Here is a 144179-nt window from a genome sequence, read left to right as displayed (position 1 = left end):
GCTGCGATGCTCTATGGGCCCTCCCAGCCAGGCCTGTAGAAAATGGAACATCCATTTAATTCATTATAAAAACAAGACATTATAATAATTTAATACATTATAAATTATTGATCAATCCCTATTTCATGCATAAAAAACGAATAGTGAAAATAGACAATCTTCAAGCTAGATCAGCTACTTTCACTCGTCTTGCACTTGCTGGAATGTCTTGCTGGAAAAAAAAGTGCTGCACACTACTTGTAAGATATTGTCTTCTAGTTGTGGGCTCGCCTATAAGGCGAGCACACTTTAGATATTGTCATTGTGGGCTCGCCTGTAAGGCGAGCACACTTTAGATATTGTCATTATTTATCTATCAGGCAGGCAGTCATACTATATCAAGTATCAAAAAACTTCGGTTCCTTTCTACTCCTTTAGTGAGAAAATGAAAATAAAAACATCAATGTGTTCAGCTTACAGTGGCGAAGTGTGCTATTATTTTTTACAGCAATCGGCCAAATGGTGGCGCTGTAGGAAGCCTTCGAAAGTGCGAACTTTGAACAGGTATAGCTCATGCTGTGTTTGAGGCCCAGCCATGAAACCTGTATACACGTATGCGTCTCCTCATGCCGAACAACTTTTACCCTCTGACTTTTGACCTCTGACCTTTAGATCCCCCAGAATTTTGAATCATATGAAAAACAGTAAAAATCTATCTCCTCCTGGGTTTTTTTTTTCGATACGCGCACAAAACTTTTTTCACATGAACTTTGGACCAATACGGTCAGATTGATCAACCAGATTTTTTTTAAAGTGAAATATAATTTTTTAATAATTCAATCAATATTGCGGTTTTATGCAAATTATTCTTCGGCCTCTAAATCATACATGCAAAGTTACACGTTCATGGCATTTGGCAAAGATGTGGAGGGTTAGTCAAAGTATCACTGAAACCAATTTTATTCCAATCGGCCAAAGGGGGGCGCTATACGAAGCGTTTGAAAATTCAAACTTCAAACGGGCATAAGTCATGACTCGTTTCGTTTGAAGACATGCAACTTGTTACACGCGTGCGTTGACTCAAGCGGAAGACATCTGTGTCGTTGTTAAGTAAGCTCCGCCCTTCAATTTTCCGCCATTTTGAGCAGTTTGTAAAACGCGTAAACCCGCTTTTATTCTGGAATTTTCGCTCCACGTGCACAAAACCTTTTTTACGTGAACTTTGGACCGATATCTAAAGATCTGTCAGATCGGATTTCTTTAAAATTGAAACATGCTTTTTTAAATAAATTCAATGTATATTGCAGTTTTATGCAAATTATTCTTCTGCCTCTAAATCATACATGCAAAGTAACATGTTCATGGCATTTGGCAAAGATGTGTAGAGTGTTAGTCCAAATATCACTAAAACCAATCTTACCCCAATTGGCCAAAGGGGGGCGCTATATCATTTTGAGCAGTTTGTGAAACGCTTAAACCCGTTAGGATTTTTTTTTGCAATTTGCATGAAACATTCTACACACAATCTAAGGACCTTTATCTAATATGCCTATGAAGTGCACACACACAAAAAAATAATAATAATGAATATAGCTGCAAGCAGCGATAAAGTGGCCAAAGCCAAAAACACCTCAAATCATGAACACAGCCTGCAATGTGCGTGAAATCTTGCAAGCACATTCCCAATAGGTCAAGGAACAGATACCACCCTTCTCACATTGGCCTGTTATAGCGCCACCAGCGGGTCAACTTTTGCACAACACATTTTTGGAACAAAATGGACCAATCTTTGACGTCAGTAACGTCAAAGAGAGCACTGCCTGCGATCTTGACATTTTGTACATTTATAGCCATTGTTTTCTGGCTTGAAGCGAGCCCACAATTGTTTCGAAGGAACAATATTTTCTAGTTTCATATCCTGTTGGAAGTTCTGGCAAAAAAACGTGTTAGTAAATATCTCCACTTTTCCACAAGCTTCTCACGGACGACTTATTACAGGGGAAGGGTAGATTAGTTCTTGGGTACCCTTTACAAATGTGCCAACTTGTGTGATTGTGTGTACACTAGGATAGAGGTGAGTGCCAAATGACATAGGCCTACTGTATCGATTTTTTATTTTATTTGTCATGTATTTTTCTATTTTATTTTAATATCGAGCTTTGCAATTATTCAGTTAATTGAAAAAGCAATCTATAGAAGAATCGCTAATAAAATCATGTAGCAGCCCTACATCCATGACAGTTTTCATCAGTGCACATTGCACGTCTCAGGATACACAACACACCAAGCTATAGAATACAATAATATTGTGTTAACCATATCATTTTCAAATAATAATGGAATGCTCTAGCTAAATAAACACAAATCATCTTTAACTAAATTATAAAGAGTTAACAAAGGCGGCACATATTCATAAGCAGCCTGACAGTGTGGGTTTGAGTCCCGTTCCCCATGACCTTTACTGTACCTGTATGTCTCTCCCCGTCTCTTTCCTGTCTATCTACACTGTAAACTATAAATAAAGACAGAAAAAAAAGAAGAAAAAACAAGATTTAAAAGAAAAAAGGATTAACAAAAAAAGCTGGGGGAAGTCTTCAAAAAATGAGTCTTAATGGAGGTCTCTGTTGTCAGTAGCAGTATTTATATCGATACTATTGTTTTTGCTCAGCAATCCACACCCAACCAACATACAGCTGTTTAATGAAGCAATATTGCACAAGAGGGTGTGTGTTACCGTGAATATCGGCATGCCTGCGTTGCTGCAGGAACGAGTCGAAGGCGAGTTCCATAGGCAGCGCAGAAGTGCCGATAATAACGATAACACACCCTCAAGTTTAATATTGCGGATTATACAACAGTTACCCTTAAAAACACGTCAACTTCATTTCATTGTAATTAAGATATTAGATATAAATGTAATGCCACATTTAGCTACTATGTCCCTGAACTTCACATGAGAAAAACTGCTAGCGTAGCCGCCTAGCATAGTGTTGGGAGAGGGAGCGCCCTTCAGCTGAGCTCTTTGTTTGATGAGACCCGTTCCATAATGCTCGTTATCATCACAGGTAGAGAGAGCTATTTCAACCTATCAGATTGCTTCGTCGGAACTACCTGTACATTTACAGTGGATGAATTTCCGTTTCCCTTGGTGTGAATTCGTGGGTGTGTTCTCAGGACACTCAACACACTCTTGTCACAATATTTACAGTGGAAAGGTTTTTCCTCCAGTGTGGAAACGATGGTGTCTCTCCAGAACACTTGCATGGCTAAAACTCTTCTCACAAGTGGGCCGCTGAGGGGATCTGTCCATTCCCCAGCATTTGAAGGTAGAGTTTGAAGTGGCTCCTTTTTACGTGTTTATGGAGGAAGTCCTGAGACGTGAAAGCGTATGGACACTGGTAACAAGAGAAGACCTGAATCTGGGAAGACTGGGACATTACTCCTGAGACAGAAACAGAGAGAGAGGAGAGAAGGGAAAGCCAGGTTAAAATGGCGAGATAAAACTTGAAAATCCTTTGGCAGCTCCTTGTTTGGGAGCCCTACAGCTTCCTTTAATATTTCATTTTATTTAGTCATGCCAACTCCCAGTTTCCCCATACCCGTCCCTGTCCTTGTGTTTTAAGCTGACTAACCTCCACCGGTCTCTTGCCCCTCATCACTGTCTTCAGTGACTTCATTGTCAGATTCAAGTTCAACTTCAACTTCAAAGCAGCGTGAAGAGATGACTTCATTGCATTCACTTTTCACTGCTGTCAACATCGACCCATCAGGCTCCCCTGGTCTTAGAAGCTCCTCCTGTTCCTCTTTAATCTGTGGAGGCTCTGGTTCCTCCTGGAGCAGACTGGGGCTCCTCTTCTGTTCAGGCGAAACCTCATCTTTACACACAAGGATGTCTAGGAGCAAGAAACAAAATAAAACAAAACAGTAACTTGATAGTCAACACTGGATTATTAAAATGTGTTCATATTCAATGTTCCATGTACAAAATGAGCTCTCCCTTACTTACATTGACCTAACAGTTACTAATAAAAGGTTGTTACTGGTGTTTCTGGAAACTGAAGATCTGATAAATTATCAGTTATCTGAATTGACGTGTATATTTAATTGCTTTACCCAACTTTACAAGCGCAGTGGCCTTATGGTTAGAGTGTCCGCCCTGAGATTCAATACCAAAGACAATAAAATGGAACCGCATTCCAAGTGACTATAACCAAAGTGGGCGGGCCCTGGGTAGGCAACCCAACCTGGCGGAGAACTGTGCTCCGGGGAGAACACTTTTCGAATGTGCCCCAATATTTACAGTTTATCAATTATTAAGTATATCAATGAAGAATAAGCAAGAGCTGGGCAATATCTCTAAAGGAGGAGTCCTAAAGTTGACAGCAGTATTTATATCACATTTGCTTTTGCTTGTCTAACCAACAATCAGCTGTTTAATAATGAATGTACAGTGTTAAGAATTTACCCTTGGTGTGAAGACTCTGATGTATTTTCAAAGTACATGAGTGAACAAAGCTCTTGTCACAATGTTTACACTGGAACCGTCTTTCTCCAGTGAGGAGACGCTGGTGGTGGGTCTTCAGGTTGCTCAAGTCACTGAAACTCCTGTTACAATGCTTACAACAGAAAGGTTTTTCACCAGTGTGAACGTGCTGGTGTTGCGTCAGTTTACTCGAGCCACTGAAACTCTTGTCACAATGTTTACAGAGGAAAGGCTTTTCTCCAGTGTGGATACGCTGATGTTCGGTCAGCAGACTTGACGTTATGAACCTCTTGTCGCAATGTTTACAGTGGAAAGGTTTTTCTCCATTGCGGATACAAGGGTGTTTTACGAGAGAATGTGCCCATTTGAAACTCTTGTCACAACGTTTACAGAGGAAAGGTTTTTCTTGAGTGTGGACATGCTGGTGTCTCTTTAGGTCACGTAAATAACCAAAACTCTTGACACAATGTTTACAGTGGAAATGTTTTTCCCCAGCGTGGATACGCTGGTGTCTTTTCAAGGACCGCGGCAGTCTGAAACTCATTTCACAATGTTTACAGTGGAAAGGTTTCTCTCCAGTATGAACGTGCTGGTGTATTTTCAAGGAACCCGATTCACTGAACCTCTTGTCACACTGTTGACAGCGGTAGGGTTTTTCCCCAGTGTGGCTACGCTGGTGTGTCTTCAGGTGACCTCTGCGGTAGTAACTTTTGTCACAATGTTTACATTGGAAAGGTTTTTCTCTGGTGTGGACAGCCCCGTTCGTCTCCCCCCAATCATCACTGTCATCAGTGACGTCAGTGTCAATTTCAAGTGCAACTTCATCATCATCTTCACTTTTCACTGCTAGTGATGTCGACGTTGACCCATCAGGCTCTTCTGGTCTTAGAGGTAGCTCCTCCTGTTCCTCTTTAATCTGTAGAGGCTCTGGTTCCTCCTGGAGGAGACTGGGGCCGCTCTCCTGTTCAGGAGAAACCCCTTGATGCACAGCCATGTGCGGGATGTCTAGGAGCAGAAACAAAACATGATAGTGAATAATGGTTTTGTCTGTATGCAGGGAGTTCGCCAGACTAATTTAGCCTCAGCTCACCGCCAATACAGAATTTGCCAACGCCTTGACTATACATTACTGGAGAGTGTGCAGACTGTGCACTTAACAATCATCATGCTTATTGCATCATTATTCGGTCCCATCAGACAACCAGTATAGTGTACGTACAGTAATATAATGGCTGTCTAATTGGACCAGAATAAACAAAATTAACTACTATTTATGAAATATGAACATGCAAAATATTAACCGCACCAGTCTCACAAAACATTCACAATAATTCCTAAGTATAATAAGTCCTTCACACCTGGGCACTTGCAAGGTGAAGGCTTAGCACCCCCTAAGCCCCCCCACCCTTGTAGCTTGTTTCAAAATGCATATCATTCAAGCCTTCTTTCCTTGAGAGTCGCATAGAAAAAGCGTCTTAACTCTAGAACGGGTGGGTGTGTGCATGAGCCAAGCACGATTCCACCTGCGATAGTTTCACAGTCCACTTGACGCCCGTCCCCACCTGCTCACGTGTCTGTCATATTGCCAATTTGGGCTTTGTGTCTCATAAGACCCCTTGATGAAATGTAACAAATGGCAATTGGGGGCTACATGTAGCTCTTCACTCTGGGTCTGGGCTGAGGAGGAAGCCCCGATTCTAGGCTTCCCTGACAGGCCAAGCCGACAGACCTGTCAACTTGACTGATAGGCAAGGTTTTGCATGACGTTTGTGCCGCATGGTCAATGTCAGAAGAACCCAAATAGGTCCTAGTATGAAAGAAAGAGCACATGAAACTTACTGAGGAGTGGGTGTTCTTCAAGTTTCTCCTGCTTAATCTTCACCTGCAGTCCGGACTCCACAGACTGGTCTGAAATGAAGGAATTGAAAAACGACTATAGCTGAGACCCAAAATACATCCCCATTTGTTTAATCCATAGGAAATTCAATTAGTAATAGAGATATGAGAGATAGGGAGAGAAAGGACGAGATAAATAAATATTATATATATATAAATAATGTAGGAATTATGGTAATCAAGTATTCCGATCTTATGTTGATACTTTGCCTACGTGGAAGTCACTGCAACCTAACCCTAACCCGTGCTTAACTACTCAAAACTGTTGAGAATCTCCATGATGATGTAGTCACGACTGCTAGTTACTGCTTACTGCTATGTTAAGCTACTGCAGATGTTCTCAACTGGCTGCACCTCCAAAATCATTTGAACCCACCCTGACAAGCACATGGAATTGTAAAAAGTTGAGGCATTACATTTAGTTTGACTCAGCTCCACACTCATAAATGTTGTGAAAATAGCCGATCAACAAGCTCAGAACGTTGCGAGCTTGTAAATAGTCTATTTTCACAATATTTGCCTATTTCTAGGTATTGCTAATCGACAATTTGGCCAATCTTTGACCATTTTATAGTATAGTTTGTTGATTACATTTGCTGCAGTAATGCTCAAAATGAATGAACCCTGTATACTGTACAGTAGGTTGAACGTACGTCCGTCTGTCTGCTGGGCTGCTTCTTGTGTTTCCACTGTCAACTCTCTTCCTGGTAGGATGACGTTAATGCACTGGAAACAAACCACCAACACGTTACTTGAAACACCGGAGCATGTATACAGGCCTGTCACAATGTTTAATCGCAATTCTTTTTTTAATTATCGTCATATATCTTCGAAAATAGTGGGAATAGTGTATCTAAAGTATGAAATTATGCAAGTTATTTGTCGGCTCTAGTGTGCACCTTTAATTTACGAAGCCTAAACCCAAACAGAAATGTAATTTCTATTCATAATGTTCCAAAGTTCAAGGACAGAAACACAATTGAAATTGCCAATTGCAATTATTATTATTATTATAAAGTAAAATGTCATGATTGTGATTTGTAATTTCTTTATTTTTTGTAAAAAAGAAAAAAACATTTATACGATTTATTTTATCTGAGATTCATGATCAGTGTTGGGCAACCCACTCACACTCACCAGCTGAGGGGTGCCCATTTGTACCTTGAAGTGCTTGATCTCGACCGAGGGCGGAGGTTGATTGATTGAAGACTGTTTGAAGAAGAGGTTTGCATAGGAAAAGGTACAGGTCAGGACAGTACAGTTCACTGGTACAAGGTCAACAAAAAGGATAAACACCACAAGAAATCTTTTGGCTCGTTTAAATTGGGGTCCCTTTTTACAACTCATACTCATACAAATAGAACACAGTACTATGCAGAAAATATAAGACAGTCGGAAAACAAAATACATTTTTAATTGTATTTAAAGTAGAAGTGTCAGGGGGAGGTAAGGATAGGCTTTGTCTTTTTTACCAGTTTCGAGTATAGTAGCAGCCGCCTTTAAGTGACTTTTCAGAACGGTTTTAAAGGAGGGTAGGGATTTATTCCTTTAAGGCCGTCGGTAGGGCGTTCCACATTTTTGCGGCATAGCAGGAGAACAAATGTAACCCTTTGTTTGAGCCAAATCTGGATTGAACATCATTTGTAGAGCTGCCTCTGGTGTTGTGAACATCCCAGTGGTTTAGTGCATCTTGTACACCAGGCCCATTGCAAGATGCTGTACTCTGTCAGCTACCATGAGCCAACCCACGCTTAAAAAAGCAGGGGTCAGTCAGGTGAGCCCGAGATGGAAGGTTAAGCAGTAGCCTAATCAGTTTGTTTTGGGCTGTTTGGAGCCTTGTTTTTAAGGCCTTTGAGGCGCTGCGATACCATAGTCAAAGTGGGCCTGAATGAGTGCTCTTGCTGGAGTCTTCAAAGTGTTTTTACTGACCAGCGGGGCGATCCTCTGCCTCTGTTTGGTTCCCTTCGTCTCAGACACCACTCCTGACCCAAAAGAACCAACAGAACCAGTTAATACCACACTCCTCTTCTCCTCAGGCACCACCACTGCTGATCCAATAGAACCAACAAAACCAGTGAACCCATTTAGACCCAAGGACCCAATTCTACAAATGTTTTCTAAATCCTAATGGTTTTCTGAAAAATGCGGTGCTGCGCTATGAGCTTGTATATCTGCCATTTTGAATAGCCAAAGTATAACATAATGGTTACAGTGGTGTAAAGTGACACAGATGCTTTCCAGGTCTAGGGTTAGGGTTCTCCTCGGGGACCACCACTCCTGACCCAACAGAACCAACTAGAACCAACAGAACCAGTTATTCACTGGAATGAACCCCAAAAATAGAAGCTCTACAAGCTCACACCGCATCACAACGCCAATGTGCTGTGAGTTTGTAGATCTGCTATTTCTGTCAGTGTTCATAATCTAGGCTGGCATGGTGTCCTTGTGGTTTTAGACTGGCAAACGCCTTCCCTGCTGTTAATGACTAACTTAGTGAACCACTTCAGCCCTATACACTTATACTGTACTCTGACAAATCCCAGACAATGTGACTCAGACATATCAGTCGGATCGGTGAACCATACTTATATTCTAAATCTGCAGGCCGCAGGACTCTAGATATGCGCTGTGTATGACATGTAATGGCACCATATAATGGCACCATATGAATATATACCATGCCATGTAGCTGCAGTGTCAGTGCACAGCTGCGCACATACACAGGTGCCGCTTGACAGTTATGGTTGCCTCTCTAAGAAATCAGTCTATAGAGCTAGAAGCATTTTTACATTTTCAAGCTCATTGCTATCTACATGCTTACCAAGTGCTACAAAAGAAAAGGAGACCTGGGCTTGATCTCACCTTGTTCACTGCGGGGAACCAGCCGGTACACCTTGTAAGGCTCATCGATGTTCCGCTGCGACAGACCACGGACCTCACTGAACTCTTCGCTTTTGTTGAGGGCACAGCGCATCCGCGTCTTCCAGTCAGCTGCGGTGTCAGAACCAGAAGCTTTCCTGTAATTGTCCTTGTACTCTGCCCATGCCTGGAGGAGGAACAGAGGGTGGGGGGGTTACAAAAGCAGAGCAGACAGTAGATGGACAGACGGGTGCAGACTCTCAGTGAACAGTCTCTAGGGCACGGTTTCCCAAACAGTTGGTCGGGACCTATTTGTGGGTTGCGTAAACATTTTTATTGGTCCCTTAATTATTATCTACGTTTTGTTTTTTATTTATTCTTTATTTCAAGACATTTTCAAAAAACATTACCCAAAAAGATTTTTTCTTTTTTCATGAATTAAAAACTAATTTCAGAATTTCATAGTGAAATCAAAGAAAAATCTAAGAAATGTCATAAAATATAACACTTTTTTACGCCGCATGGTGAGCTTGTAGATCGACTATTTGCTATTTTCACTAGTTTGGGTCTCGACCTGAAAAGTTTGGGAAACTGGACTAGGGAAACAGTCCACACTACCAAGGTGTTTTTTTTCTCCTCTTTCTTATTACAAACTGTTCAAAGAAGATATTGCAAAAGTCGCATATTTCTGACTGTCCTCACACTTTGACTTTGTATTATGTCCAGTGTTTTGTGTGTATTTATACAGGCGGGGTAGCTGTGTGTGTGTGTGTGTGTGTGTGTGTGTGTGTGTGTGTGTGTGTGAGTGAGTGAGTGAGTGAGTGAGTGAGTGAGAGTGAGAGTGAGAGAGAGAGAGAGAGAGAGAGAGAGAGAGTATGTATGTACGTGTAACATGATTCTTACAGTGAATTGGTGTTGGACCATCAGAACATTATAATATACATCAGGACTACTCAACGTAAGATGGCTCAGGGGCCACTCAGCAAAATACAAAAAGTCCAAGGGCCGCAAGCTAAAAATGATGGATCTATTTTGGATGTTTAGACAATGATTTTGTAACACACTGAGTAGTCTAGAAAAACATTTTATTTCATTTGTACATTTGTCAGAGTAAGGGTCCATTTGGAAAACAAGTAACCCAGAGGATCCCTGTACCTCACTTTGAGAACCATTACAACATATGCAATACTGTACACTAACTATTATTGTATGATTGAATTTGTGTTCATCAAAAAGATTATAGTGCAGTTCAAGACAAGTTAATCGTTAAAGGGAACTGTTAAGGAATCTGACCACTAAGAGGGAATCATTAATCGTTAAAATTCCGAAGGATCCCAACCCTGTTTGTACCTTGAAGAAGGCTGCGTCCTCGTCCCTGCGGAAGTCCTGCTTGCCAGCGTGTTTCCATGGGATACGGAACATGGTCTTGGCCTCATCTTCCCACACCACGCCTGGATACTTCCCACTGTTGACCTGCACTCACAAACAGCACCACCACCAACACGCATACGAAAGATAAGACATACAAACAGTTACACCAGTGGTTTTTCAAAATGTTTCGCGCTAAGGACTCCCAAATTTATATATGTTTGGCTGCGGAGTGCGGACAGCCCATCTGAAAAGGTTTTGTGCCAAAGATTTGTGTAAAAGGAAAAAAAGATAAAATGTTCTAAAATATCACGTTGTACAAGCTTGCAGCGTGGTTAAGATGATTGTGATGCTGTAGCCCTAGAATGTCACAGCCCTATTGGGCGGCGTTTGTTTAGCAGCTAATCTGCGCGGCGCGTCACTAAAGTGGCGAGCGTTACTTGTGTACTCACCCAATAATTAATTCCTCAGCCTTGGAGACAGATCTTGTCCTATAGTTTCATAATTCATATCCCTTTGAAAGTTCTGGCTGAAAGCGTGTATTTAGTCAAATATCTCCACTTTTCCACGAGCTTTCCAGTTTCCACACGGATGACATTCTGTCTGGCGACTGGCGAGGGGCTCGGAATGACTGCTGGACTGAATATATGAAAACCTCCTTTGGGAAGCACAATCACACAGGTGGTGTGATTAATTACCCCACATCAATCACAACGCACATGTCAAAATGCCACCCAATGGCTGTGTTTATGGAACATATACATATAAGTCTATATGTATATGATCACAGACATTCTAAGGCTAATGCTGTACTAACACATATTTCGCTGGGGACCCCCTGGTACAGCCCTCAAGGACCCCTCTTTGAGAACCACTGACTTGCACGATTTAACACACCTACGATTAATAGTCCTGACCATTGAAATAGATTTTTGTATTTTATACATGAAATAGAACATTATTAGGCTATCTGTACTGAAACACTTGTTCTTTTCATTACTGACAGGATGGTGGCACCGGTTGAACCCAGTTACAGTTCACTGTTTTATTCAATTAACGGCACCCAGTTACAGTTCACTGTTTTAATTAATTTAACAGCACCCAAAACTCACCTGTTCTAAGATCCAGGAGCACAGTTTCCGCGTTTTGCGGGTCTTCTTATTTGGCATGACTGTAAAAACACATGCATCATTAACATTAACAGTGAGGACAAGACCATATGATACAAGCCTTAGGGCTATCTCTATTTGACATGATGGCATACATACAACTGGCATGTTTGGAGTTTGATGTACACAACCGTTGAACAAACTGAAAATCAACAGTAGTATAGAGCCTACTTGTTGTAAGTTGTAACGTGTTTATGATCACATTATCTAGCAAGAAAGAGCAATTAGATTAATGTTCCATATTAAATGAGGAGTCAATAATAAGATAATACAAATAGGAAACCCGTAAAGATATGCTTAAATGTAATTTAAAAAAAATAAGGTATAACAAAATGGATAAGGATTCGGAACACAATATTGATTTGTTAATTTTAAATGATGAAACAACCTGAATTCGTTCATCTTTACCTGCTGTGTTTCAGTGGTGAGCTGCTACCAAACGTCCTCCTGCTGCTTAAAGACGACAATGTTTTGAAACGGCACGTTTATGTATTATTCTTGTTTTAAACGATTTAACTCTAAGATGTTCAGGTGTCAACTTTCAGTTTCAGCCGACACGCCATGTTGTTTTCACAACTGCATTGTGGGTATGTTCTTGAGTTCTTCTACTGACAACTTAAGTTTGTCTGGACGTCAGTTGGCGAACTGCTGCCCCCCACTGTTGGTCTCGGGTACTGTCCTCCATTGCAATCCTGCAACAGTTAGTAGTAGGGCGTAGGCTACTAATTGATTTAATGATTTAATCAATTACAAAATGCTAAATTAATCGACTAATAATCAATCTCTATTTTGGACATGTCATTCATTAAACTAGAAAATCTTACAGAAAATATAAATGAAAATAGAGAAAATAGCCGTTCTACAAGCTCATAACGCACCCCACGATGTGATGAGCTTGTAGATCAGCTTTTTTCACTAGTCTTGCATGACAAAGTATAAAATGGGGCAGAAGTCGTTAAGACGCTAGACTGTCCCGCCCAGACCCCCACTGTTGGTCTCGAGTTTTATACAAGCAGTTGATTCACGCGATTCAACCAACGCTGATGCTCGTTGCTCGTGTCATTCCAGTAGCCTATATACACCACTAGAGGGCCACATCTATCAACTTTACAGTTATTTCCCTTATCTGATATTGTTTGGCATTGCCAGGCCCTGGAGGGACATTATTAGTATAGCAGCAGAGGCCCTCAGATTTTGAGACACCCCTACCCGAGGTATAACCAAACACAACCATGTTTTTTCTGATCTTTAGGGTCTCCCATTAATGAAATCGATTGTCGTGAAATTTTATTTTTGGCGGAAATTAGTTTTTTTGGCTATTCTTTAGAGTACCCCAATCTCTGAAAAAGGCAAATCCCCCTAGGTCAAAGCTGACAAAAAAGCCTATAACTTGAGAATGCTCACTCCTATCCTCATAAAATCTGCTGAGATGTGAACCAGGGGTCTACCTAGCTCTGGTCCATAGCGTTAGTGGAGTTCTCCCTAAGAGAACTCCACTAACGCTATGGACCAGAGCTAGGGTCTACCCTACCTACATCAACAAAGAGTCAGAATGCAATTTACCTAAATAAATACTGAAATATTACCCTTTAAACATACCTTTAGTTTATGCGGAAATTGTACTTTTGTGGTGAGGACTACTTTACTTTCTCTCATTCACAAGAAACACAAATTTACGTAAAATAAATAAGATGTTACTGCATTGCCTAAGATGCTACTAGACAATAACCAGTGGTTGTGACAAATTAGGTAATTCTGAATGGGGAGGTGACATAAGTTAATGATGGTCATCATTTTGGGGAGGTAAAGTCCAGGTGGCTGTATGTAGGCCTACCACATCACCAAACTATCAGAATATGAATAACCCAATAATGTAGTTTATCTATTCTAAAATGACTAAAACAAAATAGGCCCATGCATATGCCATATGGCATATGTGATTATATTTTCATGTAGGCTACGTAAAAAAATCATTTAAATCAGTATCTCCTACCTAAATCCAAGTTTGAGCTTGTCTTGATATGATGAAATAATTGTAACAACAACAACAACAACAATAAGAAGGAACAAGGAATTCTACAATCAATGTTACTTTCCCAGACCCACCTTCCAGCACCAGTTCTCCCATCTGCATCTCTCTTCCACCTAACCCTATCCCAGGAGACTGCAGTTTGTCACCCTAATTTCCAACCTACCCTCCCTCTTGTGCAGAGCCACAGCATTTCTCCTATACTTGTAGTTGTATCAGTATCACTGCAGAGAGATTTGAGAAACTGATTCTCCCAATGACACTTTAACACAGATTAGTGATTGGTGAACCAGCAACCTTAAGATTCTCAGATTCCTATACCCATTCAGATATGGCCACCCCTTAACAGGAACAGCATTAACAAGGCCAGGGGTCGAGACAACAGCAACTGCTCAAGGTGTGCACTGGGCAGTTGCACATTCTAGCATATATTCAACTTCTTCCTGTATGCACTGTACAAAAGTGTCATATTGGTCACCAACCCTCCCCCTGACTCACCATGGCAAGTGGGTCTGTCTGCAGACCACAGATGGGCGGGGTCTTTTGGGAGGCGGGCTGTGAGGCTCATAGGGGGTGGATTGAGATTCCAGGGGGCGGATTGATTCCTTCTCATACTATCCAATAGCATCCGGTGGATCCTCTCCGTCTGCCCTTAAAGGTGTATGACACTCATTTTATGCCCTTTATTCCCATTGACAGGGCCGTAGGGCGTCTAATCAGCACTCTAGGCGAGATCTCTCGAATGCGCCCCACCCCACTCGCGCGCGCGCGCGAAGCGCACGCTCGTTTTTGCGGGTTTTGCCGTGAATTTAGTTGGTTTTGGGCCGGTTTGGATGACTGTTCAATAATATGACATTTTCTCGGGTTTTGGCGTGATTTTTGGGTCAGGTTGGGTGGCTCATTAACTTTTTTTTTTTTTTATTTGTTACAAAAATGGTCAACAATGAACAGCAGACTGTGTACAAGGCAAGCGCGCTGGATAAACCTAATAAGCACGCACACTGTCACACACATACTTTTAGTTGACCTTGTACCAGTGATTTGTACTGTCATGAAACTGTACCTTTTCCTATTGCAAACGTCTAATACATTCTTCAATGTTCAATCAATCAATGGAAATTAAATGCACAGCGGCAGATCCAGCAATATAAATTAATTCAGTTTCTCTCACCTATCACCAATGACGATTATGGCGTGGTTCTGTAACTGCTGTTCACATAAAATCCATGCTCGTCGTGTCCTTTTGGGTGAATTTCTCAATGAAGGGATCATAAAGCGTATTACTTTTAAGTTCCAAAAGCCAGGGAGGAATGAGGTGACAACTAAACACGTTAATTTAGCCTTACGGCGACGTTACTTTCACGGTTTTAAAACAACAAACGGGTTCAAAGTACTGCTATCAACTGGCACGCAATACTTGCCACTTCTGATACAATGTCGAGTAGTTTATACTTTGTTGTAATAACGGAGTGTCCACACCATAGAGTTATACACACTGCTGAATCTCAATGTGGATTCTTGTCTAGTCTTGGGTCCTCCTGAACTTGTGATACGTCATCAGTCTCTGCCCAAGTACCCTTCCAATCTCAAGTCTGCGTTTGACCAAGTAGAGACCAAATTCCCGGATGTGAACTTGATCCTCCCACTTTACAGAGGATGCATCGGAGCTGACTTCTGTAGACTTTCCACAGCAAATGGCCCAGAATGCAACACGACCCGGATAGGACCGCCCACAAGAGAGCCAGGAAAAAAAAAACAGTATGGCTGACACAGACGGACCCATGGACGGACCGCAGTACAGTCCGAATATTTTTTTCGTTTTGCCACAGAGTGTCCTTTTATGATTTATTTTAGGCTTGAATGTTGTAAATTAACTTCAAACCGGTGCACCGAACGTGTGGACGCTTGAGTCGCCACCAGCCGCCGCTAACCTGACTGCAGATGACCGGCCATCAGGACTACACTGTTCCAAGCAATTCCAAGCAAGAGGAATTCGTCCAGAGAAATATGCATGTGTTTATTCATATTATTTGGGGTGTGTGAGTGTGTAGGGCAACTGTTTATAGGACTAAAGTTGCATTAATAGTTTTCACACCTCTTAACAAAAGCTGTCAACAATGTGTGTCAATGCGATATAATGTAGGAATGGAATATGCATATGAATGGTCCATTAATTGTGTGTCATGCTAAGTACAGTAGACGAATGGTCCATTGTGTGTCATGCATGCTAAGTAGGCTACAGTATACGAATGGTCCATTGTGACATGTGTGACATACAAGTACAGTAGACTGAAGCAGTCCAAAGATGTTTTGATAATGGATTCATGAATTCAGCTTACGTCTGCAAGGTGTGTGACATTTGGCTCCATCCATAATCAGGTAAATAGAATAACATTATGCAGTGTTAATAAATAGGCCTACACATTAAAGAGGTTATCAGCAATTGTTTACTTCATGTCATATAGAGTACAGTACATCATTCATGAATGTCATTCCTCTCCTCTTTCTTTCTATCCATCAATTTCATTCTGTTTATATTTTGGGAATAAAATTTGAGATCATCTCCTATGCCTGTGGTTTGTGTGCGATTTTGTCTTATAGGCCACTTTATGTGTGAACGTAAGTTTTAACTTGCTTTGGTGTGCAGAATTAAATTGTAGACACAGTGATATTTTCAAATAATACCATTAGTCTCTGCTAAATATTGAATGTTTATTTTGTTTAGTTCTATATTCTATTATATAGCCTACTACTTTATACACAGTGGGGGAAATACATTATTACTAATAGCCACCCTAAACCTACAATGATCAACATTATTCCAAACGAGCTCCCAGACCTTCAAAGATGCAGGCAGCAAGCTTCTCTCCTCACCTCCTCCATACACCAGAGGTATGACAACGGATGCAGGATGCGATAATGGAATAATAATAGCATACAGCATAGGTGGGCACGAAATGGCAGTGGCACTGTAATGTAAAAATTGCTGTTTTGTCAAAATGTTAAATGGAATATTTTATAAATGGTCTGAACTCTGAAGTAATGTAAAGTAAGCCTGACAGTACTGTCTCATTTTCGTTTTACATTGGATAGACATTCATATGGCATATTGATAATGTGTCATAAATAATGCCACATTAAAAATAATGCCACACGAAAGGCTATCCAATGTAAAACAAAGATGAGTTCATAAAAGAATATGCTCCCCTTAGAATGTTGGCTGTGGAAGTGGCCAGTGATAATAACCTGCACTGCAGGCTACTGTTTCGATGTGTTTACAGTAGGCCTATATCTATGTAACATAATGGCATGCCATATACTTTCCAAAGTTTGGTGCGCAAATCATGAAAAAAGAAAACGACGCATTGCTCTATTGTTCTGATGGCAATGCATTAGGGTCTGTACTAAGGCTCTCATAAATTACACAATCGGGCAGCCGCCTATCATAATGAATGCCAAGTCGTGTATTTATTTTCCTGGCTGATAGGCCTAACCCTACATTATAAGCATATTAACAAAAACGTTTTAACATTTATATAATTATAGAGAATATAGGCTACGTTGTGGTTTTATGTCCTCACTTTATTTGAATAGCTCTGGATTAAGAGCACCTGCTAAATACCTATATTGTACATTATAAACAGTGGTGTTTGTATAATATTTTTATATTGTAAAGTGCATGTGCCTATGCCTATTTTATACTACAAAGAAACCTGATCTACAAACTAACAATGCTTTGCATTAAGACGAGTTGTTAGTTTGGAGATCTGCACTGGGCATCTCCACACAGAGAACAAGCTGAGGTGGTGACGTCACCGAGTACGCTGCAGGAAGTACTGTTCCAAACCCAGAATCAGCGACGTGCGTCCTCCCGTCCCTGGAAGTTCTTACTCCCAAGGCGAACCTGCAAGTCTGAACTACCAAGGACCCAAGGACCCAGTTACCAAGCCTGCGATTGAGAAACAGCCATCGTTGTTGTAGGTCTCGTGTCCGTTTATTAACTCACTCCCCCGGAGCCCCAGTGCCCACACACAAAGGTTCCTACCAACAGTAGGTCCTAATACTACACTTTGTCCGTCCTTTTATAACAATGTCCATCTTTTCATTAAACAACAATCTTCTTGAAAGACGTGCTTCTTAATTCTTTAGTTTCTTCAATCTAGTTCTAAGTTATACTGTGGTTCTCTCGCTCGTCGTCTTGTTGTCTGTCTTCCAGGCAGTTTCCATCACACCTGTCTCCTCTCTCTCTCATCAACCTGACCCAGTCCCGCATTGTGTCGCGGCAGATTCCGAGATTCGTCAGTGCGAATGATGATGACTCATGACTGATTGATCATCATCATGATGATTCGTCACTGCCACTGGACAGTCTGGACTGGTCACAAATCACAATCATGATCATTCGCATGACAATTTATTTCTATTTATTTATTTATTTGTTATGTATGAAACACTGGCCAAGGCCAGCCAGGCTGCGCTGGGTGAGCCCAGCCCAGGCTGTGCACTGCTGAGCGATCGGCGCCCCCTAATGAAGAGTGCGGGGTACTACTAGTACCAATTTCATTCATATCGCCCTGCTGCGCAGCCTGCCTCTGTCCCTCTGATGCTCGACTCCAGTTTTTATGATTGATAATAAAAATGTTATTTTGACCCACATAAGCAACTGGATCGTCTGGGTGAGATAAACCAATAGAGGGGGCGCCGATTATTTTATTATTATTTTTTTATAAAAAAATAATAATAATAATAATAATAAAAAAAAAAAAAAAACACACCCTTTCGGCAGGCGCCCCCTTGAGATCGGCGCTCTAGGCGACCGCCTATTCCGCCTATAGCTAAAAACGGCCCTGCCCATTGAATTGACTATAATTATTAAACCAAACGAAATTATTAAGAAAAACTGAAGCCGTTTTTCTTCTAAGTCCAGCTGGACTTAGAAGAAAAAACGACAAGCCGTTTTGTCTTCTAAGTCCAGCTGGACTTAGAAGAAAAAGTGGTCCCCAGGCCGGTTTTTGGGGCCTGGGGCCGGCCCTGGGGGTCTGCGGGGGTCCCTGGTGGTGGTCCCCGGGCGGCGGTGCTCGGAGGCCCGCCAGGGACCTCCGGGGACCCCCGCTGGTGGTCCCCGGTGGTCCCTGGAGGTCGCCAGGCCCGGTTTTCGGGGCCTGGCGTCGGCCCTGGGGGTCCGCGGGGGTCCGCGATGGCACCATCGTGTGCGGGGCGGCGAGCCGGTTCCAACGGTACCAGGCTCGAGCGCGAGGCCCAAAGGGCGGTAGAATAGGAGCCTAAAGCGTTTGGCGAGCTTGGGTATCCGCTATGGATTTTTTTTTTTTCGGGCTCCAGGGGGTCCGTGGGTGGTCCCTCGGCCGAGGCCGAGGCCCCCAGGTCGGCCTCGAGCAGTGAGGGGCCGGCCCCTGGGCCCTGGAGCTCCGAGCTCCAGGCTCCCAGGCTCTCTCCCCCCTTCCTTCCTTTGTAAAACTCTCCTGAGCAAAGTGGGAACTTCCTCCATCACGGAGGTATAGAGGCCGGCTCTGGGTGGAAAGTGGCCGAGGAGGGAGCCCCGAGTCGGGATAGAGGGTGTGGAGAGTCGGCCCTGGTGCTCTGGAGGTACCAGAGCCTGGGCAAATCTCCCCTGCCCCTGTCCTTTGAAAAATCCTCCCGCACAAAGTGAGCACACCCTCCATCACGGAGGTGAAGAGGGTGGTGCTGGGTGGAAAGTGGCCCAGATGGGTGTCTTAACTCGGGTTTGGGGTGGGGAGGGTGGTCCCTGGTTCTCTTGGGGGTCCGGGGACCCCCTGGGCTCATTTCCGCCCCGTCCGTGCAACGTCATAGGGGGTGGATTGAGATTCCAGGGGGCGGATTGATTCATTCTCATACTATCCAATAGCATCCCCCCCACAATCCGCCCCCTAATCTGTGGTCTGCAGATGGACAGACTCCACCCCTCTCACCTGCTCCCACTCAAGCCACACCTGAACTCATTTCACTCATTAGATGCTGGCTATATAGCCTGCCTTGGTTACTCAGTAAATGTTTGGCAGCAGCAAGAGAACACCTCCTGAGCCCTGTCCTGGAGTCCCTTCCCTAGAATACCTCTCGTTATGCGATAGAGTAAGTTCATGAATTATTCTACATGGGTTGCATTGGTTTATTAGTAAATGTATAATACTTATCTGTACACCTTAAACTGTGGAGTGAAATGCAGTCACTTTAGTATTTTTGGACATCTAGCCCTAGAGAATATTGTTGTAACTTAAACCTTGTTGTATTTATTGCTGAAATGTTGTTGTATAATGATTTGTATCTAATGTATTTTATCTGTCTTATTGTAGAAATAAACCATAACATGTCATCATAAAATCAACCCGGAACTCCTCTCCTACTTTCTGGCCGAAGTAGCCATGGCGATGCTAATGTCCTCAATCAGCCCTGAAACCCTTAATCCTTCCAAATATGGTCCTCAAGCTTCTGCTCCGGAGATGAGAGGGAGAGTCATCCTCTGGGGGCCACTTGGCACGGACGAGCCTATTGCTTGAGCCACCGTCTGCCGTCGAGCGGCTGGTCACATCGTCTGGCTTGGTGCGCGGTGGCCAGGAGATCTTCATCCTGCGGGTCTCGGTGGGTCGCTCTGCTTTCTCAGCTGAACCTTGGACTAGAGTCTCCATGGTGGCCATCACAACATTTACTTTAGCCAGTGGTGACTCCTCCACACTGGGGCTTGCCAGGTCCGAGGATGGGGAAGAGGTTTGACTCTTTGGCTTGTCCTGGCTCTTGGTCTGGGGAGAGGCCTCCTCACCTTTGGTCTCCCACAGCTCCTTATGGGGCCAGAGGCCAAAGCCCTCATCATAGTTCCCCTTGGCCTTAAAGGGGAAGACCACCCATTTTTAATTGAACTATGTCATTAATATACCTTAGAGGAGTTGTGTGGAAATTAAAAAAAGTTCCCCCTCTTCTGTGTTGCCTAGAACTGGAGGATTGATTTTGGGGTTTGTATTGTAAAGTACAATGTGTGATGTCATCAAGTTGTGATTTGCAATACAAACCCCAAAATCAATCCTCCAGTTCTAGGCAACACAGAAGAGGGGGAACTTTTTATTTATTTCCACACGACATAGTTCAATATTGAAAATGGGTGGTCTTCCCCTTTAAAGAGCTGGGAGAAGTGGGGTTTGCAGTACACAATTTTGTGCAATGAGGTGGTTTGCCAAGCTGTCGCAACGCTCGACTATGCGATGTTTCATAACATATATAATCATAAACTTTCTATATTTATAAGGTCAAGTATTATACTTAATAATTGGGACTAATTAAGAACCATTATCATAGTTATAATAGGCCTACATTTACAGTAGTTTAGGCATTTTGGTTTAATAAGAAAAAAAATCCTTATGTTATTTGACTATTTTTACTTTAATTATAATTATAAATACACTTCATAGTGAATTAGTGTCATTAATGTCATGATTGCTAGATCAGATTGTGTGCACCTCTGTCATTATATTAGCCTCAGCAAAACTATAACTTAGAATATCTCAATGATAGCAGCACAAATTATACATTTTACGGCACAATTCAGCACAAATCCAGTACTATAGAATGACACCATTTTTATATACGTTTTCAACATATGGGGTGCCAACTTCACGGAGGTCACCATGTCATGTTAAGAATAAAATGCTATGTATCAATATTTGTGTCAAAGTGTCTTTATTATTTGTACATTCATTCAGCAACCATATAAGGGCACAAGTGTGAAGGTAAAACATAATAATGAAGGAAGCACTTCATAAATGTGTCATGAAACACAAATTGTCTGCTTCTTGTGATAATGAATAACCCAATACATACAGAGTCAAGACATACAGAGTCCTGAGAGAGTCACAAAGGTTTAACATTGAGCAGAGAAATTAGATTGGTAAAAGGTCAAATCTAACCACGCCGATGCCATAATACGAAAATGAATGGACAATAAAGGAAAATTATTCAGAGCTGCTCAAATGTTTAGTTTTAACTTTAAATGGTGTCTGTGATCCAAAAAGCACTCAATAGCTCTCATAGTAATTTCTATAGTGTGTTTGTTCAGTAACAGAGGTCTCCCCCTCTATTCAGCTGTTTAGTAAATAGAACACTTTATTCAGGTCAGTATAACAATTTTATCCAATTAGGAGAGAGATCTCACTGGATACAGAATAAGCACCTGGAAATGGAAGCGATAAAACCAACAAATGAGCAGACGAACCGGTATTGAAAATATTACATAAATCAAGCTGATAAATAGGTTCTCTTTCCTGATTGGATGAAATTGGTGACACACCTACAAAAATGTTTTATGTTTATTAAAGACCTGGAGTGACAGGGAGACCCTTGTATTTTTTGTGAAAAATCAAAATAAATTAGAAAATATCACTTACAGCACCTTTAAATCTCAGAAGCTGGTCTTGGCTTCCTGATACAGTATGAGGTCATTGATCAACCTGAATGTACACACATTAACGTAGCTATAAAAGCACTTCATTTGAAACATTGCATACTAGTAAAAAGAAACACTGAGGTTTGAGTTGGAGAATGCAATTGAGCTGAGCCGAGTTCAACCTGAAAGTGCTGTGTCACTGACTCACTGTGGTAAATTGAGCGCAGCGAACCACAATGACTACTGAAAACATGAGCACTGTGGTGAGAAGACCTGTGATTGGTAAACATGACATACTGTACAGTCTCAGGTCCGTCTGAGAAGTTGTGCTCAGTGCTGTGGTTTGGTGGAAAGTGGACAAAATCATGAATACTATCTTTAGGAGGTATTATGTGTTTTGCCAGTGTCTTTTATACAGACTTGAGACTTGACCATCCATCAGGATATGAAATAGTTTTTATCAGCAAGACAACTGGTGACACCTTTCTTTGGACTCTTATTCTTTCGATGTTATTACATTTCCCTTATGAGTTATTTTGGTGCATTGCATTTGCTGTACACACCTTTGCAAGTACATGTAAGGGTTATTTTTATATAACATTTCTTATATAACATTATTTGCAGACTCCGATTGCTTTCAATTACTGTACAAAATACATTGTCACAGAGAATTTTCACATTAGAGACATTACACATACTAATTTACCAGGCACTGAAGGTGTGTGCTCACCAGACCTTGACCAATGGTTCCTGCTTCAACCCTGGATGAAATAACCTGTCGTCCAGTATTGCAATGTTCAAACATTTGAATGTACTTTAAATGAAGTACTCAGGCTATTAGCTTTCTCATCTGTCTAAAAAAAGAAGAAGTTGCCTGTCTCAATAAAGCCAAATACAAAGTGCAATGGCCAGCTCACTCTCTTTAACCAAGTGGTGTTGTTTAATGGGAGTGTGAATGGAAGGGCTTTCACCTCACACACGCCGCTGCAGAAAAGGTAGCATGAAGTAATTAAAGAATGTAACAAAAATATAAAAAAATCTTTTGATTATATAATTATAAATATACAGTACAATTAAATGATATAATGATCAGATCACAGGTGTGTCGGCGACTGGTCTTGCACCGTGTTGCATTGTGGTCTCCAGTCATCATACAGTCAAAAGTAGTGGCACCCTTATTTTGTTAACCCATTAAGATTTTTGGAGCGGTGAAAGCGCTCCCAATAGACAGGTATGTCCGTGGGTATGTCCCTGGGTGGGTGGGTGGCTGGGTGGCTGGGTGGCTAGCTGGCTGGCCGTGTCCGTAGCCTGGCAATACCTTGAGTGGCCACACACAACACACTAGTTAAAGGAGGGGCGCTGTTTTGTGCAGGCCAGGCACACTCACCACTCACTCACACAGACACACACACACGCACGCACACACGCACGCACGTACGCACGCTCAGATTCACCGCTCCACTTCGAACCGAGGTTTGATTTTATCTCAAATCTTTGCTTCTGGGGGGTCCCTAGAACAAAATATTTTGGGATGGGTTCCACGGTCAAATACATATAATTCTAGGGGTCCTTGACATTAAAAACGTTGAGCACCACAGATAAAGAAACATAACAGGATCCGCTCCCCTGTGGTTGGTACACAAACGAGTGTTGGCATTTACCCAACGACCCTTCCCATCACCTGAGAGTTCTACCTTCTTCCCCTGTGATGGTGTCTCTGGAGGAGGCTACTGGTAGAAGCCATGGAAGCCACCTCACAGGCCAGAGGAAGAGCCGGAGGAGGCCGAGGATGAGTCCTGTGGCAGTGGTGGCCCTTTGGCACCAGTGAGGAGTGAGTCTATGTGGGGAATGAAGGAGGAGAGCGGGCAGTCCTGGGTGGTGTATTTGGCGAGAACCTGGAGCTGCTCTGGTTGCAGGTTGGCCTCGCTGCAGACCCTCTGGCACAGGGCAGAGAGACTGCGGCACGTCTTCGACTTCATCTGGCAGAGCTGGCTCCGTTCCGACATCAGTTTCTCCCTCTCAGCTCTCTGGGACATGAACACACCACACGGGTCAATAGACCATACACTCCTTTTGCACTGACTGTTATTTTGATTCCTTAGGCCAGGGTTCCCCAATAGGCGGCCCGCGGGCCATTTGCGGCCCGCGGGGTGCTACTGTCTGGCCCCCACCAACCCCAGTAATAATGGTGGTATAAGACTAAGAGCAGCAACAACACTAGTATATTGTCGTTGTTGGGTGGAAACCTTGTATCTTCAAATTTGTATGTTCTTTCGCAAAGTAAAGCCCTGTTTCATCATACATGGCCATCGCACAAAAGTAGTGAAAACAGCAGATCTACAAGCACACAAGTAGATCGGCTGTTTTCACTAGTTTAAATCATTTTTAAAATGATAAATGCAAAACGAACGGTTTTGAACATACAAGATTTTCACCCGACAACAACGATATCTGAACTGTCGCTGGAGTAGCGGGAATGCCACCGTCCCTCCCTGCAATGTTCCCCATGCTGTGGCCCTCGGCTTGGTACCCTAGACATAATTCGGCCCTTGGGGAAAACTAATTGGGGAACCCTGCCTTAGGCGTTCATTTATTTACTACATCTTTAAGCAATTTGATTTTGAAACCCATTTTCTTCCTCCTTTGTACATTTAGCCATTACCTAATTCAGTAGGCCTATGTATGTCTTTATAAAGTGCTTTGTAAACTATTTGACTAATTAAGTATATCAAGATACATTCAAAACAACAAAGACAAACTGATTTCAGCAGTCCTCACCAGCTTGCTGATCTCACACTCCAGGCTGTATATGCAGTCCAGTTTCCTTTTGCGGCAGCGCTGGGCTGCAATACGGTTCTTGCTTCGCCGTCGCATGTCGTGGACAAAATCTAGCTGCTCGCGGGTCAAGCTCTCCTGCTTCAGCAGCTTCTGGAAGTCGTTTCTGTTCAGATCCACAATCCATTCCAAGGAGAACGGCAGCTGCACCTGTAAGTCCACAACCCCGAGAGGAGACAAACAGCAGGTCACACAGATGAATTCTGTGTCACACAGGCAATACTGTCCATGTGCCAGGAAGGCTGCAGCTCTGGAATAGCTGTTCTCAATGAGTTTCACACTGGGATGTCAAAATGAAATTGTTTACTTAAATTCTTGTATTGTAGTTGACTTTTCTCCATGTTTTTTTATTTTTATTATATCGTATGGCATATTTAGTGCATAATAGTAGGCCTATAGTACAGTATGTGAAACACCCGGGATTCGAACCAGCATGTTAGCCACTAGAATAGATTAAAGGGAATTCCCTATAGCCCATATAGGGGAGATATTATGCTTTTTAGGTCATCAAGCCACTCTGCTACATACTGTATGGCATACTTTGGGTATATACTAGTATCTACAGTATAGTGATTCTCTGACAGCATCATTTAGTCTGACGTTTTTGCGGGACCCTGGGGCCACGTTAGAATAGTCAATCCCTTACTGACTAAAAGATTGAGTTAATCAGTCAGGGACTATTGCTAAACATGCATGTACAATTTTCTTAGCCCTCTCAATGTGTACAAATGGCCAGCAATTTCTATTTTAAACTTTCCAAGAATGAGTAACAATTTCCGATTCACCAATCCTGACACCAGATCAGAGATTGTATCACCATAAAGAGGGAAGTCATACAGTATAGGTTTCAGTTTCTGACAGTCAATGTTCACAGCCAGCCAGTAGTATCCATGCATGGTCTGGCTGAGCTATGCTTGCCTAGTCAGTTTAACGTTTAATGTAGGCTATGTCAAGCGTTTTAATATTCATGACTTATTTCAGATTACATAATATAGTTTTGCATATAGATGTACTTTATTTTACATCTTGTTAAAGCATTGCATTTTTATGAAATTTGCTATACAAACGAAGATTGGTAGATTGAAGAGTGAGGGTGGTAGGGGCTAAATTAATGTTTGGTTTAGGTTGATTTACAGTACTTTGTGTACAAATCTGTGAAAAATTGCCATATGAAGTCAGCTCATACACAGTACATCGTTGTTCTTATCGGGCAAAACGTCCTATTTCCATAATTCATAGTAACTTTTTTTTAGCAGTGCTCTTGGAAGGAGCTAAGATCCAACATCTGGCCTTGTCCGGTCTCTGAAGCGTGGCCTATGTCTGGCCTACATCTTGTTACAAAGTGCTTTGTACGCCCCAACTAAATGTCTGGGCTCTGAAGCGTGGCCTATATCTGGCCTACATCTTGGCACAAAGTGCTCAAAGTTTGTTGTACGCCCAGGGTCACATTGGCTTTGCTTAATGAAATTAACTCAATTTTGAATACCTAACTTTTACTTGTAACAGATTTATTTTTTACAATGTATTGATACTTTTACTTGTTTTTTGTACTTCTTCCCTTACTGATGTTTTACCCTCAGCCCAGTCCTGTGATCTATGAACCTGAAAGGTTTCCTTGCAATCAGTTTGTTTAACCAAACAACAGTCACTGCTCTGCTGACTCAAGTAAAATAGGCCAGGGAGGCAAGTCCATTTGAGCTGGACCATGGACAAACTATTGAGACCCCCTTCCCACGCACGTACGTAAACACACACACATGTACGCACACACATGTACGCACACGCACACGCTCACACACACACACACACACACACACACACACACACACACACACACACACACACACACACACACACACACACACACACACACACACACACACACACACACACACATCACTATCCTTGTGATTTGTGATTTTATGAATGCAATAAAAGTCATTCCACGAGAGCGGTATGACCGCTCTGACCTTTTTAAGTGTATTTCATCTATTGGGTCATGAAAGTCTATTTTTAAACGTTTTTTTTTAATCATCAGTTGAAATGTTGCTTTAATATAATGTAAAACATTTCATACATGTTATCCTTATATCAGGAATGATCTTGCTTACTTATTTTGTCATGACACCCCTGGGCTTTTGATGAAAATGTGGTCGTAAAACAGCTCAACTCAACTGAAATAAATAAAACATTTTTTTGGGAAAACTACCCTTCGCCCTACAAGCTTTCAACGCTTTGAGCATGTAGACCGGCCATTTTCGGTACAACACTAGCGCACAACTAAATATAAATGAGGCAGAACCTAGCCTCTAAAATATTAACTAATTAACTCTAAAATCAGCTTTAACCATAAAAACATCCATTTATGTTGTGACTACCAGGATAATTGCCCTCACAATGTATATTTCTCAAATGTTACAAGTAACTATACGTGTGACAGCCAAATGTCCCCACAATATAACACACGCACGCACGCACACACGCACGCACGCGCGCGCGCGCGCACACACACACACACACACACACACACACACACACACACACACACACACACACACACACACACACACACACACATACTCTCACACACACTCTCTCACACACACACACACACACACACACATTCTCACACACACACACACACACACACACACACACACACACACACACACACACACACACACACACACACACACGCATGTAAATGATTAACACCATACTGGTCACTGTTGAATGAGTGCAAGGCTTATTTGATTCATGCATTACATATAGAAAAAACTCTTATCTAAAGCAAACAACAAAGTAGTGCTGCAGTTAGGGTGTTTTTACTACAACCTTCCTGCCACAAGATAACATCAAGCCTATGTCAGGAAGCAACAGAACAGACATGGCCGCTGACCGGAGCTGCAGTGCGCAAGTCAGATGTAGTTTCATAATTCAGAAAGTCACGTGACTTAAAAGTATAACTGACTGCTTTTTGTCGGCTCACCTGTCTGGCTCTTTCGCTGGCATACGACTCGCTGTCTCCCTCTGTTTCAAAGTCATCAGAGTCTCCATCCTCCCCTGAGTTGATTGACAACGCACATGGGCTCTTGCCTGACTGAGACTCCCCTTCGCATGAAGACGCCGCGGCCTCACCAGGCCCCTTCCACGACACCCCGCTTGGCTCCAGGTCCCGGAGGAACGGACAGCCAGAGGTTCGAGATCTGAGGTTGAGCTGGACCTTGAGCCAGTCAAACGTTGCATTCTGGTCCTGGCTCTGTCCAGTATCAGAAGCAGAACTTGTGTCAGGCTCCTCCGAGAGGGGAGGAGGGGAGGAGAACTGCTCCGACCACAGCCCTTTAGCCAGGTGCTCGGCCACCTCCCTTTCCACACTGCTCCTTCCTCTGACACCTGTCTCCTTTCGGCCACCTAGCACCACATTCTCCCAGCTGTCCATTCGTCCTCTTTTCTGCCAGTCAGTGTCCATATCGGTTTCTGTCTCGCTCCGCTCACCTCCATGTTCCTCTGTTTTTAGAGCAGATATAGTCTCTAGAACACCAGAGTTGCCTGATTTATTTTCTCCTTTATCATCCATAGCAAGCTTCTCTTGCCCCACTGACCCAATGCTTGCACTGCCCTCTACGGAGGCCTCTGGAAGGCAATGGTGCAATAACCCCAATGGCCCCTCACACCGCAAGCACCTTGGCCCTGAAGAGACTCCTCCGACACTGGATCTGCCTGTGACATTACAACAAGAGTTGTTTCCAGTGGCACCATTCATATTATTCTCCATACCACCTCCCTTCCCATCCCCTTCTCCTTCCATTTCTTCTGCATCTCTCTCGAGCATGTCACCCTCTCCTGCCCCCTCACCCTGCTCTACCTTCTTGTCATGTGCATCAGTGTTCACCAATTGGTTCACCTCACCCTTTAGCTTTGTGTATGGGAAGCTTTCTCCAGGGGTCTCAATAGCAGGTTTGTCTCCTCTGTAATGGCTTCTACAGCTACAATCCCCACTGCAGGGGCAGGAATGGGGACAGGGTAAAGGAAAGCCATCCTCGGTTGTAACTACATGTTGGTCCACACTTCTCTCCGCAGCTGAGGCCTCCTTCCCACAAGCCAGCTGGAACTTGCGGTATTTTGGAGAATAGTCAGTCAAGCTCAGAGACTGTGTATCACCCACGGACGGAGGGGCAGGGTTGCTGCTCTTACTTCTTGTTTCACTATTCACTGGCTGACTACCACGCCAGGCCACTTCCTGTTCAGACAGTAAGTCACAAACTGGTTTGGCTTCTTTCTCAGGAACTGATATGTCATCATCACTGTGCGTGGCAGCATCTCCCACAGGCAGCTCTACATTGTGGCAATCCTTACAGCAGGTCTTCCTCTGAAAAGGAGCACTGCCCGAGCTGCTTGAGAAGAACTTCGGGAGGAGGAAATCGAAGCAAGCTTTATCCAAGTCCCTGAAACCCAAAAGGGCGGCTGCATTGCGCACTTCAATGACATTTTCTTTGCTGAATAGGAGTTTGGACGTGTAGGCGAACTTCAGCAAGGGTTCAAAGCCAGCAACAGTCACCTGCAAGAAAGACATAACAAACAAAATGAGTCTGATTATCATATCTGTGGAATCGTGTGGATTCCTTAAACAAATAACCCTAAAGTCTGTCAACTGTTATTTTTAATTCTTTCCCATTTAGAGTGTACTGTCATAATGTATATTTAAAAAGTAGGAGAATAAAATGTCACCTTAAGGTACATTCAAATCTTGTTTCTACATTTTAAGATGAGATATGTTATTTTGCTTAGATTAGATTGCTTCTAATCTCTGAGCAGCACTCTGAATGGTTGTGCATGCTGTAAGATCTTTTGTCAAACTTACGCATGAAAGAGTGAAAGTAAAAGTATTTTGATAATTTGAAGTAACCAATTATAGGATGTTTGTTTCATTTACCTCTCACAGACAGATACAACGGATAACCCAATGAACCCATCAGTTCTTCCTCAGCGTGACACTGAGGAAGACTAGTCATTGCGTGCTGGCTATTTCCATACTTGTCATTACTTTCTGCTTTGCAGTCATTTCTCTTATATAGTAGGCAATGAACGATTTGGCCAAACAGTCCCATTTTGCTTCACACAGGATTGTCATTCTGGATAATCTGCTAAATGCTAATTGTATTTGTTCCAATTGGGGTGTTGAACAAAGGCCAACTTTTTTGGTATTCTAACAAATCCTTTTCTAAATACCAAAAAAAAGAAAGAAAAAAAAACAAGAACAAAATTTAGCTATACATACTACAGAAGAAAAATAAAAACAAACAACTCAATGAAGTACAGTATTTTCTGGACTATAAGGCGTACCTGACTATAAGGCGCACTGTCAATGAATGGTCTATTTTCAAACTGTTTTCATATATAAGGCGCACCTGACTATAAGGCGCACATAATAGACGCTTATGCATCCAACAGATGGAGCTGTGCTAAAGGGAATGTCAATGTCAATGAATGATCCATATATAAGGCGCACTGGACTATAAGGCGCACTGTAGTTTTTTGAGAAAATTAAAGGCTTTTAAGTGCGCCTTATAGTCCGGACAATACGGTATGTACTGGCTCCCAGAGTGGAGAAAGTAATGTGTCTTTGGAACCACTCAGCCTGTCATTATTATATATCCTACTATGGACGGGTTTCTTGTTTACAAACATTGAGACTAAATGCACAGCTGACTGTATCATGTAATCAATTCCGTCCAATCCCCAAACCTGTTGTTTTGGGGAGTGCTGGTTTCATTGGCTAATTTTGGTACGGACCCTGCGCACGCATCTAGTTTTATCAGTGTACTGTGGACCAGAAACCCGTCTATACTATCTGACTCTGGCCCCCTTTCCACCAAAAGAACGTTGGTTCTAGAACTGGTTCTGTTCTAGATTCTTGGAACCTTGGTGCTTTCATGGAAACGGCCATGAACCTGCTTTTGTTTCCACCAGTTTTAAACACCGTCTTCAGGCGCCCGCCAGTGGACCAAGAGTCCCCAATTGCCACAGAGGTTCGACTCCAGGCCTGGCCAGCAATGTGTCAAAAATGACTTATTTTATTTGGTGTTAATGATGATTTTTCGCCTGTTTTTTGCCATTGTTTATATCGCATCTGCATCTTCCAACCTGTAGATTAGTGACACACCCACTTTGGTTCCCAGTTCAGGTCAAGAAAAAACAAGTATTTTTTTGGTTCCAGTTCCGAACCAACTTTTAGGGTTCTGAAACAACTCATTTTCAGTGGAAACACTCTGAACTGGTTTAATATTAGGCGGGAAAAACTGAACCGGTCCGTTCAACCCCTGTGGAAAAGGGGCCTGAGAGTGTACACATGGAACCAACATTTATGGTGTAGTCTGGGGTAAAATGGACTGGAGTGATACAAAATCATATCTCTGGCCTAATAATTGATATTGCAAAGGTTCAAAATGCAGTAAAGTACAGTCTTGTCTTTTACCTGATCTGGCAGGGTGATGACCATCCCCTGTGGCGCATGGGGTGAGATCTTGTGTGAGAAGTATTCGCTGCAGGAGGCCAGCACGGAGCGGTGGGCCCTGAAGCTGTGGTCCTCTCCGACCACCACCGTGACGTCACACAGCATGTCACGACGTCTCTGGTCGTCCAGGCGTTGCAAGACGTGAAGGGAGTGCACCGCAGACTCAAATGTAAACGCAGACGACCGCGGGCTGTCCGCAGACATGGTCAAAAGTGACATCTAGCTGTGCGAATACACACACACACACACACACACACACACACACACACACACACACACACACGCACACACACGCACGCACACACACACACACACACACACACACACACACACACACACTCACACACACACACACACACACACACACACACACACACACACACACACACACACACACACACATTTAACAGTTATTTGCGTTCACATTTAACAAGAAATTCTTGAACACAAACAATGGTAGATGCACAAATTTAGGATGCTCAACAACAACATCATATGATACAGATAGCCTACATGAAGCATCGCCTCCTCCTGTATGGTGACTGCCAATTATCACAGACACTGAACAGAATTTTGCCAATTCCTTAGCTCTTGGATTGGGCATCCTCCTGCAATCTGCAGGCCTCTCACAACTGATTTATGGACATTAATGAGGTTTCCAAATGAACACAAGCAGTTTAAATTTGTAGGAATGCCTCTTCCAGACTGTGGTCAAATGTACATGCGCATGCCACTTCTAAATGGTCACTTAATAGGCCTACACACACACACACACACACACACACACACACACACACACACAGTCACACACACACGCAATTCATACAAGAAGTTGCAGAAGTGCGTGTGCAGTGCACTGTCACAGCCAGCCATTCACCCAAATACACAAGTGCGACAGAAGAGTGAAAGACAGTCACAAAGACAAACACAATTAAGCTTTAGTTCATATTATCCCTCAGTCTGCAGACTAGCAGTTAACTTACTGTAATCAATCCACTGCAAACCAAGTTAAGACACAACACATCAGGCAGGCTTTGATGTCTAAGTACACATTTGATTGTTGTTAATAGTATACAATTCGCATTTACCTTACACAGCTGGTTTCATTTGTCTATGAGGTAGAATATGAAAGTCACAGAAGGTATAAAGCCCAAGCGAATATTCCTAAATGTAAATGGAATGCTGTTCAACTCGATTACGTGTCCCTGTGTGAGTCTTATCTGAACCAGGCTCCAAACTAAACGGAGGTTGGTTGGTTGGTTCAGTCAAATCATGTCATATCGCGCGTGTGTATGGGGAGAGAGAGAGAGAGAGAGAGAGAGAGAGAGAGAGAGAGAGAACGGGAGGGAGAGAGCGTGTGCGTTTGTGTGTTGCAACAACGCTGGGCGTAACAGAGCGCTGACTCATGCTGATAAAGGATGAGCAAGCATTTTCCCGTCAGCTTGTCTGTCCCGATTTCCCAGGACTGTCTCTGTCTGCTAACCTCAGAATGCCTTTTCCCAAGAACACCTCAGCCTTTTATGGATTAGTGGATAGGCTCAATGAAATGTTCACAGTCACACTGAATTACTACACTGCTATATATGCTCTTATGGGCAGGGCCAGATTAACCCTGTGTGGTGCCCCAGGGCGACCAAGTTCAAGTGCCCCCCACGCCGGGTCGGCCACGGTCTCGCGGGCCAAGGCCGCCTCATTCACGGCTGCGGCGCCGGTGGCTACGCCGCTGGTGGAATAGCATCTTGCTTTATGCCGCGCTTTTTTCTGCTGTTTTTTGTCTTTTTGCACAACCGCTTAACTGTTTTCTCCTTCCCATGTTGAATTGTTGTTTTCACTGAAATGCCGCCAAAATAGCTGGGCATTGTGGGCACAGGTCAGGATACAGGAAGCGTGGGAGCACCCATTTGGGAGGGGAGGGGCACATGCAGGTGACAGGTCATGTCAGTGAATGAATGGCTGAATCATGTGAATGCACAGACTCAGTGTGGGAATGATTGAGAACTAGGCTACTTTGCTTTACATTATGGAGGCCTACACACATATATAAAACATACTATAAATATATACATTGTAGGCCTACCACAACCTGTAGAGTATTTTGTTTTCAGCACATGATGAAGAATGACTTTTTCCACCCTTAAAATGGACACAACATGTTTGAACAATATGCTTTAAAAATGCCACAAGACCCTGGACCCAAACCAAGCCATTTTCATCTTCTAAGTGTTCCCCCAGCAGCCAAAACAACCCCATTCTGCCACATTTTAAATAGACGTTTTTTTAGCCCACAAGCTAATCCAGGCTAACTGAGAAATTATATCACAGATTCATCAAGAATGGAGCAAATGCTCTAATTCCAAGGCTGAGTTGCTGTCTAACCCTTGCCAACATGACCATGACAACTTTGGCGTTTTTATCCACTGATTGATTTTATATGATTTTTATATGGGGCCTCAGTGAGGTCAAAGAGCTAAGCAGCAGACCATATCACCATTATAAATATATGAACCATTTCTCAAATGATCTCATCACAACCTCAAGTTCTTATCTAAGCCTTTCCAACTGGTAAATGTAAACTTTGGTGTGTTTGATTTCTGTGAAGCCTCCTCCTCCTGCTAATGTAGGCTATGGGGCTCCACATACAGCTAAGCCAGTGGCAGATACATTATGCAAGCTTAATAAATAAAACAAGTACCTGATGCTCCCCTGATCCATTTCGAGTTGTTATTTAACCCTCAGCTTAAAAAAAAAAAAAAAAAAAAATCTTCAAAAAAATTTTCTTTTCCAAAATATTTTTTGTGCCCCATTGGCATGTGTGCCCCAGGGCACATGCCCTACGAGGCCTATGGTTAATCCGGCCCTGCTTATGGGCTAGTAATCACTTCTTTGATTGATTATTGTGACCAAAGGTCGCAGTATACCATGAGAAATGTTGTGGCTTGTTTGTCCGTCCGTCCGTCCGTCCTTCCGTCCTTCTTTCCGTACAGGAAGTGATTGTCACGTGACATCACCTCATCAAAGATCAAACCCTGGATATTCATGCTGTCACTGTGACATCACAGGTGATATCACAGTGACAGTCCATATATGGGTATCCCTTTTATGCCCATACAGTATGATCCCTGATGTCATTGATATATATCACTGGCCAGATGGCAAAGGCATGGCCCATATCTGTGTGGCTGGTTCAGATAGGGACCCCCGTGTATGGGCATAAAATATATTGTATGTATATGGATACATATTATTATTAATAAAGGATCAAATAAAATACTAATACGTTTTATGCCCATATATGGGATTCCTATATTATCAATATTAAGGACATTATTAAGGATTATGTTATCAATATTAAGGACATAAAAAAAAGACCTGTGGTAGCCAAATTGCTCAGATTCTGAATTTCCAGTAGTATGACTGGGACTTAAACATGGTGTCACTAGGCTGAAAGTTAGACCATTAGACAACCACACCATCACTCAGTTATCTCAATATTTCTCTTAGCACTGTTGAAGTCTTAATTCCTTTGTATGTTAGCGTTCAGTTTAAATACTCCAACATTTAAACTGCATTATGTAACTTTCCTGTTTTTTGTCTTTTTGTCTTTTAGTGTTTTTGAATTGTTCTTTTGTGGTTTAGCTGGCAAAACTTCAGATCACTCTATAGCATTTGGTTCAACTATGTATCCTTAGCCTGAGACTTGGCAATGGAAACTCTCTGCTGAGTATTACTACATTACTCAGTCAATGACTTAGTACTTTTGAAGTTTGTTTATATGTTAACATCTAATTATTCAGAGCACTTTTGCATTCAACTAAAGCAGTGTGGGACTTGAATATGGAAACAAAGTTCTGAGAGTTTGAAAGGACGAAGAAAAGAGGAGACACTGACCTGTCACACCAGGAGAGGTGTACATCTGTGTTATGCAGTGACTTGTGAAGTGACGTTCCCTCAAAGCTTCCAGCTTCTAGTATTGATTAGTTGTTTTCACCAACTGTTTATATTGTAAGAAGTAAGCGATCTGCCTTTATGGTGCCATCTCTCAGATTATGACAGTCTACTTCCGCTTTCTGTGTGTGTGTGTGTGTGTGTGTGTGTGTGTGTGTGTGTGTGCGTGCGTGCGTGCGTGCGCCTGCTTGCGCTCTCCCTGGAGGTTGGGCAGAATAAAACACAATAAAGAATGTCCTCTCAGCTGAGCAATAAAGGTGAACATTGTAAAAGAAAGACATAACTAAATCATTATTCTCCAAATTCTAGTCAATATTCCAAATTATATTCTATAATTTGGAAAGCTATATACAAGGTCACATTCTTACTTGAAGATAATAAAAGACAGGAAATGATTGGCAAACCCCTTTTCTTTAGTCAATTTGCTGGACTATGGATCACATAACTAGAGTATGAGAGCATTGCAGCCTGCACAGTAAAATCCTTTGTGTTAATTTAACCATGAGGTCCATTTGTGTTAATTTAACCATGAAGTCCATTTTACACTCTGACTTCAATGAACACTGTGTGAGAGAATGGAGGCAATATTTATAATAAAAACCCTTTACCCAAGTAAAAATGGCAATTATTATCTTATTTGCAATTGTATGGAATTAGCATGACAAAAGCTGTTTGGGAAAATGTCTCTCTTAAACATACTCTTATACAGTATTGTGTGGAAAGGATTACTGATATGACAAATACCACACTGCCAACAACAGGTGCCAGCAGAATGTAGCGTGGCTCTTGTAAGTCAAGTTAGCACAGCAAACAAAACATGAATGTGAATGAGTCACCACATTCATAACACTTAAATCACATGATTTTCACATCTGCCTGCTCAGGGAAGAGGAATAACAAAGTTCCCTTTTCCATGCCTGTGCCCCCAACACAGCTACACCAACCTATCAGTGACTGCTTAGGTAAATGGAAATGAGGGAACAAAGCTGATCTTAAAATAAAACATGTTTTTATTTATAGTTTCGAATGACAAGCCACTGTTTGGCTATTATGTGGTACTTCCATAAAAGTGAGTGGAACAGGTTACATCAAGAATGCACACAAAACATGTTTTACACCTGTTGTGACTGAGTGTGGTGTACAGTACAAGGTTCTTTAAAAAGATAATTAGGTGGCGGGCTCATGAAATTAATTTGCCGTCTTCTTCCCTGGTGTCAATAGGGAATTCTTAGTATCTCATGAATCAACTCGCTTCCTTGACGCCAAGTGCCACCCTAACAGCATTCCAAATGAAGTGTGTAGGCGACTAGGCGTTGCAGAGATCAGTAAGAAAGGTTGGGGTGAGGGATGGGGGGAGACTCGCACCAGAACACAACATTTGGATCACAACATGGACCACCTACACAACTCTCTCCACAGGTTCCAAGAGTGACTGCCGCTGCCTGGTCTCCAGACAATCAGAGAAGACAATCAGAAAATCTTGTCTGATAATGTACAAATAAAACCAAAACATAAAAAGCATTCCAATGCTTTCATTGATGGCCTGGTTTCCAACCTTGGGCCAGGGTGATAATGTATATGCATTTCCCTGGCCTCTGGTCTAACTAGCACCTGGCTGAATGACAAGAATGTCAGGAAACTAGCAATATAGTGAATCCACAAGGACCAGGGCTGGGACATATCTACACTCCATAAAACACGGCCATTATGTATCAACCACATGTGAGCTACATAAGTGTTCTCGTGTCAGAACCATAGTTAAACAGTATTACAACAAAAATGTTATACTCATGTGAAACCATGTCTGAGGTTCAGGCAATACAAGACTCAGAAATATGGAATAAAATCATGGCGCGCTTCTCTGCAATTGGCTGATTCATGAACTGCAGCTCCAAAATGGCTGCAGAGGTGAGGTTTTCTTTTTGCTCCCCTCTTCCCCTATTTCCTGGATTTCTGGAGGTCTTGGGCAGGCTCCATGGAAGTCGAAGGTCATGAGGGGTCCTGCCCCGTCGGATTGGTCAGGCAGAGCCTCTCCAGCTGCTGAGCACGCTCAGAGTGGACGCTCACCAGCGTGCGGTTCTCCTCCGTTAGGAGTCTGAACTCCTCCTCCAGGCGAGCAATCTCCATGGCGACCTGCTCATCCTCCACCAGCTCCACCAACAGCTGTCGTCTGTGTGTGGTGTGTGTGTGTGTGTGTGCGTGCGTGCGTGCGTGCGTGCGTGCGTGTGTGTGTGGGAGAGGGAGAGGGAGAGGGAGAGAGAACAATCTTATCAGCAGTTGATTTATCTCTCAATGAGATACTTTCAAGACACGTATGACATGGCAGAGGTCCAAGCTATCCTCACCATTTGGTGCATGACATCATCACAAAACAGAACAACCGCCAGCCATAGTTACACAACTAAGGAGTGCCTGGTGAAGTGAAACTCAAGAGTGTGAAGGTATCTCTTAGGTTCATCAATACAATACGGGGCCCAGATCATTAACTATTTTTTCAATTCTGAGACTCTCAGAAATCTACCATGCATGAATCAAACATTTCTAGTAGTCAATAACAATATCATAAGTGTCCTGTTCTTCCAGAAATAAAATGAACAAATAATACTGATCCAATGTAATGCTGCCACTATACATTTTTGGTCATGATTATTCGGTCTATAGGGGGCATATATAGTTCAATAATGTGCTATCGTAAGCAAGTACATCTTTGACTTTTCTCACTGTAAGATAGCGCCAGACCACACCTCATATTGAGACCAACCACGCTCATCAGCACACAGATGAGCCATGTACATTTTTAATTTATCTAATGTTTTTTATCCCACGATTTTTGCAACCCATTTTTCTCACCCGGTGACTACTTAACCTGTAGTCCTGGTTTCCGCTCTCCCCCTGCCGCGCCAGGGGACATTGGGGAGCACCCGGCTGGCTAGGGGGAGGTAGTATAGAAACCAGGACTACTGCATGTTTTTGTGTGAGGGCCTATGCCCAAGGAGACACGGGAAGAACATGCAAACTCACCACAGAAAGGCCCTATCGCCAACCCCACCTAGGGTGTGGGTGCTGATGACGCGGGTGGAGGAACACGCCCACAGCTTCCCCTAGCGGGAATTGAACCCAGGACCTTCTGAGCCATGTACATTTGGGAATTTTACAATGTGGGTGCTGGCGTGAAAAGTAAGTTGTAAACTAGCAATGATACTAGCACCGCACTTAGCGCTGGTTGTAAACTTGTATGTCTTCATTTCCAGTCGCACTGAGAAACATAATAAGCTTGCTGTCAGTTTACTGTATGTCAAATATAATTAATATAGCAGATCTACAAGTTCACGGTGTTAAGATTATAGATCTTCTATTTTCACAGACATTTGAAATGTCTTTGAGAAAATCTCACCTAATGACATGCCTTTGAGTTTAAAGTTTAAAATCAATTTCATGAATGATAGCTTTAATAGGCCTAGAATTATTGAATGCATTAACCAGTGAAAAATAGCAGATATACAAGCTCACAGCACGGCACTGTGAGCTTGTAGATCTGCTATTTTTGAAAAAGTTGTGAAAATGTGTGCAAATCTTTGAATATTATGTATTTTCAAAGCGAACGTTTGTAAATCAAATTTTGCTTCGGGGGGTCCCTGGAAATAAATATTTTGAGATGGGGGTCCGTGGCCAAATAAATATCATTTTGGGGGTCCTTCACATGAACCACTGACATAGTAGTCCCTCAAGAACAGACTAACTGAGCTCCAGTTAAGTGAAAAGGACCTTTTCTTTGATGATGGCTGGCCAGATTGCTGACATAGAAACATAGGTTTTTCAAAAAACCTTAGAAAAATTCAAAAGACACTTATAGAATCGGGTCAAAATTCACCCTTTGTTAGCCTCCTGGTTGGTCCCTGACTGACCAACCAGCAGGCTCTATCTGCCTTGTCCCGCCCTGGTTCCGCCTTTTTTATGTTGAATTAGCTAAAACATAATTTTTGGAGAAATAAAAACATTTAAAAACATGCTGATTCACTATGCTGCCACTGAGCAGCTCCAATTGACTGAAACAAAGTTTGAAATTAGAATTGAGCACACAGAATAACAATATGAAGCAACTGAATTAACATGACAGTGGATGGAATGTCCCACTGAATGTCCCAAGACACAGCAACCAATGGGTGTGGAGAGGGGCAGGACAATGGGCGGGATTTGACAAAGGGTGAATTCTAATTTTCAAGATTTAAAAAAAATAGCAGATCTACAAGCTCGCAGCGCGGCACTCTGTGCCGCGCTGTGAGCTTATATATCTGCTATTTTTCAATAGTTAAAGCATAAAATAATGATACACAATAATGTGTACCCGTACTAAATGGGTTAAAAACAGTGCAATATACAGTAGAACATTGCACAATTACACATATATAGGAAGCAAATTTACCATTAAATTAAACAGAAATCTCTATATATTTTTTTCTTTCTGGTAGCTGAAAAAGTGTCACCACTGTAAAAGAAAATCACTTCCTGATTTAGACAGAAAGAGTTGACCTAGTCTGGCATAGAGCCAACTCACACTTGTTGGACTTTGAATGGTAGGTTACAGGAGGTGTGGTGACTGTGCGCGTGTGTGTGTGTGTGTGTGTGTGTGTGTGTGTGTGTGTGTGTGTGTGTGTGTGTGTGTGTGTGTGTGTGTGGTGTGCGTGCGTGCATGTGTGTGTGTGTACGTGTACATGTTCCCGCATCATTGGCATACCTCCAGGCCTCCAAGAGTGTGAACGTTAGTGTTATATTTCTCCTCGTAAGCCAAGTCACGTCGCAGCAATGTAAACAAATTGTTAATCAGTCTTCCTCCATACTGCTGGGAAAGTGTGTAGCTTTTAAGAGAGAAGTTACAGTAGCTATGTGGAAAATGACTGTTCTTTCTTTATGTGGGTTAACAATCTTTAGCCCAGTCATGCTGTTTCACCTCTTTCACAATGATTCTTGTGTAACTGCAGAGCAGCCGCAACATACTAATAGGCTTAAACACGTTATGGTCAGTCTTTTATAAAGGTGGTTACAGTGTGTGTGTGTGTGTGTGTGTGTGTGTGTGTGTGTGTGTGTGTGTGTGTGTGTGTGTGTGTGTGTGTGTGTGTGTGTGTCATGGGGATTTGATATGACTTATTAATTCCCTGTCAATTCAGTGCAGGGGTGGTCATGCAAATAATACAGAATTGCATCATCGGACTCCCATAAAGAGCATGACAGCATGACCGTGTGTGACAGTACAGTACAGTACAGTACAGTACAGTACAGTACAGTGTGTGTGCGTGTGCGCGCGTGCACGTGCGCGTGCACGTGCGTGCGTTTCTCTGTCTGTCTGACTCATCACGTTCTTATATAAAACCAGGGCTAATCTCCTCTCTGTGGGAACCTGTTGCTCTCCCAGTGGAGCAGACCTTCGGTGTTTCTCTATTTAGGAACCGACTGTAAAGAGGAGATGGGTGCAACAGCCACAGCCAGGGCCCCCAAAATCCCTCTGCTAAGACCACCCACAGCTGCTCAGGACACAGGGGACAGACCGCGTACAGTAAGCATTGTGCACTTGTGTGAGTGAGTGAGTGAGTGCGCACTGTAAACTCCTGAGTGTTAATTTAACACTAAGGGCTGTATCTATGGCGCAGGGCACAGAACACAAGGCAGGAGGTGTTGATTGATTGATTGATTGATTGAATTCTTTATTAGAAGGACAGTACAGTTCACTGATACAAGGTCAACTAAAAGGGTCCTTTTGTATTCAATTCATATCGTTTCGTTAGATGACACATTATCTGGGCGCAAAGCTCGGATAACTTGCTAATTGGTGTGTTTTGGGTACAACATGCATTAGACTAATCAGCGTAGTCCCATTCCTTTTAAGAGCTTTGCGCCTTTGTCATATCGCATTGTTATTTTAAATGATAGAGTTGGAGGTGAACCAATTTTCTGCGGAGGAAAATTGCTTTCAGCCATCTATGGGGATTGGGAGCAGCACTTGTAATGTGATGATACTGTATATAATAACATATCAGGAGACGCAGGGTAAACTAAAGCTCTCTGCTCACCGAAACATCACATGGAAAGAGGAGGCGGACCAAACGCAGTTGCTTCAGTCAGAATCAGCATAGCCAATTAGCCTAATGTCTCCTCATGTCCAAGAGACATCTGTGATATCGTAACATATCAGCACATTCTCAGTTAGGTTTTGTGTGTTTTTTTTTACTGCATATTAACATATGCTGCCATTTAACAATACCTTCGTACTCTTTAACTGCCATTCGTCTCCATAGACTTCCATGTAATTCATAGTGCACGGATCATGCACACCCATGCCTAGATAATGCACCACGTGTGTCCACATTGCTCACAGCTTTCAAACAAAAAAATCCGAATGGAAATCCGTTCAGGCATTACACTGTTGTGAGCTTGGAGGTCTGCTACCTGAGTTGTATGGGGGTTGTATGGGGGTTAAACAAGCAATTTCGCGATCGCTATCATGCCTACTAACGTTTTTGGGGTCCCAAAACATTTTTTGAAAAAAAAAATTTTTTGAAAAAAAAATTTTTTTTTTTTTCAAAATGGCGGAAATTCTCGGGTTCCTCGGGCGTGGCAGGGAGGGACATCGCGAAATTCTCGGGTTCCTCGGGTTTGGCAGGGTATGAGTTAAAAAGCATGACAGAGACGCAGTGGTTCCGCGCTCCATGCAACCTCGTCCCGGGAAGCCCCAGTTTGATACTGATGATGACCTTACTGTAGCTACAGAGACAGGTAAACAATGACCTGGTATGGTAAAGCTATTGGAACATAACCAGCAATAAAGTGTAGGCTTACTGCAATAAATATCTTTGTGTGTAAGAAATCATTGCGCCCTTATTGCGCCAGACCACACCTCTTTTAAGGCCAACACACCCATAGGACTAAATAGGCGCGAGATCATTTAGTATTTCTAAAATGTGGGATTGGCTGCGATAATTACAACTGCATAAATGGGAAAAAAGCAATGATAAAAGCCACTTAGATACGTCATTTATACTTTTAAATAAAGGTCTCTTCGTTTGCTTTTGCCTTTTATAGAGGCTTTTGATTAATTTGTTGCAATGCACTGTAACTTTATTCGTGAATTTGATCTCTTTAATAACAGTTTTAATTCTTTATTTATTTGTTTACTAGAATATGTTTCTTTTACATTTTGTCTTCACGCTTGTGATGTTTTGTGTACAGTACAAATAAACTTGAATTGCCTTGTTCTCTAAATACTCTACCACCAGCCACAATTGGCTGACCTTGTATTTTGTACAGTATGTAAAAAGGTTTGGTGAACTCACCATGTTGAGTCAGTTAACCACTTAAACTGACCAAAAGAGTAGCCGTTAAACTGTGAGATTGCTTGACCTGCAGGTTCAGCATGCGGTGACACTTTATCTGTGCTGATTGTAGGGCTGTCACGATATGACATTTTACATGACGATTAATTGTCATTCAAATAATTGGCGATTAGCGATTTAATTGTGTTTTTGTCATTGATAATTACATTTCTGTTTGGCTTTTAGGCTTTGAAGTTGCATATGGTAGATATGACACATAACCTAAATATTCGAAGAAATTACTGACATATTTGACAACTTTATACTTAAAAATCACACTTGTGTGAACTGAGCGGTGGTGTGTGTGTGTGTGTGTGTGTGTGTGTGTGTGTGTGTGTGTGTGTGTGTGTGTGTGTGTGCCCCCTGTGTGTGTGTGTGTGTGTGTGTGTGTGTGTGTGTGTGTGTGTGTGTGTGTGCCCCCTGTGTGTGTTTGTGTGTGAGTGTGCCTGGCCTATGCCTGGCCTATCCTGAACAACAGCGCCCCTCCCTTAACATGTGTGGTCAGAAAAGGTTACTGCAGGGCAGGCTACATACCCGGAGACAGACAGACAAACAGACAAACAGACAGACAGACCCACACACACGGCCACGTATAGGAGCGTTGTGACCACCGCTCAAAAAGAACATTGATAGTGGAAATAGCCGATCTACAAGCTCACAACGCGTCGCGATGCGACGCGTTGTGAGCTTGTAGATCTGCTATTTCCACTATTTCGGACATTTTTCAACATTCACGATTATGACGATTATGACAAAATAATTGCGATAATGTCAAATAATCACGATTAGACGATTATGTAATAATTGTGACAGCCCTACATGCGGTGACACTTTATCAGTGCTGATTGTTCAGCTGCATATAATCCTGGGAAGTTATGATATTACTGTAGCTTGCACTGGCTGGTCAGCTGGTCAGGGACATACTCAATAGTCATGTACAGATGCTAAGCTGTCGATGCTAAGCTGTCGGGACTTACTTGCGGTCCTCCAGCACGGCGAGCTCGTGTTTGACCTGAAGGTAGTCTCGTGCCATCCTGCAGTGTTCCCTGTACACCTGCACGCTCTCTCTCAAAGAACCAGTAGGAGGCACTGGCTGAAAGGAAGAAGAGAACAGTAAAAGAAACACAAACAAACATGGGATATGCATTGTAAAAAATACAAAATAACCTGGTGTCTGTATTTTTTGGTAGCACTGAAACATGACGGTCGCTGATAACATGACATACGACCGTCATGGATGAGGATTTACCTTGGTTGGCGGAGGCGAATTCGATAGCCTATACAAACTAGTGAAACTACACAAACATTCAGATTTCACAAACAAAGTGCTTAATAAAGTCTCAAACATGTCTAAATACTGTCCGGCATTGTATAATTACCCGTAACCTCTGTGTTCTTTAATAAGAAGCCTTTTTATCCGATATTTTTCTGTTTTCCTATGCATTTCCTGGTGTTCCCCATGCGTACCAACGCCATCTATTGAACAATGAGATGTGGGTGTGGCCTTGCAAAAATGGGTCCGGAAATACATGGGAAAACAGAGAAATATCGGATAAAAAGGCTTCTTATCAAAGAACACGGAGGTTCCGGGTAATTATACAATGCCGCCCAGTATTTAGATATGTTTGAGAATTTATTAAGCTATTCTTTTTTTTTGTGAAATCTGAACGTTTGTGTAGTTTGTACTATCAGGCTATCGAATTCGCCTCCGCCAACCAAAGTAAATCCTCATCCATGACGGTCGTACGTCATGTTATCAGCGACCGTCATGTTTCAGGGCTACATTTTTGGTATGTTTCAAAATGCTCAATATCTTTGCCAATATCTTTACCAGGACAGCATCTATGATTTTAGATTCATGTACAGTATATACATATACACATATACAGTGTGTGTGTGTGTGTGTGTGTGTGTGTGTGTGTGTGTGTGTGTGTGTGTGTGTGTGTGTGTGTGTGTGTAGACTCCGGGGGGGCCACAAGGCCTCTGCCTCAGGTCTTAATGGGTTAAGTGGTGAACTGAACTTTGAGACAATATTTACTAAGCCTATATTGTGAGTCATTTTGGATAAGAGTTACAGTCAAATGTTACTGTGCACCCAGAGTGCAAAAAGTCATGAATGTTAGATAAGTTCAAACCTTCCAGACATAGTTGTTTGAAATATGCTAGCGGTACAGAGCTCAAAAAAGGTTGAGGACCACTGATCTAGTAAATGATCAAACAGGCGCCCCCGCCAATATCGTCCACCATGTATAGTGATGCGCATGCGCGCAGGGGGTAGGGGGGGACGGGGGGGATTAACACCTCCACTTTTTTTGGGTGGGGGGGATATCCCCTCCAGTGTTCAGGAGCTCTTTAAATTTTTAAAATCGCTTCATAATTGCCCGATCTATGAGGAATCAATCTGCAGTTTTGCTTTGCTTCATATAGATGCGTGATCGCTGATCGCGATGCGTCATGCCAATTTAGCCAAATAAGAAAAGAAAAAAAGCTCTCGAAGCACTATAGGCTATACATGGCATGTTGACAGCTTTTAAGTCTAAATATGTTTTTTTCGGACACACACATGTACAGTAGGCCTATGTGCTACAGTTCAAGGACATGCAGCAGCCGTCTGGCTGCCATTACCTAGGCGCTGAATTAAGTAATTAAACAGCCCTATTCTTTTACATCTCTGTCATTTTTGGTCTAATTTTACAAATGTAAATTTCTAAATAATAAATGAAATGTATTTATTATTACTGTACTCAATATCAAACTAAATCAGGTGGGATATGTTTTATTTCGTTTAATTAGGCTACTGGTTCCATCAGATTCCCTTTTTTTTGGCAGGAGGCCGCCGTTCCGTAGCCTATTAATTAATAGGCCACTATGCGTCCATTGTTCACTCAACAAGGCCAGCCTATGTCACACTGACACGCTGGCATGAGATGAGAGAGACAAATAGATATGTGGACGTGACAAAAAAAAGTATTATATTAATATAGCCTTCTCTCTCTCTCTCTCTCTTTCTCGCCTTTTTTTCTCTATACGCAAACAATGTCGGTTCTAATAAAACAGACCTTATTGAGTGTGAGATATTTACAAGCATGATATCACTGTGATATGTGAATAAGCATTAGCCCCCCCATCCTCTGGTTTTATGCCAGTTAAATGGAATGACGGACAAGCTTCTGATTGGTGAATGTACCTACAGCGGTCATGCCATCGGTTTCCTCTCACGTTTCCATGAAAACACACCCATGAATAATTTTTCACGTGGTGAGCGCACAATTACGATCATCGCAAATCACATAATCAGCTGCTGAGCGTTATTCATGCGTCAAACGCGATCGTCGGCAGTCGGTATCTCCTTCGCACGGGCGTTAATTACCGCCTTCTTAATTGGGCCCTGAGTAGTTCTCATTTCAAGGCGTATTACTGCCCTCTAGAGGCACAGTCCCACCAGTGCAGTGCAGTCAGCTCAGCTCAGCTGTTCTGAATGAGTTTAATTAATGCAACGCGATAGTGACAAGCAGGCAGGCAGTGGCAGAAGGAGACCGTCATTGCAGGTGCTGGACCTGCTGCTGGTGTGTGTAGGCTAGTCTCACATCATTCTCAGTCAAAAAACCAAAAAACGATAACGTCGTTCTTTAAATCAAGCAACAATGTAAGTACCTTTGAACAGATGCATAATGGAAATGCAATTTCGTTTGTCAACACATTTTAAGTTACGTTTCCTCTTGTTACTGTGGGGGGATACAGTAACAAGAAAAAAAAAATGCCTTGAAATCTGCGTAAAACAACTGTGTAATTCAGCTCAAGTGGAGGGGATATGTCCCCCCCTCCTCGGGGCAAAAGTGGGGGGGATATCACCAAAAGTGGGGGGGATACCCCAAAATTTTTCGCCTCCCAGATGTGTCCCCTTCACTTTTAAAATGCCTCCTGCGCCCCTGGTGATGCGTATCGTATTGCTGTTAAAATCTATCATTACACCTCTAGTTCTATTAATATGAAAAATTAACTAGTAAGACGACTCAGGGAGACATGCAACCTCGCCCTTTATCTGGCCAGTGATGTATATCGGACCAGTTACCCATATATGGAGACCCCTGGTACCCATATATGGAGATCCATGTACTGTATATGGAGATATGCTGTGAAAGCCCAAACTGCTTACTCAGTTATTCGTTATGTGAAAGTCCTATGATGTCTATCTATGACATCTGACATCATACCCTTTTATGCCCATACATGGAGATCCCTGTCTGTAGAACCAGCCGTTAGTGTGGTATGTGGCCAATGTGGCCTCCATATACTGTATGGGCAATCCCATATGAAGCCCTGTTAGGCTTAATATTGATGACATCAGGGAGCTTATGGGCATAAAAGGGATTCTGTTAGTGTGACATCACAGTGAAGCCAGAGCTTCACTGTCCCGAGCGACAAACCCATAGAACCACAGTGTCAGGCGTGACAGACAGACAGAGATACATACGGACAAGCTGTGACCGCTAACATACTAAACTGCGACCTACGGTCGCAATAAATTAAAAGTTCCTTAAAGGGGAGTACCACTCATTTATAACATTGAACTATGTCATTAATATACCTTATGCCTCATTCACAAACAGAAAAGCCAAGCTAATGGTTGGCTTGGTAATTCAATGTAATCTCTATTCAAACCAGCTTTTATAATTTCCAAGCTGGAAAAAAAAGCTTGGAAATGTTTAAAGCTGGTTTGCATAGAGATTATATTGAATTACCAAACCAACCATTAGCTTGGCTTCTCTCAGTGTGAATGCAGCATTAGAGTTGGAAATAAGAAACTGGAGGATGTGTTGCCTAGAACTGGAGGATTGATTGTGGGGTCATGTGATCAGTGACATCATGAAAGTGTACTCTTTGGCTTGCAGAGTACAACTTCATGATGTCACTGGCGCGCCGCATATTAGCTTTCACCAACACAAACCTTGAGTAGCCTGCATGGGGCCAGCCTGTATATACTAATGCAGCTAACTAGCTCCTTGTTTTAACATGGCTGGGGATGTCTAGCTCAGCTAGGCTAAACCTTGAGAGCCCAAGAGTCTGAGAGAGAGCTAGTACTGTTAAGCTAATACTGTGAAAAAAAGCAACTTTACATAAGATAGTGAATGAATTAGATAACTAATACAAACTGCACTGTAACTAATCAAAAGGACATAGAGAAATACTTCTGTCCACAACTGCCTGACAAAACAGCCCCAAGTAATCTGGAGCAAGTTCACACAAAATGCACAGCAGAACGGGGAAATCTCGCTTTTGCGAACGCCCATCATTTCGACCGGAGGGTTCGCGACTCACTCCACGGAGGTTAAGGTTAGGGTGAGTGTTAGAGTCGGGTGTCGAAAAGATGAGATGTAGTAACAGCGACACGCTCCCCAGCAGAACAAGCAGCTAGCAGCAAGGAGGACCAAGCAGCTCGGCAGAATAGATGGTGGTAGCAGTATGGAAAGTTGTACTTTGACATCACAGAGTCAAAGTGGCAGTGGACTTTCTAAAGCACAAGGTTCTAACTCTTCACAGCAATGCCTCTGTAAAGACTGAGGCATTCAGGTGCTGCTCTGTATGCTGCTTTGCTCTTTTGGGTATTTAATGTCCTTGTATAAAAAGTGTGGTGATAGGTGTGAATATCTTTTTCTTCACATTTTGTGAATTCATCATCTCAGATCCACCGTGTGACACTGGCACTGGTGTACTGCTCCACAAAGCTCAGCCTCCTGCCTTGTGCCCACAACTGCCAAGTGCCAAATGCCAACATCTCACGTGGGGATGAAAGTTAATTTCGGCTCGTCTTTAAGTGGTTATGGCTAATGTTATACTTTGCAGAATTTATTACCATGTCACGCACCGTATATTATCGACTAAAGAAAGTGTCAACGCTCGTTTGACAAAATATAAATAAGCCTTTGCCCTGTTCTTCTTTAAACTAAACTCTATTCATTCTTCTCCCACAACTCCCTGGCTTTTAGGATTGGGTTTGAGGTCTATTCACTGAAGACCTAACAGGTAATGGCTGTTATTAAAAATGAATAAAAAAGTAAAGTATTGCTCTCCCTTGCTCACACACACACACACACACACACACACACACACACACACACACACACACACACACACATTTGGTTTACTCATACCTGTAGTCGCTGCTCCAGGTCTGGTATTGTCTGAGAAAGTTCCCCCACATCTTTTATATCTATTAGAGCAAAATCAAGATCAAAACTCGAGTCAGTAAGGTGATCATTTAAATTGCGTCATGTATTAAAATACTTCTGTATTTTCTTAGTACAGAAATGCGTTTTGTATTTTGTTACTGTTGCTGCTGCTGTTGTTGTGGGCTAAGGTGGATTTCTTACTTTGAACATAGTTTGTTTATTTGGTCATTAATATTGTTTGTTTCATGCCTCCCATACCCTCACCCAAGAAACAATGCCTTCCAATGCATAGGCCAACTGGCAGTGGCTCAATGTCTTTCTCTGTCTCATAAAATGGCTCTGAGCGAAACTTTATAGGGGCTTCTTGTGTGACACCACAACATAGCAACACAGCGCTGCACTTATAAATGAGCCATGTCCTCTAACTGAACAACAGTAATGAGCTGTCCGACTGAAAGACACGCAGGATAAGAATATAGTTATATGTGCGGGTCGACAGACAGCATAACAGGCAGATAGTTCAACAAGTAGACAGTCACGTAGACAGGCAGAATCGGGCAGGCAGACAGAGAGACGGGCAGCCAGACAGACAGAAACAGACAGGTTATCTGCACCGGCCTTCGTCTCGCCAGCTATGTCCCCCTTGAGTTGTGGAAACACATGTGGAGAATCCTGGTATGATGCAACCTTCTAAAAGCAGGGCGTATTAGTGGGCTAGCCAGCAGCCATGGGGCCAATTATGATGCAGAATAAATACAGTACTCATGCTGGGGATTGACACAGAGCATGGTTAGAGGTACGCCTGGCATGGAGTCATGGAGGGGCTGGATGATGATCCCTGGACAGAACACAGGTCTCAGCTCTCCTGCTGAGAAACATGAGTCTGGAGAGACTACGACATGATCCAGGGAATATGCAAACCTTTATTTAGGAAGACAGGGACTTACTGCTCCAGCCTGTCGCTTCTGGCTCTTGAAAATTGAAACTAAAACTAGGAATGCATGCATTTCAACTACTGGAAAGAACAAACTGCCCCTCTGGGATTAATCAACTTTTGTCCTCTTAGGAGGGAAGTGAATGAGAAAGGAAGGAGGGCAGGATGAAGCAAGGAAAACAAATTAGATAATAAGATTAAAAAGACAGCAATTAAGTAAGGTAGAACGATGTGCAGTGAATGGTTCCCTCGACTCAAAGTTCCTCATGAGAACTTCTACATTGAGATCATTGCTATCTTAACAGCCCCCCCTCTCCTTGTGTGCCTGTGTGTGTGCGCGTATGTCGGAAAGACAACGAGGATGGGTGGGGTAGTCGAGTAAGTGTTAACTGCTTATAAATATAGGCCAGTGTTCTAAAAGCTGAACAGTGAATCAGGCAGTGGGCAGAGGGACAGTGTTAGTATTAGAGCCAGAAACCTGACTCTGTCATTGCAAAGCTGCAGCTGCCATCCCACTGCCTGGCCCCTCTGCAGTAAAACACTGTGACTGACAGCATCTAGTACCATGCCCCTGTGTGTGTGTGTGTGTGTGTGTGTGTGTGTGTGTGTGTGTGTGTGTGTGTGTGTGTGTGTGTGTGTGTGTGTGTGTGTGTGTGTGTGTGTGTGTGTGTGTGTGCGTGCGTGCGTGCGTGCGTGTCTGAAGGTGCACAGTTGCATATCGTCGTTGTCGGGTGAAAACCTTGTATGTCCAAAAGCGTTCGTTTTGCATTTATCATTTTAAAAAGGATTCAAACTAGTGAAAACAGCCGATCTACAAGCACACAACGCCTCGCGGTGGTGCTTGTAGATCTGCTGTTTTCACTACTTCTGTGCGACGGCTTTGTACGATGAAGCAGGGCTTTGCTTTGCGAAAGAACATACAAATTTGAAACTTGGAGATACAAGGTTTCCACCCGACAACGACGATATAATACACACATGCCCATGCACAACATGCAAAATCCTCAGTGTTCATTTAACTGTGAAAGGATGAAAATGGACCATTGCCTCCCTCTCAATGTAAAACGTATCACTGATGAATTGGCATGATGCAATGAGGGTATTATGTGAATTTGTTTTCAATTATGTTGTGCATCTACAGAAATAGAGACAAAGCCTGGCACCGCCAGACAAATATATCCTATTTACTCTTAGCCCCCCCCCCCGGTCGGGAAGAACAAACTAATTTAAAAGTGAGATGCTGTAAGCTGCGTCACAGCCAGGTCTGTTTGGTTGCTTTTGTACACTTAAAGAGGCAATACAGTATGCAACCACTAGATGTCACCTCCTCAACACTTATATTGCATATTTGGTTGAATGATTCTTTCATTGTTTTTATTGTATTATAATTTATTCTGTAAATTCTATTTATTTATTATTGTTTGTTTTCATAAAAATGTAATCTATAAACCCTATAAAATGAACTCTGCATTCTACTGTGTGGGCAGCCAGACTTGTGCCAGGTCTGTTTTGGTGGGAAGAATTCAGTGCATGTGATCCACACACACACTGGGAATGCCCTAAGAGTACTGTAGGCCCCACGAATACAGGTGGAGAATGTTCCACTGTGGAATTATGGTGGTGGTGGGGGCGTCAATCTCTTAATATGCCATTACTGTAAAACGCATTTTCAGAAAAGACTGCAAAGACGTACGAGCTTGTGTGTTTGTGCGTGCGTGCAGCATGTGTGCGTGCGTGCACTTGCAGCATGTGTCTGTGCCTGTAATATGTCTGTGAATGCGTGTACAATATGTAGCGTGGCTTTATTATCTGTCTGTATGCCTGCAGTATGCAGTCAGTTGTGTGTGTATATTGTACAAGCATGTCTTTATGTGACTGTGGGAATGGATGCCAGAGACAGAACAGTGTGCGTGTTTACCTGATGTGTCGTCAAGGCTGAAGGCGATTCTAACTTCAGATTTATCAGGAGACACTCTTCTGGTTGAGGTGATCATTTATCCCTTCAAAGGACCACAGTCACAAAACCAAGACACCAGTCAGTTGGTACAGTCACAATGTCATAGACAGGGGCGTCACAAGGGGTAGGAAAGTGGGACTGAGTTAGGGCCCAAGGTGGTGGAGGGGCCTTAATTATTTTATACTTTAGCTATTGAAAAATTGCAGATATATATCTGCTATTTTTGAAAAGACGTGAAAATGTGTGCAAATCTTTGAATATATGTATTTGTTAAGCGAACATTTGTAACTCAAATTTTGCTTCTGGGGGGGTCCCTGGAAATCAATATTTTGAGATGGGGGTCCGTGGCCAAATACATAACATTTTGGGGGTCCTTCACATGAAAAGGTTTGAGCTCCACTGACATAGAAACATAAGTTTTTCAAAAATAGCAGATCTACAAGCTCGCAGTGAGCTTGTATATCTGCTATTTTTCAATAGTTAAAGCCATGTGAGAAATCAGGGGCGGAGGTTGTGATTTGCCATCCAAGGAGTGTGCGCAAAGTTTGGCATTGATAGGGCCAACGGTGGCAGAGATAAGAGTAGGGCAAAAGTGTGACGTGATGTGACGTGACGTGATGTGACAGACTGACAGCCGGTGGAGGTTTTGATAGTAACTGCGACCTGACGGTCATGAGGCCTATTTGGTGTACACACACACACACACACGCACACGCACACACACACACACACACACACACACACACACACACACACACACCAGTATGGTTTCGTCATGCATTTCTTGTTGAAGGGGGATTAAATAATTAGATGGCTTTGACAGACTGCCTCGGAGGGCCAGATTTGGCATGTCCCTTCGGGGTGAAGGTAGGCTTTTTATATCAGGGCATCTGCCCCGGCAGCAAGGCCCCCGAACCTTATCAGTACGGTGGCCTATACAGCACATTGTCCAGTTGTCAGGGTGGCCTATAACACAGCACAGGCCATTGGGCTACTCTGATTGCCCGTCATATTGATCTTGTTATCTGTGATTCACAGGTCATTTTATGTAAGACTATGTGAAGACAGTATAAGACAGAGGTCTAGCCTGACATGTTGGCCTAATAGGCTATGGGCATGCATGTTATGTTAAGTCAGACCAATCCCATCATGCACGGGTTAGCTAGGGCAAGGACCCCCACATTGACACTTATTAGCGGGCAGACCCCCTTTTGAAAAGATATGCCAGGGACCCCCATAAGAGAAGATCTTTACGGCTCAAGCTGTATTCTCAAGCATTTTAATTTCAAGGACCCCCAGTTTGACATGCATTAGACTTCGGACCCCCATATGTAATGGCATTTCTATCTCTGAGAACCCAATTTATATTGTAAAATCAATGTTAACTAATTTTACTAAGAGAGTGTACAAATGGTCCCATTTGGTTCCATTTGTTCACTCTGAGTTACATAGGCCTACCCATAAGTAACCTAAGGTCCATTTGGTTCCGAACTATCATTAGGGACCCCCTGGAACTCCCTCAAGGACCCCTGGGGGTCCCCAGACCCCAGAACCAATGAGCTAGGGCCAACATTACCTGACAGGAGGAAACTTGACCTAGGAAACTCCTATTCATAAAAGGCAATTCAATGTTCTGGGAGTTATTCCTTGTTTATTGCTTCTTCTTCTTCTTCTTCGTTGATCCTGTTTCAGCAGGAGAGCATTCCCTTTAGGCATTTAACACAGCACTGGAGGAAGCGGATAAAGTTGCTCAGGATAGGGAACTCTGGAAAACTCAGTTGGAACTGTTACCCCCGCGACCCGATTCCGGATAAGCGGTCGAAGATGGATGGATGGATGGATGGATGTTGCGCGCGTTCAGCCAAGGCTTCCTGATTGATCCAAAAAGATGAGGCAAACTTTCAGCCGGCTGAGCCGGAGGTCCTCGGGGGGGTCCTCCTCGGTTTCGCGGTGTCGCCTGTGTGACAATTATAGGCCTTCTTTAGTTCACTGTTCAGTTCTAGCAGACAGCGTTACCGCTGAGCGGCCGATATCGTGGTGGCAGAGACAGACTCAAGTTTGTGTAGAACATGTTATTCGCTGCACGCTGATGCAAGATCGAGGCGCGTCCAGTGAGTCCACTGACTGAGTCCAGAGCAACACAACACAACAGGGCGCAGCAGCAGCAGGCTGTGCGCTGGAATGCCGTCCGTCCGTTATCTGTCACCCCAGCATCCAATTAAATGTCTCAGATGACGTTGACATTAGCACGCAAAAATGTCCATCGCTCCACACCGGCACTGTTTGGAGTGTCATGGTCATCTTCTATGGGTTGGTCGTTCTCAGTGTGATGGAAAGAGTAGGCTACTCACAGTCACGTTTTAAGTAAAAGTATCAATATATTAGGCCTACTGATAGAGTTGTAGCCTATTGACTGCAATGTTGAAATAGGCTACTCTGTTTCTGTTACAAGTAGGCTATAAGTCCTGCATTCAAAATTTACTCGAGTAAAAGTAGAAAAGTATTGGTATTAATGTAGCCTACTTAAAGTAAGACTACCATGAGTAGCCTAAAAGTAGGCTACTCCATTAGGCCTATGTAGAATGTCCCATTTACCAAGTTTTAAAATTTATATTAAAAAAATGTTTTGTAAATAGCAGATCTACACTCACAATTTGTCATGCAGTAAAAGTTGTATTATTTATTTATTTATTTATTTGATCCAAGATGCAGGCTAGTGGAGTAAAAGTAGAAGTATTGGCAATTGGATAGGCTACTCAAGTAGGCATAAAGTACAAATACCTCAAAATACTTAAGTACAGTAGTAAGTAGTCTAATTGTACTTTAAGTTATTTACACCATGGTCACGGTCCTCTCCTAGGGTTGGTCGTACTGCTGGCAGCAGAGCAATAGCTGTGCAATGATGCAGTTGCTCAGAATGACCCTCAGCTATAATTGCTTGTGGGGGAAAAAATAGAGCATCCATGTGTTTCTCTTTCGCGGGATGGCTCGCATACTTGCGATATATCCCATGCCATGGAGTGAGCAGGGCCGTGCTTAGCGATTTGGAGGCCCCAGGCAAACCCCAGTTTGAGGCCCCTGGGTCGGGAGCCATATGCGGGTCGCGGACCAATTTCTAGGGGTCACGAATAAATACTGCCTTATGTTTTGTTTCCTATATTTTAGCTTTTAATTATTTGAAAATATATATATATATATATTTTTTTAATAACACAAGTTTAATAGCCTATAAACTCTAGCACTTTTTCAAAAGAATTCCAGAGAAAATAATAAGAGGAGGAGGGAGAAAACAGGGGTTGAGTGTTTTACTCAGGGACACTGCAACACATTGCTAACCTGGCCTGGAATCGTACCTGTGACAACCAGGGATCTGGTTCCCTTGGCAGGCTCACTAACCACTCAGCTATGGATGGCCACAATGTTCGACATATAGAAGATAAAGAATGAGCTTCAACTTCTCTCACCAGAAGCAACTTACACAGGACAGGTAAAGTAATAAGAATAAGAATACTGAGTTAAACATTACATTACATGACCATGTTAACAGCCTTTTGTTAAGGGCCCTTTTACTATTTATATATGAGGGTATTGAGAGCTTGAGTTTGAGAGCTGGTGGGGCACCAAATGAATTTGGGGGCCCTCAAAACGTTAAATATAAATATATACAGTATAAATCTTGTTTATATTTTTAAGGAGACTAAAGTAACTTGTGACATTAAAGCTCTTTTCAGATAATCAGAGCCCATTGTTGCAGCGACAGGCCAACTTCTTTCAGGTGGTAATTAGCTGCATGTCTGTGGCAGAAATGTCATCTAAGGATGGTTGCTTCATGTTAAATAACACACTTCAGCTCAAGTTTCATACACTATTAAACCTATGAATTGAATCAGTGTTATTACTTATAGTGTTTTAAAAAAACGTAATTATAATAAGAATAAGAATAACTTTTAAGTGCATGTTTTGCAGTGGTTTTCAAAGACAAAGTTAGTCTCACAGGACAGTCAGTGGGTTAAGGCTATACATATCCATTCGAAGTTAAACACATACATTACATGACTATGTTAAGGGCCTTTTTACTGTTTATTTATATTTGACGATAACGCATGGAGCCCCCTGGGTGTTTCTGTTTGAGAGATTGAGAGGCCCCAAATGGATATATTTGGGCCCCTCAAAATGTTAAATATAAATAAACAGTATACAAACTATGCGTGCCATCTTTAAGAAGCCCCAGTAAACCCTGTGAAAGTATTTCAAGTTAAACATCACATTTCATGTTAAGGCCCTTTTTACCCTTCTTTTATATTGATCTCATCCCGGGCCCCACTTCAAACTATCTGGGGCCCCCAAAATGAAATGGAATTGATACACATATATTATATGTATATATAAATATGGGGGCCCTCAAAACTTTTTTTAAATATAAATATATACACACACTTTAGAAATAATGTATCCATTCCCTGCATCGATCCTTCTTAAAGTTAAAGTAATGTACGTGACATCACAGAACAGACACAAAAGAACCGCTTGGGTAATCAGGACCATTGTTCTCTGGTCACACCTTTGAGAGCCACGCTCTTTTCAGATTCTAATGAGCTAATGTTAACCCTCACCCTCACTTCAACTGTTCTGTCTCACAGTTGAGAGCTCAACTGGGGCCCCCTGATGGCCATGTTGGTTAAAAAATAAAATAATAATAATAATCTCATGAGGCCCCCAGGCTGTGAGGGGGCCCCAGGCGGCTGCCTGTTTTGCCTGTATGGTAAGCACGGCCCTGGGAGTGAGGCAACACGGTGTCAACTTGCACATTAGGATACATAGGCCTACACATCCCATAAAGCTGCATGACATCTGCATTGTGGTGTTGTTGAACGGGATGTCCTGACGGGGTGATTTGAAGGGGCACGTCATTTGAAGAGGCTATAAGTATAACTGCAGTTTAATTCTTGCAATAGCCCTTTTTCCTCCCCCTCTCTCTCTCTCTCTCTCTCTCTCTCTCTCTCCTTGCCAATGGTTTAATAGGCCTACCAAACTTTTCAGGGTGAGACCCGAAAGAGAGATTAAACGTTTCTCAGGGACCCAAAATTGTGAAAATAGCAGATCTACAAGCCAAAACACCTCGCTTTGCACTGCAATATAAAATATATTTATGGTATTTCTTAGATGTGTTTGTTTGTTTTAAAATGTATATATTTGTTTTAATATTATTATAGGTCGATGTTTTTACAGGAAAATAAATGGGATTTTCACAAATGGGTCCCCACCCACTGTTTGGGAAACTTACTGCCTACTCAACGTGAGGCTACTGGCTACTGCCTACTAGCTTACTGCCTACATAATAAATAGCTGCGTCTCAAGTCCTTAAATCAATCCTATTTCCTATTTCCTTGCTTTTATGTTTGGTTTGTCCCTCCCATTGAGGAAATAGAGAAGAGGAGACGTCCCATTGGCCATTTCTGATGACAACATCACAGGTGATAGGCCAACTCCCAGTGGGCAGGACTAACAGACAAGGAAATAGGAAACAAGTGAAGGAAATAGGAATAATTTAAGGACTTGAGACGTGGCTCCGGGTGGCGAGTATTCCTACCGTAGGAGACGCGGTTACATAAATTAGAAGGCGCGGCGTGTGATTGGCTGGAGCGGAGGTCTGGAGCGCTCGGCTGTTGTCACTTGGACTGCGTGGGCGGGTGTGAATGCGTTTATCGTGGGCTTGCCCAGGCCTTACGGCCTGGGCATAATATAACGATTGCATTCACCACGGCTTCGTAACTCGCGCGGCTCCTTCAAACAGCGTCTCCTACGGTAGGAATAATAGCCTCCGGGTGCAGCTATAATTGGTCCAGGTGTTTACCTTTTCTCCCCCGCCCACCACCACTTTTTTTTTTTTTTTTTTACTATTGTGCCTTCTGCTTCCCAGCAGATGGCAGCATTTCCTTCATTCAAAGTTGATTCAAAGAAAAAAATAGCATATTTAGCATTAATTGTAATTATTTGAATTGTTTGCAAAGCAAAACAGTAAGTAGAGTACATGACAAAGAGAAGATAGAAAGCACGCACGCACGCACGCACACGCACACACACACACACACACACACACACACACACACACACACACACACACACACACACACACACACACACACACACACACACACACACACACACACACACACGCAGCATGCAGATATGATGGATGTTTTGCACCTCCTGGAAGCCTCCTCATCTGTCTTCATTGGCAGATCATTGACATACAGTAGACCTGTCCTATAGGCCCATTTCACTGTCACATGAGACCTCTCTTATCTTAGCATGAAGTCATATGATAGCTCTGATGGTGCCTGACCTTCTGGGTAACAAATATACACCGAGAGCCATGGTCAGTGACAAGGGCGTCACAAGGGGGGGGAAAGTGGGACTGAGTTACTAGGGCCCAAGGTGGAGGGGACTTAATTATTTTATACTTTAGCTATTGAAAAATAGCAGATATATACAAGCTCACAGCGAGTGCCGTGCTGCGAGCTTGTAGATCTGCTATATTGTGAAAAGTCGTGAAAATGTGCACAAATCTTTGAATGTATTTTTTAAGCGAACATTTGTGACTCAAATTCATCTTCTGGGGGGTCCCTGGAACTAGAACTAAATATTTTGATTCGGGGGTCCTTCACCCCTTAAGTTTGAGCACCACTGACATAAAAATGTTAGTTTTTCAAAAAACCAGAAGGATTTGAATTTTATTCAAAGACTTGCACCAATTTTCCCTTTTTTTAAATAGCAGATCTACAATCTCGCAGCGTGGCGCTGTGAGCTTGTAGATCTGCTATTTTTTCAATAGTTAAAAGTACCCAGGGCCCAGAATTTGGTGCGACACCCCTGAGCACATGATCCTTGCTGAGCATAAAGGACACTAACTATTTTATTTCGTTTTTCTTTTCTTTTTCACATATACCATTGTGAAGGCATGGGCAAATTCTATCATATTCGATCCATGCTATAGTGCATTAATCTTATATTATACCAAATAACTTTGACGTGTAATTCCCCATACTTTAGGAGCCCCCTTTTAATAGAGTTCATTGCATTGAACTTAGAGTAATAGTCCAGGGCATTACCGTGCACGTGTGCGCTCGCTCGCACACACACACACACACACACACACACACACACACACACACACACACACACACACACACACACACACACACACACACACACACACACACACACACACACACACACACACACACACACACACACACACACACACACACACACACACACACACACACACACACACACACACACACACACACACAACTTGTGCATGCAGCCTGGGGATGATCTTGAACCTTCTTATGGTGTGAGTCACCCACCACAAAGAGAGAGATGTCTATCCCTTTCTCCCTGACTTCACTCCCAAAGCCAAGGTCACAAGTCAGGTGAAGGCAGTTGTTTTCTCTGGGTTTCTGCCAACAATACCCCCCCCCCCCCCCCGCACACACGCACGCACGCACGCACGCACACACGCACACACACGCTTCAACAGTAGAGGATGTAAGTAGGTGACAATAGAACTTTGTGGGATGTCCATTATGTGAGATCATCACAGGACATGAGAGCAGATCTCAGCTCAGCTGTGCAGAATGCCAAGGTCATGACAGGACTTGTAATCCATGACCTCATTCATTCACCACGGATTAGATAACTGATCATATATACACAAATACACATACACTATGTATGTAGAGAGAGAGAGAGAGAGAGAGAGAGAGAGAGAGAGAGAGAGAGCTAGAGAGAGAGAGAGAGATAGACATACAGAGACGTCTTCGGTTTTGATTAAGAGTTATGGGTTTAGCGGATTTAGAAGCAACAAGATGCTATTGCATTGGCCTGAGCCCAATCCCAGAATTAATCTCAATACCAAAAAAAAAGAAAAAAGAAAAAAGAGAAAACTCATTACATGGACAGATTATGAAAAGCCTGGTCCAGTTCTCACAGGATGCACACAGGCTGCAACACACAAAAAATGATTTGATCTGATTTTCAATTAAGCTGACGAAATCGAAGCAGACATTAAAGTGTATTGTTGTCTTGGTTGAAATACCACATATATATTAAATTTAGGCCTAGAATTATTGAATGCTTTAACCAGTGAAAAATAGCAGATATACAAGCTCACAGCTGCGAGCTTGTAGATCTGCTATTTTTGAAAAAGTCGTGAAAATGTGTGCAAATCTTTGAATATAAATGTATGTATTTGCAAAAAGCGAACGTTTGTAACTCAAATTTTGCTTCTGGGTGGTCCCTGGAACTAAATATTTTGAGATGCGGGTCCGTGGCCAAATACATATCACTCGGTGCTGCGCTGTGAGCTTGTATATCTGCTTTTTTTCAATAGTTAAAGCATAAAATAATGATACACAATAATGTGTACCCGTTCTGAATGGGTTAACTGGTGACGTTTGAATACCTATCTATAGAGGTCTCATCCGACCTTGACAGTTTTGTCTCAGTGAAGCAGATTAAAAAGGTGAAAATATAATGTGACTTATAGTGCTCCAGCTGCAGTATAGTGTATTTCATACATACTGTATATAGGCCTATCACTATATATGGTATGTATCTCCATAATAGTGTGTGTGTGTGTGTGTGTGTGTGTGTGTGTGTGTGTGTGTGTGTGTGTGTGTGTGTGTGTGTGTGTGTGTGTGTGTGTGTGTGTGTGTGTGTGTGTGTGTGTGTGTACCATACCATACAGTAGGTTAGCTATAGGTTCTCGAGATTATGTATAAATTGCAACCAATACAAAGGCCTCTTGTGGCTGTTGGATACAAACCTTATTTCCATATTTAAATGTTTTGTTTTTCCTAAAGTAATGCCCTGGCCTATTTTATAGTTCATTGTATGACAGTGATAAAAGAAAACCAGCCAATCAACAAGTTCACAACGTATATTGTATATTTGAAATTTTGAAAATCTAAATAATTTGAACATTTTCACCTGTGATGTCATGCCCTATAGGGATGCCAGGTTGAAAGTGGTCAAGTCAGGCTGTGGATTCTATACATTTTTATCCAAAAGCTTGTGATTAATAATAATTAATTGGAACACAGGTTCCTTTTTCCATTTCCTGAAAAGTAACGGTAACAAGGTCTCCGACTCCAACTGACAGCGAAGATATGCTAGAGCAAATTTTGGTGCTTGGGGTTCTATGTTTGGGCTGATTTCCAAAGGAAATCAATTTCCTCTGCAAAACAACAGTTACTTGTATCAGATAGTTTACAAACCAACTGTAATATCTATTTTCCTTTGTTTGCATTTCTATACTTAATGGATTATTAATGAACATTTCAGCATTCATAACACTGGCTCACAAGCGACTGTGAAAATATGAAGCTGTCACATATTTTCCCACCATACACAATTGAAACATTTTGCACAGATTATTCCATTGTCCACACCCATATTCTGTCTCTTGTGCCCGGCTAAATTGGTATTATCCCCAACTGACCCTTCTAAACAAAACGTTATGTAACCTTTTTGACCTCCTCTTTGTCTTTCCATTGTCCTTAATTCAATTTGTCTTCTCTTTATTATTATCCTTACTATTTTGGTTGTATTTCTTTGTTTAAGCACGCTATAACAAATGCTATGCAGGCATAATTATGTTAATGCGTTGTTAATTCTGGGAGTCTGCAGCCACGTGTCAGAGGCAGACTGTGTTTCTAATCCTGTGAGAGGCCACAACAGAGGAGAAGTGAGGGCATATGAGGAGAGGGCCATGTTGAATGGAAGCATTTACAGCAGGGGTCTTCAACGTTTTCAGGCCAAGGACCCCTTAGGTGAGAGAGAGATGAAGCAGGGACCCCCACAACCTTTTCATAGATTCCATATACCATCGTTTGACAGCACGATGAATCAGTGTATTTTGGATTCATATCAATTTGTGTTTTCAGATATTTAACCACTTGAACCGTCAATAATTCATAAACTTGACCTTTAACTCTCTACTTAGTCTGCTCTTTCCCCCTCTACACCAAAGCTATTTGCCGAAAATAGCCGATCTACAAGCTCACAACGCCTCGCAGAGCGAGGCGTTGTGAGCTTGTAGAGCTGCTATTTTTGGCTAAAGTTTTCAGAATGTGGATGCTAGGGTTCAAGTGGTTGAAAAATAAGAAAAAAGGTTTCTATCACAAAAAGATTTGGAGGACCCCCTGTAGTAACTCTGAGGATCCCCTAGGAGTCCCTGACCCACTGTTGAAGACCCCTGATTTACAGGAACCATATTTCTGTCCTGTCCTCTGCCTTCATCAGTAGTAACTCAGCCGATGCCTTTCGCTACCCAGAGAGACTAAACATTGAGTGAGCAAGCATGGTACTGTAGCTGCCCTTACCGCCGTGCTCAAGGGCACTTTTACATTTCCGCACTTTTGTTTTGTAGAGTAAAATAATCATCAGGAGCATTTATTTATCCTGTTTAATTACGTTGCCCTCTTCCTGTCTGTGTGTGTCTTCCGATTTGTGACATATGCCAGACGCTCCATGCTGCCGCCCCACTGAGAGACCACAGGGGTTGCCTACAGATGGGAGCCCAGCGGAGAGGCCAGATGAGGGAAAGGGTGAAAGAAGGATAACGCACTGTTGAGAGTGGGTGCCAAGGAGAAGAACCCATTAAAGGGCTGGGGACAGCATTAGAGGGTGGCAGAGAGAGAGAGAGAGAGAGAGAGAGAGAAATACAGCGTCACTGTCGAGGGGAAATCTTGTATGTCCAAAACCTAGTTCTCAATGGATCCAACCAATGTAGTTATTATTTAGTCACAAAAAATAGCTCATCTAAGCTCACAATGCCCGAGAGTAGACATAAAAAGTTGAAATATGGAGATACAAGGTTTCTGCATATCAGTGACGATGTGTGAATGTACACATTCTTATTGTCTGTTTAATTTATTTTCACTCTGCGACCAGAGGACAAAAATAGACCTGAGGACCCAGAACAGCCTCTCCTTTGCCATGACAGATGAAGTCGGGCACATAACGGTTCAGAGTGAAAATCAGAAGAGGGGAAAACTCATCATTGCAAAGCATTTATCTCTGCAGGGTTCTGAAGTGAGCGTGCCCGCACGCGTTTGTTGCCGACAGTTACTTAGATTCTGCAAAGTGTCACACACCATGGAGTCGAATTTCAATTTCCAAAGGGGGTTTAAAGTCATTCAGCGACAGTTCTCAGTAGAGCTCTGCATTCATTACAGCCGTGTAGATATTCATCACTCACTGCCACTGGCTCCAGTGCTTGGCACATATACAATCATCACCCGTTCTGGTTACCTGTGGTCGGTCCAGGGATTGAGGTCTTTGTGTTTGCTGCTGTATTATATGTGTCTTCTTGTTCTGTTCCTCAGCACAGTAACAAAGGGAAGGGAAAACACTGTCGCTAAGTATCTTCCCTATAGGGGTTATACAGCAGCTGACCAATCAGCACCACAGACTCAGAGATTCAACCAGAGAGGTGAGGTGTCATTAAGGGCCGATGCATACATACTACTAGTTTTGATTAACTATAGTGCTAGATTAATATAATTATGTGTGATTACAGCACATCAGTCATCTTCCAGACAATCCTGCGGCAGTCATGTTCTCTGACCTGGGCTGGATCAGCAATCACCTCTGAAGTTACAGTAGTGGCAGCAAGGCACACACACACACACACACACACACACACACACACACACACACACACACACACACACACACACACACACACACACACACACACACACACACACACACACACACACACACACACACACACACACACACACACACACACACACACACACACACACACACACACACACACGGTTGCTAACAACAAGTAAACAACAGCAGCACAAAAACAAATTACAGTTTGAAAATGCAAAAGAAAGAAATGTTTTACTCAGAAAATTGTAATATATTCATACCATAGGAGCAGTAGGAGCATCGCTGTAAAGGATGGAGATTCTATTCAGAAAATTGTGCTCTGAAAAATAATTGGCTATGCACTACAGGACAAACATACTGTAAGGGAACATGATCAGTTCATCTGAATAAGCTTTCATCCATGTTCAATTCATAAGCTGAATAAGCTTTCATTCAGACACAACGTATACATTTTCATAATTGATGTTGAGACAAGGCCAGGACATTGTAAACCACATCTGTAATGCTTATTTTCCACACAAATACAGACATTCAGGAAAGGGTTATTAGCGGAAATTACAACATTTACATTATGAAGTAGCCACCAACAGCTTCGGAAGAATGGCAAGTTCTCCAGTAAGAGTCTTTGATCTGTTTCCCAAGAGTACATTTCTTTAACCACATAAGGATTGGAGAACTGGAACCTTTCTCCTGAGGACTACGCCACAGTCTCTTTCTTTGCAATAGGTTTGGGTTGACAGAAGACGCACACCGATGCTGCCCCACTGCCAGGTCGCGACCTCTTCCTGGTGGTTTTGTGACACTGCAGGGAGATACCCAGGTCCTCCATGACGGTGCTAAAAGACACACACTACCAAAGAGAAGAACACAGGCTGCTTAGCCACTCCTAATGCACCTGTCCAGTATGGCTACTATTATGGCCTGTGCACTGGCCTTGAACCTGAAGGCCACAAAGCCATGCAAGAGGGTTTTGTAAGCTTTTTCAAATTTTTATCTTAAAAAAATAATAATATGTATGTATATGTATTAGGGCATTCACCAGATATTCGAATATTCAAATATCGAAGTCACTATTCGACGATGTTCACCGAAGTCGAATATTCTCTTTTTTTTTTGTCAATGCCCCTGGTGGATGAATTTGTTAATGTTCTATACCAGGAGTTCTCAAACCTTTTTAGGCTGTGACACCCAAAATAAACATATTTGAACTGGGGACCCCCATCCTGACAGCACTTGGAATTGTAGGTATTACATTTAATGTGACTCGGTTCCACAGATAAATATTGTGAAAATAGCAGATCTACATGCTCACAACGCCTCGCAACGCGAGGCGTTGTGAGCATGTAGATCTGCTATTTTCACAATGTTCGCCTCTTGCTTACTTAATATTTGACAGTTTGGCCAGTCCTGTCGAATATTCGACTATTCGAATACTTTGAGGTCGAATAATTCGAATACTAAAAATCACTATTCGTGAATGTCCAAATATATAATTTTGTAGATGTATATTGTACTGCCGTTGTTAGCACAGTCTTGTGGAACATGTCACACCAACATTTGGTTGAGTGACAAATAAACACCTCTTGGTTCTTGACTGGTGCCATGAATGTTGAGCCACAGCGACACTTTGGCCTGGGTGAGTCTTTTAAGGATTAAATCCCTTTCAATATGGGATTATAAAATATTTAAATGCGGGAGCTATTATGCTCCAGACCTCCAGTAAGGTCACTTAACTTATTTCTGCTATAAAACTTAACGGTGGCTCAGAGGAGCTGTTCTGCTGCTTGATGCCGGGGGATGTCTGTCCAGTTTACTGGTCTTGGCAGACGCCATGAATGCAAATAAGGTGTTGAAAATTAAATCATGTTTATGTAAAATAGTTGTATACTGTGTCTCGTGCTTTGAAATCCAATTACACAGACACAAGACAATGGACAATACCTGCAGCCCAATGTCCAAATGCCAAATATGATGAAGTCATAATCTAAAATTAGATGCCTGAGGTTTGTTTTATGTACCAGAATAGTGCATAGTTTTCTAATATATATTTACAATTTACAATTACCATTTACATTTACAATTAGGCATTTAGCAGACACTCTGAATCCAGAGCGATTTACAGTAAGCAGGGTATTCAGATCACAATGTTTGGAGGGAATTACACAAAATGAAAATGAGACATACATCAACATTTATTAGATCCCAATTGCAAATGTGTGCATTCCAAAGAGAATAGGCATTGCAAGATAGGTGCAGAGTAAAAGCATGAGCTTTCATAATGGCTACCACTTAAGGTGGGTTTCATTGCCCCATGACAAGTTCAAGCCCCGGGGCGGCCACTGAAGACCCTGAGAGTCTGTATCGCTCACTGATCCCATCCATCATGTTGTCCGTTAACGTTGCCTTTGCCCAGTGGTGCCAAAAATGGGTAACAAATTATAGAGATTCCAAGGCCCTTTTGTTGACAAGGGGACAGAAGATTAGGATGGTTTTATAGTGTTTCATAAATATGGGTGTCCAATGTGACATGTTGTCATTGATCCTGGAATTCCAGCAACTAAAAAATAAGACAAAGAAAAGTTTGACAAAAGTTAAAAAAGTTTTAAAGAAAGAAATCTGCCAGCTTGTTGTGAGCTTGTGCAGTATGATGTTTTCTTTTTGTTTAGCTATTTGTCATTTGACAAAGTATACACTATAGGGCTCAGGTGATCAAGTCCTCTTTGCCAGACTTTACTTTTGCACTTTACTTTTGCCAAGTAAAGTGCTCCACACCATGGAAAAGAAGTGAATGGATGAAAGAGTTGTCTGTTATGAAGCATGGATGACGGTTTCCAAGCTAGAGTGAGTTTCAAACGTTCAGTTTATGGATTCATAAACTGAGAGAGAGTTCCAGTTCACAATGGGCACTATTTAAATGAAAAATGTTTGAACCACGAGGAGAAATACATGAAAAGTACATTTTAATCCTGTCCGAAGCTTTGGCCAAATATTAAATCAATGCTGGCTTTGTAATTAAATTTGAGTGTTGAGTGTAAAATAGGCTTTCAAAGACGGTCCGAAGACTACCAATCTGGGGTAACAGATTAATAGAAAAGTCGTCTGCAAAGTGATTGAATACGGCCAGATCATAACGGGATGTTCTGCAGGGTGGTCAGTGCAGGTATGATGGTCACATCATTACAGGATGCAGATTAAATGGAGGTTAGCCACTGACATATCTACAGGCCCACAACCTGCCGGGATGTGAGCTTATAGATCGGCTGTACACAGGAAAGTATAGGGCTGAAGGGGTTAAAGGTGATGCGTATTTGGGATTAACTCAAGGGATTTACTTGTAACAGCAGGGGTGAAAGGAGAGAGAAGGGGAGAGAGAGACACCTGGGTACAGGTGTTGGACTTGTCTTACAAACCTACGTTCTAGCAAGTCTGTCTGTGTGTGTTGCCATGGCTACTCTATGTCGTCCCCCAGTAGCCTGCCATTCTCCAGATCAGTGGATAAGGATGTGCCTGAGGAAGATGTGGAGCCACGACGCCGGAACTGACGGAACTGACGGGACTGCACCCCGTAAAAGAAACAAAAGGCCTGACGCCAGCATGCACAACACAAACAGGGAAAGAAAAGAAAAGAAAAAAACAACAATGAATGCACGTCAAATCAGATATGCAAGCAAAGCCAAGTGCCATGAGCCACACTCAATCTACACAACACTGACACAAATAACAATCCAGCTCGACAACCACAGTCCACAGCAAAGGTTATTGAACAGCAGGCAGTCAGAAACAATGTCAGGTGTGTGCATGCAGGCATGATGCAATGAGCATGACCTACAATAGTGTCACTTTGTGAATAATCAAATACTAAAATTGAATATATATATATATATATATATATATATATATAGGCTACTGTATATGTATATAAAATACTAAAATCTAATGTATGTGTGTGTGTGTGTGTGTGTGTGTGTGTGTGTGTGTGTGTGTGTGTGTGTGTGTGTGTGTGTGTGTGTGCATGCGTGTGTTTAATGTGGAAAGAAGAAGCATATGGATGAGGAAATGTGTCAGATATCTGTCATATTCGTACAGTGTTGACTGTTGTGCGCCAAGGTAATCTAAGGATACTTCATTACCTTTTTATTGTGTTGAATAAAAGATAATGAAGGATTAAAGGATAATGAAGGATTCTTTATTATTCAAGTCCCCGTTGTGAGTATTCTAAGTAAACTCAGCGGAATGCAATTAAACAGCTGATAAACAGGCATCTGTTCAAATAAAACCTTCAATAATATGAAAAGACTATCAAACTGCATTGAAGATGTACCTGTAACAACTACAAAGACGAAAACAAAGAAGGGAAACTTCCTTCAAACATTGCTGTATACGTGCGTGAGTGCGTGCGTGCGTGCGCGTGCGTCAGGGCTGTCACAATTATGACATTTTACATGACGATTAATTGTCAATCCAAATGATTGCGATTGCCGATTTTATTGTGTTTTTGTCGTTGACAATTACATTTCTGTTTGGCTTTTAGGCTTTGAAGTTGCACATGGCAGATATGACACATAATCTAAATATACCAGTAAGACTCCCTAATCGGGAGATAAGCGACCGTCAGGTCCCATGTATGTTGTCTGCAAAAAGCAACCTCATGGTGGCGCTAGAAGAGGGGCATGTGAGAAATCAGGGGCAGAGGTTGTGGTTTGCCAGCCAAGGAGTGTGTGTGCAAAGTTTGGCATGGATAGGGCCAAGTGCCAGAGATAAGAGTAGGGCCAAAAGTGTGACAGACAGACTGACAGACAGCCGGTGGAGGTTTTCATAGTAATCTGCAACCTGACGGTCGCAACAAAGAAATGACATATTTGACAACTTTACACTTAACTAGTTCAGTGCCAAACGACTTTCAGATCAACTATCTCACTATGGACTTCCCTGCCAAACGACTTAAATCGACTTTTACGTAGAAAAAAAACAAAAAAAAAAACATGATTTCAATCGCGATTTTGTATGTTCCACCCCCCATACAACCCCATCTTTCATACAGGGCAGCCATCTTTGCTTACATAACATGTAAAACATAATGGCTATTTTCTCAAGAATGCGGATTTCCAATCTGATTTTTTTGTTTGAAAGCTGTGAACAGCCTGCACAAACATGGTGCATGATCTGTGCATGGGCGTGCATGATCTGTGCACTATAAATTACATGGAAGTCTATGGAGATTTATGGCAATATGAGCCAAAAAGCCCATATTTAATTGGCAGGGAGCGAGTTGTTAAAAAACAACATTGGTAGTTGAAATAGCCGATCTACAAGCTCAAAACGTGATGCGATGCGTTGTGAGCTTGTAGATCTGCTATTTTCACTTTTTGATGTTTGAAAATATATGAAAATGTTCAACCTGGAAACTATTATGACGATTATGACAAAGTAATGGCGATTATGTCAAATAATTGCGATTAGACGATTATGTCATAATTGTGACATGCCTAGCGTGTGCTGTGCATGTATGTGGATGCTTGCGCAATCCAATCACTTATGGCGTCTGGAGGTTGGGGGGCAAAACCTGCCGCTCAGTATACCCATCGGTGTCACTCACCTCCTCAATGTCAGCATTCCTGCGAGCCTTGTAGATGAACTCCCCGATGGCCACAAAGACAGAGAGGACCAGGCCAGCCGCCAAGACGATGAATATGCCTCCGATGTTCTGAACGCCCAGGGCGTTGGCCTCCTTGTTGTCCTCCTCCGGACAGCCGTTCCCCCTCCACCATTTCTCTTTCATCATGTGCAGCTTGCCCTCCTCCTGCAGCTGAAGGATGGCAATGGTTATCTTATCCCTGTAAGGAGAACCTGGGGAGAGGGGTGGATACAACAGGTGGAAATTAAATAGTGTCATTAAAGCTGTCATTTGGTGCTTGACAAGATCAGTTCATCACATAATGAACCCTCGCGTCCCTATTCTTGGCAATGTGGGCATGTCATAATAGGTGAAAATGATGTGAACGGGGGTGCCCGCTGGATTACTGGTCCGGGCACATACCACTTAGGCATTGCCACATAGGCATGGATGCCTGGCAGCGTTTCCGGTTCGATTCCCGATCCGGACGACCTTTGCCGCATGTCACTCCCTGTCTCTTCCCCCATTTCCTGTCTGTCTACTGTCCTATCAATAAAAGCCCCAAAACAAATCTTAAAAAAAAGAAAGAAAAAGGAACATTATGGTGAATGAAAATAGCTGAAAAGGAAGGGACCAGGTATAGACCCCTTGAAGTGTAAGTGTTTAAGGGTGTGAGCACTGTGATGTAGGATCATGCTGAAGGTGCCAAAGGTTTGTAGAACATTTGTTACATGAGATCTCCTTGAAGTGCCTTGAACTTTTCTTCTCTTTGTGACTCCAAAGATCATCTTTGTTGAGTGTTACACTTTTATCTTTTCTAGTTCTAAACCTGCAAATGTAGAATCTTTTTTTAATGTACCTAAATTGTAATGATATAGAATATTGGACACATTGACAGCCAATATGTTTGAGTCTACAATATGTATCACTCTATCTGCAACAGACTCAATACCCTATCATGGTCAAATCATAAATGCCAAACAACCGAATACAGTATGAGATGTTGCCAACTCAACATCTGACATATGGTAGAAGGTCAAGAGCTTCAATTATTGATTAACACTGAACCATTCATATTAGGATGAAATAGATGCATTAAAACACACTCATGTCTGAACAGGTCATTTTGACCTTTTTTGAGAAATGACCTTTTTTTAAGAAATGGAATTATAGTTTGCTCAGGAAACTCTCAAAAATATTAATTTCATATGTACAAAACATCTCAGATGGTAGGAAAAAAACAAGACTTGGCTTGTATCTTTAGTAAAAGTCAAATTTCTGAGTTTCTTGAGCAAACCCATTCCATCTCTAAATCTCAAAATCAGGCTCAGTCATGCGAGCGTTAAAAGCTTGTAAAAAAAAAAGCTTATTTCAAACCATTGCACGTGCCTGCGTTAGGTTTCCTAGATAACGTAAGGTAATGATGGAAGCTGACCTCTAGGTTGCCCTTGATTGTATAGTACGGTACATGTAGATGTTTAGTACCTGAGCCATTTTTGTCTCAGATTGTGTTCTCACTTCTCAGCTCTCCTCACCTATGGGGGTCCCCACCCCGTAGCCCTTGGAGTCAATGAGGCCTCCTATCTGCGTGAGGTTACAGTTCCTCTGGCTGATGTACTCGATGCTGGTGGACTCCATCAGCATGGCGTAGTCTGTGGTCAGCACGCGTGTTATGCCTTCTCTGTTGTTCTTCACCAGGGCTGTGTTCTTCCTGCTGCTCATGAATGCCCACATCTTCTCGTAGGTGGAGATCTTTGATTTCTGATGGAGAGACGCAAGAGAGGCTAAGAAATCTGCCCTGCATGGATTGCAGCTGCTAGGCCAGTGGTGGAGAGTGGGGTAAAGGCTAACGGCATCGGTTATGGTGACACATGGACATGGATAACTTTAGAAAGTCAAACATCTGAAAAGCTTGTCAGACCGTATACTGTAGGTGTGACGACGAGGACACAAACAGAGTCTCACTATCCATCTCAATCCATTGTACTCAGACATCCATGAGTCTCTAGACACTGGTGCACAGTCCTCTTACTCTGCCAATCTCTATAGCTCTCTCTCTCTCTCTCTCTCTCTCTCTCTCTCTCTCTCTCTCTCTCTCTCTCTCTCTCTCTCTCTCTCTCTCTCTCTCTCTCTCTCTCTCTCTCTCTCTCTCTCTCTCTCTCTCTCCTCTCCTCTCTCTCTCTCTCTCTCTCTCTCTCTCTCTCTCTCTCTCTCTCTCTCTCTCTCCCCTCCCTCCATCTCCCTCTCTCTGCATGTCAACTACGGGCTGGTGCAGTGAAGTGTTTGATAAGGGAACCCAGTAGGTTTGGTTGCAGTGGTATAGCTCAGATTTAAGATTTCAATCAGAAGACAAGAGTGATGGAAAGCAAACACATTTAAAATAGCATGTTGCCAAGTCTTTTTTCACTCAGACGAACAGGCTGTGTTGTGAACTACCACATATGCCCCAGAGACGCTGCCCTGTGATTCGGTAGGGAATTAGGGCTGGGCCAAAAATCGGTAATAACATATTAATTAATTTGAAGGATTATTTTTTTCTCGTTTGCACCAAGGAGTTAGGTACAGTCCAAATTAGTTGTTGTGTCAAAACGTTGAGAGCAAAACGTTGTGGCGGATTTGGTAGAAGATGTTTACGAGAAACCATCTGATGTGATGAGATATTAAAGTGCTACCCAGTGCGCACCCTTGGTGATATAAAAAAGGTCATGCATGTAAAACCATTCCTTATTCCGTTGAGTGAAACAAGACAAGCGCTCCTCCTCCCTCTAGCGAGCCCATCCAGTTTAGCACTAATCTAGCACTAACTGCCTCAGAGCATTCCGACTGAACACTCTCTGGTGGATGTCAGCATGCTTATTTGTTGGTTGTTATTTTTCGACACGCTTCCTGGTTTAGTCACCCTGATGAAGGCTGTGTGTCACAACGCATAGCTGCAAAATGTTTTATTACTCCCTGCAAAGGTTTTTTACATTTTTCAACAAGTGTGTGCTTGGTCTTTTTGCCATGTACATTTTCTGGTCTGTTGGGAAATGAATAAATATGCCTGGAAATCTATACGTTTCCCATTTAGCTACATTTACTGTGACATATACTGTCAAACTGCTGTTTAATTACACAACATGGTAAACGATAGTAGAATGGTCTGAGGTTGAGTCCCTGTTTCAGAGATATCATCTGTCAAAGTGTCCTTGGCACTGTTCAAGTCTTTGCAGGTTGTGAGTAGTGTAATAGTGAGAGCGTGAGCAGCTACTCCTGTAAGTCCGTTTGATTTGAAAGAGGCTTTACAATATGCATAAGACAAGCCTGTTATAGAAACACCTCAAGGTCTCTTGGAGACACATTTAATTAAAAACACATCCTTAGGGGCCTATATTGGACATCTGGCTAATATGTTGAAACATTTGCCAAAACCAGCAGTACAATAAAATAAATTGCTCTCCTTGTATTCCCAGTGTTCTAAGCAACCCTCAAATGCATGTGATCATTTATTACATTTGCATGTAAATGTCATTTACCTAAATGAAAGTGAAAGGTCATGTAATAATGTGCTCACAACATACCAACTACAGTACATCAAAGCAGGGCTACCTTGAAGTAGGGCATTCAGTATTGATTTTTAGTAATCGAATTATTCGACCTTAAAGTATTCGAATAGTCGAATATTCGACAGGACTGTACAAACTGGCTAAACTGTCAAATATTAAGTAAGCAAGAGGCGAACATTGTGAAAATAGCCGATCTACCCACGAGGCGTTGTGAGCATGTAGATCTGCTATTTTCACCATATTTATCTGCAGAACCGAGTCACATTAAATGTAATACCAACAATTCCAAGTGCTTGTCAGGGTGGGGGTCCCCAGTTCAAATATGTTTATTTTGGGGGTCACGGCCTAAAAAGGTTTGAGAACCCCTGGTATAGAGCATTAACAAATTCATCCACCAGGGGCATTGACATCTCATTCTTATGAACTCCTATCTAGCCAAGCTTTATAAACTATATATTTTTTTAAGAGAAAACAATAAAAAATTAAAATAAGCGAATATTCGACTTCGGTGAACAACGTCGAATAGTGACTTTGATATTCAAATATTTGGTGAATGCCCTACCTTGAAGAAGGTCATCGTGGAGCCATCCCTCACGGCACCGTATTCAATCCTGGTCTGCTTGGCCAGGTCATCAGCCGAGTCGATGGGAGCGTCCATACGCTCCACTGTGAGGAAGGCGGCCAGGTTGGCCGTGTAGGAGGAGATGATGATCAGTGTGAAGAACCACCAGATCCCCCCAAGTATACGCGTGGACAGAGCCTTGGGCATGAGCTCCGAGCCTGGACACAGAGTGACGAGGACACCATGTTATATCCATACCAGGGATGGGACGATAAGCGATACTATCGTTTATCACAGGGGTCTTCAACGTTTTCAGGCCAAGGACCCCTTAGCTAAGAGAGAGATGAAGCAGGGACCCCCACAAACTGTTCATAGATTCCATATAGTTTCATTATTTGTCAGCACAATCATCAGTGTATTTTGGATTCATGTCAATTTATTTTCAGATATTTAACCACTTGAATCGTCGGTAAAATTGACCTTTCTCTTAGTTTGCTCTTTTTCCCCTCTACACCAAATCTCATAGCTGATCTACAAGCTCAAAACGAGCTTGTAGATCTGCAATGTTTTGTTCCACCCCAGGATAATGGATTTCTTTTATCACAATAATCGTGACATGACATTTTCATATCGTCCCATCCCTAATCGATACACAGAGACCGAGAGTCAAGGACGCAAGAATTGCAGGGGTGGTGACAGTAGAGTTAGAGGAAAATGTATGGATGGTGCTGCCATGCAAAACGATGTTGAACTTAGCAACCTGCCCATGATATATGAATCTAAATAGTGTCAGTCATCATCTATCTGTGCTCTGTGAGCTGAAGTAAGCTGAAGTAGTGATTCCATTCACGGTCATTGCATGGTGAGATGGGTCTCGAAATCAGACTTTTAGCACAGTGACAAATGTTAAGTGAATTAATGCTATCTTTGACATAAATTCTCTGGTGCAACAAAAATCGATAGATCAACAATAGTGATGTAATGCAAGCGCCAGCAGGCAAAAATTGCCTTAGGCAACAAAACGGTACTAAGAATAGATTTGAATATTAACAGAATCTGCTTTGTTTACATTTGTTTATACTAAACGTGTCATTTGAGATGGAATTTACGGTTCCTCGATAGATATCAGGTAGACATCCTGCACAGCCCAAGATTCTACAAAAGTTCAATATTGCTTTAAAGAATCCAATAGGTTCTTTGGATTCCATATCTATACTTCCCTCTGTGCTTGTCTCTATCTCTGTGTAGTGGTGATTTTGAACTAGGGAGGTCTGTCTGACTGAGAATGGTGCAGCTAGAATGGTAATGAGCGAAGTATCTCAGTAGTAGAGCAAGAGTGAGAGCCAGCGAGACAGAGAGAGAGGGCGCGTGCCTGTGTGTAGGCACGCCATCTAAAATAGGTTCATCTTAATAGCATAGATTCACACTGCTGCACCTCTCTTCTCAATGAGATGTTCCACCCAGACCCTCACTGGATGACAAATTGCACATCTCTTTTTATATTTATTTTCCTTTCTCTGTACTTCTTTGCGTGACTGTCCAAAATGACGAGAGGGAATGGCAATGCAAAACCCAATCCAAACAAAACAAAGGAGGCATATTAGATTTGAAAATAGCTATTTCCCATTCTTCAGTCAGACACAAAAGAGGAGACATGGAGAAACAAGAATACTGATGGCACAAGAAAACAGTGGAATTACCAAATGCCTGATAAGTCAAACGTAAAATTGCAAAATACACAGTGAGCATCCTTTATCTTGTCTTCTCTGGGACAGGGAGAAGTGAGATAGTTTGCACATGAAAGTATAAAGAAAGGATACATACCACATGTACTACATTTAAGGTTACTGTGTTTCTGGAACATTTTGTAGCCACTTGTAAACATTTGCCGTTTTGGGGATAGGAGACAAATGCTTAAGGCTTTATTCATACTTCATCGGCATCGCACAATAATGCTGCTCGACAAATATTACATATTTATCAACTAAAACAAATGATGCACATAATTTTTGTTTAGCGTAATTTTTGTCTAGCATTTGGGCTACCATCATTTTGGCTAGCATCCTATCCTATTTTGGCAAACATATGTTTTTGTCCTGTGCAGTATCTTGTTGTGTCTCTGCCCCGGGTGTTTGTTGGGTTACGCAGAGACATGGAGGCAGACATCAAGACCCTGAAGATGACCTGGCCAACAGAGTGAAACGGCATCTCTGAAGACAGAGATGCCTGGAGATCGCTTGTTGACAGCCTATGCCCCACAAGGTGTAGTAGGCTAAGTAAGTATAGATTTTTGTTGTGCGGCAAAGCATAAATTAGACTTAACTGTGCTTTTATTCGTAAAGGTAGGTAGGTTGGTATAGTTGCTGGTATGATTGTACACACACACACACACACACACACACACACACACACACACACACACACACACACACACACACACACACACACACACACACACACACACACACACACACACACACACACACACACACACACACACACACACACACACACACACACACACACACACACAGTCCATTTGGTTCCATTTGTACACTGTCAATGTTAAGGGGAGACCTTCAAATGGGGCCCAGTGGCCCTGTGCAGCCTGTGGGATGAGTGGCCCCGTCAGCTAAATACCTTGCCGCATGAGAGCTCCAACGCCAAACCAGAAACTATTGAGCAAAGTGAAATTGTTCTGTACGAGAGTTGAAGACGGGTTGCACGGGTGTGGGTTGTACCACTCGTACGGCGTGAACCTGAAGGGAGACGAAAAAAGAATGACAGAAGAAAAGAGAGAGAGAGAGAGGAAGGGAGAGAGACAGAGAAGGGAAGACTGGCTGAGTACAATGCCTGGATGAATGAAAATGACAACACATGCACACTGCTTTGCTAATCTTCAGAAAGGGGACTTAATGCTTATATGCTTCTTGGAGAGACAGAGAGACAGAGAGATTATGGTTGGGTAGGAACATTCCAGGAGGTGGATTTAGCCATGTTTCAACCATTTCAAAATTTAAACAAGTCCTGAGCACTGTTCTATGTATGTCTACACGCTATTTCCCCTGCAGCTTCCTCGGGTCCTGACAGCAACCCACTCCTTACACAGAGCAGGGACAGGCCACTCTGACAGACATATGCACTCCTTTCTAGTTCATTATGTCCTATTATAAACCTTGTCAGATTTAGTTGAAAAGATTGGCTGATCTTAACAGAATGAGTGTGTGCGCATATGTGTGTGCGTGTGTGAATGCATATGTGTGTGTCGGGGTACCATCATTTTCTTTCTTACGATTTCTTTTCACGTAGGCCTACATTAAAAAGAAAATGAGCATGTGTTTGCTTTGAGTCATTGCATAGATATGCATAATGTATGCTGATTAAGGACCTGCCTGGCATCAACCTGCCTGGTGGTTACACTGCAAATATCACCTGAATGAGATAGAATATTCATTTGCTTACCAAAAAACACCAAAACAAAAGTTGGATGACCGCTATTCCTTATTTCTGCTTATTCATTGGAATAAGAAAATGATCTCATTATATATGCATGATTTAAATCAACTGAGAAAAGTTTGGTACACTCGATTATCAAATTGTTTACTGGCAATTCATCCGGCAGAACAACACGCAAGCCAGTGAGTTAGTTTCATTTGTTCATCTCTGTAACAAACAAACCAGCATCTTGCTCAAGGACACTTCGACAGTAACTCTGGGGGAACCCGGGATCGAACTGGGAACATTCCGGTTTGCCAAGCGGCCACTCTACCCCTGATCCACTGCCGCCCAACTTTGTTTTATAATGTGTATTTATTCTTGTCTTTGTGTGCGTGCAGGGGGGTAACTGCTGTCAGTTTGTTATCACGGTGTCAAAGGAGACAGGTCAAAGAAATCCCTAAATCCGCGCCTGGTACCTGCAGCTTAATTTGCATTTTAATATCTCAGTAGATTTGCCCCACCAGCTGGCAGGGATTTGGCCTCTACCTGAGGAACCAAATACATCACAGCCACCACAATCAAAGCCATTCTAACTGGCACCATAAACAATGATTTTCTTTTGTTCCCATATGATTATAATCGGGATGCATCAGAATGTAAAACAGGGAGGGAAACGGTTTCTTCAATTGTCTGCCTGTCAGTGTTCAGGTACCTGCCAGTTATTCTCTTCTTAGTCGATGATTCATGTCAAATAATTCTCATTCACATGCTGTGTTTGGCTTGGCCACAATTTTAGTTTGTTGTCTCCACCAGCCGAAGGCTGAGGGGAGAGTATGTTTTCCCCTCCGTCCGTCCGTCCGTGCGTCCGTCCGTCCGTGTGTCCGTGTGTCCGTCCGTGTGTGTGTCCTCGCAGTTTGTGTGCAGCTAATCTCAGTCGCCGTTGGCCCGGTCGCTGCCAAAGTGAGCACACACATTCCCTGGATGCCAATCTAGAACCTCTGCCCTAAATTTTTCAAATGGCCCTCATGGTGGCGCTATAACAGGCCCATTCGTCCTGAGTTTGTGTACAGCTAATCTCCGGCGCCGTTGGCCCGTTCGCTGCCAAAATGAGCACACACACTCCCTGGATGCCAATTCAGAACCTCTGCCCCAAATTTTTCAAATGGCCCTCATGGTGGCGCTATAACAGGCCGATTCGTCCTCCCAGTTTGTGTACAGCTAATCTCCGGCGCCGTTGGCCCGGTCGCTGCCAAAATGAGCACACACACTCCCTGGATGCCAATTCAGAACCTCTGCCCCAAAGTTTTCAAATGGCCCTAATGGTGGCGCTATAACAGGCCGATTTGTGTGGCCTGGTGGAGACCTGTGCTCGGAAGAGCACTGCTTCTAGTTTGTTTTGTGATTCTCTGTACACTATCATATGGAGACCCTGTTCCAACACTGAATACAAATGCAAAGGCCTGATTGGTGAGTTTTTCTTTCTCCCAAAAAGAGAAGAATCCCTACCCCAATACACACACATGCACTCACACGCGCACGCGCACGCGCACACGCACACACACACACACACACACACACACACACACACACACACACACACAAACATACTCAAGATATACTGTAAGTCAGAAGAGGTATATCTATGAGGTATAATGTAATATTTTCAATAAGAAATAAACTCTGTGAGAAATTGTGAGATCTATCACCAGAATTGCACAATATTTCCTCAGTTGAGGAAATGGGCTTCCATACTATTGTCCTGGTGACAAAGCTGACCAGCAGCACAATTTCATATCGCATAACCCTCGCCTGCCATCCTTCACGTCGTACACACAGTCTTTCATCTGTACAGAAAAGACCCTGCGTGCCCCCCCACCATTAATCCATCCCATATCCTCTTACCTGGCAATGACAAACAGCACACAGCTGACCCCGGTGCAGGCCAGGAGCACATACATCCAGATGTCAGGAGACAGGGGATTAAGGAAGGAGAAGACGCCCGGATTAGTGCCGTTGGGTTTACGGTACAAGATACTGATGCCGAGGGTCATAAAGGGCTTGGAGAAGTCAATCACTTTCTCCCTGACGTAGGTGATGGTCAAAGGAGCCACGGCGAGATCTGCTATCTGGAGGAAGAGAAGGGAGGGGAGGGGAGGCAAGAATCATGTAATAATCGCCATCCTGAGTTTGGTTATGTTCCGTATAGCATTACCTTGGGTTCATGGTTTGTTGTGGGCTGTTAGTGCAGAGCTGTGGGGCGCTGCACAACTTTAGGCAATCATCCTGGCTGCTGCTGAGCCTTTAAGAGGTGCCAACTCTTTTTGTCTTTTCATGTCTTACAGTGAAACCGGGCACTGTTGGAATGCTCCCTGAAGAATTGGCCATGAAGGACTGTTTTGGGATTATCTGCCCTGGTTTAATTTAGTTTCTGTCATCCAACCTAAAAAAAATGACCCTTTAGTAACATTTATTTCCTTCTTCCAGTATGTCTTTTCTCCTTTTCTCAGACTGTTTTGGTGTGAGTTTATTAGATTTCAGTCCCAAAAACCTATAGTCTCTCTGTCAATCGATTCGTCTGTTATCTTTTGAATGACTCGACAATGAAAAGCTGGCCCGACATTCTAAGACACTGCAGTATTCTCTGTGGTGCTGCCAACTGCAGTTTGTAGAATCCATATTACACAATGTGTAACATACAGTAAGAGAATCACCCCACACAGATCAGAAATCAAGAATATCTGAGACTGCTTTTTCTATTTCACCAAAAGTTATGTGTTGATTTAACATGTACAATTGCATGTCTAGAGCAGCAAGCAATACTAAATTGTCGACTTGCTGTTGTTAGAACAAGATATAAACCAAACAAATCTTTACCACATTAACCAATGCTCCAAATTGCCTGAGTTTTATCCTAACGAGAGATGGAAGGCTTATTACTTTACTTCCAGATTTTATGAGGTAGTAGTGAGAACTGCCCACCACACAATTACACTCGTCATTTCAGAGAGACATCGAGGTAAAAGAGGCTCTAGAGTCTAGAATCATTGATTTTCCTCTCAGGTAGGTCCTGGGGACCCAGACGATTGCTCCCTTTCAATTCTATCAGGTAGATAATTATTTTCACCCAGTGTCCAAGATCTAATATAGTTCCTGATAGCTGTCGTTAATAATAAACAAACAGCACTGCTGTGTGTGTGTGTGTGTGTGTGTGTGTGTGTGTGTGTGTGTGTGTGTGTGTGTGTGTGTGTGTGTGTGTGTGTGTGTGTGTGTGTGTGTGTGTGTGTGTGCAGGGTTGTTAAGTAACGGATTACATGTAACGGGATTACGTAATCAGATTACAAAAAACAGGTAACTTGTAAAGTCTCAGGTTACATTTTAAAATGAGTAATCTGGATTACAGTAACGGATCTGAATGATGGGGGTTACATGCTGGATTACATTCTCCCCTTTGCCCTCATGAATTTTACAAATAAGTTATAACGCCAAACAATAAAATAATCAAGTCGAATCAGTGTAAAGTACTGCCACATCGCTTAAGTAAGATTCTGTTGTCCTTTTCCTAATTTCATTGGCTCAATATTCTTGTCTAGTTATCAATGGTAAAACTTGTCTTATTTAATTAGAGAGTTTTGCTAAACAGTAATCCAAAAGTAACTGAAAGTAACTAGTAGTTACTTTTTAAATTGTGATAATCAGATTACGTTACTGACTACATTTTCTTTGCAAGTAACTTGTAACTGTAGGGGATTCCTTTTTAAAAGTAACCCTAACAACCCTGTGTGTGTGTGTGTGTGTGTGTGTGTGTGTGTGTGTGTGTGTGTGTGTGTGTGTGTGTGTGTGTGTGTGTGTGTGTGTGTGCGCACGCGCTTGGTTCAACTCACATGGTCGATGAGCTCCCGTACCATTCCGTTCCACTCTCCCTTGTCATTCTGCGCTCCATATTTTCCATCAGACACCAGTTTGACCTCGTACGTGAAGCCCAAGATGTTGGAGAGCTCTTTCAGCAGGTCGAGGCAGTAGCCCTCAAAGCGGTCATTACCCACCAGCTCCTTGTCTGACTTCCTATGCATCACATATGGGTTTTCCTGTAAGTGCAAAAAAGGACAAATAAATGAAAAACTAAAAACAAAGGAAGAAACTAACTAAGATTGTATTGTATTTGGTACATTCATTTGCTATGTATCTTAAAGCATCTTATTTTCTTGTGTCTTGCAAACAATTATTTACCCTCATTTAGATGCAGAGGACTACCTTTTAAAGCACTGTTATACTGTACTTCATTTGGTGGCAGTGCGCATACTGCCTATAGCACATCTAAAAGCTCACAATTCTATTTCATTTTTGTCCAAGTATTGTTGTAATTAAGGCATTTAAAAGCATGGGTAAATTTGAAAACTCTAACCAAAAATGGTCCATGGAGAGTAGATTGATTTACAAACCAAATTCAAATGTTCATGACTTATTTTCAGCAAAATGATGTTTAGCCAACATTGACTCAATTATTCAGTTTAGTCTGGTAATGTTTTAAAACAAAGCCAATTAGGCTCCATTGTCGCCTGGCGGTGTGTTGTGGGTTCAGGTCCCGATCCCAACCTTTGCCATCTTTCTCTCCCCATTTCCTGTCTGTATGCTGTGTGCTATCAATAAAGAAAAATTCAAAATAAATAGGAAAAAAACAACAAAGCCAATTAACGGAAAATAAATGGTCCATAAACTACAAAGGTACTTTTGGCAAAAATACCACTTGTACCACTTTTGTAAATCACCAAATAATATAATTCTCTTCTTCCACTCACATAATTTCTGTCTTTTGATTCAATTTCTCCTTCTCTAACTGGCTTCTTCACACACCCTTGAGCAGTGGCATTCAATTACTGTATGTGCCAAGATGTTGAATTGGAATCGGGGGTTTTATTCTACCGCATCAGGTGATTTAATTAAAAACCAAGAGACAGCAGAACTAATTAGTGAAATCACGTGGTGCAGTGTTGGAGTTGCCATGAAAAACCTGAAGAATTAGAATTCCAAAATGCACAATAGAACAACAACTGTCCCAGAGTTGTGGCGCCCAGCCCTTGTCCTCAAGGACCTCTAGTCCTGCTGGCTTTCTAATCTACCAGGAAGTTAATTACATTCACCTGGTGCTCCTGTCATTCATGCTGACTCCTGTCTCTGAGGGTCAGGCTTGGGAACAACCACTCGTGGAAATAAGCAGTGGTGGAAAAAGTACTCAAAGTTTTTACTCAAGTAAAAGTATCAATACGGCAATATAGAAATACTTTGTTAGGGTGCCCTCACACCAAAATACCTAGAGTGGAATCCGCCAATGCATTTCAATGAGAATGGAGCGTTTTTTTTGCAGAAATCCTCTACTGGCAAAAAAAAGCTCCATTCTCATTGAAAAATGCATTGACGGAACGCGGATTCCACTCTCATAGGTATTTTGGTCTGAGGGCACCCTTAGGGTGCCGGTGCCCTCACATCAAATTGTTCAAAATATTGAACAATTTGAAAACCTGGCACGGGCCATACTTTCTACTTTTGGTACTTTAACTGCATTTTGACACCAATACTTTTGTACTTTTACTCAAGTAGATTTTGAATTCCGGACTTTTACTTGTAGCAGAGTATTTCTATACATTCCAGTATTGGAGCTTTTACTTAAGCACAAAATGTGCGTTACGTTTTCCAACACTGTGCATAAATGATACCATCTTACCAGTATGGTGGTGACAACCAGAGTCCTGTTGGCCATGGAGTCTGTCACGTTGTTGTTCAGGTCCCGGGTAATCTGGGTCAGGTTCAGTCCAGTGTAGGAGTTCCACACAGCTATCTGGTGTAAAGGCCAAAAAGACCATAGATCAGTGGTTCTCAACCTGTGGGTCGGGACCCCCAGGGCGGTCCCCAAATAATCTTTTGGTGGGTGGGGGGGGGGGGGGTCCCCCCAGATGACAGTGAAGTGACAATTTAAAGACTTTTAAGACCTTTTTTTAATTTAAAAAAAGGAAGAAAGAAGGAAAATAAATAAGGCCATTACTGCATCAAAAGTCATTAACAAACTATAAAAAACGGTTAAACATTGGCCACATTGTCAGATTATATAATAAAGAGGCAATTATTTTTTTATAATAGACGATCTACAAGCTTTGTGAGGCGTTGTGAGCATTTATCTGTGGAACCGAGTCAAACTAAATGTATTGCCTCAACTCCAACAATTCCAAGTGCTTGTCAGGCATCTACCTGATCCTCTCGATAAGGACACACACACACACACACACACACACACACACACACACACACACACACACACACACACACACACACACACACACACACACACACACACACACACACACACACACACACACACACACACACACACACACACACACACACACACACACACACACACACACACACACACACACACACACAAACTCTGGTCTTCCAAGTTCAGCAAGCACTCCTGGCTTTAAATCCTACCAGGAAGTTTATTGCATTCGTGTGGCGACACAGAGCTAATGCTCCCTGGTCAGACAGCAGGAGGAACATGGATGCTGTGTGAATGCAATTTACTTCAAGGTAGGAAAGGAAATTGGAAAGGAAAAACTGGCCAGAAACCTTGTTTTTTTTTGTTCCTTAAATTAATGCCCCATTTCGTGTTGCACAAAATAATATCTACAAGCTCACAATGAGTTGCATTGTGATTTGTGACACATTGTGAGCTTGTAGATGTGCTATTTTTGATACTTGTTACACTTTGAAAGTGAAAGGGTCTGTCTGCGGGTTTTGTAAATATTTAAGCAGTAGAAAGTATGAGACTGGGACGTCGGGGTTCAATCCCCGGCTGGGTCATACCAAAGACTATAAAAAAGGGACCCAATCACTCCCTGCTTGGCACTCAGCATCTCGTGTTGGATAGACGGTGAGTCCCTGCGAAATACTAGCGTCATGCTACAGAAACAGAAAATAGGCTCCTGCCCTATGGGCCTCATGACTCGGCTTACTTGACTTGTGACAAAATAATAACTATATTGGATCCATTGGAACACATAATTTTTTTCCATTATCTGAAAAGTAACGATTTTGGACATACAAGGTTTCTACCATTGGTGTGGTGTCTTGTCAGAGCTTACAGTAGGGAGTAAATGTGACACCTTCCTGACTGTCCTTATGACTGACATGACATGACATGACATCCTCTTGTGTCCCACTGTTATCAGCACATGGGAGGTGAGGTGACTGGGCTTTTATTATCAGGACACCTAGGCTTTGGCCAGCACGATGTGCTTGTTAAGTGACTTTGTGTATTCTGTATCGCAAAACTATACTTGAAACAAATGCTATGCGATTTCAGTACAGTATTACATGATAATTAATATTCCTCGGGATAAGGCTCTATTTTTGTATTAGTGATGCTATTGAAAAAGGGAAAGCAGCTGGGTGAACATTCTGATCATCGCTAACACAGCAAAACTGATTTAGCATTTAAATTAAATCAGTGTTTGTTAAAAAACAAAACATACAACAGGAAATTGAAAACTGAGAAATTGCTGCAGTACGATCCACAGGGTTATTTTCTAAATCATCGAGCAGAAACAACTAACAAGGAATATAAGTTTTAAAGAACCATGGTAATATTTCTTTGAAGATCCAAACACTGCATCAATCACTGTCCCAGGCTGTTCCCTACCACTTAACTGTTATGGTTTTGAGTGAAGTTTCTCATAACACTCTTTGCAGTATATTCCAGACAAAATATTGTTGCTGCTTGCAGTTATTTATTAATACATTATTCAGGAATGCATTCTAAGTTGTCACTGTACCCGTTTGTAATCGTTGTCAAAGTACCAGTGTGGTACCCACTACCATATGACCAATCGACCACCCACGTTGTGGGGACAGACGGAAACGGACGGACCTGCAGATTCCATTGCTATTACATTGGTGCAATAGCACAAAAGGTGATGCAAAGTTGTTGTGTTGGCCAGTCAGGGTTGGGTTGGTTAGGTCTAAGCCTACACCTAACCTACCCCAGCAATCCAAATGATAACATCCTCCGGTGACTCCGGTGACGTTCAGAACTACGCCAGATCAAAGCCCATATCGGGATGATCTTGACGTCATTACCAGGACGTCATATAGATTTTTTAGTTTAGGATTATTGTAATTGTTTGTAATGTTAGTTGAAATATGATCATATAAGGTTATATTCTGGGACATCTGACTAGTTATGATATTTATCTGGCCTCGATCGGATCACCTCTGATTAATCCAGGACGTCCTTTTTCGTGGGCAGGATTTATGTTGGTTGAAATCATGTGATATTCTAGGCGAGATCTGACTAGTCATGGTTTGATTTGATCTGGCCCCAATCGAGACGTCACTGATTGGTCCAGGTCCTGACCGTCCTTGCTGGAACAGTATGAGAGCATACTCCCTGAATTTATCCACAGTTTTATTTCCATTTCTAAAATTGGGTCCACCTACTAGAGAATGATTTTATCTCTGAGAATTAATTTGAGCATATTTTCCTTACATAATATATAAAAACACAAATCTTGGAAGATAATACCAACAGGGCCCAAATTATGGGGGAAAGGAAAAGGAAGGGATCACAGACAGGGTTTATGGTGTTTTGTATCCCAATGAGTTACAGTAACCGTGAATGATATTGCCAAATTCATCTGACCAGTGAGAGTAATCCAGACAGTTATCAGATTAGTATAGGCATCTGGTGGGCTGGATTTTGACCCTTTCAAATCCCCTCATTCATTAAGTACAACCCAAAGGTCACGGCAGTGATGGCCCAGACCGTTTTACAGTAAGACCATCAGCAGATTAAAGGTTATCATTAATAGCATTAAAGTACACAGTAAAAAGTGTAAATATATCCATTTGCTTTACACCAACACTCAGACCTTTACTGTGGTCTAGAGCATCCCTATTACAGGAGTAGATTGGAAGGACCAAATGCAGATTTGCAGACCCTGGAAGCAGAAACTCTGTACTGGAGAACTCCAAGGGATTTATCTGAGAAGTATGCTTGCACCTTATGGTTCACTATACACCCACATCTCAAAACAAATTGACAAGACTGCTACTAAACCTCAAACTCACGCGGGACTCTCCTAACCCCAGCTCACTTTGCTAGGCTGGGATGGCTCAAGGTGGAAGATAGAATACAGAAACATGCAATGGGCAAGATACTCAAATGAACAGTACCCGTGTACCTGTCTACAGTAACTACTGTACTTTTCTACAGTGAGAGATGCCCATGGGCATAACACCAGAGGGAGCCCCTCTGACCGTGTTCAAGTTGTTCCCTCAACCATGGGAGAAAAAAAAATCATTCTAGTATGCTGCCACCACAATGTGGAATACCCTCAGCCAGGGGGCTTCAACAGGGGGTCCGGGACCCCTAGGGGGTCCTCAGAGTTACTACAGGGGGTCCTCCAAATATTTGTGTGATAGAAACGTTTTTCCTCCTTTTTTTATATTAACTACTTGAACCCTAGCGTCAATATTCTGATAACTTTAGCCGAAAATAGCCGATCTACAAGCTCACAACGCCTCGAGGCGTTGTGTAAAAGCATTGGTGTAAAAGCATTGGTGTAGAAGGGAAAAAGAGCAAACTAAGTACAGAGTGAAAGGTCAAGTTTATCAAGTATTGACGGTTCAAGTGGTTAAATATCTGAAAACACAAATTGACATGAATCCAAAATACACTGATGATCGTCAAACCATGAAATATGGAATCTCTGAAAAGGTTGTGGGGGTCCCTGCTTCATCTATCTCTCAACTAAGGGGTCCTCGGCCTGAAAACGTTGAAGACTCCTGCCCTCAGCCATTAAAGATCTTGATTCCCTATCCACACTTACTAACCTAACAACATGGCTGTCTTCAGAGTAGAATTCTATCTATTCCCTGCCAGTTTGAGTCGAACAATGCACTCCCCCAGCGAGCTCCACTGAAGATATTGCTACGTATATCCACAGAACCTACAGTCTTGACCACTTCTTAAAAACTATATACATCAATCATTCACCGCTGTATTTTAAAATGGTTTTTCAAAATAGTAAAAGAAAAGGCAAAGAAGTTTAGGGATAAGGGGTAAGGCACAGGCGAAAATAGGGCCCTATGAGTGATTTCCCAATCAAAGATAATAGTATGATTCACACTCTGAGGCTTCTTATCTAATTCAGTTCACCCTTAGTAAGTCAGAAAGAAAATGTGCTTACGTCGTACACCCCAGATAAAAGTTATCCATATCTTCTGCCCCATTTACTGGTACTACCTAAAGGGCCAGCACTATACCAGAATACATAAATTAGCCCTACTATTTCTTGCAACTGCAGATGAGTAAAGAGAGTGATGAAGTGTGGATTTAATTAATTTTACTTAATTCAATCTCTACGGTAACATTGATTTAAAGTTTTACTATGTAACTTTTTTTATAAAACAAATCTTAAAATTGTCCTAACTGTTAAATCGCTAAAGTTTTAGAACACCCACTCCGTTATTTTCAGCTTCTGAAGCCTTCTCTTTATATGTTTTCTATGAGCCGTGAGGGGGGGAGAATTTCGCGCCATGATGACGTAATCTGCATCATCTGTATACGTTGTGTATACGTTGCCCAATCACATCGCCGATCATGCACACATGGTACACTACCGGCCAATGCAGCGCATCTTGAAGTGGGGTCGCCATATTTGTAGTCGCCCGTGTGTCTCTTTACTCAAAAGCTAATCTCGCCTACCAGGCAGGGTGAAGTAGTCCGTTTCTCCGGAATGCCTGAACGCACAGGAACCAGGGACCCCTCTAAAGATAGCTCTCGGCGTTGTGGAGGCAGACGCGGGGGTGTGAAGGTACGAAAAACGGGCGAAAGACGCGAACGCGACCGCGGTTTGCTATATGGCTACTGACCACTAGTTGAGAATCTTACACAGTATAGCTTTAAAGCAGTTGTTTTATGAAATAAGCAAATAATATATAGCCTAACAAAGCGGGGGGAAAAAATATATACTCTGTTACTCTGCCCCTCCATGTACTGAAGCATCAAATGTATTTGCCTTTTGTCATTTTGAAGCTATTCAGATACTAAACTGGCCCAACAACGCCTATAAAATCAGGGGCTCATGTTATAGTCGACCGCAAAGACAAAAACCAAACAGTGTCATTAAGTTTTACAATCACTAAGCCATGGATCTACACAGCAGCCGCTCATTTATCGGGCCTGTCAAAGCAGATCCCAACAGAGAAAAGTAAAATACTCCAGTATCTGGCCTATACTCCTGTTCGCAATTTGGTGTGAGGGGAGTTTCTCACCTGAACTAAGTCAGTGGGTCCCTAGACATGAAAAATCACAGAGGTGCTCGTCCGCCATAGTGGCACGAATGGCGCAATGGCCAAATCAAATATGGCCGCCATCGGCTATAATGAAAATCCAACTTTTGTGTATATGCACAAGCAATACCTCCATTCTGACTAATTTGGGTGCGGGGAATTCATTTCTGATATTGTTTTGACCATTTTGGGTGATTTGGATCTTGAAAGGTCATGGTCAAGGTCATTTTGTAATTCCGAAGACCATGGCCACAACTTGGCCATTGTTAGGAGTAAAAACAGGTGCTGTAGGTCTAAATCAACTAATTCTGACATGTATAATTCATTTCTGGTATTGTTTTGACCATTAAGGATCATCTTGTCTTTGAAATATCAATATCAATGCCATTTTTCAAAAACGATTTTGTCTTTACTAGCACTTTTATTTTATTTTTTCATAATAGTTTGTTTTGTTTATAACAAAAGACATACTAGTGATACATATAAGTAAACACCCCCATTTAACTTTAAAGGGGGACTTTAAATGGGTGTTTAAATGAGCAAATAAGACTATTTACGAATAAAAGTGACAAATAAGATCACATAACAAAATCACACACAAAATTAAACAACAATTTCCCTCAAAGTGCACCATATTGTGATTCTGTGTATGCAAGTTAGTGTGATGTGCTTTTACAGGATGGATTTGCCATTGTTCCATCACAAAACATGATGCACAGAACTCCATCAGCAAGGCAGCAATAACGTTGAGTGTCACACTTCAGACATGGCAGGAGTGTACTAAAGCCAAAGTGTTCCTTCCATCCATCAGGGCTTGACATTGACTTTTTGAGGCACTTGTCCTTTGGACAAGTACATTTCTCATTCACTTGTCCGGGCACAAAAGTCACTTGTCCGGATAAACTGAGTCAGACATTGAAATAGAATGAATAACAAAAGGACTGCTAATGACCCTCCTTGCTCCCTCCACTCCATAGTATAGTATATGGGCAGTTCATAGTCTGCATACAGCACAAAGGACAAGCCTAATGTCATGACCTGATCCATGTTCTATTGGTTCTAGTCTTTCCTCAGGTTCCTTGGCTGTTGCAAGCAGGTGGCAAGAAATGCACTAGAAAGGTGCCTTGTTGGTCTCAGCTGTGGTACTTCTCTGCTTTGTCTTGTTCTGTCAAAGTCTTTGCCTCTCAGTCTCCAAAGTTTGTTAGATATATTGTACTTGGTCAGAATGCATTCATCTCCAGTCTCCAAGGCATATGTGCCTTGATCACTGTTTAGTGGTGCTCCAAGATCAATGCTGTGGAAGCATTTCCAATTTTCACCAGTGCCATTCTGCAGCCAGTGCTTGTAAATATGGGGTGTAGTATAGCAGTTACGCGAAGGAGACAACAACTCTCTGGGGTCCGCCATAATTCCGACATCCCATTATTCCGACCAATTAGGTTAGTGAAGGTTAGGGTTGGTTATAATGGAGTCAGTACATGCACCATGTGTCAGCCTCCTCAATCCTATTCAAGATGTCTGGGATCTCTACTCCACCTTTGTCATCTTCATCAGAGACAATGGTAAATGGACTGCATTTACAGTATATAGTGCTTTTCTCCAAAGCACTTTACAATTCACCCATTAACACACCATGAAACCATGCAAGGTTCCATCCAACCTGCTCATCTGGAGCAGTAAGGGATTCAGTGTCTTGCTCAAGGACACTTTGACACATAACCAGGAACAGGGTTCGAACCTGGAACCTTCAGATTTCAAGGCAGGCGCTCTATACCGAGCCACTGTCGTCCGACAATGATGGTAACATTGTCACAGGCTTGATTGGACACCATATTCCGAACACACAGCTGGAGAACTGTTTGTTCTCCTCAGACACCCAGAATTTGGAAAGTTGCTGAGGGATGGATGTGTCTACTAGTAAGACGCCTCAGGGCGACATGCGTGCCAATTCTTGGCCATCTGGCCAGTGATGTGTATTGGACCAGTTACACATAATGGAGACCCCTGCATGATCAGGGGTCAACAATGTTATGTCAAAACATGCCAGATATGTCCTTAATATTGATGACATTGGGACAGGGATCTCCATATATGGGCATAAAACATATGTTAAAAGTCAAGCAGGGCCATGGCGAGTTAGGGCCTGGGTTTGATGTCTGGGGATCCCCATATATGGGCATGAGGGGATACCCTAACAGGGCATCAAAAAGGTAGCACATCCAAAACTTTAAATCAGTGGAGAATAAAGTACTCACGTTTCCACTTTTTTATTGGCACAAACCAACAAGAACGCTTAAGCGTTTCGGCTATGAGCCTTCATCAGAGCGTTCTGGGTGTGTCTGTCAGCTCTGTTGTCTCTGATGATGAGGGGCTCCCTGCAAAAGGGGCTGGTGGTGAAGAGATCCCAGACCTCGATCTAGATTGAGGAGGCTGGTGTTACATGTGGAGTCAATTGAACCCATTATAACTAAACCTATCCATAACCCTAACGTCAGGATTATGAGCGGACCCCATAGAGTTGTCGTAGTCTCCTTTGCATTAATGCTATACTACACCCTAAACATTCAAGCACTGGGGATGAAGGAGATCTGGCTGCAGAATGGCACTAGGGGTGCACTATGGCACATGCTTCCACTGCATCAAGCAGTGTCTCATCTTGGAGCACCACTAGCCAAGACTGGAGATGACTGCATGAGCCAGGTGGGGACTAAGTATGCAGCTATGGCTTCTGACCGAGTATAGTACAATATCTTAAAAAACTTTGGAGAAGCAAAGACCTTGACAGAACATGGTAGCAGAGAAGTACAGTACAACTGCTGAGACCAACAGGGCACCTTCCTAGTGCATTTCTTGCCACCTGCATGCAACAGCCAAGGAATCCGAGGAAAGACTAGAACCAATGGAACATCGATGGATGGAAGGAACACTTTGACTTCAGTACACTCCCATGTCTGAAGCGTGACACTCGTCGATATGGTTGCTGGGCTGGTGGAATTCTGTGCATCATATTTTGCCATGGAACAATAGCAAATCCATCCTGTAAAAACACATCATACTAACTTGCATCATAATACACAATCACAATATGGTGCACTTTGAGGGAAATTATTATTTAATTTTGTGTGTGATTTTGTTATGTGATCTTATTTGTCACTTTTATTCATAAATAGCCTTGCTCATTTAAACACCCATTTTAAGTTAAATGGGGGTGTGTACTTCTATTTATACTAGTATGTCTTTTGTTATAAACAAAACAAACTATTATGAAAAAAATAAAATTAAAGTGCTAGTAAAGACAAAATCGTCTTTGAAAAATGGCATTGATATTGATATTTCAAAGACAAGATGATCCTTAATGGTCAAAACAATACCAGAAATGAATTATACATTGAATTAGTTGATTTAGACCTACAGCACCTGTTTTTACTCCTAACAATGGCCAAGTTGTGGCCATGGTCTTCGGAATTACAAAATGACCTTGACCATGACCTTTCAAGGTCCAAATCACCCAAAATGGTCAAAACAATATCAGAAATGAATTCCCCGCACCCAAATTAGTCAGAATGAAGGTATTGCTTGTGCATATACACAAAAGTTGGATTTTCATTATAGCCGATGGCGGCCATATTTGATTTGGCCATTGCGCCATTCGTGCCACTATGGCGGACGAGCACCTCTGTGATTTTTCATGTCTAGGGACCCACTGACTCAGTTCAGGTGAGAAACTCCCCTCACACCAAATTGCGAACAGGAGTATAGGCCAGATACTGTATTAAAAACAACACTGATATACACGTATAGATCTTATTTCAAAACAGTTGCCTAACAGGACATTAATTTTAGAACGGGTACACATTATAGTGTATTATTATTTTATGCTATAACTATTGAAAAATAGCAGATATACAAGCTCACAGCGCGGCACCGAGTGCCGCGCTGTGAGCTCGTAGATCTGCTATTTAAAAAAAATCGTGAACATTAGAATTTTGACCCAATTCTATAAGTGTCTTTTGAATCCTTCTAAGGTTTTTTGAAAAACCGATATGTCAGCAATCTGGCTAGCCATCGTCAAAGAAAAGGTCCTTTTCACTTAACTGGAGCTCAGTTAGTCTGTTCTTGAGAGACTAATATGTCAGTGGTTCTCAAACCTTTTCATGTGAAGGACCCCCAAAATTATATTTATTTGGCCACGGACTCCCATCTCAAAATATTTAGTTCCAGGGACCACCCAGAAGCAGAATTTGAGTTACAAACGTTCGCTTTGAAAATACATACGATTTGCACACATTTTCACGACTTTTTCAAAAATAGCAGATCTACAAGCTCGCAGCGCGGCACTCGGTGCCGCGCTGTGAGCTTGTATATCTGCTATTTTTCACTGGTTAAAGCATTCAATAATTCTAGGCCTAAATGGGTAAGACATGGGACAGGACAGGATGCATCAGACGAATTCTGATGTAAAAAAATAAAATAATTCTCTATCAGACTCCCAAGGTACTACATGTACGGTACCATCCACACCACATCCGCACACCACAAACACGCACGAGTGCAAGCATGCCTATAGGACAGGATGCATATCAGACGTATTTTGCTGTTAAAAGAAAATAAGAAAAAAGGAATTCTCTATCCAACTCCCAAGGTACTAGATGTACCACCCAAAAACTAAATTAGATAGACAGTAACCACAGCGGTGGAGGAATATAACTCAAGAAGGCCAAGAAAAATCAGCAAGTGTACAATGTGTAATGTCCAAAAGGAACAAATCTAAAAGAGAAGGGAAAGATCCTTCATTTCCCCAACTACTTTCATTAAGTTTAGCTTCTGCCAGCATCCTCCAGAGTGCATTTAACACACCACTGCCCAAGAACTAACATGGCTGCCACGGCTTGATAATTCATTTATCAGGACCATAAAGCCAAGCATTTTATGCATGGTGCATTTCCACGTAGAAGAATTCCCTTAGAGGGGAGGGTCTGTGAGCTAAGACTTATTGAATGGAATTACAATTACTGCATAAATCACACTCCTGTGCCCGGACAACTGCGTCCGTCCGTCCGTCCGTCCGTCCGTCCGTCCGTCCGTCCGTCCGTCCGTCCGTCCGTCCGTCCGTCCGTCCGTCCGTCCGTCCGTCCGTCCGTCCGTCCGTCCGTCCGTCCGTCCGTCCGTCCGTCCGTCCGTCCGTCCGTCCGTCCGTCCGTCCGTCCGTCCGTCCGTCCGTCCGTCTGTCTATCTGTCTGTCTGCCTCTTGATGGGTTGACAGTACAGAGACACAGAAAAGGGACAGTGGTACAGAAGCACAAGCCATGACAAAGCAGCATAAATGACAAGGAACAAGCAACCAATTATAAAGACATGAACTGTAACATCTCCTAGAACAAAATTAATGAAAACTAATCGTTTAATTCAAGGGTCTTCAACAGGGGGTCTGAGACCCGTAGGGGGTCTTCAGAGTTACTACAGGGAGTCCTCCAAATCTTGATAGAAAGTTTTTTTTCTCCTTTTTTATATTAACCACTTGAACCCAAACCCAAAATAAACTGACAATTGTGCTGTCAAACAATGAAACTATATGGAATCTATGAACCGGTTGTGGGGGTCCCTGCTTCATCTCTTTCTCAACTAAAGGGTCCTTGGCCTGAAAACGTTGAAGACCCCTGGTTTAATTCCTTTGATCCCCCTGACATCCTGACAACTCCAGAACAACACCTTTTTCAACCCCAGCAAACGCGGGCGGACAGCGATGTCAAATACGTGGCACTGCTGCTGTAAACAAAACCAGTGAAGAGAGACGGGGCTGACAGGGCGAGTGTTAAAAGAAGACGCACAGCATATACAATGGACCGGTCCTCTACATTGGAATGGAAGGGAGCTGGGAACGGGAAAGGCTTAGGGGAGACACCGCCACGGGCACTCGTGCACCAACCTTGATCCACCTTTTATTGCGTTGTTGACTTCCGGCCTGCACCAAACGCTATGGAGGATGCAAAGAGAATGATATAGAAAGGAGAACATAATGCAGTTGAAAAAAATAACTTAAAGCAAAAACAATAAAACAATGGATTAATGGTGTAGAAGGGGACTCTGTCTTACTCTTTCTCCATCTCTTCTCATCTCTCTCACACACAAAAATCCACACAGACACAGACACACACACACACACACACACACACACGCACGCAAGCATGTACACGCATGCCTAACAGGACAGGATGCGTCAGACGTATGGGAAGTAGCAGCATGGGAGCGTGTAATTGGCTGCTCCGGGTTCTCGTGCTCACCCTGGCGGTTCCGTCCTCCATGAGGCTGATGATGTCCAAATTAAAGTCCCTCCTCAGGCCATCTGTCTTATTAAGAATGATGCGTCCCGTCAGTCCGTCCCACTGGGCCTGCGGGGGAAGGGACAGACATGCAGGGGAGAGTTTGAAGGTCTGTCTTCATTCCACTTGTCTCCGGAGACTAATGGCTACTTTGGACCAAGCTTTCCTCAAGTTGAAGTGAGAGGAGGAGGATGAGGAGGAGGATGAGGAGAACAGGCCATAACAGAGAGGAGGTCCAAATGGATGGAAGAATTCAAAGGTTTTAGGGGTGCAACTAGGGCTGTCACGATTATGACATTTTACATGACGATTATTTGTCACTCAAATAATTGCGATTAACGATTTAATTGTTGGCTTGTAGGCTTTGAAGTTGCACATTGCAGATATGACACATAACTTAAATATACAATATAACTTAAATGACAACTTTATACTTAAAAAATAACATTGTTAGTGAAAATAGCAGATCTATAAGCTCACAACGCGTCGCATCGCGACGCGTTGTGAGCTTGTAGATCTGCTATTTCCAATACTTTTTGATAGTGTTTGAAACTATATTAACATTTCTCAACATGGAAACGATTATGACGATTATGCAAAATAATTGCCATTACCTCAAATAATTGCGATTAGACGATTATGTAATAATTGTGACAGCCCTAGGTGCAACAGTTAATCAAACAAATCAATTGAATTGATTGTAAAAAAATATTGCTAATCGATACTTTGTAATAAAATATAACATTTAAAATCAATCCCTATTTTGGCCCCATCATTATACAGTAGGTGAGACATGACCTGGTGAGCTTGTAGTTCTGCTATTTTCACAATTGAGCGACGAAGTATAAAATAACGGTTAAGAAAACAATATAAAAGAAAACACACTTCTCGATTATTTGATTAATCGAAAAAGTAATCCATACAATGAAAGCTACGAAAATAATCGTCAGTCGCAGCCATAGAAGGTTGCTACATGGTGCATGCTGTGTGTTCACACCGCAACCGAGTATTTCCTGGTGAACCTAAGCACAACGGTGGGGGCTTTGGAGTGTGGGGATTGGGGAACACACACCACTGACTATTTCTGATGATGGAGAGGTTATATAGCTTAGCCTTTATGTATTGAGAATGAGAGGCACTCTTGAGTCTTGCCGATTTAGTAAGAGACTGCAAGATATTTAAAAATTATTTGGGGCCATGATGATAACCTTTTCTTCCCACAACTAGACTAAGGATTTATATTGTCTGTGTTATTGTTTACAACCACAATTATTCACGTGTGGCAAGATCGCCGTTCAGTAGTTTTTAGTAGGCTATAGTGTAGGCTTAGAAGCCTTTTCAGAAGTTAATTTAATGCTTTCCATTTAATGATTTCCTTTATCCTCATCTAATCTTGCGCTAATGCACGCAACTGTTTTTGCCATGTTTTAAGGCAGTGTAGGCTTTTCAGAAGTTAATTTAATGTTTTCCATTTAATGATTTCCTTTATCGTCATCTTGCACTAATGCACGCAACTGTTTTCGCCAGGTTTTAAGGTCTTATTTTAGTTGTTTCTCATAAGCTCGCAACCCTCCTTGCCCATCGGCCCCCACCTTTGCGCACAGGTTCACCGGGAAAACCGCGGTCGCGTGCACACCAGATTTATCATTAAACTGATAACACACCAGATTGTCCAGTGTGCCACAGGCATCTGTTGCAGGTTCATGTACTGTTCACTGTAGCTGGTATGTATGTTTGCGTACGTGTGTGCGCGTGTGTGCACTGCTGACAAATGAAACATAATATTTAATTTAAAAATGAATACATATAGGATTTTGAGTCATTCAACAATGCAAAATCATAAACATAGTGGTGGACCAACATTACATACAGTATAGTATAGTATAACAGAACTTTACAATGGCCAGTGTCATTACAGTTAACACTGCATGAAATTATTGAAGGGAAAAATTGAAAATGGAGTCACTGTTGTATGAGGCTGTGTGGTGCTGTGACAACTGCACACGGCTGTGAAAAGTCAGTATTAAAAAACAGAATGGGAAACAGACGGACGGACAGACAGACAGGGACAGACAGAGAGGCGCACGCACCCACACACACACACGCGCTTCTTTTTTATCTGTCATGTATTATTTATTTTCTATGAAAATGTAATTTATTTTTGTATATTTTGCACCCAGTTTGGATAGATTTATGGATGAATTCCCATGTACAGTATGGAATGTAATACATCAATATAAGTGTGAAAGAGAGGAATATATACGTAGGACACATACGCCAGGAGACCGGTCGCCCCCGGTCTCTCATTGAAAGCTCAAAACACTCCAATGTCAGGTTAGACCAGTGGCGTAGACAGAATTGAACCCCCGACTAGGCCTGCGCCCGTCTGGGTAGGCCCGGGTGTGCGCCGCGCGATAGCGCGGCGCGAAAAAAAATCCACGTTTTTCGGGTCGGATCGGGCCTTCTGGTGTGATTTGGGTCGGGTTTCTTTGCATGATTAAATAATCAATTAATGCTTGTTTTTGCCTTCAATTTCATTACAAATAAAATTAAACCAATCACTCATTCATTTAATAATGTCAAAATCATTCCCACTGAATGAAGACACTTTACATACATTTTGGCCATACAGTTTTACTGATTAAAAGAACAACAGTAATAATAGTGTTCTATATAGAGAACGAAACAATGTCATTCTGGCCTGGGGACAGCTGCCCCTCTGCAAAACGAAATTAAATATGTATATGTGATATAAAATTCGGATCGGTAAATAGCTCTGCACGTTTGCATTGCCAAGCTTCTGCATGACTGCATCCTATTTAGATCAATCTAAAATAGACAGTAGATGTTTTTTCGTTTATAATAGTCCATGCTAATTATTATTGAACCATTGTACATGTTAATATTTCACCAACATACACATAGGACACTATTTCTCATGTATAGGCCATGTTAATAGCCTAACTCAATTTTACAGCGAACGAACTAGTCTCGGTCATGTTAGCCTGCCAAACTCTGTGAGTGAAACAAGCGACCAGGTCTATGAAAACAAACAAACAGTTTCAACACTTGAGCTCTATTACATTAGCTATTTTCGAGAAGAATGTTGAAGGCAAAGGCCAAATAAGCAACTACACTTCAGAAACAAGCCCAAACAAAAGCAACCCGCGACTACAGACTATAAAGGAAAACAAGACCAACGTCGCTTATTATGAGCAAACCTGGCAACAACATGCCGTTTGGTGAGAAGACGGAGAAGACACCTTATAACAGCCTCACACCGCACAGACAGACAAATGTTCAAAACCAGAGGGTAATGAGCCTACTGACTCTGACTTACTGAATTCACACGCAAAGACCATGCAGCCAAACACACTAGTATCACTGTAACACAATGCACACACCAACACAGCACTGTGCGTAAAGACGCACAAGCGGACAGCTGTTCTAGATAAGCCCAATTAAGTGCCCAACAAATTGACCAAAGCTTGTTTATATGTCCTACCTTATCATCATCATCATCACCTATCCTTCTTGGGACGCGGCCGCTCCAACGCATCATCCACCACGTTGTTTTTATCTGTCACTGTCAGCGCCGGCGACTCCTCCTCTGGGATAATAATAATAATAATGCACTGTCCTCCAACTCCACTCTGTCCAGCGCCGGGCTCTGATAGCTCCACTTCCCGACAATAAGGTGACTTGGTTGTGGGTAGAACATCCGATGTAGACAGCACTACGGCCGGTAGCGACGCCTGCTCGCCCTCGCTGATAAAATCATTCTTTTCACCAGGCTGCTGCTGGGCTGCATCTGCCTCCAGATATTTTCGTTTTTTATATCTTACATTCTCTGCAATTTGCACAGCATGGTTGAACGCTGGTTCCATCTTCTATTAAGGTAAATCCCGCCGCCACCATTTTTTGAACGAGTTCCATGACGTAAGGAGCAAACCACTTGAGCAGGGGGAATGGAGTCTCTGCCTCCCTCTACTAGTCACAATCAATTCAACCCCCCTCCCCAACGGATAATGGACCGGGCCGGCCCAGTTGTCTCTATCAGGGCCGATGGGTGGTGACGTGCTTTTATACTTATTAGTATTACTTATTTTTGGGGAGGGCTCGGCCAGTTATTTTAGTTGTTGTAAGGATGCGGCTATCATGACTATATGACTTAATATATTATTAAAAAAAAAAAAGAAAAAAAATATTTATAATTTTTTTTTTTTTTTTAGATTTTTTTTGGGTGGGCACAAAAATGAAATGGGTGGGCCTAGGCCTAGTCAGGCCTACCCGTGGCTACGCCCCTGGGTTAGACATACAGTATTACAGCTGCTTATAGAGATATGGAGAGTAATACAATTAGAGAAGGATCGATGTATCGATATCAACGATATAATATATTATCATAGCGGGGCAGATAAATGCATTTTTGCACTAAAATACTTCACAAGTGGAAAGAAACCTAAAACTTTTCACAAGTACTCCTTAGGGGTTGTTCCTATGATAAAACACGTTAGACACTGAAAAATCAAAATGGCTGCCATGTTTCCAAGATGGCTGCCTCTGAACAGTACGCCAGCCAGTTAATGTCCGATTTTCATAATATTAGAGTTGTTTTGTAGGTTTTAAAACATCCTGAGTTCATTTACTACACTTTTAAAGCAGCCAGAATAACCTTTCTGACTTTTGGTTGGGGTCTTTCCTCACCCAGGACCTCCCAAACAGACCCCTGAGCCTATCTTAGTAATCGCTTTGCTCCTGCTCCAGAGCAATGTTAAATTAAATCATAACTGAAGCATTAAAGTTGTTGTAACTGGGCTCTGAAAGCAAAAATGAATAGTATCAAATACCCAGGGTCTTCCACAGGGGGTCCGGGACCCCTAGGGGATCCTCAGAGTTACTACAGGGGGCCTGCCGAATCTTGATGGGGAAGTTTTTTTTTCTTTCTTTTTTTTACATTTGAAACTGTTTTCATTAGTATTCTCAGTATTATTTATAACATTTTTGTGTTAGACAGACAGGTTCACAGGTGTTACTGCAGGGATTGCAAGAATTAAGGTATTGCAACTTCTTACTTTGGGCGAGCAGTCCAACATGTCCATTTATTACACTGCAGTCACACTGACAACACAACACACACACCTCTTTGTTATCGTTACCCCCACCGTCCCTTGTAACCTGCTTTGCAAACACATTTGATGAGCTTTGCCTTTGCAGCAGGGAGGGCAAGAAACCTGTCTGGAACATACCCTCCACTCTCTGAATTCCATCTTTTTTTTTCTTTTCTTTTTTTTCAATTGATGGAAGCTCAGGGCAATTTGTCCGGTATGACAAAGTAGGCATCATAATACGATACCTTCATCAAGGGACATGCTTTTGAGGAAGTGCAAACACATGAAGAGGCTGATACCTTGATAAGGAATCGTCCTTATCAAGTCCTTGCCTCCGGTACAAAAAAGGAAATTGATATATTCGAGTGAGTTCAAGTTATTGGATGTTACAAATGTCAAGGGTTCCCTTGCGTACATAGTTTTTCAGGTGCCGACTGGGGAAGAACATTTTTTGGAATCACCAAAAAGACATGCCTACTTGATGATGATGATGACCAAGCCATTAACCGCTTCAAGGTCATTGGCCATTCCTCCTGATCTTATTAATGGTGAGCTTCCATCAACATGCAGTCGGAACATTTTGCATGCCATGTTTACATTACTCAGATGGGAACTATTTCTGTCAACGAACTTGGAGGAGGGTGAGATGCTACCTCCAACTCGTGCTGCACTGCTACCACATTACCTCCGTGCCAACTCCGTCAAAATGCAGGATAAATCATACCTGACAAATTGCCCTGTGCTTCCACCAATCGAAGAAAATAGATGGAAGTCAGAGAGTGGAGGGTATATTCCAGGTTTCAGGTTTCTTGCTCTCCCTGCTCCAAAGGCAGTACTTGAGCTCATCAAATGTGGTAAGGGACGGTGCAGCTGCTCAAATAACCTGCCTTTCACTCTATGCTATGGTGGAGACTGTGTCAACACTATGAGGTTGGACATTGAAGATGATGATGATGATTAAGACGAATATATCCTGCATGTCTGAAATTACTGTATTGTAGTGAATCTCTTTGGGCGTAATTGACCATGGGCTCTATAAGAGGATAAGGTGAGGGTTTTGGGGTGACAATAACAAAGAGTTGTGTGTGTGTGTGTGTGTGTGTGTGTGTGTGTGTGTGTGTGTGTGTGTGTGTGTGTGTGTGTGTGTGTGTGTGTGTGTGTGTGTGTCAGTCAGTGTGAGTGCAATGCAATAAACGGAAATGTTGTTCTGCGCCCAAAGTGAAAAGTTGCAATACCTTCATTATTGCAATCCCTGCAGTGTCATAGTTATAGTGTCAACCATAACTGTTTAACACAAAAACATTATAAATAATACTGAGAATACTAATAAACCATCAAAGTACAATACATAAAACCAGGATACATAAAAACATACAAAATTTCAAATGTAAAAAAAAAAAAAAGAACTCATCGAGATTTGGCAGGCCCCCTGTAGTAGCTCTGAGGAACCCCCCAGGGGTCCCGGACCCCCCGTGGAAGACCTCTGTCATTTGCTACAAGCCATTTTTTATTTCAGAGCATATTTCAGATCTAATTTAACATTGTTCTGGAGCAGGAGCAGAGCGATCACTGAAATAGGCTCAGGGGTCTGTCTGGGGGTCCCAGGTGAGGAAAGACCCCAACCAAAAGTCAGAAAGGTTATTCTGGCTGCTTTAAAAGTGTAATAAATGAACTCAGGATGTTTTAAAACCTACAAAACAACTCTAATATTATGACAATTCAATATTAACTGGCTGGCGTACTGTAAAACATATCCGAAAAGGCGTCCATCTTTAAAACTGGCGGCCATTTTGAAAATTAAGTGTCTAATGTGATTTTTCTAAAGAATGACCCAAGAGGTACACTCTGTCAAATTTTGGTGCTTCTTTCCAGAACTGAAGTATTGTTCTCCTTAACTGCCCCGCTATCAGCCAATATTTGATATTTGGATGATATCGGTAATGGCAATTATGTAGTCGATGTGTCGTTTACAAATATATAAAATAAATAGCTGATCTACATGCTCATAACGAGTTGTGACGCGACGATGCCGACCGGGCGGGTATCGGTCGGGCTCTAAATAGTATGAGGGAAAGTTGTAAATATGGGTGAGGGAGGGGATTGAATGATGAAGATTCTACTCCGAGGCAGGGAATGCTTCTCAACTGGATTTAAGAGATCAAACACTCCTGCCTCAGAGGCTTCATTTCTTGTGTGTTTTTCTAGTCAGCCAGTCAGCCCAGCCGGGTGGGCAGCAAAGCAGGATGACAGCCACATACTTTATGATCCACCTTATTTATCCCACAACGCTTGGAGGTCATAAGTTCACTTGGAGTAATACATTTTGTTTTTGCAAACCTTTGATTTGGTTACCCTGTAACAGCACAAAATATACCTGGCCAAATTATGCCCAGGGTTAAAGTAGGCTAAACGGACTGGCCTGCAAAGTCAAGAAAGACAATTTGTGCTGCAAACTACTACAGTATGTTTTTTTTAGGAAAAACGATTAATCACTTTTGGCTAGTTCGTTGTTATGCCAACTGGCCAACCAGTACTGTAACCTCATCACTCAGTGATGGACTCAGTCAGTCAGTCAGCCAGCTACATTTGTGTTCAGCCAAAAATGAAGAAAACATGGCCGTACCCTACGAGGAGTCCTGAAATAGCAAAATAATGGACTTAAGTTCGGTTATGGAATTATTTACCTCCGCCTCATCTGTTATTTTCCAATATCGGGAACCTCATCGCTTACATAAGAGTTCTTGCCTATTCGAACATAATGTGCTCTGACTTATGTGCAGTTTGGGTATATGAGGGATTGAATGTAGGAGTCTCAGAAGTAATGTTGGAGAACCCAGACGTATCAGTGATGTCAGTCATCTCCAAATTTGGGCACTGTTTCAGCATATGGCTGTTAACATGGTATCTCCAAATTAGTATCAGTGATGTCAGCATGTGCGTCATCAGACAGACAGACAGACAGACAGACAGACAGACAGACAGACATTGGGTCGTTTATTAGTAGGATATGGATGTTGGGGACATCTCTACATCCTTGCCATCAACACCAACCTCTTTAAAAAGGTTCATGAAGCGTGGTCCAAAGCGCCAGGGCTTGTGGCGGTGGCACTGCAGAGAGCTGACGGTCATCTGGGAGGCCCGCTGAGCGGCCACAGCCACCATGTACACAGCGTCGTACATCAATGCTGCGTCTGTCTGTTGGTGGAGCAACAGTGATACTGTGTAAAGCAGTGGTTCTCAACCAGTGGGATTCCAGGTGGTCCTCAGCTAAATTGGAGAGTTGGCAACCAAATGGACCCCTATAGATCTTTAACTCTTGAGAGCGTGAAATGATCTCTCAAGGGTTAAATTATTGTTAAACATCTACATTACTTAATTTACAAGAAGTCTACATACTTAGAGAATGTAGAAGAATTGTTATTTTGATCAACGTTTGCCTATTATCTCTCCTATGGTACTGTACCACATCTATTACTAATCAAGTTTCAAACTTTTATCAAGTTTTGTGTCTGAGAGGTTAAATCTCATCGAATGGTGGTCTGTGGCTCAAATTCTGAATAAATAATGGACCTTGATATGAAAAAGGTTGAAAACCACTACTGTAAAGTGAGGGGCTTCATCAACAACTACAGTTATTTGTTTCATGAATGAACTGAACACTGCTCTCATCCATTTCAAGTACAACAAATATGAATGCATCTCCACTGATATGTTATGAATACTGATTCTGTGCTATTGTGATAATCACAACCAGGGTGTATTTAGTCAACTTGATGTGCCCTTTGTAATCAGTCACCCTTCCCTTATTATACAAGTCAAACGATTATGTTGATCATCTTTATCTGCCGAGCCTGTGCTCTGTCATCAATTTTGATCATCTTTATCTGTTGAGTCTGTGCTCTGTGATTGAGACCAGAAGTAGCGATTCCATTCACTCTCATTGTATGGCGAAACAGGTCTCAAAATGACACTTTTAGCACATACTGTAATCGTGACTATGAACTGTCACAGTTTGTCTCTATATCTCCCTGTCTCTTTCTCTGTCTTCCTGTCACTTCCCACCAGCTGGACTCTTTCCACTCACTTCTGACAGATTGTCAGGTTATGTTGCTGTGTTTCTGTCTCCACGGCTCCCTAGCCTTCTGTTCTTGTGTATACTGGTGTTTCTGGGTCTCACATTTTCCTGTCTATACGTGCTTCAATGGTTTTTACATTTTTGCCAGACACTGGTATTTTGTATTAATGCCTGCTCCTTTGGACTTGTTGCCTGTGTTGGATTTCCTTCATAGTTTTGACCTCTGCCTGCTTCACTTCTTATGCCTTATGCCTTAACTTCTTTACCTTTTTTTCCACTATTTTGAAAAACATTTTTAAATACTTCAAATGCTGATCTACATCTGCACGTTGTGAACTTGCAGATCAGCTATTTGAAATATTTAAAAAACAAAAACAAAATAGTAAAAAAAGGCGAAGAAGTTAAGGCATAAGGCATAAGACCTTGATCATAATAGGGCCCATTGAGTTCAAATTCAAATGTCAAATTCAAAATAAACAAGACAATGAATTTATTCATTGATTGACCTTGCTCTACCTCTGCACCTGGGTCCTACTCTCCTTACACACGTAAACAGAATCATTTGAAATTCAAATGACTGTAATCATGTTATTACCTTGATGAAGTTCTGCATACAGACCATCGATATTAGTGTAATGCGAGCGACAGACACAGTTGAAGAAAAGTGTGTTGTTTATGTACTAAAAGTGAGTTTTTTTTACCCATTTCGTCATACAATGAGAGTGAAGGGAATCATTACTTCCAGGAGCTTGATCACGGAGCACAGAAACAACCGATAAAGATTATTGACATTTGGATTTATACAGTATCATGCTCAGGTACTGTAGCTAGTTCAACATCACTTAAATGTATAACAAAGTATACAGGGATTAAGTGGACAACTTCACCACTTTTCAACCTATCTTCATATAATTGGTCCACACTAATGTTCATGATAAAATAGCAAAAAGAAGAAAATAAATCTACATGGTCTGTGTATCATAGGAGGGCTGTGGGGAGTTCAGAAACCTGTCTACCACATCATCGATGGGGAATCCAAGCAAATGGAAACTGCAGGCTTTCTATTCCTGAAAGGTTACCATGCTATAATGGAAGCCATTGTTCTTTCGATAATACAAATCTTAAAACAAAAATCGGCCTAACGATGATCACTGGTAGACAGGTTTCTGAAATGCCCACACTGAGACACAGACTGAGTGCTCCTCACTAATGTGCTATTTTATCGTGAAGATTAGTGAGGACCAATTATATGAACATAGGTTGAAAAGGTTGAAAAGTGGTGAAGTAGTCCTATAAGTGGTACTTGAAAGGAAGAAAAAACGAAGTGGTACTAACAGTCATGACTCCATCCATCATGCCGCTCTCATGTTTGGGCCCCTGGAGTCTCTCCATGGACCACTTGTCCATGGTGGACGCTACCCAGGGGTCGTCTGTGTTCAGCAGCCTGAAGCCTGTCATGTTCACCCCACTGTAGCGGTACGGCTCCAGGTCCAAAGCAAACAGGTCCTGGGATAGGAAGTGAAGATGGATAGAGAGGGAGAGAGAGAGAGAGAGTTCAGGAATACAAAGTTAGAAAGTGATGATGGGAAGGAAGACGAGGGCATGGGTTTTCTGTTGTTAACCAGAAGGGGAGGGAGACGGTGACCGGGAGATAGGGAGACCCAGGACGAGTTCAAAGTCATTGGAGACAGAGAGAAAGAGAGAGAGGTCAAGGTTTATTAGCATGTCCCAAACTGGGCAATTTATGTTACAGCAGAGTGGGGGAGAGACAGCGAGAGAGAGAGAGAGAGAGAGATTATATATTTCAGGCAAACAGCATACCGGTATGAGACAAAAATAGGGATGGAGAAGAAAAGAAAAGCTCACTTGAATAAAAGGAATTATGGTACAAAGGAAAGAGAGAGAGACGATGAAAACTTTATTGGTTCATAGAGGGAGAGGAAACCATGAATCGAGTCATCACAACCTCAGATGATGCTTTGGTGTTTGGTGTTTCTGTGAAGCTACTGCATAATCACCTTTTAATGGTGTTCTCTCCATTACCGTTATATTTAAATTTCATCCATGCCTTACCCTTTATCCCTAAACTTCTTTGTCTTTTTTTTCTATTTATAAAAAACATTTTAAAATAATTAAAATAGACGATCTACATTAACATGTTGTGAGCTTGCAGATCAGCTAGTTGAAATATTCAAAAATGTTTTTTCAAAATAGTAAAACATGGTAACAGAGTTTAGGGATAAGGGCTAAGGCATGGACTCATTGAATTTACAAAAGGAAAGTGGTGTAGAGGCAGCAAAAGGGAGGCTTGGTTCCCCAGCACCAACAGGAGGGCAGGATTGGGAAGTTTACTTTTTGATCATCCATCAACAGAATTGGAGCTACAGTATGGGCACACTCGCTCACTGGTTAAAGCTTGGCCCCCCCTTCATTGCCTGCCTGCTTTGCAGGCCATCTCGAAAGAACATTAAACTAAACTATTGAGTACTTTTTTACCGATTGTAGTTGAAAGTAGTAGTTTTCCTTCTTCACCAACTCAGTTGGTCTCTCCCTACCTACACTCTTCCTGCTTGCACTTTTCATCATTATGTGTGTACGTAGTGGCGCCGATGATGAAACAAGCAAAACAATCCTTCTGTTCTTCAAAGCGACTGTCGGAAGTTCTCACACTGAATGCACATTAATTAGTTCTAGAAGTTTCTAATGTGAGACGCACGCAATTTTTAGGAGCAAACAAAGTTAAGCGAGACAGGTGACTTTGTATTCTATATATAAACACCAGTTATATTTCACTTTTGTTGTTAATGGCTTGGCTTTTGAAATAAAATAAACGCTTTTCTCTGAAACCAATAGCTGATGAAGAGACAACTACAAAGTCACAAGGCAGTGAAAAGCATTGCCAGAAATGTGTTTGAATTTATTTGGACATTGTTCTGTCCATACAGAGACAGTTGGCTTGTATGCTCGCTGCGTTCAAGTGCTGCTGTGGCGTTACATACTCAAATGGTCTCCAGAGGGGCAATTAGTTGTGAGAATTAAAAAAGAAAACTGTGGGCTAATAACACAAGATCAAAGGCAACCCAAGGCAATTAAATACACAGCGTTGCAGTAGGGTGGAATCCTTGTATGTCCAAGAACCTGTGTGTTACAACGGACCCAGTGTAGTTATTATTAGTCAAACACTCTCTTTAATACTTTTCATTGGTTCAATATTTATAAAACACAGACATGCATTAACCACTTTCACTTGTATTCTAAAATAGCGGATCACGTTGTGAGCTTGTAGATCAGGTATTTTTGTTGATCAATGCAAAAAACAATTTGATTGCATGCGATACAGACTGAGATGACTTCCTGGTCCTATTCTGAACATGCCAGACTACTAATTAGTGGTTTGGTTCTCAAGAGGTTCTCGAGGTCACAGTACCAAAGTCCTGACGTCATGCCAACGCCCGCTGGATCGTGAAGTGTTCCATTCATTTTATTTGTATTTTTGGAACACAGTTCTTACATTGCTTGATTTCCAAAACATCGATGGGATTCTGAATGGGAAAGACATCTTCATGACCCCGGTTTTTGATGTCAGACTTCGCCCCAGGCAAATATACGGCCAGGGCAGCCTCAAAACCCAAACTGTAAATAACTGTATTTACTGTAAACACGAATAACCCCAACTATAGACACTGACTGAGTGGTTTTATGAATTTTGCAATAAACAAACAAATAAATAATTAAATAAATGAATTAAAAATGTTGCGATGTTGAGATAGTTTTGGGAATTATGAAAATATATTTTTATAACAGTGGAAAACAAGGCACTAAGCTATACGAGTGGGCAAGCTGTGGTGGATGGAATTGGATGGAATCAAAGTCTTCAAAATATATACAGTATAAGTTGGCGGTTGAGTGAAACAAAACAAGTGCTGCCATGACCATAAATTACTAGGGTCCTAACAAAATGCACTCTGGTACTGCAGGAACCCCCTTCCAGAATTTGGTAGAGGAGCGATCTCTGGTGCTTGCAGTAGTCCTGCAATAGAGACATGAAAAAGATTTCAGAGATAAACATTTTTCTTTTACTCACCAAAGTGGTGAAGAAGAAATGGTAGTATTCTGTCATCATTCCCATCGATGAAAGCTGTGAAAAGGAAAAGCAAAAATTGCGATGTTCATAAAATGTGCATGTAGACCATACTTGCTCATTTTAACACCTCCACTAATGAACGTGATCAGACTGGTCTGTTTCTGACCCCATTTGCATGTCTGAGTGGCCTGGCCTGTACTACACACACACACACACACACACACACACACACACACACACACACACACACTTCAGGACCTGTACTACACACACACACACAGCACTTCAGGATATTCATTTATGTGCAAATGTATAATAAGTAAGTGCACTGGTTAAAGCCCCGCAGTCACTGCTTTTCATCTCAATTTGTATTTCATGCAGTCAACGCTTTCTTAATGATCAAGCTACATTTTAACTTTCAAACTATGACATTTACATTTACCTTGCCCCAAATCATAAAACCATGCAATGACAAATGACCCGTGGATAATGGCTCTGAGGACCAAGTACTGAAAGGTGAAAAAACACCTTTGAATGTTAAAAGTAGAGTTATTCCAGCGATCTATTCACACCATCCAGTGTAGATCGAATGTGCATCAACTGTTGATCATCTGTATGTGGTTGATACACATTGCAGTTAATTCTCTGTGTATACAGAAAATACTCATACTACTGGTTATAGACTGCACTTTTTCCTGTGCCTATTATATTCTTATTTGTTTATATCTAATATACTTACATGCCTTTATGCACATAGTGAAGCTTTTTACTGTTTATACCTGATACACACTTGAACTACAGATATATAAAGAATAAGCTAAATAGTGGAAGAAATTATTTGTACTCATCCACCTATCTAATAACTGTGATTCAAATTGTAAGGTGCTTACCAAAAAGAAATAGCATTCATTTAAACATTGTGACAAACAAATACAATTTTACATTTTGGGCATATTTGCTGTACCTCACACGTTACGTTATATCAATAAAGTCTTGTAGAACAGGGTTTAAACCTGATATCTACTTGATACAGGATGGTTACTCTAACCACCTAGACTAGCCCTTGCCACACCTGACCTGTTTGAGGAGATCAGCAGCCGTGCGGTAGGAGCAATCAAAGATCACAAAAAACTCTTTGTCCTTTTTCAGCTCCTTAAGCAGTGGCCGGGCATCCTGGTTCCCTTGGGACAGCTGACGAATCTTGATCTTCAGTGTGAGCTTAGCTGGAGCTTTGATCAGCTCCTGCATCCGCATAAGACCTGGAAGATTACCAAACACTTTAAGTAGAGTAGAAGTGGTTTGGGTATAGGGTTAATATGACATGAAATCTTCATCAATCTTAGTCACTGTTCTGCTATTCTCGCCCCCCTAGTGGCGATAAAAAGAACTTCTGGGAACTCAAGATTGCTGTTCTGCAGATACCTGTACATACTGTATTCTCACTAAGCCCAACCCCAGGTATTAAATGGATAGTTCACCCAACAAAATTATTTCCTTTTTTCTATTGATTACACACCCCATGGAGACTTGAATTCATGAATATTCTTTTCTTTTTGTCGCATTCCTAAGCCAATACTTTGATGACCAGCAGTGGTTCCCTATGGAGACACAAAGATCCTGCTTTGTTCCCTATGGAGGCACAAAGAGTCTCCTCAAAGTATTGCCTAAAAAATATCCATGAATTCTCGATGGGGAGAGTAATCGATAATAAAAAAAAGTCATTTTGGGGGTGAACTATCCCTTTAAGAGGACATTAGTATAAGCTAGTCTACACTACTTAACAAACTTTGGTCATATCAAACACAGAAGCCCATTGCATATCCTTCATCAGATCTGAAAGTTACCATGGGGCTAAAGATTAGTAACAGACAATCTGCAAGTTTTTGCCTGAAACGTCCTTCTGCAGCATGAAAATGCTGAAATATACCGATAAGTGTACACACTAGGTACATGGTATTTACATGCAGAGACACTTGCATGGCCATCCTTCATCACACATGTGAACTATATGGTATAAATCCTGTTGGACGCACCCAGATGATGGAGAAGAAATGAGTGCTTTCTCTGTGCCTCTGCCAGCTCCATCTAAATTCACCTCATCCCCCTCATGTCTATCTGTCTGTCTACCAGTCTTTCTGTCTCGTTGTTACATCCCTCAATCACATTTTCTCTCTCGCTCATTTCTCCCTTTGTCTATCTCTCACCTCATCTTTCACTTTCTCTCAAGCTAGCTCCCTCTCTGACACACACACACACACACACACACACACACACACACACACACACACACACACACACACACACACACACACACACACACACACACACACACACACACACACACACACACACACACACGTAAATGTCACACACACTCGCACGGAGAAACCAGAATTGAGTCTGACGTTACTCTGACCCGTGACTGGACATTGTGAGATAAAACTTCAATAAAATATATCATTAGTGTCTGGAGTGAGTGAGTGAGTGAGTGAGTGAGTGAGTGAGTGAGTGAGTGAGTGAGTGAGTGAGTGAGTGAGTGAGTGAGTGAGTGAGTGAGTGAGTGTGTGTGTGTGTGTGTGTGTGTGTGTGTGTGTGTGTGTGTGTGTGTGTGTGCGCGCGCGTGCATGCGTGCACTGCATGGATGTGAGTTGGTCTGCGTCTCGTTCCTATTTGATTAATGTCTATGTGTGTATCTGTGCGATGCACTGTGCATTTCCATGTGTGTATGACATTTCAGAAACATTTGTTTATAATAATAAAGTAGCTTAAAAACGAAGCAAGAGAACATTTTCTATAAACCATGTGGCATTTCAACAGCGGGACCCCATCTTCAGCAGGTCATAGACACAGCAGGTCCCACCGGCTTCAGATTCGGCACGCGCGTTCCCCGCCGCGGCCGGAGGCACAGACAGATACAGAGATCTCCATAATGGGCATAAAGGGACACAGACAAACAGATACAGAGATCTCCATATATGGGCATAACATGGATGCAGACAGACAGATACAGATATCTCCATATATGAGCATAAATGGACACAGGCAAACAGATGGTCAATATGGGTCCTACAGAGATCTCCATGGGCATAAAATGGACACAGACAGACAGATAACTCCATATATGGGCATAAATGTACACAGGCAAACAGATGGTCAAAAAGGGTCTTACAGAGATCTCTATATATGGGCATAAAATGGACGTAGACAGACAGATATCTCCATATATGGGCATAAATGGACACACGCAAACATATGGTCAATTAAAGAGCGGGGCATTTATTCCCCGAGTTGGCCAGGTTGCCGACTAGACGCTCGGCCGCCCGTTCTAGGTCTTATAAATCGATCATTAATTCCAGCACAATGGATGAATAAAACTGTAGTGTGTAGGATGTTCTGATCTGCTGTGCACTGGCATGGCTGTAATAACACCATACAGCCGACGTCTGTACTTCAATCGCTGTAGGCATTGATTGAATTTCAATAAAACCATATTTGATCAACATAATTATCACCCACATGTTACCATTTAAATAGGGAAAGTTATATCATTGTAAATTGATCGTTATATCCAGCACAGTGGATGAATAAAACGGAAGTGTGTAGGCTGTTCTGGCAGACAGACCCTGTTTACTCAGCCACCCGTGAGACACGCTAGGCAACTTTTTTCAGACTGAACACAGAGAAACAAAACTTATTTTTGAGCTCCTTCTCGTATTTAAAGGAGCTATAGTCCAACTTTTTCTTGAAAAACGGATGCTAAAATAAAAATGTTTTGAAAATATTGTATAAAAAAGATTAAAGTGATAGTTCACCTATTTTTGACATGAAGCTGTGTGAAATACTTGCCATTAAAATAGTGGTTACAAATGTATTAATCCATTGCCAGAGTCCCGTGGTCAGAGTTCTGGTCAGTTTTAGATGAATATAAAGTAGTTCCATTGATTTGGCAGGGGCTCATGGCCCAATCATTAAAAATAGATGAATCCACAAAACATTTGTCATTTGTATTGTTGACCTATTTCTACCAAATAGACCAACTTTCGTTCAACTTTGACCCCTCTGTCACATGGTACTATTTTTTTGTGTCCAGTATCACTACGCCGCTGCAACGTATTTCCCCAAAACAAGGTGCTTTGCAGTCAGCTGATCAGAACGAAACCTCGCTCTATATGGTAGAAATAGGCCAACAATACAAATGACGCTAGTTTTGTGGATTAATCTATTTTCAATGATTGGGCCACGCCAAATGGCCCCCACCCCATTGGAACTACTTAATATTCATCTAAAACTGACCAGAACTCTGACCACGGGACTCTGGTAATCAATTAATACATTTTTAACCACTGTTTTAATGGCAAGTATTTCACACAGCTTTATGTCAAAAATAGGTGAACTATCACTTTAAGCTTCATATATGTGTTTCTATAAATGAATTACCACAAAAAGCGTAAAATAATCATAAAATAATCATTTTGGCCATTGTCAGACTGACTTTGTTTATATCCCTTATCAATCCATATAAAAGAATAGAAGAGGGAGTCTACTGTAGAAGAGGAGAGTCTACTGTATAGTGTGTGTATGAAGGATATGAGCTGATTTGTTTTATTTAAAAAAATATGTGGTTTTGCATAAGCCCCACTGCTCCCGTTGTGGGCTGTGGTTGGCTGTGGTGGGGCTGGCCAAAATGGACAATATTGCATTTCTTTATTTAAATAACACCTCAACCTGTTATTTGGAGACAAACTAACAACAAAATAAGATAAGAAAGCCATTTAGACTGGAATTCTCCTTTAAACACTTAGTAAACTGGACCTTAGTTGGCTCCGTTCTTTCTTCCTTTTCCATCTACTTCAAAAATAGACAAGCTGCAAGCTCTTTACTGGTCTACCGTGGATTTGAACCCGGTCCCTGGGCATGAAAGTGCTTATTTATGTATTTTTACCAGAGAGCTAATTCAACCTGCCTGCATGCTCTGGGAGAAATGTAATTTTGACCATCCAGTAAAAAATCATGTCAAAACAGAAACAGTCAGGATCGTGTCAAAGTTTGTGTCCATCTAAATGATCTAAATGGAAGAGCGGGGAGACCAAACACAACCACCCCAATTATACAATTATAAGTCATTTTATTCACAAAACCATTTTTACATAATAGAGCTCAAATCGGAGTACTTTTTCCAACACCACAACCATAACAGTAAGGCTTCAATTGCCTGCATACAGACAGAGACAAACCTTATAAGAGGAAAGTATGGTGGTATAAAGCCAGCAAATAGAGAATGTGAGGCTTTATCTCGTGCACTGACTGACAGAATGTCTTCTCCAAGGAAGGTACTGTACATTCTCTCGAGACAGGGGCACGATAAGATGGACAGACCGAGTGGGCGTCCCCCTTTCTTTGACGATGGCTTGCCAGATTGGGTACTGTATGACTGAGAAGAAATGTGACCAGATGACTGAAATCACCACAGGATGCATGACATAGAACAATGCATTCCCAGCAAAACTGTCATAACAAAGGACAAACAATGGTTTGATCAAAAGTGCAGAAAAGCCTGCAAAGAAGAAGCAGCATCATTAAAAGAAAACACCACCACCGACAAGCGACAACCATGTTTGCCAAGGACACATACCATGAAGCAAGCTAGAAGGTATAGGTATTATTACAACACCAAACTCACCAAGGAAGGAACCAGCTCTAACCAGCAAGAGTTGGTGGAGGCTTATGTCCCTCTCTGGGAGGGCTGCTACTGTATATCTCTGATATCCCTTACATAACAATACAGCCCACATCACCACATGAGAAAAAGCTGAATTGTTTTATGACGCCTTTCCACAAAAAAGCCACCTTCAAGATGGACCAGAACTAGTCAAAGACACAAAGTTGTCTGTGCAGAGTATGGGATCTACTAGCCAGTTACAAAGCTCCAGCGGTGGAAAAAGTTTTTAAAAAAATGTATATGATGTATATGCGACGTGTTGTGAGCTTGTAGATTGGCTATTTTCAAATGGTCGAAATATAAAATGGTCGAAATATTATTCCGACCCTCAGGTCGCAGTTACTATCAAAACCTCCACCGGCTGTCAGTCAGTCAGTCAGTCTGTCCATCACACGTCACACTTTTGTCCTACTCATATCTCTGCCACCGTTCCATGCCAAACTTTGCACACACACTCCTTGGCTGCCAAACCACAACATCCACTCATTTCTCACATGGCACTCTTCTAGCGCCACCATGAGGCTGATTCTTGCAAAACACATTTTTGGACACTGCTCCTACAGATTTTGCCCTAAAATCTCGCAAAGCATTCCATGGGCTACAAATGGCCCCCACAAAACTGTGAAAAGTGATGATTCATCACTAAACCATCGTTTTGTGGGTCCGATTTTAGCCCAAGGAATGTTTTTCGTGCAAAACAAATGCTTGCAATGTATTCAGCATCATGAAAAACCCCTAGTTTGACCCCTCACATGCTACTCAAAGCATATTTATTTTTTGTATTTTTTTCCTGTATAGTAAATTAATGGGACACAAACACAAATTCGTTTTTTATGAGGTTTCCCCCGGGAGTTGAATTTCAACCTTTTAGTACATATTAATACACACCTTTAGAAACACATTGGTTAATACATTTCTTGGTAACGATTTACTTCGCAGATTGGTCAAATATCTTATAAAATCCCCTTACTATATATCCCTTGCCTTTTTTATTTTTTTTATTTTTTTATACATGTTCAGTGTTCACCCATCCCCAAAACATTGTCATCGCATGCCCAAGACAAGGCAAGAAAGTCAGATTTTTTTTCTTTTCTTTATTCTTTTTTCAAAGAACCCCTCACTCAAATCCTTATATTTCCCACAATACAATGAGTGAGGTTCGGTCACATCATCTCTGGCTCATGGCTCATGGCTTATCTGGGTAGCCAGTGACAGCCTATTTCTATGTCCGGGCTGTGCCTGTGTCCACTCAGTCTGAACATTGTCAACGATTTTCATGGTGGTCAGCTATTCTTCCACTGCGTACAATTGGTAAAGAGTCAAATTGATTTGATGTACTTTGTGATTTGATTACTTGTTTTGTTCCAATATTTTCTTTTTGTTTTGAGAGTATTTGGTTGACCAGATTAATTGCCATCTGTCCTGAAGGCCTGGTGTGTGGGGGGGCAGAGCTTCAGAACCAGCTGGCATCTTTGTTCAACTGTTGTTCAACTCTTGGCAAAGAAGGGCCTTGCAGGAGGATTGAGGGTCACTTGTTTGGAGGCGTTTGTAGAATTTGATGATTCACTTCCATTTTGATCTGTATGAAGAGCGTTTTTTTCTTTTTCTTTTCTTTTTTGATGGCTAATGGACCCTCCACACACATTTTTTGTTTGGATTCTGTAAAAAGCCTTCCATGCCTTCTCTTTCAGCTCATTAAGAGTCATGCAAAAATATCAAGTGGAACTCATGATCAAGTCTAAATGTATAATGTTTTCTATGTTCAATTTCTGTGTTTCCTATGTGAATGCATCGTTCTGAGATTTGGGTCATTTCTGGGTCAACATTTTGGTCTTTTTCATAAAGATATTTGGTGCCCATGTTTGGCTGAACTTGTGGAGGATGTACAGTAAACACTCTCTGCGGGGAGACAGGGGTGCCAGGTCATCAGCAAACATCAGGCAATTAACCTCTGTGTCCTGCAGAGTCACACTCGGGGCATTTCTGTTAACGTATTCAGACCTTTATGTATGTTGAAGAGGGTTGGGCTCATATTGCAGCCCTGTTTCACCCTGCAGTCCTATTATTTTATCTCCAATTTGAATGGTGCATCTGTTATTACACTATCACACTATTATCTGTTAACTGTTCATAGTAATGGGGACATCTAGAGGTTTTTGTTTGATTATCAGTTCCACAATTTGTGGGTTTTCATGTATTTGTTGGGTTTCTATGCCAGCTAGTCCCTTTCTCCCTTGTGCTGATGGCCCAAATAAGGAGTGAAAATGTTCAATCCATATGTCTTCATCCTTAATGAACTGCTCCTCGGGTTAAAACTGACAAGACAAGACAAATTCCACTGCTCCCCGAAGGACTTAGATTCAATACTCTCTTCAAGTAATAATAAACTTAATGCATAAAGTTCCTTTCGAAACAGGGATACGAAATGCTTTACAAAAACAAGATACATTTCAGCAAAATAAGGAATAATAAAACTGTAAAGTAAAGTAAAATAATGAAATAAAAGACAATAAAAAAAGGCCTTGACTGAAAGTAGGTTTTCGTAAATGATTTAAAAGATTACACAGATTTGGTTGGCCTTTGATCCTCAGGTAGGGCATTCCAAAGCCTAGACTGCCCAGGCTGCAAAAACCCAATCCCCCCAGGTGACTAGGCAATGTTTAGGATCAAGCAAAATGGCCCTATGTGAAGATCTGAGAGGCTTAGACTATCAGAATATCTAAAATGTAACTATAGGAACATGGCCTTGCAAGGCTTTAAAAGTTTAATCTTGAAATCAATTCCAAAACTCACCGGCAGCCAGAGTGGAGAGAAGCCAGGATGGGTGTAATATGGATGAGTTTCTTAGAATTTGTTAATAATCTAGTAGCTGAGTTTTGCACCAGTTGAAGCTGACTTTTTTACTGTTCCCAGAGTACAGGGAGTTACAGTAGAACACGTGTGATTAAATAAAAGCATGAATGACCTTTTCAAGGTCTGCAAAAGATAAGAAGGTAATTTTGGCAACATTTCTCAAATGGAAAGAAGCAGGCTTGTACAACCCTTGAGGTTGGAGTAAAAAAAAAAAACATCTCCAGATTATGGGCCGCATGATTAAAGTTTTTTTAGAGAAGCTTCCGCGATATGACTGTAAGGAGAGGGTGGCATTTCAAGGGCCAAAAAGGAGTATCGTTTAGCTGGAGGAAGTCGTTTAGCTGGAGGAAGCACCTTTTGCCAGAGAGATATCAAGTGCTGGCATAACAGAAGTAGGTATAATTTTCTCTGCAAAGCCGTAGATTGTTTTTGCTCCGTCTGTCCGTCCGTCCGTCCGTCCGTCCGTCCGTCCGTCCGTCTGTCCGTGAGTGCGTGCGCGCACGCGGGTGTGTGTGTGTGTGTGTGTGTGTGTGCGCGTGACTGATTGGCGTGAAACTTTGCAGGCACACTCCCAGTAGGCCAAAAAATTTCCCAAATTGTTCACATTTTGGCCAGTCACTCTTGAACAGTAGTTTAGCCACACACATTTCCGCCAAACAACTAGTCTCGCCATTTTGTCTAATAGTCACGCAAAGCTGTGCATATATTATCTCTGTGGTCACGGGATCAAGAAGTATCTGTCAGATCTTTTAGATTGCATTCCGATTAGCTACGATTGACTTTCAAAGTTTGCACAAAATGCCCTGAGTAGAAACCCAACCTGGCGGAAACCTGCAGGCAGAGGAGATCAAAAATACCAAAAATACAAGCTCACAGGGTGTCGCATCTTGTTGTGAACTTATAGATCTGGTATTTTTGGCGCATAAATCAGGCATAAGTCTCTACGTCGTCCTCAGACATCTTTGGCTTGTATTGGTTGCGCAATGCGCAAAGGTGTCGTGACTATAGCAGATCTATAAGCTCAGCGCAGCACAACACTTTGTGAGCTTGTAGGTCTGCTATTTTCGGTAATAGTGCGATACATTTTGACTAAAATCTTATGATATTTAGTCAACTAAAACTAAAACATTTCAATATTTGTGGTCAAAATCAACACTGGTTGACAATGAACACACAGAGGCTTCAGCACAGTTGTAATAGCTCCTTCCCATTCCTGTTTACCACCAAAGTTGTTTCTAGGAGACAGATGGAAGTGATTAGTATAGGAGCTTGCTGGGTGACAAAACTGTCACCTTGACTACTGGTCAAATCGCGGTTGTGTACCAGTCCAAAAGGGCCTAAAATATTATTATATTTCCCTGCCCCTGGAAAAGGCATATCTCTGATTGAAGGTAAAGAAATATGTCATCAAAGAAATATGAGGAACGTAAAGAGCACATAAATATAATATACTGTAGACCTCTGGGTAAGGATTAGGTCTATTTTTATTTTCGGCCAAATACTTTTCTCCAACTTTGAGGATTTATAATGACATTTATAAACTGGATTTATACCAAACAATATGTCCCCGAGTCTATGCCTCACTATTTCTGTCACTTCCTCTCTCCATCGCTCTCCTCACACACACACACTCCTTCTGTCTCTATCTTTCTCCCGCTCACACACACGCACACGCACACACACACACACAGGTGAAAGCGAAAATATAATCTCCATCGCCTTGTGAAAGTGCGATTAATCCTAATTAAATAAAAAACTAGAGTGGAATTTTTCTCCTAGTTTTCAGATTGTCACATTTAATAATGGAGGTACTGCCAAATACTGTTAACTCTTTTACTGCCACAGAATTTAACAAAAAGCTCCATCCACTGCCAGCTAAATTTGAGAATTGTCGCTCATCTTTGAAGGCCTACTGGAGAAAATTGGCTTTGACTATAAAGACAACAATTATATGGCAACGAAGAATAGAATGTCTACTTTGCAACAGAAAAAGATTTCGTGTTTTTATCATGTTCTATTCATTAGCTAGAAGCTGCTGAATATGGCCTAAAAAACAGCTCTTTGAGAACATAAAGCATGCATTTTTGTGAAGGAGACATTTTCAGGCAGAAATCTCTCTTTATCCTTTAGTGTTGGCAGTAACATCACACAGTAACATCACACCTATGCTCAGTGGTTGTTTACAAACAAATTCAAAAAAATAAAAACAAGTGCTTTTTACACACTTTTAGTGTGTAAGAGAAGTAAGAGCAGTAGTAAGGAGCAGTGCAGAACATTGACACAGTGACATGAGATTCAGCCTGAATCCTGCTTCTGCTTTCAGGGTTCTTTTTAGGTTGAAGTACAGTACAAATGATTGATGAAAATGAAAATAAAATATAAAACAACATTTTAGACACTAGAACTCAATTGTAATACTGCAAATGGAAAAAGGTTGTGGCCTACCTGCACTTACACAGGCCTCAACCACTACATGTCTACAGAGTGTATATGTGTGCGTGCGTGCGTGCGTGCGGGTGTGTGTGTGTGCGTGCGTGCGTGGGTGTGTGTGCATGTGTGTGTGTGTGTGTGTGTGTGTGTGTGTGTGTGTGTGTGTGTGTGTGTGTGTGTGTGTGTGTGTGTGTGTTACAATTATCCATAAATAATCGATATCCATAACCTGCTAGCCCATCAAGGAGGAATTCAACCGTCTCAAGCAGGGAAACAGATTCTCCACAGTAGGGTTTCATATTGAAACAGTAACCTGTACCTGAATCACAGAGAATATAAGATTTTATCCCATATTTCACACCCGCTTCTAATGCTATCATGCTGGTGCTCTCAAGTCCCAAGATCCAGTGGACTACCTGGAACTGTTGAACACAGGTCCAGATGCAAAGAGTGGTGACAGGATGTTCAAAATACGCCCAGTTCTAGATTATCTTGTCTCCAAATTCCGTGAACTGTACAAACCAAACCAAGATATTTCCATTGATAGGTACACTTTTATTCAAAGGGCGCCTACAAAGTGCAGCAGGTCCAGGGACTGCAGTGAATTCAATGTCTCAGGGGCTCCATTCTGTTTCACACCAGCCAGGCTCCTCCGGAAGGGCTCCCCCGGGTCTGCTGAACTCTGCACCCCTACCCCTACACAAGCCCATGGTCGATCTGTAAATTATACAAATACATAATTACTACGAGTAAGCAGTGTTGTTTTTGACAGCAAATTTTGATTTTGTTTCAGTCGTAGTCTTTTGAATAAAAGACTACGACTGAAACGACTGAAAAGACTGAAACCTAGCGGTCGCAATAAAATACATGAAAAATAGTACACCTCCAAGCTCACAACGCGTCACAGCAGAATGCGTGGAGGTTGGGGGCCTACTATTTTCATCAAAAGGCTGTTTTAGACATTTCAGCCCCTGCCTCTCTAACATTCTATACAGTATATACTAGTAATTATGTAAAAACAGAATTCATGGTCTGGAGAGGGCACTTTTTACAGATGGATAAAGGGCATGGGCTCAAGCCCCCTTTGATGTCTAAGTCTGATTTACAGAAAAAAGGTTTTTGTTCTTTACCTATCCTTGTCCTTGGACGACCACGATGTGGCAATGAAGAAGTAGGCTGTGCCGCACTTGACTCTTCTGAAATCACAGTAGTAAAATATAAACTAGTAAACATGATGTGCACAAAATGAAATCAATTATTTACACACCCAGCATGTCTCAGACCATGACATTATGATGTAAATGATAAAAGCATTGAACAAACAGATAGCTGTATCTACTCTAAAATGCTATAGAATTATACAAAATGCATCAGTTTTTGTTTTCTCCTTACCTCTATTACCTCCAAACGGTATAGACCTAAGAACACAAGGAGTCCCCGGCACCTCTCCATCCGACTCATCATCTAAAATCATAGCCAGGAAAATATCAAATAGTTTATATGTAAACAAATCAATTTACAATTTTGACATTAGCAAATATGAGTGACTTACAATAAGTTCATAATGTAATACATAAAATGCAGATATAGTAAATAGTTACCATGCATTTACTGTCACAGTGAAATGCCCTTTATATCCTGTATGTATATATAAAATGTCACAATGCAACATAGCTCTGTTTACACAAAGCTGTACTTCCTCCAACTGTATAGGCTATCTTCCCCATTTTCAACTGTTTTTATTTATAACACTTGCTTTGGCAATGTAAACTATATTTTCTCATGCCAATAAAGCTCCTTTGAATTGAATTGAATTGAAAGGCTACGGGTGTGCGGGTGTGCACCGTACACGTGCACAGTACGATCACGCGCGTGCAACGCACACCGTACGTGCACGCGCGTGCACCGCACGTGCACCACACGTAAAAAGAAACCTCTCTCTCTCTCTCACACGCATCGTAGCCTACGCACGCACACACAAACTAAGCCACTAAATCCTAAAATCCCATCAAATAATCATAGTAGCTGGCTAAATGCTAACCTGTGCCGTGCACCGTACACTACATGCGGTACGTGCACGCGCGTAATAGGAAATCCACGTGTGTCCTGTGTAGCAAAAACAAACGCATATGCACTTGGATCCTAACTCTATGCTTGGATCAAGTTGCTGATCCGGTCCGGATACGGAAACGTTTCTTGCATGTAGTCTATGTGTGCGTGTAAATAACCGGATGCAGTAGGCGGGCTCTAGGCCGGATCCCACTGGTGTATTCGCAATAGAGATCACGTCTGACCAGACCAGACTTTAGGCTTGTCAATCAAACTTCCTCACGGATGCAGTGGAAAGCCTGAAGCGATTCACATACAGTATACTATACATACATGCAGATGCACTGGATTTAAGTCTAAGTCTTACCACTCTGGACAGTAGAATCATGGCCATCGTCCAGTGAGTCTCTGCCTCTGTACGTCTGGCTGTTGAATGGGTGGCGGCGGTCACGGCGGGCGGTGGTCTACTGCGCCCGATATGTGTGTCCACTGTGCCGTAACATAACAGGGGGATAACAGGAACTATCCATCCAGTGCGGGGGTCTCACTCTCAGGAACGAACGGCGGGGGTGTCAGGTATGGCGGGGGTCTCCGAGTCCATATCGGGATATCAGGAGGCTCTTGATGCACTTTTTGACCCGGTTCTTCGCGACCAACGGCACCAAGAAATGGAATGTTTCTCTTCAAAGCCAACGGCTACACTACAGGAATCTTTTTCTCTTCTTCTTCATCATCATCACGACCACCACCAACATTCGTGGTGGGCGCTGCCTGGTCCTGGGTCACCAACGCGGGTAGGTTTGTAATCCTAATTCTAACAAAGTTTGTTGTCGAAACTTTCCTTCCGTGGATCTGCTGTGCGACCTCGGCCGTGGGGTGGTGGGGGATGGTCGCTTTGCTTCGGCGGATTGATACTGAGCAGGGCCTAGTACTTGGCCTAATACATCTCAATATTCTAGTACTGCTAAATACTACTACCTACTACAATTACTATACTACTAATACTATAAAACAACTGATTTCCGACAAAATGATCGCTTTTACCAACGTTTCTCTCTCTCTTTCTCTACTAACAGCCCGATGCATAAAACAATATAGTCCCTCAAGGCTAGCAGCTAGGCAGGCGCAGAGTCGCTCTGGGCAGGCGGAGCCAGGACAGTCTGTTTACTTTTTTTTTTATGAACGGTTTCCGGCTGTCCTCAAAAGACCCCGACGACCAATTATAGATTCACAAGTTGCGCAAGGACCGCTTTTATCATAATCCATAAAAAACATCAAACGAACGAACGGCCGTATTGGCCGTCCTCACTCAATAGAATTGGGGCGAACAGGAACGTCCAAAGCAGTATAAGAGTTAATGTCTTGTTCAGTGCCTTTATTAGATTCTCATTTGCGTTTGTGGGGGTGGGATGGTTTTGGGGTAAATCCATATGAGGTGGGAAATAAATCGCTGCTGCAGACATTCATTGATTTTATTTTCCTTGGTTGTCTCAACAACAAACTCTCTCATTCACACATATTTACATGCATGTGCCCACGCACGCACGCACACACACGCCATCAACCATGTTCCCCATGCTCTGGAACAGCTTGCCTCTCTCCATATTAGAGCTATCCAGTCCAAAGATGTTTTACATCTTTATTAAAGACTCATTTATTTCTCCTGGCCTTCACTGACAGTTGAGCTTGGCAGTGGCACCCTTTGTTTTCCCCCCATACTGCTTAGCCTAGTAAACTGACTCCTCCTGCCTTCTGAGTCTGGTTTACAAGGCTACATGCTGCTGTGTAATGTTTTGTATTTCCTGTCTTGCATGCAATATTATTCTACTGCTTTGTTGTGTTTTGTTTTCACCTTTATAGCACATTGGTTGACCCTGGTCATGTTAAATGTGCTCTATTAATAAAGTGTTGAGGTTGAGTTGAGCCGTGTGCTTTACACAACATACTGCAGACATGTGCACACAGAAACACACACACAGCGCACACACACACACACACACCTGTGCTCTTTCCCTCTTGCTCTCATTCTGTCTCTCTATTCTTGTCTTTCTCTCACCAGCCACCTGCCAAGCCCCCTCCCATCCACGCACTCACACGCACACACATGCACTACAACACTAACATACCTGCACTGTCCTCGTAAACCACGGTGAGCTTCTTCCATTTAAAGAAGGTCACTATGTCCAGTATGGCCCTGGCGATGGCGGTGTACTCCGGGTGCAAGTTGATGAAGAAGGTGTCCTTGTTGTCGACAGAGGGGTGTTTCCAGCGGGTCTGGATGTGGGGGACCTCCAGGGCGTTGCAGATGGACTGGACGGCGCTGACCGAGGAGCTGTGCGACGGCCCGAACACGGCCGCAACGCCCAGCGCCAGCTGGTCGCACACTGTCGGAGGGGAGCGCACAAAAAAAGTCAGCTCGTTTCATGAAATGTTAGCTGTGCGAAGACGTGTGTGAATGTGTTAGTAAGGGGAGTAATTATTTTGTTCATACTTCATTAACAGAGGCTCTTTGAGACTTTAGACTGGAGTCTGACTCGCACATCCAACAACTCAGTTACAGCAGCGGAACAGGCAGTGTGCAGTAATGCTAATCATGTAAACCCTATACTTTGTTGAGAGGGGTCCCCCAGAGGTCTATCCTTGGCCCCCTACTGTTTTCCATCTACGCTAGGCCTAAATCTCTTCAAGAAAAATGTCCGATCTACAAGCTCACAAGTCTGAACTTGCTGTGAGCCTGTGAGCTTGAAGATGATCAATTTTCGTGGAATGCTTGCCTATACAGTATATGACATTAGCCTGGGTGATAGCCTGATACGCTTCGTTCCATGGATTTGTTTTGTCACTTCGCTTCTCGGTTTGGCCATCCTCCTAATTCCAAGGGAGGCGGGACATAGAAAATGGAAACCAACCGTGGCTACTTATCGGTCTGTGGTGCGGGGCGGGACAAATACACCAGTGTGTATTGGCTGGCTGATGACATAGCTACCCTAACCCTACTCCGATTTGTTGGAACAACATCCAATCAGCAACGATGTCGCCTACGTCACAAGTAGGGGTGTAACGATACATTTTAATAGCGATTCGAGACATATCACGATACATGGTTGACGATACGATACATGGGCGATATTGGTTCATTCATGGCAATACGATACGATTCGATTCAAAGATTTAAAATCGATATAGTAACTATTTAGCAAAGCAATTAAATCTGTGTGAAAGGTGTGGATAGTGCAGGTTTTTAAGGGAAACATGTATTATTATGGATACTAGAAGCTGGGCCGCCCTTCGGGCGGCCCAGCGTCTAGTCGGCGACCTGGCCAACTCGGAACAATGTAAATAGGGAATGAATGCCCCGCCCTTTAATGCAAACCCCATTATACCTGTTTTCATAGGACCCGTTTTGACCATTTGTCTGCCTGTGTCCATTTATGCCCATATATGGAGATATCTGTATCTATCTGTCTGTCTGTCGGTGTCCATTTTATGTCCATATATGGAGATCACTGCAGTTATAGTTCTGGGTCCATTTTATGCCCATATATGCCCATATATGGAGATCTGTCTATCTGCGTCCATTTTATGCCCATATATGGAGATCTCTGTATCTGTCTGTCTGTGTCCCTTTTATGCCCGTATATGGAGATCTTTGTGATTCTGCATCCATTGTATGCCCATATATGCCATATATGGAGATATCTGTTTATCTGCGTCCATTTTATGCCCATATATGAGATTTCTGTCGCTTTTTCAAACAGATGGTCAAAACGGGTCCTATGACAACAGGTATAATGGGGTTTGCATTAAAGGGGGAACTGGCACTGTGTCTGCAACACAGTCGGAGGCACAGACAGATACAGAGATCTCCATAATGGGAATAAAGGGACACAGACAAACAGATGGAGGAGGAGACAAACTAAATGCAAACCCCATTATACCTGTTGTCATAGGACCCGTTTTGACCATCTGTTTGCCTGTGTCCATTTATGTCCATATATGGAGATATCTGTATCTGTCTGTCTGCGTCCACTTTATGCCCATATATGGAGATCTTTGACCATCTGTTTGCCTGTGTCCATTTATGCCCATATATGGAGATATCTGTATTTGTCTGTCTGCATCCATTTTATGCCCATATATGGAGATCTATGCAGACACAGTGCCAGTTCCGGAAAATCCTGATGTCAGACATCAGAATCCGAACCTTTCGTGCTGGTTCCAGAAAATCGTGTATCGGGTCGGGTCGAGGCCGAGCACTGCACTACCTGCTGCGGTGGGGAACGCACGTGCCGAATTTGAAATAGGGAATGAATGCCCCACCCTTTAATGCAAACCCCATGAATGCCCCACCCTTTAATGCAAACCCCATTATACCTGTTGTCATAGGACCCGTTTTGACCATCTGTTTGCCTGTGTCCATTTATGCCCATATATGGAGATATCTGTATCTGTCTGTCTGCGTCCACTTTATGCCCATATATGGAGATCTTTGAAAATCTGTTTGCAAGTGTCCATTTATGCCCATATATGGAGATATCTGTATTTGTCTGTCTGCATCCATTTTATGCCCATATATGGAGATCTATGCAGACCCACCCTTTAATGCAAACCCCAATATACCTGTTGTCATAGGACCCGTTTTGACCATCTGTTTGTCTTTGTCCACTTATGCCCATATATGAAGATCTCTGCACACACAGTACCGGTTGCGGAAAACTCTGATGTCAGACTTTATGCCCATATCTGGAGAACGCGCGTGCCGGTGGGAAGAAGGGTTCTCGAGATACGCGGATTACATACATACATACACATTCACAGAGGTTTTGTGTTGACTTATGTGGCGTACGTGATGTCAGAGCCTTTTATGAAGTGATGTCACAATGACTCAGTGCTTGCGCCGATTTCCTCCGGAACAGCCTGATGTCAACAATCAGCTCCGCATAAGGAGATTCCGAACGTTTCGCGCCGGTTTCGGAAAACCGCGAGTCGGGTCGGGTCGAGGCCCGGCACTGCACTCCGCGCGGCGGCGGGGAACGCGCGTGCCGAATCTGAAGCCGGTGGGACGAACGGTTCTCGAGATACGCGGATTACAAACAAACAAACAAACAAACAGACAGAGATTTGTCGCATTTATAGATAGATAATTAAGTAAACACAGTGATTATCTGCCAAATACATACACATTGTATATGGACAAACCTGCACCTTGACATGAACCCAGAGATTTCACACATTTATCGATAGACCAGTGTAGCTATATGGAAAGGAAAAGTAATTAAACCCCTCCTTTTCATTTTTTCTTCTTAAAAATAATAAATACAATGCACAAGTAGGTAGTATCGATACAATCGATTCTTTGCACTGCCGATTCGATACGATACAAAATAAAACGATACGATACGATTTTAGCTGTTTTCATTTCGATTTACTTTTTTTTAAGTTAAAAACGATATTTCGATACAGTTACTATATCGTTACACCCCTAGTCACAAGTGATGCTCGGAAATACAAGTCAACTGAATCATGGCCAGACTGAGAAGCGAAGCGACAAAACAAATGACATGCCCTTAATAGGGTGCTAGAGTTCATGTGGTTAAAGAATGATGTGTTGTTCCCCTGAACTCACCTCTCCTGGACGCCTCAAAGCCATCAAAGAGGTTGATTCTCTGAATGTCGTAGGTGAGAGTTGTGTTGGGCATCAGGGTCCGGTTCCGGTTTATGCTGGTAACGGCAAACTTGAAGGCCAACTCATCCATACTCACCAACTCGCTCTCCCGCGTCTCAAAGATGCCACCTGCACATGGAGCAGAATGGGTAAAATGTTACAATCAAGGATTTTAACCACTTAAACCCTATATACTTTGTTGACTGGAGCAGCGCCGCCGCTACTATGACGCGCATGACGCGCTGTGAGTCAGGCATCACGTTGCCGAAAGGCACCGAAAAATTAGAGAGAAAAGAAAAAAGAAGAGCCAAGCCGATCCATTTGATCTGGGGGCGGGGCCGCAGCACAGTCGCGACGCACTCTGAGTCTGCACTCACTCACAGACAGACACTCACCCAGTGGAGATCCAATCTGCACTCACTCACAGACACTCACCCAGTGGAGATCCAATGGTCATAGTCTGACTCATAGACTGATCTGATTACTAAAGGATTTTATCCTTTAGTAATATACTGTATATCCATATACATATATGGACTTAATATTAACATTTTCTCAGGGAAGGTAGGGTGTAAATCAGGCTCTTGGGCCAGTTAGGGCCTGGGATTGATGACATCAGAAATTTCCTTTATATGGGCATAAAAGGGATTTTGTTTCTGGGAATACCCATATATGGACTTTTTATATTATCTTATCCTTTATCAATATTAATGTTTCCATATACATACAATATATTTTATGCCCATACTACATGGAGATCCCCATCTGAACCAGCCACACAGATATGGGGCATGTCTTTGCCATCTGGCCAGTGATATAGATGAGGCTGATCAGGGATCTTCATATACAGTATGGGCATAAAAGGGATACCCATATATGGACTTTTACATAGGTGATGTCACAGTGACAAGGGAACCAACCCATAGACTGTACATGTACTGACTGACTGACTGACTGACTGACTGACTGACTGACTGACTGACTGACTGACTGACACGGAGACAAGCTGCGACATTTCGGTCGCAATTAATACATACATAAATAGATAATGACTATTTAAAACACACAAAAAACATGATAACATGTTTACAACATACAGTGCAGGGAACATAAGAGAATCTAACAACAATCTAACAACAACAACAAAATCAACATTTCAAACATTTTATATTAGATTCCAGGCACGTGCACACATAGACATCAAAGGGGGCATGAGCCCCTGCCCTTTTATCCGTCTGTAAAAAGTGCCCTCTCTCCAGAACATGAATGCAGTTTTTACTATGGTGAAAGAAACGCAAATGCCCTCTTTCATGCCATGAACGCAACATCTTATGTTGAAAGAATTGCGTTCTCTGTGTAGAAATCCACGCTGTACGCCACATCTCCAGTATTGACTTGATTACGCTTAGTTCAGCTTGGTTATCAAGCACCGAAAATAGCCAACCTCCGAGCTTGGAGGTCTGCTATTGTCGATATTTTCACTAAAAGGCCCTTTTAGAGATTTCAGCCCCTACCTCTCTAACATTCTCTGCACGTCCCAATTAGACTCAATAAACAATAAATATACCGGTAAGACTCCCTAATCGGGAGTTAAGCGACCGTCAGGTCGCATACATAAACTTTAGAAGGCAATCGTAGCCAATCAGGAGGGAATATGGGACAGATCCATGTTGATGACATGACTTTAGAGATACTGTGTACCGCTTTGTGTGATTTTTGGCCAAAATCTGTAGGAGCAGTGTCCAAAAATGTGTTTTGCAAACATCGGCCTGATGGTGGCGCTAGAAGAGGGCCATGTGAGAAATATATAATACAATATAAAATAATACTAATATAATATAATACTGATTTATCGAGCCTGAGGCAGGTATTTCCAGACAGAATCAGGGAGCCCTGACTGAAATGGCACAGTCACCCATTGTCTTCAGCCTAGAAAAGAGACTGGGTGCCAGAGAGTGAGAGAACACACAATCCTGGGAGTAATTGAATGAATTATGGTTCAGGGGGAAAAGCTTTCCTTTGTGGCATTGGTAATTATGTTCCCCTGTAATTGGACTTCTGATTACAATCACCAAAAGAGCCACTTGCAGACCCCTGGCAGAATGTAGAAGCAGGGCCAATTCACAAGGACACCGCCTAACCTGTCTATTATTCAACCCTTTACACACCATGCCCCAAATGAACCATGAATAAAATGATCAACCTAATCATATAGCCGTTTATCCATTGCAAGTGAAACTTCTGCATTCTATGAAAGAATCAACATTTTAACAACACTGGTGATCAGTGCATAGCATAAAACCTAAGCATAATGTAGCATTTAATTAAACTGAATTAATGGTAGAGGAGTGGGGAACTAGATATGTGTGTATCGCATGAATAGTTTTGCAGAGGCAATTTCTAAGTCTACCTAATTAAGTTACTGCCTCCTAACAGAACACGATCAGAAGGATGGCATTTGTTCCTGGGTTTCATCCCCAAGGCCCGCACATTGATAGGTAAAATATTTCCTAGAGTAGGCTTGACATTTTAAGTACTTTATGAGGCAAATGACCTCTAGGTATGGGACTAAATAAAACTACCTCTATATTCTTGTCTGCAGTGATTTGAAGAAAGCTATGTCACTGTCTTAAGTCTTTATGGTACTACTGTAGTTAATTATACCCATCATAAACACAACAGTAAATATATAATGTCCTCCATAAAAACCTATTTTTCAAAGTCCCATATTTGATATTGCACGGGTAAGTGATTCCTATCCTATGTTCCCCGTTGGAACATGCAAATGAGAGTTTGCATTTTAAGTGCTTCCAAGAGTAATTATTATTCTTCACAGATACCTTCACTTTCTGCTCATAAGGATTCTGTTATGTTCTCTCTAATTATGTGTGGCCGCAGTGTTAGAACAGGAGGGTCCAAGGCCACACAATGACAGTCTGGGACAGCAGTCGTCAAGGCAGCGAGGAGGCCATATGGGTCATCAATATGTCCGTACACGGACAAATGTGTCCGGCAAATTTTTGATTTACACTCCACTATAATGTTATTATTTTGATCATAAGACCCAATCACTGAATTGACAAGTGGACACTTAATAGGACACTGCAGCATATTAGAGTCCACACTAATACTAGTGGTTCTCAAATGTTTTAAGTGGGTTTGATTCCCGCTGGGGATGCTGTGGGCGCTGGGGGCGTGTTCCCTCCTCCGCGTCATCGGTGCCCATACCCTTGGTGGGGTTGGCAAAAGGGCCTTTCTTTGTGGAGTTTGCATGTTCTCCCCTAGGGTAGGTATCCTTACAAAAAACATGCAGTAATCCTGGTCTCTATACTGCCTCCCCCTGGCCAGCCAGGTCACCTGGTGGAGGGGAAAGGAACTGGTTGGAATAAGTGTTCCTTCCACGGCTATGTCCAGCCGGGCAAATTCCCCCCTGTCAGGTTGGCTTGGACTCCTCATGCATAGAAGGAAGCATGAGGTCAGTCCGTTGCTCTCCCCAGGTTAGCAGGGGGGGTGTAGCGCCCATGATTACATTAGACAATTGACACCGCGTGAAAAAAGTGGGTTACATAATCGTGGGATAAATAACAAATATATATATCATTTTGACCAAAAATGTCCACCACATTCCAACATGGTGATGACCCCTGTCCATCGTATGTCTCAATGCAAGGGGGAAAAATGTTTTTTTTTTTTCTTTTCTTTTTTGCTGTTGTCCACTGTGATATTGTGCAAGTTGAATTGACTCTACCAGTCCAGTCACATTGTTCACCTTGCAATTTGCACTCATATCTCTTGATAAGTCATAGATGACTGATGTCACAGGCTGGTCAGATGAAGTCCGAGATCCACATTAGAGCTACACCGTTTCTGTGTGGATCCCGAGATCCACATGATCTAGTTTTTGTTAAGCAGTCTAACACGGTTTGACACATTCAGCATGACTCACTCACTCTTTTAGCTTTTATTCAGTTGGTTTCATTTAAAAGAACACCTTTGATTCATTTATTTTACTCTCTTATTACTGCCTCCATTCTGCCTTAACCTTATATCTCTGCTGTCGGGCAGAAACCACCCAACTCCAAATGAAAAAAACTAAATATACGTTTTTCAGGAAATTAAGAAAACCATATATATTTTTTTAAACAAAGCAATACTGCCTCATTAAAGTTGGTATTGTAACTTGATATAATGTCAGATACTTGCATGTGTCATTGATTGTATTATCACCACTTTACCAGGCCCAATTCAGTGGAGTTTGGAAGTTCTGTCCGTCATTGTCTGTAAGAACAGGTGACAATGGATCTCCAAGCTCACAATGCATTCACAACGCGTGGATAAATGCCCTGATTCTCCATGACACAGCTTAAATAGGTCTACAATAACAAGAAGGGCTTTAAATATAATAACTTCAGCAAAGATGGCTTCACTGAGTTGTAGTTTCAGTAGAACTAGTGAGAGAATATCCCTGAAACATGACTGTCAGGCGACCATCCATGGCTAGTGAGAAAATACTAATTTCTTGTCACGCTCTTCTCAGAAAACACTCCATGGATTTTAGAAATAGAACTAGAAAGATGTTACTGTTTTTGCATTTTCCCATTCAAGTCAATGGGGAAAATCAATACACTAATAAATCATCTAAACAACACATCTCAACGTATCTCTTAGCAAAATGCAAGTACACGATTCCAGATGAAGCCGATCGATATGACTCGTGTGTGTGCAACCAAAACTGTGCGACAAGTAGTCCGGCAAGCTTTTGTGGTTACTCTATAAAGAAGAATAAAGTATTATAGTCTGGTTGCTAGGGCCACCCCACTAATTAATTGTTTTCATAACATTAGCGTCAGTGCTAAGTTTGATAAAAAGGGACACTGCATTACTTTTAACAGACTACAGGGGGGGAAACCCTGTCTCGTTAAAGTGTGTTTATCTTCTGCTCTGCAGGCTCTGTGTGGACTACAGGGGGGTGGGTGAGGGGGGTGGGGGGGGGGGGGGAGTTAAATGGTTTAGCTGACAGTTTTAGGATCCATTGGAGTAAGGCGTTTTTGTCAGAAGCGTTTTGAATACTTTTCATTGGTTCAATTATTATTGCGACCATAGGTCGCAGTTTAGTATGTGAACAGTCGGTCACAGCTTGCCTGTATCTCTGTCACGCCTGACACTGTGGTTCCCTGACACATCACATGTGATGTCACCTGTGATGTCACAGTGATGTGTCAGGGGAACCACAGTGTCAGGTGTGGTCTATGGGTTTGCCGCTCTGACATCCCACTTTGACATCACTGTGATGTCATGGAAACAACTCTAACAGAATCCCTTTCATGCCCATATATAGAGATCGCCGATGTCATCAATATTAAGCCCATATCTAACAGGACTTCATATGGAAAAGCCCATATATGGAGGTCAGGAAGACAGCCCATATATGGAGGTCAGGAAGACAGCCCATATCTGTGTGGCTGGTTCAGACAGGGATCTCCATGTATGGGCATAAAAGGGATTGTATGTATGATGTCAGATGTGATAGACGTCACAGGATTTTCACATAACAAATAACTGAGTAAGCGTATCTCCGTATACAGTAAATACTGTATATGGGTACCAGGGGTCTCCATATATGGGTAACTGGTCTGATCACTGGCCAGACGGCCAAGACATGGCGCAACCTCGCCCTTTATGGCGAGGTCGCTTGTTGCCCTGAGCCCTTATTACTGGCTCCAGTACTTACTGCCTTATGCAGCCTTATTACTGGCTCCCTATTGCCTTATGCTGCCCTTATTACTGACTCCCTATACTGCCTTATCCTCCCTTATAGCCTTTAAAAATCACACCTGTGTGAACTGAGCGGTGGTTTACCCCCCCCCCCCTCCCTTTGAGTGTGTGTGTGTGTGCGTGTGTGTGTGCGTGTGCGTGTGTGCCTGGCCTGGCCTGGCCTGAAAACAGCGCCCCTCCCTTAACATGTGTGGTCATAAAAGGTACTACACCACAGGCTTGAGGCTACATACAGACCCACCCACCCACATACATACATACATACATACAAACATACATACCTACACACAGGCCACGCTATGGAGACGGTGTGACCACCGCTCAAAAAGTGGCCTGTGTGAGTGGTGGACTGCTGTTTGTGATACATTAGTTTAATTATTTTGTAGCTTTGTGTTGAAATAAGTTGCAGCTGTTTATACCGCGCTCATACCAGACAGACAGACAGACAGACAGACAGACACAGATTAAACATAACATGTTACACTCACTCTTGGTCCAAAAGAATATGTCCACTAGTAAATCCACAAGATTGCAATTACGACTTCCCGTTATCCGTTTCCAATTACAAGAACACCACTGTTGACCACATGAAATGTTTTATTTCCTTGCTCCTAAAATTACAAGCAAAGCTGAAGTGATGGGGAGACAGCCTTGATAGAGATATCTGTGGCTCCATAGACCAGACAGAACGGAGAGATTTGTCTCTCCGCAGGGAAGGGATAAAGAGGTGCAATGAAGTGATGAGAGATGTATCCCTTTGCAGGGTTGAAGGAAAATGTATCTTTTTAAAAGCATTGGGGAAATAGAACTGAGCCTCTGCCAACACCAAGTATGACAATTTGTTCAACAACCCACTAGGGAGATAGATGTGTGTGTGTGTGTGTGTGTGTGTGTGTGTGTGTGTGTGTGTGTGTGTGTGTGTGTGTGTGTGTGTGTGTGTGTGCGCGCGCAATCCATTCCAATCCAATCCCTTGTATTACACCAAATAGCCTTATTTCGATGAGAGCTCTGCTCTATTGTATTATGACTGCTGCATTTTCTTTTCTTTTTTTCAAGAACACCATTCATTGAACTCTGTGCTGGTGTCTCCTTATCTAATGGATTAATGTACCTCATAGCACTAAGAGCATCCATTTCATAAAAACATAATGAAGGATAATTTTCCAGACAAATAGGTCCATCTGGCCCAGAGGACAGCATACTGTATGGTTAGGAAGCGCTACAGATGTACAGTCCTTTTTTTTTTTTATTATCTGGTATTGGTATGCACCTTGGGTATGCAAATGGTAATCCAGACAAAAGTTATCCACCTGATATACGTAAGTGATCCCTGGACATTGTCAGGCTATTGCTAGACTCAAGTCAAGGTTCAGACCCACAACGTGACACCAAAGACTTTGAGATCCTCGTGGGCGTCCTACAGGGAGACACCCTGGCCCCCTTCCTGTTTATTATAGCCATGGACTATTATGCCCTGAGACCTGAAATAAGTGCCAGGGAGCCAGGGAGGAGACACTGGGGTTCACACTGGTACAGAGGAAGTCAAGGCGAGTACGAGTACATCCCTTCATGCAGACAATGCAGATGACATTGCCCTAGTCTTGGATACAGCAGAGATAGGAAGAAAACTAATATTGGCAGTAGAAACTGAGTGCAGGAAGATCAGCCTTGTGCTCAATGCCAAACAAACAAAAGTCACGGATGAAAACACGGACAAACCATTGCCAATATAAATGGTGAATTTGTATAGCGCCTTTATCCAAGGCGCTGTACATGGATTGTACATTACATTCACCCATTCAGACACACACATTCATACACCGATGGCAGAGGAAACCATGCAAGGCACCAACCTGCTCACCGGGAGCAACTAGGGGTTCAGAGTCTTGCTCAAGGAGTCTTCAACACTTACTCTGGGGGAGCCCGGATTCGAACTGGGAACCCTTCGGGAACCCTCAGTGTTCTAATGATGGTTTCTCTACCCCTGAGCCACTGCCGCCCTGGCACTATATCGATGGGACAGTGCTCGAGGTAGTTAATATCGTAATATCGTAGACTGCTTTAACACGGAGGACCTTGTGGACCTCTACTACGGGACCTACTGTACCACATGTCACCGGCAAGGTGGGAGAGAGAAGGGTGGCTGGGCACTGTGTCAGGCACCTGGAACTGGTGGTAAGCAAACTGACACTGTGGGAGCCAACCCAGGGCAACGCCAGGGAAGGAAAGAGTCGCACCACCTATGTAGATACACACAGCGACGGAGCTAACAACATTGCAGAGCTCAAGACCCGGTATGCTAGACAGGAGGGCACGGAGTTGGTGTTGACTAGACCACACCCTTTCATCACATCGATCCCTGGACATAATAGGGTTTGATTTGTTGGGGGGGGAATCCATGCCTCTGCTTATTCATGTTGATATTCAATGTATTGGCAAACACAAGGGAGGAAGGAACAGGCAGAAACTTGTGCTAGCAAACTTATTTAATTAGCAAAAGCATTTAAGCACAAAGATTGTGATTGTAATGAAGGAAGGTACTGGTGGCACATTTCGAATTCCATTCTGGGAACCGAATGTTAATCTGGGTGCAATCATGGTGCAATATGCATGTAAATGCCCCGTCGACCACTAGTGGAATTTAATGGATTGTTTGAAATAAGCTCAAGCTCAAAAAAAGTTGAGAAGCACTGGTGTATAATTGATATATTACATCTGGCATTTTTAGTGGAGTATCAACAATAAAGCTACTGCACTAAACCATTACATACAGTATAAGGGAGGAAATTACCTGTAATTGTGTGTAATTATGTCTGACGATACGAGGATAATGAATAACCGGGGATAACATTCCCCCCAACATTACCTCAATGAGATGCAGTTTGATTCAAATCGATATTCACTACCTGAGCAGCGTAGAACATGTGCGTGGGGAGAGCTGCATGTAAATGAGATGGACTACTTGTGTCCAATTTCTTCATTGCATCGTGGAAACTTCTAACAGGGTGGACAGTGGTTATTTCCCGTCACTCTGCCACTAATTCCTTTTCCTTTTCTAGCAGTTGGATTACGGTCCTTCCCAATTATCACTCAGCAGCAGATACTTAAGGTGTCAGATTCATAGCACTTTTGCATCCGAATCATAAATACTGCAGAGTGAAGCTTGCGTCTGCTAGCTTACTGATATGTCAGTGATTCTCAACCTGTGGGCCAGGGACCACTGGTGGACCGTGAGGGTTTTGCAAGTGGGCCCCCAAATAATTGACAAATATACTAAGACTTTATGATAATATGATAACATTAATACAAAATAATCTATAGAGAAACATACTTTTCTTTAAGATACCAATAAATAGGAACTTATATAAAAAGTATGCATGTTAGTTCCATTGATCCAAGCTGGAACACCATTGACCATGGTGCACGTGGCCCACCCATCAGACCTCTTTAGGAGAATTCCGGGCTCTGAGGTTCTCTCACCTGTAGTTGGTATTGTTCTCTCCCCAAAAAGTGGTCCAGGTGTTTTTTTTTTCATAACAGGCAATCTTGTCCATTTGCCCGACCCGACCACAGCTCAGAAAGGAGCGGTTGTGGTTAAAATGATAATCCGCTTATTTTTATCACTCGAAATAAATGTTTTTATGCGAGAGAAATAAGCACATAATTCACATTCTAACCAAGCGCTCCGGTCTGGAACTGTGGTCCGGTGGGGCGAATGGACAAGATTGCCTGTAATGGGGAGGGAAAAAACAACAACTGGACTACTTTTTGGGGAAATACAGTAATAATACCATTAAGTGATCAGAACACTTGAGACTTTCAAGTGGGCCCTGATCCAGAACCAGTGGCAGAGAACCACTGCTGTAGGTGACCCCTGCAAACATCTCAGTTTCTGACTGTACAGTAAAATAATCCAGTGTTGGTTTAACTCTGAGTCTAAAAACAGACCCGTAAGGTCTGGCTGAGATCGTTATACAGTACATTCTACGCATTGGAAAGTACCATGGCATACCTGAAGGCTTCACTCAGCCGACAATCCTTGGAATCTACCTAACTTTTTAATCGCCTCCATTTGGCCTCCCTGGTCATCAATATTACAGGTAGCGCAATAGGCTAAAGCTCTGAATCGGATGATTATCTCTCCATCCCAGAGGCATAGAGGACCACACTGACACAATCGGATCAAGAGTATCACAATGAGTCTCTCTCTCCCTCTCACTCACTCACTCACTCACTCACATGCGGCCGCCCGCCTGTACGTACGCACGCACGCACGCGCACACGCACACGCACACACACACACACACACACACGTGTGTATAAGCATCAAAGCAGTCATTATTGGTCAAGAATGATTTACAATATTGAACACTGATCACGTGGGCAACTGAGACCAGGCGCCCCCATCATGCACTCAATCTCTTCATTCACATGCCTCTTCAACTCAATCAACACTTGTCAGATATCAGTGAAAGCAATTCTCCATTAGGTTAGTCAGTCAGTGACATTCAGTGACTTCAGTCAGTATCAAATTAGGTATTCATTCTCTTCTAGTCAAACCCTGAATCTGAGACATGCGAGGACATTAATGAGATGTAGCTGTCACCAATAGGTGAGCCCGTCTTGCGTTGATGAAGTGCTCGCGCCCCAGAAGCCCACCACATTGCCCGCGTGACCAGTATAGGCTACCAGCCCAGTGCGCCTCAAATCCATCAATCTCTGTGATGGATAGGGGTGTCAGCGGTGCCCACGGCATCTGGGAAGATGTACTGCCAATGGGGACGTGCGTTTGAATGGAAATGCTACAGCTGGGTCTCTGGTGGCAGGGATAATGCACAGTAATCAATACACTATTACTTTGTATACCTTACACGAATAACAGTTGAATGAGATGTGCGTAATGACGCACATACTACTGTTGCATTATAGCCTATAGGAGGCTATCCAGGCTGGTAGTCACACAACGTTTTGTGACTTTTTCGTATTTGCCCATTAAACAATTAAATCATGAAAAATATATATATTTGTTTCTTTAAGTAAAAGTACCAATAGTGCAATGTAGAAATAGGCCTACTCTGTACATGTAAAAGTCCGGAAAATGTACTTGAGTAAAAGTACAAAAGTATCTGTATCAAAATGTACTTAAAGATCTTATGACATCAAATTTAATAAAAGAAAATCATGCTTCCTGACCTCAATTACACACAAATAAAAAAACTTTCAACATTCAGGGGTTTTTCTGTAATATGTAGTTTTTTTTTTTATTACTAGGCTCAGAAATGTGAGTTCATTTGCCTCTGGACGTACGCATCATCATCCAGGTGGTTGTAGGGGAGAGTGAACTCAACAACCAAAGTGATGAATGGTAAATGGTGCATTAGACCGATGCAAACACAATGTAAAGTAACTGCAAAGGTGAAGATGGGAGGATATCAAGTTTACTAGGCTAGATACACCCTCCCCTACAACCACACCCTCCCCTGGATGATGATGCCTATACGTCCAGAGACAAATGAACTCACCTTTCTGAGCCTAATTATTCAAAAAACTACAGATTACAGAAAAACCACTGAATGTTGAAAGGACAGGTTTTTTTGTACGTGTAATTGAGGTCAGAAAACGTGAAAAAAAAGCCTAACAATAAATTATTTTTTAAATTTGATGTCATTAGGGGAGAACCACCCATTTTCAACATTTAACTATGTCATTAATATACCTTTGAGTTGTGGAAATAACAAAAAAGTCCCCCCCATCGCGGTGTAGTGTAGGCCTAGGACCCTTTACTTATTTCCACATAACAACTCAAAAGCCCCTTTTCGACTGCAGTTTTAGCACGACCACACCACACTACACCACACCACACCGCACCACATACAAATATCTACATTTTCCATTACAAAAAAGTACCCCTATCGGTAAGAAACACATTGACCCTTTTAACTCTACTACTGCCAGATTATTATTTTTTTTATTGGGTCTGGCGCCATCAAAAAGCAGCTTACCTTTGCAACGTTATAGTAGATTGAGAGACTTTTTTTTTTTTCTTTTTTTTTTGCCTTATATTGCCTGGCAGGCTGCGCTTTCGCAGGCCAGCCAGCAGAGGGGGGCGTAATGCCATTAATGTGAATGTGGCCGCTTCCTCTTGCCATACAATGGGAAGACACATTGCACACAAAGCCCCAGGGCCTGAGATAATCAACACGGAAGCAAAATGGTCTCCGTTGATGTAAACGCATAATGGATTTTTAAGAACATCACTGCTCGCGATGTGATTACAGTACACGGCGGCACGACCCCTCATCAGCTTACAGTCATCAGACGAGGTAAACGAACGAGCGCCGTATTGGCGCGCCTCACTCGTTAAAATTGGGGCGAACAGGAACGTTCAAAGCAGAATAAGAGTTAACTGTGATTATAATACAATATAAATTATTATATAAACAACTATCCTAATTATAATGCACTGTAATGGATTATAACTGTGATTATAATACATTATAAAGTATTAATGTATTACTATGATAATTAAAATACACTATAATAAATTATAATAGTGGTTATAACACAATAGAATCTATTATCATGTATTACAACTATATCCTGGTGGTCTAAATGAAAAGTCAGTGAGTGATCAGTCATTATGAAGTGTTTGGCCCTGTTTGGCCTAGCTCAGACCTACTCTAGAGTGGATACTTTTTAGTACCCTGTTTAGTACCACTTTCACACCACTATACCCAGGTCCATGTAGTGGAAAACCTGGCACAAGTGGGCGGTGTGGTGTGGAGTGGTGTGAAGTTGGGCCAGTGTAAAATGGGCTAAAGGTAGTCTATAGGCCAATTAATGACTTAGTTCAATGTTGAAAATGGGTGGTTCTCCCCTTTAAAGGTCCTACACCATGCATTTAAAAATAATTTATATAACACTGTTTGTGTCCCAAAAACGTTTTTGAAAAGGTTTGAGGCTAAATTACCACTCCTGAATACAGAGCCCCTGTGATTTCTGCCTGGCTTTCAGAGCATTTTCAGCTGCAGTACCACCTTGTCCTGAGTGGGAGGACTGCGCTATTGAGCCAGATTTGGCCCCACACTCCTCCCCACCTCCTGCTCAGCAGGCCTGCCCACCCCTCCCCAACCCTCTCCCAGCTCCTCCTGCCTCCTTCTCAGGCCTGCCCACCCCTCCCCAACCCTCTCCCAGCTCCTCCTGCCTCCTTCTCAGGCCTTGTGACATCACAAATCTGACATTTCACAATCAGGACCGTTCTGAGACATTAGTGGTGGGAATTTTCGTTCATTTCCGTGAACCGAATCATCGTTCGTTCGTTCACAAGATAGATTCGGTCATTATCGTTCAATCGGTCGTTCACAACTTTCGGGAAGCGGGGGGGGGGGGGGGGGGGGTATTGGAGCCGGCGTTGAGCCGGTCGTCACATCATTCTCGTTCAGAGCCGTGACCGATAATCAGTCGAGTTCAGTCAGTTAGTCAGTCAAGCACAAGCAGTCAAAAACACACGGCTCTTTCCTCTCTGCCTGACTGTTTCGGTCAGATGACAGACTCATGCCTGGCCTGCCTGCTGCCTATAATGTGAACGTGACCTGACGAAGAAGATGTATTGATTGACACGCTCTATCATTATAAAACGGCCAACATAAAGCGCAAATTAACATTTCACCCGTTCAGAGAATGAACGATTATCCCTTACCATTAGCATTGCGTTCACACTTCATGAATTAACATGAATTGAGCCAGTGTCATGTTAATTCATGAAGTGTGAACATTGTATGAGATGAGATGTGTTACTATAGGCTACTTGTAGGATAGATTAATGCCATAGTGTTTTCTATGGCGTATCTTCTAGCATTCTTTTGTATAGAACTGTACCGCTTTTTTGCAAACTTAATACAGTAGTCAGTCAGTCAGTCAGTCAGTCAGTCAGTCAGTCAGTCTGCAGTGCAGTCTCGTAGGGTAGGCTAGTAATCAGGCTAGTAATTCACCCTTTGTCAGCCTTCTGGTTGGTCCCTGACTGACCAACCAGCAGGCTCTATCTGCCTTGTCCCGCCCTGGTTCCGCCTTTTTGATGTTGAATTTGCTAAAACATAATTTTTGGAGAAATAAAAACATTTAAGAACATGCTGTGTCACTATACTGCCACTGACAGCTCCATTTGACTGAAACCAAGTTTGAAATTAGAATTGGACACACAGAATAACAATACGAAGCAACTGAATTAGAATGGTAGTGGATGGAGTGTCCCACCGAATGTCCCACCAAGACACTGCAACCAATGGGTGTGAAGAGGGACGGGACAATGGGTGGGACTTGACAAAGGGTGAATTAGAACATCCCGTTCAAAGAATGAACGATAACACCCTTTTCACTCGCAGTCAGTCAGTCGGTCTCGGTCAATCAATCATCAGTCACAACTCTTCTCGCGGTCGGAGGCACTCTGTTGCTCCGTAACTGTAGGTCCCTGATTTCTGTTCCACACCCCCACAGTCCTGCTTCTCTGAGGGAGAGCCCGCCTCCAGCCCACTACAGTGTCTAATAAGGAAAGAGGAACGGTGGAAAGGAGGGACGGAACGGTCGGTCGGGTCTGTCTTCTCTTGTGAGATACGTTGAATGAACCGTCTCTCTCTCTCTCGTCGCATTTGCAACTCAACGCCGTGAACGGTTGAACGGGTCTTTTCCGGATGGTGACCCGTTCGATCTCGTTCACCATAAAGATCCGTTCATTTGAACGGGTCATTCATGACCAACACATCAAAGGGTCAAACTCGTTCTTCTGCTATACCACAAAAATGTGGAATGCCTTACCGAAGGCCATAAAGGAGTGTGGATCACTAGCATCCTTTAAAATTGCCCTGAAAAACCACTTACAGGCAGCAGCCGTTCGCAACTGGTAAAAACCTAGCCCAACCCTCCCCTCCCCTGCCCTTCCCTGTATATACTTACTGTTTGTTTAGACTTTAATACTGTTTTCTTTTTTTTTTCTTTTTTTTTTTTCCTTTTCTTTATATCTACTGCATAGTACTGTGTTCTATTTGTCTGTCATTCAATGTTATATGAGATACTTAAATGGTTTCCTGTTGAAATAAGCTTAGTCTTTTCATGGATCTCCTTTTAGTAGACCTTGTACCAGTGAACTGTTCCGTCATGAATCTGTACATTTTCCTATGCAAACTTCTAATAAAGCCTTCAATCAATCAATCAATCACTATGAGACATGCTAACATAGATCTGCCCATAAACTGAGAAAGACACAATGGTCAGAAATAGGACTTTGTGAGGATAGAAGTTGCTGGTGGGACACCAAGAAAATACATAAAAATTGGAAAAATGAAAATTCATGGTGTAGGCCAGAGGTCGGCAACCTTTTTGAAATGCAGTGCCATGTATTTATTTTCTAGATAGTCAGTGTGCCATGTCAACATACATTTTAATTACATGCCATCAAAATTCTGACACATTTTGATTGTCAGGACGTTGTTATAACGATCATTAGACTCCCTCCCGGGTCAAAGTTCAGAATTTTAATGGATGTAGAATTATGTGCAGGATGTAATTTGTTGCAAATTAGGTGACTTAATTTAATTGACCACGTTTAAAACAATATTTGATTTTAAAATATGAATCCTCTCTTTCACACTTCTGCCAGTGTGCCAGTGATCACCCTCCCCTGTGCCAATGTTGGCACCCGTGCCTAAGGTTGCCTACCCCTGGTGTAGGCCCTTTAAGGTACAAAAGTAGAAAGTACTCATTACGCAGAATGTCCCATTTCACAAGTTTTCAAATGTATAAAAATCTTTTGAAAATAGCATTTCAATGCAACGCATCACGACGCATTGTGTGAGCTTGTAGATCTTCTATTTTCAAATGTTCCTGTTAAATGTTTATGTGGTAAATGCATGATTTGTATAATCAAAAACAAAAAAGTAACTAGTAACTAAAGTTTTCAAATAATTGTAGTAAAAGTGTGCTACAATATTTGCCTCTGAGATGTAGGCTACTAAGGCTAGTGGAGTAGAAGTAGTCATAAATGGTAGACCTGACTCTTGTAGAGTGCTTTTATTTATGTCCCAAAATAAAAGCACTCAAGAGTTATGATTTATGAGTAGAAGTAAAAGTAGGCCTACTGAAAATTGGGAACACTCCAGTAAAGTAACCTCAAAATTGTAATCCAGTACTTGAGTAAATGTAGGCTACAAATTACGTTACACCCCTGCAGTCAGGCATTGGCAATACCTTAATCGCTAACAATTGGCAGCTGTTGCTCTTACCAATTCTGAGCACCTGCTGTGAGCTCAGACAAAACTGAGTCGCCAGGAGAAGATAACACGCGTAAAGTCTCTTTTTCTCCATAGTTCCCCGCTTGGACACAGCATCAATCTTCTTAGTTCATCGCTACAAAAGGAAAACAGCCTCTGTCCACGCTATGGAGTCCCTGACTGTCATCTGTGTTTTCTATTCATTTAGTGGACGATCCAGGCGCGGGTTTCCCATGGAGAAGTTATACTCCAGACATGATGCTTCTTTGCCCTCCTGCATCAATATAGAATCAAACAGCCGGGATGTCATCATCGCCAACGTCGCATGTAGGCTACAGTAGAATCCAACTTCTTCTTGTAACATCACCAGTCAGACGTAAAATTGAAGAAATATAACGAAACATTGGTCTCAAACCAACGTTAAATATACGTGCGCACTCTCTCTTCTCTGGCCGGGTAGGAGCGAGAGCGCTCTGCGCGCTGAGGAGAGGATTTTAGAGGCAGCAGCAGCTGGATTATCAACAGCCCTGAACACCGCTCCTGATTAGAGAGGGGGGAGGAGGGGGGGCTGGAGTAATCTTCAGGTTAAGCAGAGATGCTACTGACCCGATCGCCAAATGAAGCCTGGGGTTCCGACTACTACTGACCAGACCGATTATATTCAGTGCTTCAAAGAATTGTCCAGTGGTGTAAAGTAACTAAGTACATTTACTCATGTAGGCCTACAATTGAGGCATTTTGTGCTTTAGTTGAGTATTTCCTATTTCTAATACTTTTACTTATATATTTTACTTAAATATTGTTTTTTTTTACTCTACTACAATTTGAAAACTTTAGTTAGTTTTTGTAGATTTTGATTATTATTACAAAACATACAGTCACCACCTTATATACCTACATTTTGGCCATTTGAAAATAGCAGATCTACTACAAGCTCAGCCTGTAGTTCTGCTATTTTCAAGCAATGTTTGAACATTTGAAAACTAGAAATGGGACATGACATTCTGCACAATGAGTAGCCTGCCTACTTATAATAAAGCGAGTGGAGGAAAGTGAGCCTACAGACTATGGATTTTGTTTTTGGAGCGGTGAAAGCGCTCCCAATAGACAGGTATGTCTGTGGGTGGGTGGGTGGCTGGGTATGTCTGTAGCCTGGCAATACCTTGAGTGGCCACACACAACACACAAGTTAAAGGAGGGGCGCTGTTGTGCAGGCACACACACACACAGCTTCTATGGCACTATTGTGCAGACTAGACACACACACACACACACACACACACACACACACACACACACACACACACACACACACACACACACACACACACACACACACGGTATAGCTGCTCAGATTCACCGCTCCACTTCGAACCGAGGTTTGATTTTTTTAATAGAAAATGAGCAAAGCCTCACCAATTTAGAGTTTGTTGGAGACTTGGGAGTCACAACGACTGGGTCCAATAGGCCTATGTCTTATAATACAAATGCCCCCGTAGTAGCAGCGGTTATAGCTATATAGCCTACTCTCTAGATTAGAATATCACTTTTCTTTTATAATGAATGTTGAACCCCGATCGATTAGCATACATGTAGTCATCAAGTGTACTCACCAAGTAGCCTAGGCCTATCACCAAATCTGACATTCGTTGTCAGGCTACTCCAAGGCTCCACCTGCTGGATGGGATTGTGCAGTGCACCCACTAGTGTCTCAGCAGTGTCATC

General features: G+C 42.3%; 4 protein-coding genes across 5 annotated transcripts; all 4 read right to left on the bottom strand.

Annotated features, from left to right (window-relative positions):
* Window positions 1-4121: 4121 nt before the first annotated feature.
* On the bottom strand, window positions 4122-12286 carry LOC308304796 (uncharacterized protein; the record flags this gene model as incomplete). The annotated part of the gene is made up of 10 exons (XM_080749426.1): window positions 12163-12286; window positions 11698-11756; window positions 10568-10690; window positions 9221-9404; window positions 8288-8340; window positions 7496-7567; window positions 7012-7084; window positions 6302-6370; window positions 5189-5467; window positions 4122-4135 (listed from the first exon to the last, which is right to left on the bottom strand). The coding sequence occupies exons 2-10, from the start codon at window positions 11752-11754 to the stop codon at window positions 4122-4124; spliced, it is 924 nt and encodes a 307-aa protein (XP_080605552.1). The 5' UTR covers window positions 11755-11756; window positions 12163-12286.
* A 9215-nt stretch (window positions 12287-21501) lies between these two features.
* bach1b (BTB and CNC homology 1, basic leucine zipper transcription factor 1 b) lies at window positions 21502-32769 on the bottom strand. 2 transcript variants are annotated; one of them, XM_080748807.1, is made up of 5 exons: window positions 32628-32769; window positions 31501-31762; window positions 28015-29583; window positions 24969-25175; window positions 21502-24217 (listed from the first exon to the last, which is right to left on the bottom strand). In XM_080748807.1, exons 2-5 carry the CDS (start codon window positions 31756-31758, stop codon window positions 23945-23947), a joined length of 2307 nt encoding a protein of 768 aa, XP_080604933.1. In that variant the 5' UTR covers window positions 31759-31762; window positions 32628-32769; the 3' UTR covers window positions 21502-23944. The 2 variants fall into 2 exon arrangements, with proteins under 2 accessions (XP_080604933.1, XP_080604934.1); XM_080748808.1 differs by having other exon boundaries at window positions 31501-31758; window positions 32628-32758.
* Window positions 32770-37473: 4704 nt separating this feature from the next.
* map3k7cl (map3k7 C-terminal like) lies at window positions 37474-51946 on the bottom strand (the record flags this gene model as incomplete). The annotated part of the gene is made up of 4 exons (XM_080748782.1): window positions 37474-37654; window positions 43826-43941; window positions 49001-49059; window positions 51871-51946. 4 exons carry the CDS (start codon window positions 51944-51946, stop codon window positions 37474-37476), a joined length of 432 nt encoding a protein of 143 aa, XP_080604908.1.
* Window positions 51947-67054: 15108 nt separating this feature from the next.
* Window positions 67055-142548, bottom strand: LOC308304795 (glutamate receptor ionotropic, kainate 1-like; the record flags this gene model as incomplete). The annotated part of the gene is made up of 16 exons (XM_080749425.1): window positions 67055-67189; window positions 69203-69453; window positions 70756-70981; window positions 73328-73545; window positions 75968-76086; window positions 78668-78891; window positions 80647-80850; window positions 82485-82598; window positions 94393-94500; window positions 102594-102737; window positions 104953-105123; window positions 107702-107755; window positions 108779-108960; window positions 122879-123136; window positions 126379-126546; window positions 142467-142548. 16 exons carry the CDS (start codon window positions 142546-142548, stop codon window positions 67055-67057), a joined length of 2658 nt encoding a protein of 885 aa, XP_080605551.1.
* Window positions 142549-144179: the final 1631 nt, after the last annotated feature.

Source organism: Nannobrachium achirus (assembly GCF_963921795.1).
Source record: "Nannobrachium achirus genome assembly, chromosome: 19".
Taxonomy (NCBI): domain Eukaryota; kingdom Metazoa; phylum Chordata; class Actinopteri; order Myctophiformes; family Myctophidae; genus Nannobrachium; species Nannobrachium achirus.
The sequence above is the reverse complement of the archived record's forward strand: the minus strand, read 5'-3'. Positions and strand labels throughout refer to the sequence as shown.

Bases quoted from the DNA above. Each gene is read 5' to 3' on its own strand.
- bach1b (XM_080748807.1), bottom strand. From the start codon at position 31,758: ATGTCACTTTTGACCATGTCTGCGGACAGCCCGCGGTCGTCTGCGTTT. The intron at 29,584-31,500 runs GTAAAAGACAAG...TCTTTCTTGCAG, and splicing joins TCATCACCCTGCCAGATCAG to GTGACTGTTGCTGGCTTTGA. The intron at 25,176-28,014 runs GTGAGCCGACAA...GTGGACTTACAG, and splicing joins CCAGCGAAAGAGCCAGACAG to GTGCAGCTGCCGTTCTCCTT.